This window comes from Canis aureus, chromosome 18 (assembly GCF_053574225.1).
Source record: "Canis aureus isolate CA01 chromosome 18, VMU_Caureus_v.1.0, whole genome shotgun sequence".
NCBI lineage: Eukaryota > Metazoa > Chordata > Mammalia > Carnivora > Canidae > Canis > Canis aureus.
In genome coordinates this window covers 23,386,822-23,531,000 of record NC_135628.1, presented here as the reverse complement: position 1 = coordinate 23,531,000, position 144,179 = coordinate 23,386,822, and positions in this window count along the sequence as shown.

The window sequence follows — 144,179 nt, the reverse complement described above, 5'->3', positions numbered from 1 at the left end:
ATGTATATGCCGTGTGTGTGTGTGTATGTGTGTGTGCACGCATGCATGTGTGTGCGTGTATAACTCTTTTTCTCTCAACTTGCTTCCTGGAATGTTGCTGACACGTCTTATCTAAATTTTTCAGTCTGACTAGTGACTCTCCCTTTTGACAGACACAATGTTGAGGTTTTCTTTAATTGGCAGTTCTTTATCAGTAGATAGAATATTAGAAATGAACTGGGTGATAGGCCATTCCTGTTACACTGTTAGTTCAGATAATCTTATCTGCATCCAGCCCCTGGTATTCACTGCTTCCAAGAAACATAAATTGGTCTACTTGTTGCCTTTTTTTTTTTTCCACCTTAAATAAAATCCTTTCCCTTTGTGATAACCAGCTCCTGGAAAATGGCAACTATGACTGAATTTACCAGTCCTTTGATGTGGCAGCCACAGAAAAAAGGAATTGATGAGGTCTTTTTGGGTTACTGATTTTTTCTTCTTCAACTTCTAATAGGTCTAAGTGAGTATTTGGTGAAACCACATGGATTTTGAAAAGGAACTTACAGAAGCAGAGTGGAAATCAAAGGGGTTGAAAATGTCAAATTTAGCTTCCTTTTTGAGGAGTCTTTAGCTTGAGATACCTTCTTGCAGCCACCTGGGTCAGTAGGAGAAGAACTCTGTCAGAAAGATCGGCCTCAGTCTCTTGAGAAACCCAACCTGGGAAATGCTCTTTGACAGAGTGGCAGTGGAAGTGTTGCCCCTTATAATCCTCAGGCCACACAACAGAAGGCAGAGATTTGACAAGGGGAGGGTGTTTTTATGTTTCTTTCCTGGTTTGTTGACTTCTGGCACTCTACTTTGCCCTGGACACAGATCCTAGCTCTGTAGGCAGTACTGATATCACCCTGGACATGGCAGGGGGTTAGGGAACATCATGTTGCCAGCTGCAGATTTGCATCCAAACTCAGAAGAGCTAAAATGGTGGACACAGGTGAAAGTTCTTTGTCCACATCTGATTATGGAGAATAACACCCTGCTGGCCTTCCTCTTAAGCATGTCTGTGAATTGTGAACACTGGAGCTCTGTTCACCAGGGGTTGCTTAGTTGAGCCATTTGCTCCACAGGTTTTGAGAGCCTTGCTTCTTTGACATCTCCCAGGCTAGTTTGTAGTCTAATGCCTCCTGGTTTTGGATCAGTGTTTTCTGGGCCTTTAAAATTTCAAAGGATATTGAGATTGGGCTGTTTGACCTTTCGTCTAAGCTATCTCCCTCCATGTCTCCATGTCTCTGACTGTTCATTATTCTTTCTCTTATCATGTGTCTCCCCCTCCCTACCCATCTTCTAATTTGGGTTTCTCTATTATCTTCTTCAGGATGGCACTGCTTCTTTTAGTAGAAATAAAGCAAGCAACAAGCATAATTCCATCTTTTAAATAATATGTACTCAGACTAAGATAAAAAATTTTTTTGTAACATGTATAAGTGGAAAGAAAAATTTTGAAAAATCCATAATTTCATCATCAAATAATGACCTTGTCCATCCTAAATCTTTTGCTGGCTAGTCTAGATATTGGTATTTCATTCATAAAAATAGGCATGTCAAATACCTGCAGGCAAGGGCAACTTTATAACCAAGGGAGATAGTGAATGCAATGTATAATGTAGATTGATCTATGTTTGAAACTTAACCTCTTTGAGCCTCAATCTCCTCAAGAGTAGAGTAGGAATGATAAAATATGGTTGTTGGGCATATTAAATGTTACAGTAAAAACTGTGCAAGGGCAGCCTTTCATAGGACAAATGTTCAACAAATGGTACAATCTTAACATAATTTAAAAAGTAGGAAAGTGTTTTAGAGTTGTTGAGTGAAGTACAGGCAATGGAGGCACTTAGGGATGGGGTGAGGGAGAGACATGAGGAAGAAGCCAGCTAGGCAGAGGATTTTTCAGAACACATGTGGATTCTACCCAGATGGAAGCTCACTTTGCGCCTGCAAATACCCCAAATGTAGAGTCCTAAAGGTTGCCTCATCTGGGAAATCTTCCCGGATAATTCTTCCTGTGAGGAATGAGGAATCCTTTTTCCCTCTCTGCAGCACTTTGTAGCTTTATTAATGGATTTATCACATTATAAGTCATTTAAAAATTAATATCTAAGCTCCTCACATGCCTGTGAATTTCTCTAGGGTAGGAACCACATCACACTTACCTTTGTATCCTCAGGTGCCCAACTCTGTGATTGTTAGATAGGGGGGAAGGATGGTTATGTTCACCTGTAACACACATTATCATTAGTGCAAATAAAGTTTTGCTGGCTCAGAATACTTGGGGACAGTGGTAATATGTGCATGAGTTTCTTTTTGCAGGGATAAGGAGTACTGTGGTATAGCGGAAAAAAAGGAGGACAAACTCAGAATGGAGAGATGGTATGTCCTGATTAGATGAATTTTATATATATTTAAAGTACACACAAATATTGCTTTTGGTTTCAGCTGTCATTCTACATTTCTGAAAATCTACAGGGATTCAATGCTTCTTAAACCTTTTCACTGCAAAATACCCAGAGGGGAGTGATCACTAATCTAGTTGAGACTGGAGAAAATAGCAACTAGAATTAGATCCTGAAACTGGTTGCACCAAGCTCACACTCTTTGTTTTTCATTGAATCTTTAAAATTAATAGACACTTTACATTAGGCATTATAACATTATAACATAACATGTGTTTTTATACAATTATGTTTAAAGCTACTTCTCATTGGTTAAAGAGCAAATATTCAACTAAGTAAATTTAAATATTTGTTTTATTTATTCATTGATTCGTGAATCAAGCAGTATTCCATCTAGCAGATATTGGAGTGTTCCAAGGAGCTGTACAAAATAGAAAGCTTTTGTAGGCAGAAATGGGGCAGAGCAAATAATTTATTAGCAAAGGAAAAGAAAAAATTGTTTTAGGTTCTTCACTTCTCTTGAAGTGAAGGGCAAGGAGTCTTATCATATAGATGACTTCACTAATGCTTATGAGGAAATTCTAGACTGATTGGTTTAAAATTCTACTTTTGGGAGAGGCTGCAACTCCAGTGAGGTTAGTTATTAAGTCTTTGTGCTTAACATAAGTGACTCTATTTTGGAGTTTCTTTCTTTTTTAACAGTTCCTCTCTTTCAATTATACTCTCAGCCTAACAGAGATGAGGTCAAAATTAAGGGCATTAGTGCTACTCCTAGTTACTGATCTATAGTTTGTGAAGTTTTTGTTACATAACAAAACTTCAACTGAGTACATTTTAAAGATCTAATTGGCTTTATTAAACAATTCATAAATTGGGCAGCATTCTGTCTAGCAAGTAGAAGAGAGCTCCAAAGGGCTATGGGAAGGGAAAAGTTTTTTAAAGGCAGGCCAAGGAAATCATAAACAGAAAAAGACCCAGGAGGTCACCTTCCTTTTGGGTGATAAAGGGTCTTATTAAGTGAATTACCCCATCTTTAGGGGATGGAAAGGGACCATGTGACAGATTACTATATTGGTACTGACCAGAAAATTCCCGATTGCCTGGTTAAGGTAACATTTCTGAAGGAGGTTGAAATTACAGTTAGGTTTGGTATTAAGACTCTATTTTGGTGATGTGCCCTAGCATAAGTGACTCCATTTTGGGCCTATAGTTTTCTTTTCGACACACTGATCCTGTTTTTTCTGAATCATTTTGGTATTTAGAGATCACAACTTTAGGCTCACACTTTTTTAGTTGGTCATTCTCTTTGTGCATTTTTTGATATTCCATTTCTTAGAGAGATCATTTGTTTGGTGGTTAGTAGCTGTCAACATGCATTTAAAGCTTTTGAGAGAATACAGTGTACCAGAGAGAGTACTATGATAACTATAAGCAAGACAATTCCTAATGTTTGGAGTATACTTCAGAGTCATGGTCCCTAAACCAATCAAAGAAAGACCCAATGGATGGAGTCACCTTTAAGCCAGTTGACTTAATGCCTTATGTAACTTTGTTTCAGTTTCCCCAGAAGTATTATTTCAGGTACAGCAGGTGGTGTTGGTAATAGAACAGACACCTCCTTGCTCAGCTAAACAATAATACTGTTATCAAGAACAGCTTTGGCTAGAGAATCTAGAGATATTTGTTGGGTACCTAGTGTCCTAACAATGGAGTCTGCAACGTCTCCAAAAGTTAAGGAGAAATTTTTGATTATGTTCTCAATTGTATTTACTCCTAAGCCAGGGGTCAGTCAGGTTTTTAGCACATTATGTGAAGAGACCTATCCTAACCTAAAATAAAAAGTACCCTAGATGACTTACAAAGATGAATATTTCTGGTGAAATCTCTTGATGCATGGGGGCAAATCTGATCTAGATAATCATGGGAATATAGGTGTGCAAATGTACAAAGGTTCATGTAGGTAAATGTGTCTACTTGGGTAAATACTTCTAAGGGAGTCGATTGTACTTTGCAGTGACATTGGGAATAGAAGAGAAGTTGGTCACAGGGAGGATCAGAGGACCTCTTGACCAATCACGACCAATTCAGCATATGAGAGATTACTCCCCTTAGCAATGGCTTCGGAGATATAGAAAAAGGCATTAGCTTTCCAGGCCAGGGCTAGAGTTAAAAAAAAAAAAAAGGAAAAATGGTTTCATGGTGAGTTAAACTATGAAGTTTTGATCCAGCATCTTGGAAGTTGTCAACTTTGATGTTAGCTACTTCTCTTCCTCATCAATTTGATTTGCAGATCTCCAGTGTCTGTGTATAGGACCAGATGTCAGGTGGAGCCTTCTTTAGCTGTGAGATGTATATCAAAGGCTCAGTGTCTTCTAGTTCTATAGCATGTCAGTGGTCAGGAATAGTTGGTAAGGTCCCTTCCAGTGCATCTCAAGGGCTGTCTTCCTCTGATGACACTTCCAAGAATACTCAATCACCAGGCTCTAAACTGTGACCAACAAGATCCTTTGAATTGGGATCTGGGAAGAATTAATGAGGTGATGATACACTTAAATATAAGACATTGAAGACTTACAGTAGCTGGTCATACTTGTATGGGACAGCAAGGGATTAGAAGAAGGTTGTATACCAACAGGCATTGGTCTGCCAATAACTTTCTCATGTGGAGTGAGTTTGTTTCCCAAAGGGAGTACTGTTAACAGTGAGAAAGACTAAAGGCAATACCTTAGATCAGGGAAATCTAAGTTTAGGAATTTTAAGTTGGAGGATCCCATTAGTTCTCTCAGCATTGTCTGATGATGGAGGGTATTAGGGACAGTGATAATTCCAAGAAGTTTGCAAGGTTTTTATTGAAGCTCATATGATTTGCCCATTGGAGTGGGTGCCTTGATCCCTGAAGACTGTGGAGGGTATACCCTAAATGAGAAACATATTTTCTTTTTTTTTGAAACATATTTTCTAACAGTTTCTTTGCCAGTATGAGGAGGGTATCAGGTTTGTGGCAGGGGAAGGCTTCAACCCATCCAGAAAACATACATCCAGTAAGAAAAATATATTGAAAACACATATTAATTTTTAACTCTTTGAGGAAGCTCCACACAGTTTTCCAGAGTGGAGGTTCCTCAAAGAGTTAAAAATAGACCTGCCCTACAACCCAGCAATTGCACTGCTGGGGATTTACCCCAAAGATACAGATGCAGTGAAACAGCAGGACACCTGCACCCCAATGTTTATAGCAGTGATGTCCACAATAGCCAAACTGTGGAAGGAGCCTCGATGTCCTTTGACAGATGACTGGATAAAGAAGATGTGGTCTATGTATACGATGGAATATTACTCAGCCATTAGAAACGACATCTACCATTTGCTTCAACGTGGATGAAACTGGAGGGTATTATGCTGAGTGAAGTAAGTCAATCAGAGAAGGACAAACATTATATGGTCTCATTCATTTGGGAAATATAAAAAGTAGTGAAAGGGAATAAAGGGGAAAGGAGAGAAAATGAATGGGAAATATCAGAGAGGGAGACAGACCATGAGAGACTCCTAACTCTGGGAAACGAACAAGGGGTAGTGGAAAGGGAGGTGGGTGGGGGGTTGGGTTGACTGGGTGACAGGCACTGAGGGGGGCACTTGACAGAATGAGCACTGGGTGTTATGCTATATGTTGGCAAATCGAATTCCAAAAAATCTATATATATATACAAAAAAAAAAGAAAACAAATACTAAGAGGTAGTTTAATGAAGTCCAGCTGCAAGTGTTCAAAGGGTCCAGAAGGAAGAGGTCTGAGGCCTTGGGGTACAAAAATAGTTTTTTTAGGACTGTGAACCTAGCAGTAGACTGTTTTTGCAATTTTATAAAAGTCTCCCTACCAATGTCAATTCATAATTTGAGTCATCTTAAATGCACTATGATAAGTGAAGGATATAAAAACTGAAAAATAGGGTTTGCCAGGGAACTGGGAGGAACCAAGCAGTTGTTTTGGGATTCCTATAGCCCTGAATATTTATTTGTTTACTTTATAGCCATTGCTTACCCATCTTAATTTCTCTGATTTGGGAGCAGACTGTTGGCATGTGACAAGGATGGCAAGATGGCAAAAATCTGGCAATGCGGGATCATTCTTTTTGCAGAAGCAGAATGGACTTCATCCACATGTGCCATAGTCTTTATAAATTCTAGTGCTGTTGCCTTTGCAGGAAAGTCAGCTAGGGCATGTTTTTGATACTTAGGTTTAGGCCTTTTAGTGTGAGCCTCAGTTTCAATGACAGCAATTTCAGAAAATAAGAGGATAACACTAAAATCATTTACTTGTTGCCCAATTTTAATTGGGGTCCCAGGGGATGTAAGAAAACCCCTTTGTTTCCATAATATCCTCAAATCATGGATGACATCAAGAGCATACCAACTATCAGGATAATACATTGAATATTAATGGTTTGTCCTTCTGATAACTGGCATGCACAAGTAAGGGCATGGAGCTCTGCTTATCAGGTAGATTTAGCTTGAAGGAAGTTTTCCCTCTTGAGTAGGTTATATTCAGTACAAAACTAGCTTGAAAATTCCTTTTTTTCTATTCTACAGTATGATTCATTAACAAACAAAATAAGATCACGATTAAAGGAGTATCTTGTATCTTGTAATGGGATGTTATCACCATCTAGTCTTGGGACTTGCTTGCATCAAGTAAGGGTTGTAACACAGCAGGATTAAGGACATTGCAATGTTTAAGATGTAGATTACGTGGTGAAAACAGAGGGATCACATAGGAAGTTAGTTTACTTGCAGAGAAATGTTGAGTCAGTTCAGAGTTAAGACTTTGGACAGCCAGTGGAGTTTGCAAATAAACGTCATTTCCTGGGGTCAGATCTGCTGAGGCTTCCATTAACTTTGCAGCTGTGACTATAGCCTTAAGACAGCTGGGATTGGCACGAGCAACGGAATCAAGTTGTGTGCTATAATAGGCAAGAGGCCTATGTTTATTACCATTAGTCGTGTGAACATTCCCTGGGCTTGATTACCCCTTTCATGTACAAATAAAATGAAAGGTTTTGAATAGTTAGGTGGCCCTAAGGCAGGCAGTTCTTGCAGTGCCTGTTTTAGTATCATGAAATCCTGCTCATGTTTGTCTTCTCAAGGAAAGGTTTTAGTAAGTTCATACAGTGGGGAAGCTAATAGAGAAAAACTAGGAACCCATAGCCTACAATAACCAAATAAGACTAGAAATCCGAGAAGCTGTTACTTAGGGATCTAGGAAATTCCTAGATTAGTTTAATTCTTTTTGGAGACAGTTGAATTCCTTCAGCACTTAGATCGTGACCTAGATAATGGACAGTATCTAGAGATAATTGTAATTTTTCCTTAGAGATTTGGTGTCCCTTTTTAGCTGTGGCAGCAAATAAATGGAATCTATTATGGATGCCTCTTTGGTAACTGAGCACAGCAAAGATCATCTACATGTCGTAAAAGGACCTATCTCCCAGGGAACTGGATGAAGTGTGCTTAAGTCATGGTGAACTACTTGAGAGAAATAAGAAGGAGCCTCAGTGAACTCTTGAGGCATAAACTGTCCACATATAATTGTTCCAAGTAAAGGCAAATAAAAATTGGCTGTAGGGGTCAATAGGGATGCTGAAAAAGGCCGAACGAAGGTCTATGACAATGAAGTACTTTGAGTCTGGTGTCACTTGTGACAGGGTATTCTGGTTTGGAACAATTGGAAAGTGGAGGATAATTACCTTCTTAACATCTCTCAAATCCTAGAAAAATCACCATCCCTATACATTAGGTTTTTGGACCAGTAAGATTAGTGTGTTGCAGGGACTAGTATAGTGAATGCTTAGCCCCTGGGCAATTAGGCCGTCTTCTGTGATGTGTGGCCTTGTATGGGATCAGGCTTTAGTGATACGGAGGTTATTTAAGGAGAAGTTTAGTTATAGATATATATATCTATCCAAATCTTTATAGGTCCCATAGTTTTTATTCTTCTAATGTTACTATTAGAAGCAGCTCACAGTTTTCAGGTACTTCAATTAAATTAGGGGACTTTTGCTGGAATTCTTCCTCTTTTGTGTCAAGGACAGACTACAAGGAACATAAAAGATCAGGTCCAGTTGGTCAGGAAATTCTAAGGAGTCGTCTCCATTGGCAGCAAAATGTATTAGCCCTTTTAATTACCTAATAGGTTGGGGCTGTATCACATAGCAAAAAGGAATGTTTTTCAGTAGAAGGTCCTAGAGTTATTTATACCAGTTGAGATAAAATTTTCCTCTGAACTTTCTTAGATACCCCTACTATTGAAACCTGTTTACTCTGAGAGGTTTGTTGTCCTATGAGGGTAGTGTTTAAAGTAGAAAGTGTAGCTCTGGCATTAAGTAAAATTTGGCAAGATTTCTCATTAATTTTACTTTTAGTTTTCTTTTGGCTTTTTAATAAAATTACTGGTAATAGTTTACCAGAGAACTCCTTGGAGACCTCTTAACTGTTGGAGGGGCTTGTATGGGGGCTCAAGTTTAGAGGTTAGTATGAGGATATTTGAGAAGATTTTCATAAGATCTTTGAAGATATTCTCTGTTTCAGTGTCCCAGTTGATTATAGCTGATACTTTTATCTTTAGACCAGTGATTTGATGATGGACCCCTTGGGGGGTACAATGTGGGAGGCCCAGACATTGTTCCAGTCTCTGGTTTTGGAGTTGTTGTAGCTGTAAAGCTAATAGCTTGGCAGACTTTTGCTTTTGATCTTGCTCCGGAGTCCTCTCAAAATGCTTGGCTATAGTCATGAGTTCAGTTATGCTGGTGGCCTCCCATCCTATTTTCTGCTTTTTTTATCAATCCACTAATCTCAGGAGATAATCTATTTACAAAGAGGCCAGGCTGGATGACATTATTAATTGTATGGAACCCCAAATATCATAGAAAAAGTGCTTCCATATGGGCTTTAAAGTCTGCCACAGATTCATCCAATTTTTGTTTGCAATTTTGTATATTAGACCAGTCAGTCTGGGCAGGGAAGACTTTAGGAATGGCTTGTAAAAGTTCAGTTGGATTTTGTAAGCTTGTCCAAATCCCTAAGATGTAAAAGACAGAAGATCTTAAATTATCATCCTTGTAGTTTTGCCATCTTCTTTCCTTCAGTTTTGAGCTTCACCAGGTGCTACCAACAGGTGTATAGGCTGATCAAGATCTGGCAGCCAGGGTCATAGGCTCTGATAATGACTCTGAATTCTCAAAAAAATTTTAGCCTTCCACCCAAGGTTAATGAAATCTTTAACTATGGCCCTTAGTTTAGTCTTTGACCAAGGGGTGTAGAATACTGAGGAAGTTCATCTGCAAACTTGGGTAGTTTTATTTTAAAAGATAACTGCCTAGATGGGGATTAAGGATTGCAGTTGACCCAATGAGCACTGGGTGATGCATGGAATTGTTGAATCACTATATTGTATACCTGAAACCAATATAATAATGGTAACTCTACTAGAATTTAAAATTAAATTAAAAAAATACAAGGTAAGAGCCTAATAGTCTCAGATGGAAAGGTAGTTCAGACAATGTTTAGTATAACGTGAGTACTCAGGGTAAAAAAGATAAGAGGGAGCAGTAGGAGTCACATCCATCCTGTTGTCTTTTGTTTTAGGTGCATCTTATGTCTTTAATTTATTATTAGCCTTTTGTAAGGAATCTTTCAGTGAAGCTATTTTAGAATCTTGAAGCCTTTTGGAAGCTCTGCATACCAATTAAAGTATACATCCTATTCTGTTTAACTTGGGATTCCTTCCTCTCAAGTGCATTTCTTAAATGAGTGATCTTGTTTAATTGGAATGTTCCCCATAATGGCTATTGAAATTCTACATTATTTTTAATAGAATTTTTCCATTTTGCTAGATATCTGCAGCTTTTGGGACTATAGTTCCTATACATAAACAAGTGTCCCAGAAGGTGGCATGCTTAGGATGGCACTCTATAGGTGGCACTCTTTGGATATAAACAATCTCAGGAATGGTGAGCAAGAGAACTAAAAGTTTTGAGGGTGCTGTGCCTGTGTTTCTCATTGTCTTAAAAGCCACAGAAATTCTTGGGTACCTGGATGGTGCACTTGGTTTAACAGCCGACTCTTAGTTTTTGCTCAGGTCATGATCTTAGGGTGGTGAGACTAAGCTCTGAGTTGGGCTCTGTGCTTATATGGAGTGTGCTTAAGATTCTCTTTCTCCTCTCCTTCTGTCCCTCTTGCTTATGCATGCTATCTCTCTCTGTCTCAGATAAATAAAAATATCTTAAAAGAAAAAAAAAATATCTTAAAAGAAAAAAGAAGCCACAGAAATTCTTCTTTGGTCCCTGCTGTCACCAAATCACTTTAAGAACCAAAATTTAACCCAGTAAATTTAAAGATTGAATTGACTCTATTTAATGATTCATGAATTGGGCAACATTCCATCTAACAAATAGATGGGTGCTTTGAGGAACTGTACAAAATGGAAGGGTTTTATAGGCAGAAATGAGGGCAGAACAGGGAAATTTGCAAAAGAAAAAGGATTGTTTCACGCAAGTTCATCTTCCCTTAGTGGGAAGAGCAAGGAGTCTTATGTAAATGACTTCCTCAGTACTAATCAGGAAATTCTAGACTGATTGGTTTAAAATTCCACTCCTGGGAGAGGCTGAAATTGCATTTAGGTTAGGTATTAAGTCTTGGTGGGGCTTAAGATAAGTGATTCCATTTTGGACCTATTGTTTCTTTGTAATACCTTTCTTTCACGTCATTTCTCCTTTCAAATTTCTCAGTAAAATTGAACTTTAGGAAGATGTGCCATATTTATGCCTTGACTTGGTGCTTTTCTCAGCTTCCCCATGCCCTATTACCAAGTAGATATAAGGGAGAGGGATGGCCCGGTACATGGTGTACATTTCTTCTATTTCTGTAAATGCAGGTTTTTGATTATCTGAGGAATGAGGATATTATGCCAGTAGGTGACCAGTTGGCCGTCCTAGAGACTTTTGATATATGAGATACAACTACAGAAATGAAACTAATAGGCCTGTATGAATCTTGGGAAATCCATCTTCTTGCTTTATGTTTTTATTGTGTGGCTTTGTATTGCATCACTATTCATTCAATGGTCTTTGAAAAATGTTTGTAGGGTACCTGGGTGGCTCAGTTGGTTGAGGATTCAACTCTCAATTTCAGCTCAGGTCATGATCTTGGGGTTGTGGGACTGAGCCCCACATTGAGACCCTCACTTATTGGCATCTGCTGGAGATTCTCTCTCTTCTGCTCTCCCCCACCATGCTCTCTCTATCTCTCTCTAAAATAAATGGAGAGGGCAGCCTGGGTGGCACAGTGGTTTAGTGCCGCCTTCAGCCCAGGGCCTGATCCTGGAGACCCGGGGTCGAGTCCCACATCGGGCTCCCTGCATGGAGCCTGCTTCTCCCTCTGCCTGTGTCTCTGCCTCTCTCTGTCTGTGTCTCTCATGAGTAAATAGATAAAATCTTAAAAATAAATAAATAAATAAAATAAATGGAGAAATCTTAGAAATCTTAAAAGAAATCTTAAAAACAACAGCAAAAAAAACCTAAGGGGGAAAAAAGAAAAGAAAGATGTTTGTTGTGGGACCATCAACCTGTTGACCTATAATTTTTTATAATTTCCTTTTTTTCTCTTAGGATATCAAGAAGAAAAATTGGGCTAACTGTAAGTTTTAGGGGGTCAAATGCAGGGAACTTATGTGTCACTTTCTATCATACTCCATACCCTTGATGCCATCAGGAAATAAGAGAGGGTAGAAAAGAAAGCTTTGGTTAGAATCTATGTAAAGTATTACAGATCTGGGAAGGAGTCCTAAGAGTTCTTTTTGTTCCCTCTGTAAATATTATGAGCACAATGAAATGAATCATATATACTTCTCTCTTTAAGAGAAAGAAATTGTACAGTGTAGATTATAGCTTCCAATGTGTGTGAAGTGTGTGTGTGTGTGGGTCTGTGTGTATGTGTAAATTATAATTCTCAGTCCCAGCTCTGGTCAGCACCACATCTAGTTAGGAGCAACATTTCAGGGCTGTTTAATTTACATATATGTAAAACTCCAGTCAGATAGGAATTCTGTTCTGAAATTCCCATCAGAGCAGTGTACTCTAGAGTCTACTTAACCACATCTAGAACTGACATAAAAAATAGCCTAATTTGTATATACATAATAACTATAGCTAAGGATTTCATTTATACATCCATAAAATTTATAACCATAGGGTTGTAGTAACAGAAACAGGATATACAAATGTAGGACAAACATATTGATTTCCACTAACTATAAGACTCTGAAATTTTCATAGCCCTATGATATTGTTACAGGGGTGTCTGCTCGCCTTCTCCTTATTTGATCCTGGAGATTGAGCCTCTTGAGAATGTTTCTTGATATTCTCCAGTGAGAGTCCTGATATTAGATCTAGTCCCCAGAATGGGTTTAGGCAGCTGTGGATGAGTGGGGGAGCAAATCCATACCTACAGGGTGATAGTGCATTATCACAGATCCCACATAAAAGTTGTTACTCTGGCCTTTTACTCCTATCCCACAGAAGTGTGCTAACAGAAGGGTTACTTTAGATGAGTTAGGTAATTTCATATTGGGCTACCTTTTTTTGCTTTCAATAGCTCTTTAATAAATATAAATAATTTGAGAAAGCTACAACTAGTAGATTTCCACATCACTGCATGAAAGCCAGTGGAGTGGATGAGAGAGGATCACTGTAGTCTAAGTCTAGACCCCCTTGGTGTTTCTTAGGTCTCAGCCAGAGTTTTCTTCTTAATCTCATTAAATCTAAAACATTTAAATGGATTCTATTCTTCATTTAAGCTAATTCCCTCCTCCCTTTCTTCTTATTGTTCTTCCCTTCCTTTCAGAAATATTTGGATGTTTCCTATTCATTTATTTAGCAATCATTTATTCATTTATTGAATACTCCCCTATGAGTGGGCTGCAGTTGTGTAGTAAGTCACATGGCCTCAATGCATGACCTCAGCATCCAGGGCAGTAAATGGGGGCAAAAAGACACATAACTAGAATAGTGAGATGCATATTTTGATAAATGCAAGCACAGAATTCTCAGCAAAGCAGAGGAACCTGTGGTTTAACGAAGGTGAGAGAAGGCAGGTGAGGATTCTTTCTGAAAAAGGTAATGCTTGACTTAACAAGTTGAAAGTCAGGGAGGATTCAATTAGGTGGGGAAAGTAGGACTTGGGGGTGGGGTGGGAATAGCAGAGGAGGGAAGAATACGTAGAACAGAATGATAGATAATACAGCAGGCATGAGTAAGGAATTTAAAGTAAAAGAAAAAAATAAAGTAGGTGAATCTGGTTGGAGAAAAGTATAATTTGGAGGAAGGATCAGAAATGAGAGAGAGAGAGAGAGAGGGCCTTATATGTGAAGTTGTAGATCTAAGAATTCTTTCATTCAACACTTATTAAGTACTTTCTATTTTTTTAATAAAAAACTTTGCCATGGAAAGTTTCTTTTTTAAAAAGATTTTATTTATTTATTCATAAGAGACACACAGAGAGAGGCAGAGACACAGGCAGAAGGAGAAGCAGACTTCCTGTGGGGAGCCTAATGTGGGACTTGATCCCAGGATCCCAGGATCATGACCTGAGCCAAAGGTAGATGCTCAACCACTGAGCCACCCAGGTATCCCTTAAGTACTTTCTATATGCTAGGCATTGTTTTCTGGTATCTGTGATGCTGGGATAAACAAGATGATACTTTATTCCCATTCTAGTCTAGAAGACAGACAATTTAAAAACAACAGGAAAAATAAGAAAGGAAAATGACAAAAGTGATAAACACTATGCAGAAATCTAAGACAGGGAGATGTGAAGGAAGTGACTACATTTGATCAGATTATTAGTGAGCCCTCTTTCTCAACTATAGACCCCAAAAACTAAAATCAGAAATAGGCAAGACCACTTAACTCATACTCTAACTAAAACCCATTGTGCTTATTTCTTATTGCACTTTCCTGAGGCATTGATTTTCAATGACTGGAATATCTGCCCACCAGACCAGAAAAGCCCTGATAGCAATGGAATGCCTGGAAGACTACACCCTACACACATACTGTTCTCTGCTTTTGATCAGGAGCTGAACACATACAGACCCTCACCCATGATCAGGAGCTCCTTGTCTGCTCTTTTGCATGTACCGCTACAACCTCTTATAATACTCTAGGTGCCTACCTTGCAGGCAAAGAGTTTTTTTTTTTTTTTTTTTTTTTTTTTTTTTTTTTTTTTAAGAGGTTGGTTGTTAAGGCTTGAGTTTATCACCTCCCCTGGCACCTGACACCCAAAATAAATTTCTCCCTTTCTCTTTTCCAAACCTTCTTCTCTTAAGTTGCTGACTTCTCTTGCAACAAGTTTATCTGAGTTTTTTGGCAACAGTGTTGGCAAACCCAGCCAGAAGTTATACTTTGAATTTGTCCAGCTACCTCAGAATTTCCTGGAGCAGAGCAGTTGGCCAAGTCAGCACTCCAGAGCTTATTCATTTGTTTCCTTAGTTAGTGTCTATGATAGATCTTTCAGTAATAAGATGTCCAAAGAAGACCTCTCTTATGGGGTGAAATTTAAGACAAGACTTTTTAAAAATTAAAAAAATTTTTAAGTAGGCTTCAGGCCCAGTGTGGAGCCCAATGCAGGGCTTGAACTCAAGACCCTGAGATCAAGACCTGAGCCAATATTGAGTCAGATGCTCAGACAGCTGAGGCACCCAGATGTCCCAGGGCAGGACAAGACATTTAAGGTGAATGACACGAGAAAACCACACAGAGATCAGGGTAAGAGCATTTCAGGCAGAGGAAACACCATGTGCAAAGACCTAAGCTGAGATGGAGTATGACCTGTGAGTGGAACAGAAAGTGGATAGAATGGGTGAGGAGAGAGGTATGACATGAAGTCAGGGAGGATTAAAGTCAGCTTTGATCTTAAAGCTGTCTATAATCAGTGTTGCAGAGATTATTTTGGGCATAATTCCAAATTTATAATATATTATTTTTTCCCTGGGATTTTATATTTGAAAAAGTAGAAACAAAAAGAAAAAGGAAAGATTATAGATGTCCAGAAGAGAGAGCTTTGCATCTATTCTGGGGCATGAGCAAGGAGTAAGGATTTCAGTCAATTGAAAGCACTGCTTGAACCAAGGTGATGATCCCTCTCACATACCCTGTTGGTTTCACACAGTAGTTTGCTGCTTTGGATAACTTGGGAATCCAATGAGGCCATCTTCAGTGGAGTCATTAGAACTCATTATATCTGGTTATTTTATTATTTTATTCAAGTGAATATAGTAGATATTAACAAAAGAGATTTCATAACCAAATGCCCAGTTTAGGAAATGAAAAGGAAGGTAGAGGGAGCAGGGAGGCAAGTGATGATGGAATCTGGTGAGACTATAGATATATGTCTATGGAGTCCTGGCCTTTTCAGGTACCAATTATGTTCTCTTTCAGATCCTGGGGAAAAATATATACCATGAACATGCTTGCTCTGTGTGTTTCCATCAAACTCAGAAGAGAACAGTCTTTGGCATCCTGGTAAAAGATGGGCTAAGAACTGGCAAACTAAGTTTGGACACACTTTCTTTTTTTTACCTTTGGAAGTAGCTGTCCAAATCCAAAATGGCATCCCTTCCAGTTTCCCAGATGAAAGAAATGGGAAATGGAAAGTAACTAGTGGAGCAGAGTGTGGCTTAGGTCTCTCAACTGTGAGAAGAGGATCCCAGTGAAGAGCTGGACAGCACAGTGTTGGAGTGTTGTTTACATCAAATCATTGCTGCTGTCTGGCACCTGATGGAAAGTAGGAAGTCTTCAAAGAGCTTTATAGCCTTATTCCTAACACCCTGTAGCTCCTCTTCCCTTCTTTGCCTGCTTGCAAGAAGGCTCTGCTGTCTGGTATTTGCCTTTCTGAGAATGTGGCATTTTCTGTGGAATAGTGGGTGCTACGTACCACCAATTTTTCCTGACATGCTAAGTTATACTTTTCTTATCTCTGTTCTCAGTTTTCTAAAGCTAATAGCTCTTTCAGCTTTTGATCTTAAAGCTGTCTGTAATCAGAGTGAGGATGGAGAGCGGGAGTAGAATGTAACATGGGCCCCGTATGTTCTATAGGATCATATATATGTATATATAGAACTGCTTAGGAAAATGTCTGGAAGCTTATACACCAAGTTGATACTCCTAGAGATGTAGGAGATGAGCTGGAATTGAGCCTATCAAAGAGAATTTTAGCATAGTACTTAAGTTTTTATAAGGAGAATATATTAATGTATTGCTTATATAATGAAATGTATAATTAAAATGAATTTGAAATTCCAAATTTGAAAAGGAACAGGAGAAGGATAAGGCTGCTGTGGTTGGGAATCTGAGCTGAGGACTCAGGGATGGAGTGAGTAATGAGTCTAAAATGTAGTCTGGGTGTGGGAGTTGTAATAAATGGGTAACTAGAGAAGGGTCAGATCAGGATGGCTTTGAAAGTCAGGTAGAAGAAGTAAGCCTTACTGTAGTTGGCATTTTAATTTCTTGGGCAGAAGAATCAGGCCATATATAAAATGTATATACCCATATGTTGGGTAAAGTAAATATATGATTTAACAAGTGCATATTGACCTAATTTAGAAAAAGGAATTATTACATGATTGTGTTCAAACTGCCAACACAGAGTATGCATCTCAAGCAGAGAATCTTGGGCTTAAGGGTTTATGTTGTGTGTTCTTTATCTCTATTCTTTAGTGGCTGATGATTGCTAACTTCTCAGAGAAATTTTTGGTGTCAGACAACCCTAAAATGACCATAGTGCATGTTTCCCAAGTTGGGTTCCATGGAATACTAGACTTTCAAAGAAGTAAGGCTATTTATTAGTTTAAGTATGTTTGGAATGGAGAGTATATTATACTCCCCTCTTGAAAAATTCATAGTGTATTTTAGAATATTAAAGCCTCTGAGAAGTCTTTCAAGAATGACATTCAGAAGTCAGGTAGTCTCCAGAATCGGTATGGTTAGTGGCTCAGTGATGACATCAGGAATCCATTCCAGATAGTTTCATATCAATTTCATGCCAAAGATGGTTCTCCTCATAATCACCAGGAGGCCACAACTGACAATTGGGGCCTTATGCTTCCTTATTCATGTCCAGCAGACAGAAGAGAGAGTGAAAGAACTTCTTTTCCAACCATGAGCTACAGGTCTTTTTCTTCAGTCTGAATGGACCAACTCCAGTCATGAAGGTCACCAGAAGAGTGCTATCTACTGATTTGCTCTGGCTAACCAGATCCACGCCTTGAAACAGGGTTCCAGGTTAGTTTCCTTGGAGCTTGTGCTTGTGTGGAGGAGTGGATACTTGAAAAAAAGTCAGGATTCCATGGAGAAAGAGGATGATGAGGCTAATATGCATGCAATGATGAAACAAGCAATAGAGACCAAGGTGATGGAGCCAGAAGGCCCCAAGTGAGTGTGAGGCAGTAGGTAGCTGTGGTCAGTAAAGAAGGGGAGATAGTGCTGGCTAAGGGCACCATGCCAGGCCAGAGGAGAAAGGATACCTGACAAAACCACTGGCTGCTTTTTCAGTCATGGCTCAGGACTTTGTATTTTGAGAACTTGAGGATTTATTAAAAATTCTGTCACGTATAGAATGGTTTAGAATTTTGGAGAATTTGAGAAAGAATTAAAATGCTGCTGAACTTTAAAGAGAACTAAATAAAGAACAAAGCAGCAGGAAGTGCTGTGTGCAGAATAAGGATGGGGTTCTTTTTTTCCTCAAGGGTGCCAGGCATGAAAAGTTCCAAATGGCAATTTATTTTCTTTATAAACAGTTTCCCCTGAAATATTTGTCTATCAAGACTGTCAGAAGTGAACACAGTGGCAAAATGAGTGACTAACTTAATTTGAAGACTTAAAGAGTTTTTCTTATCTTTCTGCGTGTGATTCAGCATAGTTGTTTTCTCTAGGAGTGAATAAATGTTAGGGCAGAGGCTTTCGGCTCCTAAGATACCTAACTTCTAACTCACCTAATCAGACGCTTAAAAGTGTTTATCCAGAAACTGACATTTCAGCTCAGTCTTTTCTGATGTGATGTGAAAAACAGTTTTCCTTGCTGAAAGTACCCAAATAATAGCTAGCAATTACATGTTTGTGCAGCTATTCATATTCTGTATCTATTGGGATATTCATGACTATAATGAATATATAAAAAATAGAATGTATAGAGAAAGGTTGATGAATTTGTGAGGAAGAATCTTCATTATAGGTATCAGAATACCTTACTTAACATTATAAGGCTACCCTCCACATTGTATAAATCAGAATTTCAAAAATAAACTTAATCATTTTCAAAAGTACCAGGGAAACTCAATGGGTAAATGATTTTACAAAGTGAATATATATTCATTTTTCTTTTAGGTAATATAATTTTTACATAATGGTCTTGCTTAAAGGAGGAGTGCTCTTGATACAAATGTATCATTATGAAAAACAAAGATAAAAAAACTACAAGAAAGGTTTAAGTGTATTTTTTTTATTGGAGTTCCATTTGCCAACATATAGCATAACACCCAGTGCTCATCCTGCCAAGTGCCCCCCTCAGTGCCCATTTAAGTGTATTTTAACTTTGATGGGACAGCACTCTTCCAAGCTCTTAACAGAGGCATGCTATTTTTTAGGACATGTGAAAGGCTGAGGAGGATGTAGAAGGAATCTGAATACTGTGTTTGAGGCATTGCTTTTGTTCTTTACAAATGTAAAATTTGGTTCAAATGAGGTGATCATTAGCATTTGGTTCTAATGAGGTGAGCATGTAGGATCTCTCCTATGTATTAGCAACTTTTTTGGGCAGAGAAGGAATAAATGAAAGGAAACATTAATGTAATCCTAGGACTTGGACTTTTAAAGGAATGGTGAGGTGTGTAATAAACACAACTCAATTATATAATGGCCAAGGGGTAAAAAAATAGGCAAGTTAGAGCATTTAAAGAATTGACTTATATTTGAGGGGAACGTGAGGGTTGAGTGTGGAGGGGTATTATAATTACCTTTTCAAACTATACAACTTTCTTCTCAAAATTGTTGCTATGTCTCTATAGGGTTTGTGTATTCTGCACCCAAAATGAGATTCCTTGCTATGGTCTGTTGAGGTGCTGGTACTGACAGAGTTTATTATCTTCCTTGGGTGTATTGGGGCAGAAAAAAATGTTGACAGAGCTCTAAAAATATGAAGATTCTGTTAAGGTCAGAAGGAAACAGGAAAACATCTGTGTCTCTTCTCTACTTTGAGATAGGAACAGAGCTTTTGTGATGGAACTAGATGGAACCCTTGATATTTTTAGCAACCTCTAAGGGCTAGAATCAGTGGCTGGGATGGAGGTGGGCAAAGCTATTTAAAAATTTCCAGCATTTTTTTGCTTTCCTAGAGATAGAAGTCTGACTTGACTTTTGAGGCCAGATTGCTCCTTTAACAACAGAAGCAACATTTACTGGGCCTTCTGGTTAGATAAGATAAAGGCAAGAACCTATTCTGGAGTAGAAAGGTTTAATCCAACCAGAAGCTAAACTGCTTCTGTTTAAAGTAAATGTCTAAAATAAACTGAAATGAAAATGAAAATGAGTGTCATCTTTACTTGGGTGGAATAGAAAAATATTTTGATTGGGAGGGGAGCATAAAAAGCTTTTTCTTTTGAAAGGACATGGAGCAAATTACCAAATCTGGAACAGGAAGAAATAGAAAACCTGAACAGGTCAACAACCACTGAGGAAATTGAAGCAGTCATCAAAAACCTCCCAAGACACAAAAGTCCAGGGTCAGATGGCTTCTCGGGGGAATTCTATCAAATGCTTAAAGAAGAAATAATACCTATTTTACTAAAACTCTTCCGAAGGATAGAAAGGGATGGAATACTTCCAAACTCATTTTATGAGGCCAGCATCATTTTGATTCCAAAACCAGACAAAGACCCCCACCAAAAAGGAGAATTATAGACCAATATCCCTGATGAACACAGATGCAAAAATTCTCAACAAGATACTAGCCAATAGGATCCAATAGTACATTAAGAAGATTATTCACCATGACCAAATGGGATTTATCCCTGGGATGCAAGGTTGGTTCAACACTTGTAAAACAATCAGCATGACAGATCACATCAACAAGAGAAAAAACAAGAACCATATGATCCTCTCAATAGATGCAGAGAAAGCATTTGACAAAATACAGCATCCATTCCTGATCAAAACTCTTCATAGTATAGGGATAAAGGGAACATTCCTCAGCATCTTAAAAGGCATCTACGAAAAGCCCACAGCAAATATCATTCTCAATGGGGAAACACTGGGAGTCTTTCCCCTAACATCAGGAACACGACAGGGATGTCCACTCTCACCACTGCTATTCGACATAGTACTAGAAGTCCTAGCCTCAGCAATTAGCCAACAAAAAGAAATAAAAGGCACTCAAATTGGCAAAGAAGAAGTCAAACTGTCCCTCTTTGCAGATGACATGATACTGTACCTAGAAAACCCAAAAGACTCCACCCCAAGATTGTTAGAACTCATACAGCAATTCAGCAGTGTGGCAGGATACAAAATCAATGCCCAGAAATCAGTGGCATTTCTATACACTAACAATGAGACTGAAGGAAGAAAAATTAAGGAATCCATCCCATTTACAATTGCACCCAAAACTATAAAGTACCTAGGAATAAACCAAACCAAAGATGTAAAGGACCTATATCCTAAAAACTACAGAACACTTCCGAAAGAACTTGAGGAAGATGTAAAGAGATGGAAAAACATTCCATGCTCATGGATTGGAAGATTTAATATTGTGAAAATGTCAATGCTACCCAGGGAAATTTTTAAAAAAATTTTATTTACTTATTCATGAGAGACAAGAGAGAGGCAGAGACACAGGCAGAGGGAGAAGCAGGCTCCATGCAGGGAGCCCAATGTGGGACTCGATCCCGGGACCCCAGGATCCCGCCCAGGGCTGAAGGTGGCACTAAACCGCTGAGCCACCCATGCTGCCCTACCCAGGGCAATTTACACGTTCAATGCAATCCCTATCAAAATACCATGGACTTTCTTCTGAGAGTTGGAACAAATAATCTTAGGATTTGTGTGGAATCAGAAAAGACCCCGAATAGCCAGGGGAATATTAAAAAAGAAAACCAGAGCCAGGGGCATCACAATGCCGGATTTCAAGTTGTACTACAAAGCTGTGATCATCAAGACAGTGTGGTACTGGCACAGAAACAGACACATAGATCAATGGAACAGAATGGAGAACCCAGAAATGGGCCCTCAACTCTATGGTCAACTAATACTAGGCAAAGCAGGAAAGACTATCCGTTGGAAAAAGGACAGTCCCTTCAATAAATGGTGCTGGGAAAATTGGACAGCCACATGCAGAAGAATGAAACTAGACCATTCTCTTACACCATACAGAAAGATGAACTCAAAATGGATGAAAGATCTAAGTGTGAGACAAGAATCCATCAAAATCCTAGAGGAGAACACAGGCAACACCGTTTTTGAAATTGGCCACAGAAACTACTTCCAAGATACATCTAAGGTGGCGAGGGAAACAAAAGCAAAAATGAAATATTGGGACTTAATCAAGATAAAAAGCTTCTGCATAGTAAAAGAAACCATCAACAAAACTAAAAGACAACTTACAGAATGGGAGAAGATATTTGCAAATAACATATCAGATAAAGTATCTAAGATCTATAAAGAACTTATTAAACTCAACAGCAAAGAAACAATCCAATCATAAAATGAGCAAAAGACATGAACAGAAATTTCACCACAGAAGCCATACACATGGCCAAGAAGCACATGAGAAAATGCTCCGCATCACTTGCCATCAGGGAAATACAAATCAAAACCACAATGAGATCCCACCTCACACCAGTGAGAATGGGGAAAAGTAACAAGACAGGAAACAACAAATGTTGGAGAGGATGTGAAGAAAGGGGAACCCTCTTGCACTGTTGGTGGGAATGTGAACTGGTGCAGCCACTCTGGAAAACTGTGTGGAGGTTCCTCAAAGAGTTAAAAATAGAGCTACCCTATGACCCAGCAATTGCACTGCTAGGGATTTACCCCCAAAGTACAGATGCGTGAAAAGCCGAGACACCTGCACCCCAATGTTTACAGCAGCAATGTCCACAATCGTCAAACTGTGGAAGGAGCCTTGATGTCCTTCGACAGATGAATGGATAAAGAAGATGTGGTCTATGTATACAATGGAATATTACTCAGCCATTAGAAACGACAAATACCCACCATTTGCTTCAACGTGGATGGAACTGGAGGGTATTATGCTGAGTGAAGTAAGTCAATCGGAGAAGGACAAACATCATATGGATTCACTCATACATGGAATATAAGAAATAGTGAAAGTGATTATAAGGGAAGGGAGGGAAAATGAGTGGGAAAAATTAGAGAGGGTGACAAAACATGAGAGACTCCTAACTCTGGGAAATGAACAAAAGGTAGTGGAAGGGGAGTCAGGTGAAGGGATGGGGTAACTGGGTGATGGGCACTGAGGAGGGCACTTGATGGGATGAACACTAGGTGTTATATGTTGGCAAATCGAACTTCAATAAAATAAAAAAGGTCGTGGAAGAGATCTGGAACATGAGCTCTTGGTAGGGGACTTGGCATAGGCTGCAGGTCTGAGGATAGAGAGAGGGAGAGGCCCTGCCCAGGGCTGGTGAGGCTTGGCCTGTGGACCTGGGGCAAATGTGACATTGAGCTGATGGTATCTGCTCAGTGCTGTAATGGTCTTTTGTGTCTCCCAACCTTCAATGAGATTTTTATTTGCTGTTCTTGTCTGGGTGCTGAGGGTGGGCCTATACCTTTGTGGAGCTAGGCAGCATTGACAAAGAGTGGCTTGGAAACACAAGTCCAAGGAATGAGCCAAGGTGGGAGCATGTACATTTTCTTTTGTATTCTCCTTGTGTTACAGAATCTGTTTTCCTTCGGTGCCTGTGGGTCTTGGTTACACTGCTTCAAAGAATAAAGAGGGAGACTAGAAGAAGAGTGGTGGGCAGCAAAGCAAAGTTTATTGAAGGATAGTACAAAGCTCCTGAGGTGGGAGGGGACCAGAGAGAATTGCCACCGGAGTTTCTAAGTCTAAAGGGTTTTATGAGAATGTTGGCAGGCTATTTTAATCTGATTAATCCTCCATGCACCTGTCACACAATCAGGTTTTTGTCCATGTGCTCATCTACCTCTCAGGTAATTGTTCATGTGGGAAAGGGTAAAGGGCTCTTTCCAGGGTGGTGTTAAATCCTTTTAAGAGGAGTTTCCTCTTAGGGCAGGGGTCCCTTGCCCTTGTCTGCCTTTCTTTCGACTATGCTTCATTACATGGAGACAGGAACTTTTGCTTCAGTATTGTTACCCCCAGCTTTTAGAAAGAAGGGATTTTTGTATTCATCTCAATGTGGGGCTTGTTTCCCTGAATCCTAATTTCCTTCTTTCCTTTTTTTTTTTTTTTAAAGATGTATCTACTTATTTTATTTTTAAAGAGTTTATTTATGAGAGAGCGAGAGAGCATGTGTGCGTGCTCAAGCAAGCACAAACAGGTAGGGGGAAGGGAGAGGGAGAGGATCTCTAGCTGAGTGTGGAGCCAATCCTTTGACCCCGAGATCATGATCTGAGCCAAAATCAAAAGTTGAATGCTTAACCGACAGAGCTACCTAGGTGCCTCAATAGTTATTTATTTTTAAGTGAGCAAGAGAGTAAGCATGGTGGGGGACGGGCAGAGAGAGAATCTTTTTTTTCCATTTTTTTTAAATTGGAGTTTGATTTGCCAACTATACAGTGTAACACCCAATGCTCATCCTGTCAAGTGCTCCCCTCAGTGCCTGTCACCCAGTCACCCCATCCTTCCACCCACCTACCCTTCCACTACCCCTTGTTTTTTTTTTTCCAGAGTTAGGAGTCTTTCATGTTCTATCACCCAAGAGAGAGAATCTTGAGCATACTCTCTGCTGAAGGGGTCTCCATCGGATCCTGAGATCATTACCTGAGCTGAAATCAAGAGTTGGATGCTCAGCTGACTGAGCCACCCAGGTGCCCTTGAGCCCTAATTTCTTACCTGGGTCAACCTCTTCTTAGGAAGATTGGCAATAGTTATATCTATTCTCTTCAGGGAAAGTTTCTCTCTCACTTATAGCAGTATAGTTGTACCTGAAGACCCTAAAGAGGAAAATCCTAGAAGAGAGTGACACCCCTAAATAACTGACTTGCCACATGGTTGGCTGACAACGGCTTTTGCTCCATGTTTTTCAACTAGGGAGCTAATTTATCTAGCCAAGGTCTTGAGAGCGGGGGATTTCTCCTTCTTTCTCAGTCCAAGTTAGTGGTGGGGGTAGGGGTGGAGGGGAGTAGTAGTGACTCGGCCAACTTTACCTTCCCCTCAGGTTGTCTGTCCTTAAGGTTGACTATCAGGGAGTTAGCTGGGCCATTTGTCTTCCATCCTGGCTTTATCTGTAATAAAGATGGTATTCTGTGCTCCAGTTCTGCCTCTGCCATTTAAAAAAAATGTTTCAAGATCCAGGCATGGAAAAGGAACCTATTAGGTTCTGTTAAAACCCTACAAGTTCTGCCAATGATTTAACTCTGTAGACTGGGGCAAACTACTTTATATTTCTCCGTCTGTAAACTGGAGTCATAACAATGGCCATTGGATAAGGGTAAAAAAAATTCAAGTGCTATAAATTATTGGCTGAAAGATGTAGTTGCTGGCCCCATCCCCCTGGTAATATAATCATTGTTTGACAACATTTTCTAAAACTTATCCGAGAACCTTGCTGCTGTGACACATTGATTCATTTTGGCTGGCACCATATGCTCCCATCTGCTATGAGTGGTATAATTGCTCTCAGTCATCAACATCGAACACCCACAGCTAATTTATGGGGAAAGGTTCCAGCACTGCAGACCCAAATGCAACTTGTCTGTCAGTTTGCTCATGTGAAATGGATCTAGGTGCTCTCCATGCCTCCTCTTCTTCTCTTGGGGATTGGTCACAATCCAACCAGGTATTCAGCTCTAGATTTTCCTCGCTACCAGTAAGGACAAACCTTCTAATTTGTGAAAATAACTTTGTCCTAAGTCTTAGAATGAGATCACTTGTTGGATTTTGTTGTATATACATTTTGGTGTGCTGATTTCACTACTGGTTGGTCTGGGTTCAAATCCTAGCTCTGCCCCTTAATAGCTTGTGTGACCTTGGGCCAATGACTTAACCTCTCTCAGATGGCCTTTTTTATCTGTAATTTAGGGCTAATACCTACCTTGCAGGATACTGTGAAGATTTAACTTAGCTCAGTGAAGCACTTAACCACAGTACTAGGTTGATAGTAAATGCTCAATAAATGGTAGTGATTATTTTTACTAGAGTGCCTATTCTTTGTTCATGGAGCAATTATGAAGACTAATGGTTTTTCTAACTTTCTCTACATGCATTTCTGGCCCTCTGGAAGCTTTTTCCTCAAATTATGGTCTTTGAAACAGCAGGTGATTATGATCTGCAGAGAAAACATGTGTTGCTAATAAAGCATCTTGCATATGAAAGCATTCAGGTATGTAAGATTTAGATTTATTCTTGCTGGGGTTAGCTGTTAATGGAGCCAACATATGTAGTATCCTTACTGAAGGAATTTCAGGAAAGCCAGGCTTAGAGGAGATTGCCATGTTAAAAGTGAATTCCCAAGAGTGAACACTTCTTAATGCAAACAAATTTAAAATAATTTAGTCAAATTGTGGAGATGAGGCACCTTGGGCACCAAGACTAGTATTTCAGGAAGTAGGATGAGCTGGCAGTTTGCTTGTTCCTGTGAGTGTGCATGTGCATGTTTGGTCAGGTTCCAGATGACTGTTGATTTTCCATGTCTAAGGCACTTGGTTGGGATGGGAATGTTAGTCCAAGAGGGCTCTGCTTTTAGTGTGTTAATTAGCAGATAAATAATTAGAATGCAATTGGAGAGTTCAAACAATATTTATCTGAAAAGTAGTAATTTAGGTTGCAGACTGAATAGGTCATCCCCAAAATGAATGTTATTGGAATTCTGAGCAGGGGTTATCACTTCTCAATGGATCACCTCTGGCCACACTGGCCTCTTTTCTGGGCTTGGCACCAATATTAGGCAAGCTTCCACCCCATGGGTCTTTGCACTTGCTTTTCTCACTGCCTCAAATGCTCTTCCCTAGTTGTCTGCCTGGCCTTCTGTCTCACCTTCTCAGGTCTCTGCCCCTTCTCAATGAGGTCTTCTTTGACTATTCTGTTTAAGATGACAACATTGATCACCCTGTCACTCCCTAGCTCCTTTTCTGCTGATATTTTTTTTCTATTGCACTTACCATCAACTGCATGGTATGTATTTTCTTATTTATTTGTTCTCTTTCTGCTTTCCCCACTGGAATGTAGATTCATGAGGGCTGGATTTTTGTTCTGTCCTATGCTCTATCTCCAGACCCTAGAATAGTTTCTGGCATGGGATAGAGGCTCAAAACATATTTGTTGATTGAATGCTAGCTTTATATGCTCTCTTATTTTTATAGAGCCCTGTAAAATGGTTATTATTTGCATTTTTGAGATGAAGAAGCTAAGATGGGGAGGCTAAGTACCTATCCACAGTCACAGAAGCTAGTAAGTGGTAGAATTAGGATTTGAATCTGGCCTCTAATTTCTTCATAAGTCCCAGCTTTGTATATGATCACCTGCCTGGTAAGATGGTAGAGACACCCTATGAAACTTATGTGCCTGCAGCACCAGAAAGATCTTTCTTTGCTTGTAAAATCTTTGAAATTTCCTGAGTGATAGGGTGATAGGAGAGTTTTTTTTGTTATAATGGGGTGACTTGTGGTGGGCCCTTTGATAGTTTCAGGATGGGATCTGATCACCAGAAAGATCAAGCATTGATTAGAAGCTTGGAACTTCCAGTCCTACTCCCCAGTCTCCAGGGAGGAGAGAGGGACCAGAGATTGAGTTGATTATCAATAGCCAATGACTTATTCAATCATGCCTAAGTAATGAAACCTGCATATAAGCTCCTAAACAGTGGAGTTTAGAGAACTTCTGAGTTGGTGAACACATTCATGTGCTCGGAGGGTGGTACACCAACTCCTGGACAGAAGCTTCTGGGCTTGGGACCTTTCCAGACCTTGCCCTATAGCACGTCCTCACTTGGCTACTTATTCGTATCATTTGTAAAAGCTTATAAATGCATGTAAAATGGCTTCCTGAGTTCTGTGAACTATTTTAGCAAATTATTGAACCTGAGAAGGCGGGTAGAGGGATCTCCTGATTTATAGCTGGTTGGTCATAAGTGTAGGTGACCTGATATTTGTGACTGGCCTCTGAAATGAGAGCAATCTTACAGGAGTAAGCCCTTAACCTGTGGAGTTTGATGCTAACTCCCGGTAATTAATGTCAGAATTGAATTATAGAACAACCCATTGGTGTTGGAGAGTAGGAGAAGTGTTGTTGGAAAAGATATCATGTAGTTGGTGTCAAGAAGGAAAATATCTCTCAGTGACCAAGATAGGATTATGGGTTTTTAGCCACGCTCCCTCTTTTCTTCCTTATTTCAGAAAATATTGCTCCCCACTCACCCAGTTGCTTAAACCAAAAACATTGGTGCCATTCTCAACTCCTTCCTTTCATTCCTTCCCTCCATTTGATCCATCAAGAAGTCTGGTAATTCTACTTCCAAAATAGTCTTCAACCCAGACACCTTTCCCTATTCTGCATCTCTCACCATGATCATCTTTCACCTGAATTATTCTAGTAGTCCTAAATCACCTCTCTGCCTTCTCAGTTTCCCTTATAACTCATTCTCCACATCACAGAATAAAAATGGCAAGAAATTGTGCATAACTCATCCTGGGAACATGAACAGGAGTCCCACATTCATGGTGCTGCTCCTTGGATGTTCTTGGCATATCCTACATGTATTGCTGTTGCTGCAAGGACATCATTATTTCAATCTCTCTCCTTTCTTTCTTTCTTTCTTTCTTTCTTTCTTTCTTTCTTTCTTTCTTTCTTTCTTGCTTTCTTTCTTTTAAAGCTTTTATTTATTTATTCATGAGAGAGAGAGAGAGAGAGAGGCAGAGACATAGGGAGAGGGAGAAGCGGGCTCCTTGTGGGGAGCCTGATGCAGGACTTGATCCCAGGACTCCAGGATCATGACCTGAGCCAAAGACAGGGCTCAACCACTGAGCCACCCAGGTACCCCTCAACCTCTAGATTTTTTTTTTTTTTGGTAAATTTATTTTTTATTGGTGTTCAATTTGCCAACATATAGAATAACACCCAGTGCTCATCCCATCAAGTGCCCCCCTCAGTGCCCATCACCCCCCGCCCACCCCCCGCCCAACTCCTCTTCCCCCACCCCTAGTTCATTTCCTAGAGTTAGGACTCTCTCATGTTCTGTCTCCCTTTCTGATATTTCCCACTCATTTTTTCTCCTTTCCCCTTTATTCCCTATCACTATTTTTTATATTCCCCAAATGAATGAGACCATATAATGTTTGTCCTTCTCCGATTGACTTATTTCACTCAGCATAATACCCTCCAGTTCCATCCATGTCGAAGCAAATGGTGGGTATTTGTCGTTTCTTATGGCTAATATTCCACTGTATACATAAACCACATCTTCTTTATCCGTTCATCTTTCGATGGACACCGAGGCTCCTTCCACCGTTTAGCTATTGTGGCCATTGCTGCTATAAACATCGGGGTGCAGGTGTCCCGGTGTTTCATTGCATCTGTATCTTTGGGGTAAATCCCCAGCAGTGCAATTGCTGGGTCGTAGGGCAGGTCTATTTTTAACTCTTTGAGGAACCTCCACACAGTTTTCCAGAGTGGCTGCACCAGTTCACATTTCCACCAACAGTGCAAGAGGGTTCCCCTTTCTCCACATCCTCTCCAACATTTGTGTCAACCTCTAGCTTTTGATGGCATCTAACTCTAGGCTGCTGAGTAAATCTTCAGGACTTCCAGCTAGATTATCTTTTGTAGATAAGGCCTATGCTTTATTAACTTAGGAGGGCCCCATCTGTACAGAGTACCTTGATTGTCCCTGCTTCATCACAAAATGCAAAACAAAACCATATAAAAATTATTCAGGAGTGAATCATTTACTCTGTTGTAAATTGTTGTTTTTAACAACAGCTGTGGTTGCATTTTACATTTGGGTACAATCCCATGAAGACTAACTGGCTAACCCCTGTGTGGGCAGGGCCAGCAGCTTTAAGCAGCAGGCTATAAGTCTTATCTTCATGAACTAATGGACTGGGGGGACAAGGAAAGGATCTATGAAAAGGACACAAAGTAGAGAATTGCCAAGTTCCTCCTGCTGGTTTCTTTTCACATGTGACCCTACATGCAATTGATGAATGCTAAGGAATGTGCTCTGGGCATATGGGAGTGTTCTGGAAGTAGTGAGTAGTAACATCTATATGGAGAATATCTCATCTCTATAGAGTCCTACAATTTTCAAAGTGTTCTTTGATACTTTGACTGCCACACTCAAAGTGTGGCACTTTGAGTCTTGCCACAGTGCTGGCAAGGTCATTACCTCCATTCAAAGTTGTAGAAAATTGTGGTTTAGAGAGTTGGTCACATAGTTGGTAACAATCTGAATACAGATTTGAATCCAGAGTCTGGAACCTCAAATTTATTTTTCATTATTTTGAGAATGGAAAAGAGGTGTTTTTGTTTTTGTTTTTTTGGGGCCAATTTTGATTGCTTACTAGTCATTATTTAGAGTGATAAGTTCAGAAATAATTTGAGATCATTGATGGGTTCTCTGGGAAAGGATGTTATGATCAATGGGTTATGTCTGCCACTGGTAAAGTATGAAATGCGTTGGCATGTTGCTTTTTAGTTGCCTACTCTCCCCTTTCTCTCTGTACTGTTCCGTAATTCCTTTCTTTGTAGTACCCCCTCCTCTTTTTTGGACCAGGTGTTAAAATAATAAAAAATACTACCCACGAGGGTAAATGTGCTTGCCTCTTTCTGTCCTGATTGCTGTGGTTGTCTCTTCTATTCTGATTACAGATGACTCAGGCAACTACTTCATGTTCCTGAGGCTCCTTTAAAGAAGTTTAAGGTATTTATGTGAAGGAACGATAGTAGAGGCCAGTCACATTTATGTGAAGGCATAGGTGATAGTGACTTATTTGTCCCTGTAATTGGATTCTTAGGTGCCAATCTAAAGACTATGCAGATCTAATTCAGAATGTAGAAATTGCAGACATATCTCCTTTTTAAGCACACTGTGAGGAACTATGGACAACTGATTGCATATATGTCATCAGTAAGATTCTTCTCTATTCATTCTCATGTCTGCATGGAGTATAAACCTAAAGCTTTCCTTCATCTTAGGTAAGTAAATAAAAAAGTAGATTCCAACTAAAGCAAAGCCACTTAGGAAGAAGCGTCTTGTATTTGGAGCTATTCTCATATTGCAGGGAATTTCTTCTCTTAGTGAACTTCCAGTGACTCTTCCATTCCATTTCCATTTCTCATTAGTCCATGCTTAGCCAGGCTGAATTATTTTTTTTTTCCTGTACTTTCTGTCTTTGGCTTCTTTGTTTAGATCATTTCCTCCTAGAATGTACTTACTGAACATATATCTTGTTTCCATATGTTGGCACCATCTCCTTTTAGGAAGTATCTCCTAAAAATCCAAATGGATGTGATTTCTCCTTTCTTTGAACTTTGCTTGTCATCTAGGGCAGGGAGAATGACCATTTTGCTTATGGATTTTTTATATGGTGCTTTGTATTATTGTTGTTGACAGAGTACTACTAACACTTTCTAGATTGTAAACTTTTTGAGAAGTAACTCTCTGATGATCTTGTCTCTAACCTAACACAATGCCTAGGCCAGAGTAGAAAAACAAAAAGTATTTATTAATGAATATTTTTTTTCTCCCCAGTGGTCCATCAAGTCTTGCTTCCTCTAGGCATTCATTCATTCATTCATTCATATGCTTGCTTGCTTTCTTTTTTTTTATTTTTTTTATTTTTTTTATTTTTTATTGGTGTTCAATTTACTAACATACAGAATAACACCCAGTGCCCGTCACCCATTCACTCCCACCCCCCGCCCTCCTCCCCTTCTACCACCCCTAGTTCGTTTCCCAGAGTTAGCAGTCTTTACGTTCTGTCTCCCTTTCTGATATTTCCCACACATTTCTTCTCCCTTCCCTTATATTCCCTTTCACTATTATTTATATTCCCCAAATGAATGAGAACATATAATGTTTGTCCTTCTCCGACTGACTTACTTCACTCAGCATAATACCCTCCAGTTCCATCCACGTTGAAGCAAATGGTGGGTATTTGTCATTTCTAATAGCTGAGTAATATTCCATTGTATACATAAACCACATCTTCTTTATCCATTCATCTTTCGTTGGACACCGAGGCTCCTTCCACAGTTTGGCTATCGTGGCCATTGCTGCTATAAACATCGGGGTGCAGGTGTCCCGGCGTTTCATTGCATTTGTATCTTTGGGGTAAATCCCCAACAGTGCAATTGCTGGGTCGTAGGGTAGGTATATTTTTAACTGTTTGAGGAACCTCCACACAGTTTTCCAGAGTGGCTGCACCAGTTCACATTCCCACCAACAGTGTAAGAGGGTTCCCTTTTCTCTGCATCCTCTCCAACATTTGTTGTTTCCTGCCTTGTTAATTTTCCCCATTCTCACTGGTGTGAGGTGGTATCTCATTGTAGTTTTGATTTGTATTTCCCTGATGGCAAGTGATGCAGAGCATTTTCTCATATGCATGTTGGCCATGTCTATGTCTTCCTCTGTGAGATTTCTGTTCATGTCTTTTGTCCATTTCATGATTGGATTGTTTGTTTCTTTGGTGTTGAGTTTAATAAGTTCTTTATAGATCTTGGAAACTAGCCCTTTATCTGATATGTCATTTGCAAATATCTTCTCCCATTCTGTAGGTTGTCTTTGAGTTTTGTTGACTGTATCCTTTGCTGTGCAAAAGCTTCTTATCTTGATGAAGTCCCAGTAGTTCATTTTTGCTTTTGTTTCTTTTGCCTTCGTGGATGTATCTTGCAAGAAGTTACTATGGCTGAGTTCAAAAAGGGTGTTGCCTGTATTCTTCTCTAGGATTTTGATGGAATCTTGTCTCACATTTAGATCTTTCATCCATTTTGAGTTTATCTTTGTGTATGGTGAAAGAGAGTGGTCTAGTTTCATTCTTCTGCATGTGGATGTCCAATTTTCCCAGCACCATTTATTGAAGAGACTGTCTTTCTTCCAATGGATAGTCTTTCCTGCTTTGTCAAATATTAGTTGCCCATAAAGTTCAGGGTCCACTTCTGGATTCTCTATTCTGTTCCACTGATCTATGTGTCTGTTTTTGTGCCAGTACCACACTGTCTTGATGACCACAGCTTTGTAGTACAACCTGAAATCTGGCATTGTGATGCCCCCAGATATGGTTTTCTTTTTTAAAATTCCCCTGGCTATTCGGGGTCTTTTCTGATTCCACACAAATCTTAAAATAATTTGTTCTAACTCTCTGAAGAAAGTCCATGGTATTTTGATAGGGATTGCATTAAACGTGTATATTGCCCTGGGTAACATTGACATTTTCACAATATTAATTCTGCCAATCCATGAGCATGGAATATTTTTCCATCTCTTTGTGTCTTCCTCAATTTCTTTCAGAAGTGTTCTATAGTTTTGAGGGTATAGATCCTTTACCTCTTTGGTTAGGTTTATTCCTAGGTATCTTATGCTTTTGGGTGCAATTGTAAATGGGATTGACTCCTTAATTTGTCTTTCTTCAGTCTCATTGTTAGTGTATAGAAATGCCACTGACTTCTGGGCATTGATTTTGTATCCTGCCACGCTACCGAATTGCTGTATGAGTTCTAGCAATCTTGGGGTGGAGACTTTTGGGTTTTCTATGTAGAGTATCATGTCATCGGCGAAGAGGGAGAGTTTGACTTCTTCTTTGCCAATTTGAATGCCTTTAATGTCTTTTTGTTGTCTGATTGCTGAAGCTAGGACTTCCAGTACTATGTTGAACAGCAGTGGTGAGAGTGGACATCCCTGTCTTGTTCCTGATCTTAGGGGAAAGGCTCCTAGTGCTTCCCCATTGAGAATGATATTTGCTGTGGGCTTTTCATAGATGGCTTTTAAGATGTCGAGGAATGTTCCCTCTATCCCTACACTCTGAAGAGTTTTGATCAGGAATGGATGCTGTATTTTGTCAAATGCTTTCTCTGCATCCAATGAGAGGATCATATGGTTCTTGGTTTTTCTCTTGCTGATATGATGAATCACATTGATTGTTTTACGGGTGTTGAACCAGCCTTGTGTCCCAGGGATAAATCCTACTTGGTCATGGTGAATAATTTTCTTAATGTACTGTTGGATCCTATTGGCCAGTATCTTGTTGAGAATTTTTGCATCCATGTTCATCAGGGATATTGGTCTGTAATTCTCCTTTTTGGTGGGGTCTTTGTTTGGCTTTGGAATTAAGGTGATGCTGGCTTCATAGAATGAATTTGGAAGTACTCCATCTCTTTCTATCTTTCCAAACAGCTTTAGGAGAATAGGTATGGTTTCTTCTTTAAACGTTTGATAAAATTCCCCTGGGAAGCCATCTGGCCCTGGACTCTTGTGTCTTGGGAGGTTTTTGATGACTGCTTCAATTTCCTCCCTGGTTATTGGCCTGTTCAGGTTTTCTATTTCTTCCTGTTCCAGTTTTGGTAGTTTGTGGATTTCCAGGAATGCGTCCATTTCTTCTAGATTGCCTAATTTATTGGCGTATAGCTGTTCATAATATGTTTTTAAAATCGTTTGTATTTCCTTGGTGTTGGTAGTGATCTCTCCTTTCAAATTCATGATTTTATTAATTTGAGTCTTCTCTCTCTTCTTTTTAATAAGGCTGGCTAATGGTTTATCTATCTTATTAATTCTTTCAAAGAACCAACTCCTGGTTCTGTTGATCTGTTCCACAGTTCTTCTGGTCTCGATTTCGTTGAGTTCTGCTCGAATCTTTATTAACTCCCTTCTTCTCTTGGGTGTAGGATCTATTTGCTGTTTTTTCTCTAGCTCCTTTATGTGTAAGGTTAGCTTTTGTATTTGAGCATTTTCCAGTTTTTGAATGGATGCTTGTATTGCGATGTATTTCCCCCTTAGGACTGCTTTTGCTGCATCCCAAAGATTTTGAACGGTTGTATCTTCATTCTCATTAGTTTCCATGAATCTTTTTAATTCTTCCTTAATTTCCTGGTTGACCCTTTTATCTTTTAGCAGGATGGTCCTTAACCTCCACGTGTTTGAGGTCCTTCCAAACTTCTTGTTGTGATTTAGTTCTAATTTCAAGGCATTATGGTCTGAGAATATGCAGGGGACAATCCCAATATTTTGGTATCGGTTCAGACCCGATTTGTGACCCAATATGTGGTCTATTCTGGAGAAAGTTCCATGTGCGCTTGAGAAGAATGTGTATTCAGTTGAGTTTGGATGTAAAGTTCTGTAGATATCTGTGAAATCCATCTGGTCCAGTGTATCATTTAAAGCTCTCGTTTCTTTGGAGATGTTGTGCTTAGAAGACCTATCGAGTATAGAAAGAGCTAGATTGAAGTCACCAAGTATAAGTGTATTATTATCTAAGTATTTCTTCACTTTGGTTAATAATTGATTTATATATTTGGCAGCTCCCACATTCGGGGCATATATATTGAGGATTGTTAAGTCCTCTTGTTGAATAGATCCTTTAAGTATGATATAGTGTCCCTCTTCATCTCTCACTACAGTCTTTGGGGTAAATTTTAGTTTATCTGATATAAGGATGGCTACCCCTGCTTTCTTTTGAGGACCATTCAAATGGTAAATGGTTCTCCAACCTTTTATTTTCAGGCTGTAGGTGTCCTTCTGTCTAAAATGAGTCTCTTGTAGACAGCAAATAGATGGGTCCTGCTTTTTTATCCAGTCTGAAACCCTGCACCTTTTGATGGGGTCATTAAGCCCGTTCACATTCAGAGTTACTATTGAGAGATATGAGTTTAGTGTCATCATGATATCTATTCGGTCTTTGTTTTTGTGGACTGTTCCACTGAACTTCTTCTTAAAGGGGAATTTTAAGAGTCCCCCTTAAAATTTCTTGCAGAGCTGGTTTGGAGGTCACATATTCTTTTAGTTGCTGCCTGTCTTGGAAGCTCTTTATCTCTCCTTCCATTTTGAATGAGAGCCTTGCTGGATAAAGTATTCTTGGTTGCATGTTCTTCTCATTTAGGACCCTGAATATATCCTGTCAGCCCTTTCTGGCCTGCCAGGTCTCTGTGGAGAGGTCTGCTGTTACCCTAATACTCCTCCCCATAAAAGTCAGGGATTTCTTGTCTCTTGCTGCTTTAAGGACCTTCTCCTTATCTTTGGAATTTGCAAGCTTCACAATTAAATGTCGAGGTGTTGAACGGTTTTTATTGATTTTAGGGGGGGATCTCTCTATTTTCTGGATCTGAATGCCTGTTTCCCTTCCCAGATTAGGAAAGTTTTCAGCTAGAATTTGTTCAAATACATATTCTGGCCCTCTGTCCCTTTCGGCGCCCTCGGGAACCCCAATTAAACGTAGGTTTTTCTTTCTCAGGCTGTCGTTTATTTCCCTTAATCTATCCTCATGGTCTTTTAATTGTTTGTCTCTTTTTTCCTCAGTTTCCCTCTTTGCTATCAACTTGTCTTCTATGTCACTCACTCGTTCTTCCACCTCGTTAACCCTCGTCGTTAGGACTTCTAGTTTGGATTGCATCTCATTCAATTGATTTTTAATTTCTGCCTGATTAGCTCTAAATTCTGCAGTCATGAAGTCTCTTGAGTCCTTTATCTTTTTTCTAGAGCCACCAGTAGCTGTATAATAGTGCTTCTGAATTGGCTTTCTGACATTGACTTGTAATCCAGATTTTGTAACTCTGTGGGAGAGAGGACTGTTTCTGATTCTTTCGTTTGAGGTGAGGTTTTCCTTCTAGTCATTTTGCTCAGTGCAGAGTGGCCAAAAGCAAGTTGTATTGGGAAAAAGAGAAAAAGAGAGGAGAGAAAGAAGGAAAGAAAAGAGAAAGAGAAAAAAAAGGTAAGAAAAAAAACGAAAAAAAAAAGAAGAAAAAGAGAAAGAAAAAGAAAGGAGAAAAAAAGGGGGTGGGGGAAGGAAACAAATCAAAAAGCAAAACAAAACAAAAACAAAACAAAACAAAACAAAACAAAAAAGAACCACCGGGGAGTATCTTCTGATTCTGTGTAAAGTCCCTTGGCTTCTCCTGGAAGTTGTCCGTCTAGCTGGTCTTCTGGGGGAGGGGCCTGCTGTGCAGATTTTCAGGTGTTAGCAGTTGGGGGAGCTGCTGTGCCCCTGTCTGGTGCAGGGCTCAGTGGGGGTTGTTTACCCCGTGAGGCCGCAGGAGGAACAGCCCCAGTGGCGGGGCAGCTCTGGAAACCTGGATTCAGCTCCGGCAGGAACTCCGTCTGCAGGGCCTGGAGGCTCCGGGCGGGGCCGCTGATCTGCTCAGCCGGGGCAGGAGCGTCCTTGCTGTCCTGGGCCCTCCCGGCCTCTGCCTGTCCCGGGGGAGGCCGGATCCTGGGCTGTGTCCCGGCGCCCTGTGCTCCGGAGCCTGCGCTGTTGGATTCGCGCTCCCGCCCCGCAGCCCCCTCCGCGGAGCCGCCCCCTCCCCCCTCCGAGCTGCTCCGGGTCCCGCCGTGCGCGCTGCAGCCCTTAGGGAGCTCGGCGCACTCTCCTGGGCGCGCAGTTGCTGTTACTGTCCCAGGGAACCCGAGGGCATCCCCGCCCTCCTGGGTCCTGCTCCACCTCCCTGGAGCCCCTTTCCCCCGGGAAGGTCGGTGCAGCTCCTGCTCCTCCGGGACGGGGCTCTCCTGTCCTGGGGACACTCGCCCCGGCCTCAGCCCGGCTCCTCGCGGGCCCCTCCCCCTCGGAGGCCTTTGTTTCTTTATTTCTTTTTCCCCGTCTTCCTACCTTGATAGATGCGCGAACTCTTCTCACTGTAGCATTCCAGCTGGTCTCTCTTTAAATCTCAGGCCGAATTCATAGATTTTCAGGATAATTTGAAGGTTTTCTTCCAACAATGTGCAGCTAGTAGTTTTATGGTGTCTTATTCTTCTCCACCGTCTCCAACTCTCTCCTCCCCTCTTATGACCAAAAGGGCAGAAAACTCTTCCAACTTTCATTTACATCCCTGTGGCGGAGCTCGCCGCGCCCGCCGCTTGCTTGCTTTCTTGCAAAAGTGCCTGAAATGAACCACTTGCATTGTATGGAGTGGTTGGTCATCAAGCAGGAGTCTAAACAAGGCATGGTGGCAGGTTGGACTAGATATGCTAATAGATATGGAAAAATGTGAACTGATTGACATGTAAAGAGGAAGCAAAAATGCAAGACTTGGTGATGAAATGGATATGCAGGCTGAGAGGGAGGGAGATAGCAGGAATGGCTTGAAAATTTTTGTTTTGTCTAACCAAATTGATAATGATACCAGTCATTGAGATGAACTAGAAGAAGATTAATTTTTTTTTAAGAGTGATGATCTAGAGTTTGATTTTGGGACTGGAGCTTATATGGGGGCCAGGGCTGGATGTGTAAATTAGGGAGTCATCTGTATACAGCTGGCCCCTATCATGGGCATCTACAGAATAGAGAGTGAGGAGAGAAAGTTGCATGAGGGGGATCCCTGGGTGGCTCAGCGGTTTAGCACCTGCCTTTGACCCAGGGCATGATCCTGGAGTCCCGGGATCGAGTCCTGCATCAGGCTCCTGCATGGAGCCTGCTTCTCCCTCTGCCTGTGTCTCTGCCTCTCTCTTTGTCTCTCATGAATAAATGAATAAAATCTTAAAAAAAAAGAAAGAAAGAAAGTTGCATGAGGCCAAGGCTTGAAGAAGTTCCACAATTAGAGGCTGGGAGGAGAAGGATGGGGAGCTAAATGAGCTGAGAAGAACCATAAACGTAGTGTATAAATCAGGAGTCTGGCGCAAGGCAAAGGAAAAGAGAGTTGGAAGAGTTTGTGGAGAGGAGAAAGAGAGGGCAGTATATAGAGAGGGAAATGCAAATTGATGAAGGTTTTGTTTCTGGTTTTTAATAAGGAAAGAACTTAGGAATGTTTACCGGTGGTCAAGAAGGATCCAGTAGTTTTGGGGAAGGCAAAAATAAGGATGGTCAGAGCAGTGGCTGACTATATGCAGTTCCTGAGGAGGTGGGTGGGGCAGCCGGGGTGAGGAGGATCAATCCAGAACAGAATGACTGGCATCTGTTGACAGGAGTAGAGGGTACATAAAGCTCTAGTGGATATGAAGGTTTTACAGCAGGAAGTCAGGTGTTCCCATTTGAAGACTCCTTTTTATTCTGTAATATTAGCTTATTGTCTGAGAATAACAGAGGGGTTTCATAGAGTCAGAAGTGAGAGAAGAGAGAGGGTTTGAAATAGGTGATGGGATTGTCTATAGCCATGTAATGAGGTTATAGGGTCAAGTTGAGGATCTGGTTAAGGGTGACCTTCAGTTATTTAGAGTGACAGCAATTGGTCCTACTATGGGGTTTTTCCCAGCAGCCCTCAGATGCCCAAGTGCAAGCTTGGAGAAAGTGCTAGTTGGTTTTAAAAGTAAAAGGAAATAAGCAAAATTAACTTAATAATGTACTTTATTTTTGTACTAAGCCTTTGTACTAAGCCTTCCTAGAAGACAGACCCATCCAACTTCTAGCACTCCCTTGGGAAGCATGAATCCTGTGAGGCCCCACCTGCTTTTGTGCAGGGTCTTAATTATCTTTGGGCCATGAACTCTTTGGTCATCTGTGACACCCATGGATCCTTCCTCAAAATAATTCTTTAAATGCATAAAATAATATTCACAGGATTACAAAGAAAACTCATTACATGTAATTACAGTTGGCAAATTTTCCTTAGAATTATGTATGGTAATATAGCACTTTTTATTAATGCAATAAATAACAAGATCTAGCAGTGAGTCTAATAACTTCTCTAATTTTGAAGTAGTTATAAGGGTACATGTCTTATTGAGACATCTGTCAAACTACAATGTGATATGAAAACATTTTTAATTCTTATGGGTGATAGTCTTAGGTGCTAATATCACTCTATTCCTAATAAAAGGAAATGCTACATTTCAGTTAGAGATTAGGGAAAGTAAATTTTTCTCCCATCCAAGTTCACAGACTCCTTTCAATTCTATTCACTTTGTGGCATCCCTGGACTCCAGTTTAAGAGCCTCTATGTTAGGTAAGAGCATAGCCCCTCAACTTTGTCTTTTTTTCCTCCGAGGAAAGATTGAGAAGATAATTACAAAATGTCTCAATGTTCCTTTTCTACTGCAGTCTGGGGGTAGCAGCTGAGGATATGGCTGATGCTTTAAAAATAAAGGCATTCTTTTTTAAAAAATATTTTATTTATATGTTCATGAGAGACATAGAGTGAGGCAGAGACATAGGCAGAGGGAGAAGCAGGGAGCCCGATGTGGGACTCGATCCCTGGACTCTGGAGATCACACCCTAAGCTGAAGGCAGATGCTCAACTGCTGAGCCAGCCAGGTGTCCCAAATAAAGGCATTCTGTCTGGGCATCATACACATTGGTCAGAAGCGTAAACTCCAGACTCATCCTAGCTTGGCTCTATCACTGCTTAACTCTGGCCCAGGGGGAATTGTTAGCCTCCTTGAATCTTGGATGCTTCAACCTGTAAGATAAGGTTAAGACCTTCTACTCCCAGGATGGGAAGCAGGATAAAATACAATAATGGACTTACTTTCCAAAGCCCATGTGCATCCAAGGGGATGTTACCTACAGTGTTGTTGGTGTTTCTACTGGCCCATCCCTCCCTCATGCCCTTTCTCTAATAACAGTGTCAGTGTCCAGCAGGTCCTCTACCTGTTTCCTGAAGTTGTCTAATCAGCATTGCTGGCCATCTTTGCTCTGCTTTCGGGTCATTTGCCTTCATTGGCTCCTGTCAAGCCACATGCTTGGGTGAAAAGGGATTAGAATTATCAAAGCCTGAACTGACATCCTGGAAGTCTACAGATAAGTAAGGTTGGTCAAGTTATTTTACTCCTTAGGGCCTCACATTAACATGGTAATAGGCTTCCCTTTGAAAGCCACAATGAGGATTAAGTGAACATACAGTTTTGTTTAATAAATGTTAGCTGTATTTTCTTAGCTGTATTTTCAAATGAAAATTAATTATGAAGAGGAGCATTCAGGTAGAGCAAAAGTTGCTGAGAGAAGGATAAAGAACAAGAAAATAGGCTTTGCCACACAGCGTTCATTTCACTTTCATCAATTCTATTTTTTTCTGACTTTAAGTTTCTCAGCCACAAGCCTTCAACCAAATATCTACATTTGAAAAGATAAGATTCCCCAATAAGGAGATAAGTAGCCCTTATCCCTATCCCAATTATAAGGGCCAGCAAGTGGAATAGTAGCTTTGCTTTAGGGGAAAAAGACGGAATTCAGATTGCTTTGAAGTATGGCCAGAAAATTATCCACTCTAAGCTATCCTATAACCCAGAGATTTTTAAATGATTTCTGTATAAAAGATAGGAGACCATAGAGGCTGGTTCTCGGAGGGCAATCCCACTGTGAGCATTCCCCAACTATAACCACCACCTTCTCACACTGCTTCCCCATCCCCAAAGTATTGAGAGAAAACAATGTATTCTCAAGGTTAGTGTGGACTTGGAGTCAGACAAGCCTGGATTCATAGCCCAGCTCAGTTACTTATCACCTGGATGAACTTCAACAAGTCAACTTTTCTCCAAGCCTCAATTCTTCTCATTTGTAAAATAAAGAAAATAATGCTGTTATAGAGGTACTATGAGGACTAGAGATTCAATGGATAATATACCTGGCACACAGTAGGTATTTAGTAAACAGCAAATATCATTGTGTAATATGAACCGTAAGAGTCAAAAAGAGGAGTACAGTGTCTGTCTGAAAAGGAGAAGGTGAGGCAAATCAAGGTACAAAGAGGGGAAGCAAGAAATCAAAATGGGAGACCTGATTGCTAAAGAATTTCAGCTTGTTCAGTGCTACTGTAAAATAAATGATAATGTAGTGATGATTAGAAGGTAATTTTATATAACACAAAAACAACTTATTCATTAGCACAGCACAGAGCAAGACATGAGAACTGACATGTACAGGAGGTCAATTACAGATATCATTCCCAGCATCTGAACAGATCTCTTGTCACATCTCACAACAGACTAGTCCCCGCCCTCCCTGTGTACATCCTTGCTCATCAAGAGAGTTGGAAGGCAGTGTCCCTCTGTCTCACAAAGTGATGACAACAAAATGTCAGGGGAATAAAAATATTGGATTGTCACAATTTTTTGGTGATGAGGTTATTTTCAACTTTTTAGTTTTCCTTCTCTGACTTTTGGGATCCTTGTAACTAGTGATAGTCTAAAGCCTTAAGTTTACATGATGTTCATTAATTGTTCATTATTTAAGTCCATTCCCAAGTTCTCTTTTCCCTTGGAGATATAAACAGGGAGGTGTCAGTGCCAAGTGGAAAGAGGAGGCTTGATTTTGCTCTCATACTCCAACAAAAGTCCTGGAAAGCTCTGTTCTCAATGAATAATATTTCTTCTTTCTTCTTTTTTTGCATTACTCCCTGCATTGCCCTCTTCCCCAGTCATACTCCCTGATTTCCTCCCAAGACAGGTCACCTATCAGGATTCTATGAAAGAGAGCCAGGCCAAGGGTCCCTAGTAACAAAAGAAGAAAATTAGAGACATGACCTCAGCTCTTGCCATGAGCAGGGAATCATCCTGGATGCTGGGGGGAAAGATATTGATAGCTTACCAGATACCTGCAGTCTATTATTTATTATACACAATGAAGTCAAATACACAAATGAAGCTCAATTCAGAATACAAGGTCCCCACTATCTACCCCAACCCTTACTTCCAGCCTCATCTTTTACCCCTTTTGCTACCAGCACACAAATTAGAACCTAAAACCAATCCAGATCCTGGTCCTTTATGTGAAGCTGTGTGACATCTGAAAAAGTGGAGTTTGAATCCAACACTACCATTCATAAGCTATTGTGACTTAGGAAAACCTCGTAACCTCTCTGGATCTCAGTTTCCTTAGTTCTAAAATGTGGATGATAATACCTTTTACGTAGGTTCACAGGAAGATTAAATGAGGTGACACATATTAAGTGTCTGATATGAGAATGACAGAAAATTCTCAATAGATGCCCATCCCTCCCCACTAGGTTAGATATGGGTAGGAACAAGGTAGAAACAAAGAAACTCCCTGTTAAAAAACTTTTTTCTCTCATATATTTTTTTAATTTTTATTATTATTTTTCTCTCATATTAATATACCAATAAGAGATTCTCTTGTGTCAACAATCTTTATAAATGCAAATCACCTGTGAGCATTAAGCTTATCAATTCCCATCTTCATATAAATTATTTAAATCAAATCAGTACCTTCCAGAGTTTGATATTTCAGTGTTGTGATTACAATGCAGAGGAGCAAGGTTATTTAAGAAAAAAAAAAAAACTTTTTAGGAAGGAAGCAGATGGCAAGGAAGAGGTTTGAATATTCAGAACACAGCAACTGGGTGGCTCAAGGTCAGGGTTGGGTAAGGGGTAAGGAAAATATAAGAGTAGAAGAGGGTAGAGGAAGGACAAGGATCCTGAAAGGAAAGCAGAAGGCATTACATGCAAACTTGTCCCACTTTGTCGTTGTGCCTTTGGCTCTAGTGGCAGCTGGACTGTCGCTGACAATCACCCAGCCTGCTGCCTTTGGCATACTTGCAGTGGATTGAGACATCAAGATGCATTTGTCAGGCTGCTTTGTCAGCTTGCCCCAGTTCAGCCAGACTTCTTAGTACAGGCTCTTTCTGCTCCCATCCAGCCCAGGTACCTCCCACACAAAACCCTTCCCTTTTTCCTGCTGAGATGACAAAGAAAGAATGGAAAGAGAAATGAGGGAAAAGATGGAGAGAGATGGGCACATATAAAAGTAGGTCAGAATTTTCCTCCTTCCCCCCATCCTTCCTGCATAAGCAGTACAATGCTTCCTAACCAAGGGACTACACAATTTTATCTCTCACTATTTTTCAGATTCTCCTTAACTTCTTACATGTATATGGCATTTCATGTTTTCAAACTGTTTGGTTTGCATAACAGATGTGTGAACAGATTGTGAGCAGAGCAGGTAGGACTATTCCCATTTAAAATAATGAGGAGACTATGGTCCAAAAATGTTGGCGCTTTCCCAAATTCCAACTGCTAGTTAGGAAACAGGCCACTTTGGGATGTCAAGTCTCTTGACTCTACATTCCAAGATAGTAGGTCAGGACTCAAACTTCATTCTAGGCCTTTAAATCACCATGTCACAGGAACTGGGGTGAGAAGTCTCCACTGTATGAGGCCGTGGGCAGAAATGGAAGAGCCGCAGGTTTCAAACACTGCCTTTGCCAGTGATTACCATAAGAGTTTTAAGATCTTCACCCATTTGGTTCTTGATGTTCTCATCTGTCAAATGTGTCTGGTAGGGACAATTTTGACTCTAGGGTATACTGGAATAAACAATTATATCTATTTCACAACTGTTCGTCTGCACAATCTCTTTTCATCAGCCAGATTCAATATTCTATTAAATGTTCTGAGACTCCTCAAGACCTAAAATAATCTTAAATATAGGCAGCATTGCTAGAAACTCACAGTGAGGCTTATCTTCTTTGTCTTCCCATTAAGGGCTCTCACTCTTATCTCACAATCACCTCCCAACCTCACCTGTAAAGAACAAACAAGTGCCCCTTGGCACCCTCAGTCCTAGTACTAGGCATGCAGTGCCAGCAGCATGGCTCAAACACAGAGAAGAAACCCAGGAAATAGGCCCAAGATCTCTAGAAGTAGGGAATTTTGGGTCTCAGATACCACAACAAGGTCTAGAAAAGGGGCATGCTTTAGATAAGCACATACATTTAATCCTGCAAGAAATGTTGCAAGGAAAAAAAAAAAAGAAATGTTGCAAGAGGGCCAGATTGGGGCTATTTTATTTTATTTATTTATTTTCTAGACATAAAGTCAGAGTGGGGCTTTTAAAGTGTAGACCCAGGACAGCAGCCCAATGCCTCTGGTCTAAAGACAGTTTTTCCCATGATCATTCATCTTTCTCCATTTCCAAGTATCTGGATTCCAGTTCTTGTTGCTGGCAAATTCATTCATTAAAACTTTTTCACCTGTATGCAGATAAAAATTTAAAAGGCACATTGTCCTATTTTAATAATACCCAAACTTGCTTTCATGAGAATTCTTCCATTATCTTAAAAGGAAAGTCATGGAATTCTCAAAAATCATTAAAATTAATCTTGACTTAAAAGATAAAATTCGGGATCCCTGGGTGGCGCAGCGGTTTGGCGCCTGCCTTTGGCCCAGGGCACAATCCTGGAGATCCGGGATCGAATCCCACGTCAGGCTCCCGGTGCATGGAGCCTGCTTCTGCCTCTGCCTATGTCTCTGCCTCTCTCTCTCTCTCTGTGTGACTATCATAAAAAAATTAAAAAAGTTTAAAAAAAAAAAAAAGATAAAATTCTTTTTCACAATAGCCAAAAGATGAAAACCACACAAATGTACATCAAGAGATGAATGGATAAACAAAATGTGATATATACACACAATGGAACATTATTTAGCCATAAAAAGGGATAGAATTTTGATACATGCTACAACATGAATGAATCTTGAGGACATTATGCAAAGTGAAATAAGATGCAAAAGGACAAATACTGTTATGATTCCACCTACATGAGGTCCCTGGAATAGTCAAATTCACAGAAACAGAGAGTAGAAGAGAGGTTACCAGGGGCTGGGAAGAGGGGAGATAGTTATTTAATGGGTACAGAGTTTCTACTTGGATGATGAAAACATTTAGAAATGGATAGTGGTGATGGCTGTGTAACAGTGTGAATATATTTAATGCTACTGAAATGTATACTTTAAAATGGTTCAAAAGGTAAATATTGTTGCATATATCTTGCCACAATAAGAACAACAACAAAAAGATTAAATGCTCTTGAGTACCTCCAAGGTTTTTTGGAGGGAAAATGATAAAGAAGAAAAAAGAGAAAGACTGAAATCAAATTCCAAAACCAGTGTCACCTCTGAAAAGACTGAGGACAGTTCTCTAAGGGAAGTTGTAGTTTTGGCATCATCCAAATGTCATTAACTGTTCTGTGCCCTCTTCATTTGCTCCTTGTCCTTTATCAAAGGAGTCTGCATTTAAGTAAATTGATTCTTCTTGCTTTGCTGTTCACAATACCTTAAGTGGAAGAGAAACACCAAATTAAAAACCACCCCAAGGCCAATGCTAACCTCCACATTGTTGCTGTATCAGCCCTAGACTAACAGAACTAAAACTCTTCACCCACACCTAGCATTAGAATTACCCACGGGGTGGGTGGGGGTTCTTTTTAATTTTCAGCTTTTATAGCTTTTGAAATTAAATGAACTCTATCTGCTCATTCTCAATAGGTATAGAAATTTCCACTGACACTCAGAAAAACGATGACACATTACAAAAACGATGTGACTGCTGAAGCAATTATCCCTTTGTTACTTTAAAATGGCCACACACCATTTTTAGCCAGGTCTTCATTGGCAGAACGGGAAATGAGGCCATCGTCTAATTAATTTTTATCTCAATTATCTGGGCAGCTGCCTGAATCCTGATCTTCCCTTTGTTGGTAGAAATATGACATGATTGGAGGAGTTCGATATGACAAGGATGGACTTAGAAAACTTTTTAAAAACTGTCAGATTTCTCTCTTCAGTAAACATGTTCATGCCCATCTCTATATTTACCCCTTAAACCCCTAAAACATTGCTCCTCAATGTATGGCCCTCAGACCTGCGATGTCAGTATCATCCAGGAGCCTTCTTAGAAGTGCAGCCACATCTAGGGCACTACCCTAGACCTACTAAATGAGGTGCTCAGTTACAGTCCATTTCCTAAGGATTCATATGCACTATAAATTTTAAGAAGCACTGTTAGTTTCCTATGGCTGCTGTAACAGATTATCACAAACTTGAATCCTTACAACAAAAATTTAATCTCTCACAGAGATGCCTGGGTGGCTCAGTCAGTTAAATGACTGACTCTCATTCCAGCTCAGGTCATGATGTCAGGGTCTTGAGATCAAGCCCTGTGTCACTCAGGGGGGAGTGTGCTTCTCCCTCTCTTTCTGCTCCTCCTCCCGCTCATGCACTCTTTCTCTCTCTCCCAAATAAATCTTTTTTTTTTTTTTTTTTTTTTTTAAGATTAATCTGTCACAGTTCTGGAGGCCAAATGTCCAAAATCTGTTTTGCTGGGCTAAGATCAAGGTGTTGGCAGGACTACACTCTCCTCAGATGCTTGAGGGAAGAATCTGTTCCTTGCCTCTTCCAGCTTTCCACACAAAGGACTTGTATGATGGCATAATCCTAAATAATCTCATCTCAAAATCCTGAATTTAAATCACATCTGCAAAGACCCTTTTTCCACACAAAGTAACATCGATAGCATCCAGGGATCAGGATGTGGGTATCTTTCTGGGAGCCATTTTCACACCCATCACAGCCCTGCATCTAGGAAGTTTTACTTCCACATGCTAACTGGGATATAACCCAACGACCTAAGTGATCTGTACGAATACCGTCTCCAGATATATTTAACAAAGTGCCGTTCTTTAAAACCTATTTTCAACAAAGAAGCTTTGAAATTTCAAAAACTGCTCTGTTAGCTAATCCCAGGGACTCTGAAGTTTCCTCCCATTAGGGACTAACAGAACACAGTGCTTTCCCACCTCGGGTACTTGTCAAACATCCAGATTTGTATGCTATACCCCAGAACTGCAGGATCCAAGTCACCATGGAAGGGTCTGGGAATTTGTATTTTTAGTAAATTCTAGTAAATTAGGCACACTTTAGTAATTCTACTAGCAATTCTAACCACTAGACAAATTTGAGAAACACTGCTTACACCAGCAATCCTCAGCCCTCACTGCATATTATAATCATTTGGGGAAATTTTTAAAAATACTGAGTCCCAGGTCCACTCAGACCAATTCAATTGGATTCTCTTGAGGTAGGTGTTTGCCAAAGCTCCCTAGATGATAGTAATGTGCAGGCAGGCTTGCCAACCACTGATTTTACCTCTCCAGGGCCAGTTAAGTGAGTTAGATGGGATTTAACAGACTCAGGTAAGCCGCCCATTACATTAAACTAAGCCTATCTGGGCTGCTCCCTTATTCAGAATATGTCCTGCAGGGCCCCTCTTCAAATGGTGGGCCTTGCCTGTGAAGCACTAGGCAATTATAAAAGTGCTTCAGAAAATCACCTGAGAGGAGTTCCTACCCCAGCCAGGAGAACCCACGCAACATTCACTCTTGGGCACTAAGCACTAAAGAATAAAGCCACTTACCCCAAGCAATCCTCTCATTCACCCCAAATCCCATCCTTCTTTATGAAAAGGGACTTTTTTCTTCTCTTTATCACCAGCTCCCACACACACTTTCTTCTACCCTCATAATACCAAAATAATAAAAAAAGATGTTAATACTTATTTACTAATCAAAATGTTCTCTATTTCTGTGGCTTTAAATATCTGAAAAGTTTACATTTTTGGTCTTTTCCACAGAAAGGTGTTATCTAACTGAGGAGCCCACAGGTGAAAGGTAGCAATTCAAGTCAACAGTTTTGCAAGATATTAGCTGAACAGGGAACAGGGAACCAGAAAGAGATAGTCACTCTTCTTGCAATAGGGAAGAATTTATGCTCAGTAGAAAACTATGCATTATCTGTAACTCAGTCTTCTGTGTTATCTGATCCTGAGTTTGTTGGAGCTATTCTTCAACTCTTTAACGTATAGATAATAGATAGCAATACAAAATAATTCTTGTCTAGAGACCAGCAAATTCTATCCTCTCCAGTGGAGATTCAATTGACTTGCCTTCCCCTCCATGGAAAAAAATTTTCCTTCATTTGTGCATTGATGGCAACTTTCCTTTACTCCATATAAGTTTGTGCTTTCTAATTTTTTTCCTTTGAACCAGTTATAGTCTCATGAGTTAAATAAAATCTTTTAATGAAAAGTTCATTTTTAAATAGTATGAGAGTAGTGATTTTACCCTTTTTTTTGAAAACCAGCTTCTAACATTGTTCATGACTACTTTGGATGTCTAGGAGGACAAGACTCTCTGTGACTGCACAAGTTTGTAGATTAATCCTAAAACCAGGTGAAAATCAAAAGAATTTGTCTCTGGGAGTGAGCCTTCCAGAGTTTCCCAGGTACCTCGGCTTTATGGTTTGTCTCCCTTTCTGATTTAATCATCTTTTATTTTTTCCTCTTTTCCCTTATGATCTTCTGTTTTGTTTCTTAAGTAAACACTTAGAACTAAAAAGAAAAAAAAACAGAAGATCTCCTTTATAGCTTTTAAATATCGATTACATCTTGGTAATATTTTGAATATATTAGGTTAATGAAAAATAAAATACGTTATTAAAGTTAATTTTCCTTGTTTCCTCTGACTTTGTAAAATGTTCTATTAGAAAATTAAAGTTACTGTGAGATGGCTAGTAGTATATTTCTATCAGGTAGCTTTGTGCTAGAGCAGAAAGAGGAGAAGAGAGGAAATCTTTGTGGTAATCGCTCTGGATTATACATTTAGACATTCTTAAATGTTTTTCAGAGGTAAGGCGTGAATAGAGATTGGAATTTCTCTCTCTTATTTAACAAGTATTTATTGAACAGCTAGTACGTGTTGGAGATACATGTTGTTCTAGAGAGGTATGTGTGACAAGAAACCAACAAGTTACATGAAACATTTAGGGATTGTGTTACAAGGAGAAGAGCAGGATGAGTGGGGGAAGCTGCTTTAAATGTAGTTGTCAAGGAAGATTGTTGAGATGGTGTCATTAGGATTTGAGGAGGAGCCCACAGTGGGAGGAACATCAAAGTCTCTACTCAGCCCTATAATCCTTTGTGTCACTCCCGACTGAGTTTAGCATTAAAAGCAGGCTTCTCATTGCAATATAAAGCTTTTCTAATTAGTTTTATTTTCTTCTCCTTCCTAAAAAAGGATGTGGCAATTCCTTAATTCGTCAGGTAGTGAGGCAGAGATGGCAAGGATGGGTGAGTGTGCTGCTTATCTCCTGCTGACTGTGTTCCAAATGGTTTGGGGGCTTTTATGGGGGAATTCCCTCAGTGGTTGGTCTGCAGGGCTATTTAGCTCCCTTGGCATTTATTGAACTGCTTGCATAAATGGGATTCTTAAAAAAAGTGTCATTCCTCAAGGTCAGGTTTTAAGATCTGTCTTGCAAATAGTGTTTCCTTTTTTATAAGACAATTCTAAAAAGGTTGGAAGTCTGCTTTTTGGAGTTATGCTGTTCTATCTCAGTTTTAAATGCTATCTTCTGCTTCAGTCTCTAGATGATATGATGGTTATAATAAAAATAATGACATAGCATTAACTAAGGACTTACTATATACCAGATACTGTGCTAAAAATGCTTTACATATATCATCTCATTTAATCCTCACAATGTGAAGATGCTGATTCGGTGGTGAGATTTTCTCAGATTGCTTGGGTTTGAGTTCTATTTTTACCAGCTGTGTGACCTTGGGCAAATGACTTAGCTCTCTGTGCCTCATCTACTCTTCTGTAATATGGTGATAATCATAGGTCCTACTCAGCCTTTCTCATGGGGTTGTGGAAAGGATTGAATGAGTTAATATATGTAATGGGCTTAGAGTAGTGCCTAGTCTATATTAAGCCTTATAAAATGGTTAGTCATTGTTGATATGAAGTAATACCACTATTAGCTCCACTGAACACATGAAAAAAGTAGTTTAAATTAAGTCACTTGCTTAAGGTTACCTATCAAGGAAATGACACTGTCTCCTACTGCTGCACTCAGGTCCTGAGAATATTTTCTGTCAGCGCACAATGTTACTAAGTGTGGGAGGTTTTGAAAAATAAGTTATATAGACTTGCTTTTGGCCCTGGGTTCCACAGGAGGATATGCTGTCTTTCATGTAAGAGAACTTTACATAGGCTGGAGAACTTTGATTTTTGGCAGTTCTACCATATAACTGTAAAGTAGACATTTTTCTGCTAATAGCATCTTTCCAGACCCCATTTCTTAGTATGAAGTTGACAGTATGGACAGGATAATCAGAGGCTTAGCAGAATGACGAGTTCTTTTGTCTTGGATATTGTTTCCTAAGCCTCAGGGAAAGAAAAAGACCATCTGCTAGGTGAACTTTCTGGAAACTTGTTGCCTGGATTAGGAGCAGGGCACGGTCAGACAAGTATGTTCTGCATCATGGGATTTCCATTCCTTCTTTTGAGTAATCTTGAGCAAGTCCTTCACTTTTCTGAAACTTAGTTTCTTTGTGTATAAAATCGATATGATCATCATGACTACAGCAAAGAGTTGTTTGGAGGATTGAGCGAAATCTTGTACAACAGCAACAACAACAAAAGGATAGATAACACCAACTGAGGGCTATATCAACAACTACAAACAATGATTACTCCCATATTACAAGTGTGAAGGGCTTATCACATCGTATTGGTTCAATAAATAGAAGTCGCTATAATTCAATTCCCCAATGATGTATGGGTCTTTCTTTGGTAAGGCATTGTCTCTACTGTTAGAGAACCCAGAATAGATCATTGCCTGGTTGTCAATAGGCATATGGGAGGACCTATTAAGGACCTTAATCCTCTTTGCTTCTTCTTTTTTTTTTTTTTAAGATTTTAAAAATTTATTCATTCATGAGAGACACACAGAGAGAGAGACAGAGGCACAGACAGAGGGAGGAGAAGTAGGTTCAAGGAAGGGAGCCGATGCGGGAATTGATCCTGGGACTCCAGGGTCTTGCTCTGGGCCAAAGGCAGGCACTAAAATGCTGAGCCACCCAGGGATCCCTCCTCTTTGCTTCTAAGGAAGCTTATATCGCTCCCACCATGAGCTAAAGGTCAAGTTGCTAATGGTTCGATTACTACCCGTCTTAGAATCTTCTAGAATTTGCTAATCAATCTTGTCATATAGGAGACAACAGGGCTCAGACATTTACTGAGCTCCAGTCCTATTTATCCAACTACCTATTTGGTTCCTTTATTTGGATGCCTACTTGGCCCAAACTGAGTTTACCATATGTTCCTTCAAATCTGACTTTCTTTGTAGTATTCCAATCTCAATAAGTAACAACATTTACCATGTTGGAAAAAAAAAAAAAAAAAGCCAAGTCTTTTTTGCACCTTCTTTCTATTTATCTTCTGTCACCTGTCAACCACCAGTTTCTTCTGGAATCCCACTGCTGCCACCTTGGTCTGGGATTGTTCTACTCCTAGATTATTGCCCCAGCTTCCTGATTGGTCTGCTGACCCTAGTGTCATCTTCTTCCCATCTATTCTCAATCTCTCCTGCAGGTATCATCTTTTAATGACATTCCCCTATTTAAGTCCCTCCAGAGGCTTTCCATTGCATATAGGATAACATCTCAAATCCTTGCCATAACTGACAAGGCCCTTCATGTTCTGGCTCTGCCTATCTTTTCTGCTGCACTTGCTACCCTCTGAATCTAACACAGAGGGCTGTCTTCCACTCCAGTGCTTTGCATGCTGCTCCCTCTGCTGGCAGTGGTCTTTCCCAGCCCTCCTCCATGACCCCCCTTTACCAGCTACTTCAGGTCTCAGCACAAATATTTAAAATACCTTCTTCAAAGCCATCTTCCATAACCGCATCTGCCTCCCAACCCTACTGAGCCCTGTGTTATATGCTTATAAGCCCCATGCAGATATTCACCATATATGTGATTATTTGTTTATTGTTTATCTTCTTTGCTAGAATATAAGGTCTCTGAGGATTTTTTATTTTTGTTCAAACCAGAAGAGGCTGTTATTCCATATCCTTGTCCAATTACCACAGTTTACTTATTAGAAGAATGGAATTCATATAGGGGAGCCTTCAACTTCCTAATTTGTAAATAAAACTGAATAAAACTGAAATGTGACTGAGCAAGTTTAGTTCCCCTAAAAAATTAATTGGTTTGCATCCAACAACTTCATTCAGAAGGCCAACTTATTCACCCGCTTAGGTTTTTTTTCCTTTTGCCATTCATTCATTTACCAGATATTTACTGAACATTCTTAAATGCCTAGAATTATTTTGAGTGTCAAGGATATAGTTGTAAACAAGGTAAACACAGCCTTTGTCCTCAGAAAAGTCTCATTCTAGGGTTGAGATACAGACCATACATCTATAAGCAAATAAATAAGATAGTCTAGGTACTAATGCATGATAAAAAGAATAGAAAATAGTGCATGTGGGTACTTTGGGCATTTTTAACTAGACATGTTTGGGAAGACCTCTTAGAGGAGGCACGTTTCATAGAGATCTGAATGATGAGTAGGCAGTCACATGAAATCATTCATTCAACAAATATTTGTTAAACACATACAATATGCTAGGTACTATGGTAGAGGATACAATAGTGAACAAAATAGACAAAAAGATTAATAAATAAATATATGTTATGTTAGTGCTAAGTACCATGTAGAAAAATAAAGTGTAGAAAGGGTTAGGAAGTACATGCATACATGGGTGTGTGTGTTGGTTGATATTTTAGGAAGGGTGGTAAGGGAAGTCCTCATGAGAAGGTAACATTTGAGTAAAGACCTGACTGAAGTATAGTAGAAACTGTGCAGATATCTGGGGTAAGAACATTCTAGGCAGAGGGAACAGCAAGTCCAAAGGCCCTGAGACAGCATATGCCTGGGTATTGTAAGAACAGGAAGGGGATTGGAGTATCTGGAGCAAAGTGAACGGGGTTATGGAGGAAAGAAAACAAAAGGGAATTAAACTCAGGTAAAAGAGATGACCTCATGGAAAAGATTTGGATTTTATTCTAACTGTATGGGAGGCCAGTGGTGGGTTTTAAGTAGGAGAGCAACAGTGTGATTTGAGAAAACAAAACAAAACAAAACAAAACAAAACAAAACAAAACAAAAAACAGTCTGCTTTGTAGCTGCTTGGGGAAGATGACTGATGGGAAAGCAAGTCAGGGAACAGGAAGCCAGCACATAACTTCAAACTCCATTTTGAAACAACTTAATTATGAAGTTTCTGGTCAGGAAGTAGTCCTTAGAGAATTTTTGCTTTCCAAACTCCCTAAATAGACAATACTTCATGTTACATAAATGGACAGAGAAAATGTTAATCTCAATAAAATGGTGAATCCTGAATGTCTTACTGGACAAACATTGTCTCCACTTTCAAACCATGGTATCAGCACCCCTTACAAATAGCTCATTTGTGGGTTGCTGAGGTATAACCACAGGATGCCTCCTCTCCCCCTCCCTGGAGCATCGTCACTTTCCTCTCACTTAAATGGCCAAGACACCCCTCTGCCAGCCACAAAGCTATTGTTCTGCAGGTATTAAATTGGTACCAGGATGTAAGAGAAAGTCTGTAATTTGGTCTGTTAAGAAACTGGGTATGGTGGTTGTCCAGCTCTGGCTGTGAGGGCTCCTAATCTTCTTGCCTCCTTGTGTAGCCATTTTTAGAAAATGACAAAGTTTGTTTACAAAGCTGAGTCTGTGGTCTGATGTTCCATTCACCTGGTACAAGAGTCTCCTTGAGTCCATGCAGAACAGAATCCCCTTAAAGCTGGATGTCTAGGGCTTGACTGCAGTTTCAGGGAGCAGAAACTACCTTGGATTGGGGCCCATGACCTTTGCATTGGGTGCCCTCTTAGTTGGGGAATCTTGTATGATCCCGGAGAAGGGAGTAGGCCATTGATATAATGACAGAGATTAAATTCCTGCTAGTGCTTGGGGGGTGAATGTTCAGAGCAGTTTATATTTGACTTAGAGAACTGTAGAAATGTGACATTTGAAAAATCTCAAGTACTGCAGAGTTATATCCATACCTACTATGGTGGCATGGCTTATCTAGGAAGAACTGTGTTGGTTTCTATTTAAAATCCACAAAGTTCAGCAGTCACCTCAGGGGTGTGACTGGATAGCCGTGCCTTTCCAGATTCCTGGGGCTTAGCATACATCATGGGGTTGAAATGCTGCCAAAGTTACTTCTTTGTTTTGACAGTGATGAGGGGAGTCGAAGGCTCTGGGCCTCTTTGCTTTCCTAAAAAATGTAAGCAGCACAACCCTGTACTTGGCTCCCATACAGTCATTGTGGAGGTGGTCATGGTACTGGGTGGATCAGATTTGACAGAATGAAATAGAAACTTTTGTAAAAATAATTAGTGACATTTGCATAGCCCTTTAGAGTTTTCATACACTGTCTCAGTTGGTGCTCACACCAAGGTGAGAGAGGTAGGTTTATTATGATCATCACACTTTTTATGGATGAGGAATCTGAAGCTCAGGGAGGCTGAGGTGTGTCCCAGGTAGAAGCTCTCAAGTGGCAGAACAAGGGCTGGATGAAACCCACTACACTCAGTGCAAATCATTATCTCTAGGATAGAGTTTCTTCTCAACTCCACTTTACATTTTTGGAAGCTGAGGAACAGAAATATTAATTTGCTCAAGTTGACACTTCTTGGATTCCAAGACTTCTGACTTAAGAGTCCATGTTCTTGGTGAACTTTTGGGCTTTGGGATGAGGTAATCATACTGAACAAAACATTTTGAAATGAGCCAGCTTTCTTTCTCTGTTTCTCTGTTTCTTTGTTTCTTTGTTTGTTTCTTTCTTTTCTTGTTTCATATGTGTATATATGAACAGAGAAATGGGGATTCCCCTAAATCTGTTTGAGAGAAATGGGGATTCCCCTAAATCTGAGAGATCTTGTATTTGAGAAATACAGACCAAGGCTCCATGCTCAGTTCTACAGAGAACAATGTGCAATTATATCTGGTGACATATGACTTATGAATCCAAAGAAGAAAAAATGGAGTGGTAGGGAAGAAATTGTGGGAAATAAAGAAGTATAATAATCATGTCAGAGATGCGAAACTTTTAACAATACAATTTTTTAATATTTTGTTGTTTTTTTCCCAAAGCAATACGTGTTCATTGTGTAAACGACAGATGACATAGAAATCTATGAAAACATAAAGAAATAAAATTCACCTGAAATCCTTTGACCCAGAGAAACCACTGTTAATTTGGTACATATCCTTCCATACCTTTCTTCTTTGCATATATAAAGGCTATGGACATTGTTAAGGCCCTTGATACATACTGGTGAGTCTCCTTCCCTAAAGGCCATAGAGTTTGAATTCAATCTGTAGTATATGAGAGGGCCCTTACCCCTGTTTTCTCACCAATTTCAGTGGGTAGTATAATACGGCATTGTCAGTTTGGTAAATAAACATCCTATCTCTACTTAGTATTTCTTGCCATACCTGTCAAGATTTTTGGAAAGAAGGGAAATAAGAGCTTTGGTTATGAATCTTTTATTCTTAACCTACTTAGCTACATTCCCCATCCTAGTCTCTCCCCTTCCTGCTACCAGTGCCCTCCTACTGAGTATATTCTCTCAGCTTCTGGAGGCCAATCTTTTCCTTGATGAAGGAGTCTGATAGACTTCTTATATTTCTCACCTGTGGCTGCACTCTGGAGCCACTGGGGAGCTTTAGAATATCCCCCATGCTCTGCTACACCTTGGACCAATTAAGTTAGGATCTCGGAGTGGGAGTGGTGTGGTGGGTGGTTGGGCAGATCTCAGTATTTTTAAATCTTCTCAAATCATCTAGAGAAAGCTCTAGATCCATGCAAGCAAGGGCTATTCAAATCAGGTCAGCCTTTCCATTAAGTCTCTTGTTTGTGGAACACGAACTTTTCTGGTTTCTTCTGGAGACTGAGTCTCATGTTCATCCCCTATAGAACCATGCTTGGAGGGCAGCCCCAGTGGCGCAGCGGTTTAGCGCCGCCTGCAGCCCAGGGTGTGATCCTGGAACCCGGGATCGAGTCCCACATCAGGCTCCTTGCATGGAGCCTGCTTCTCCCTCTGCCTGTGTCTCTGCCTCTCTCTCTCTCTCTCTTTGTGTTTCTCATGAATAAATAAATAAATAATTCTTAAAAAAAAAAAAAAAGAACCATGCTTGGAGTTCTGGGCTGTGTTTCTTGGATATTGCAGGATTCTCTCAAGAGACTATGGGGCATGGGATTCTCCATTTCACTGCCCACAGATACACACACATGCAACCAACCAACCCAAAAAAGTCAGTACATTTACTTCAAGTATGGAACTGAAACCATTTCTTTCTTATCTTTGTGAATAGATCTAGGTATACCACAGTTTAGAGATAATAACATTTCCTAGGGTTGTTGAGATGATTAAATGAGATAACGTATGCCAAATTCTTTTAATAGCCCCTGGAATACTCATCTAACAATTTCTGGCCGTGGTTTCCTAAGGAAGATTTCTCTCCTCCTGGAGTAGCCTTGCATGTCTCTGGGGTGGTGCCAGGGGGATCAGATCTGGTGTGAAATACTCCCAGCCTGGTCTGGAGGCATCTCCCTGCCATACTAATGTTCCTAAAACCTCTGGATCTAGGCCTGAGCAGTCTACCCTGGATGATGGTGGCCACACACTGATGATGTTTTTCTTTTTGACTTCTTTTTATAGATAGCAAACAGATGTAATCATCTCCTTTTTATCAGCATATTTCCTCACATAGCATGATGCAGTTACTGAGTTTCAGTTTCTTTGTCCAGTTGTCATCCAGTCTTGCTTCCCTTCATTTGCCTTGAGTGGATGTTGTATTGGGTATTTGGTCCATCTCTAAACTTATATCAATAGTTGGTTCATCTGATCACTTAAGCATCCTGCCCTCCCTAATCATATATTCAAATCAGAAATAAAGAGTGCAGGCTTTGGTACCACTTCCTGGATTTAGATTCTGGCTTTACTACTCTGGGAAAATAAATTCCCTTTTTTGAGCCTTCGTACGCTTAATGTAGAATGATCATAATAGTACTTCTCCCGCTGGATTTTTTTGTAATGCTCTAGTGAGATCAATCTTAACATTTATCTGAATTACCACAACTAGGAAATGTCTAGTAAAAACAGAGCAAAGATTTTGCATATTTCAGATAAATAGGATAGCTGCCTCTGTTAACACAAGAAAGTCAGGAAATAAAAAAAATGTTTACATATATATTTCTAGTTATACTGACGAGGTATATGTTATATATGCAAAGGTATATATTATATGAGGCAGCTTTGTTTAGGAAGGAAGATGGTTTGTTGGGGAGATAAAAGGACAGAGATTCTTAGAAACTGAGGGCATATCTGCTAAGGAAAGCCAACCAACTTTGAGAAGGATTTGTCTGAATGCTTGGGAAGTGAGATAAGAGTAAATCCTATCAGATGGGTGACGTCCGTGGGACTGTTTGCCAAGATAATGGTCTCTTTGCTGCTACCATATTCTATGTTAGTAATGTTGAAACTAAAGTAGTGGAGAATCAACAAGTAAATAAAGTGAACTTGAACCTAAAAGGAATTATAAACCAGAAAAAAAGTGTTTCAAGGAATTTAGATGCCTTTCCTTCTCAAATTAAAGGTTCTCAGAAGAACTAATTTCTAAGAAGGATAAAGAAAGCAATTCTTTCTCAAGGAAAATAATACAAGAAGGTTCTGCTTTAACGAAGTCTTGTATACAGAGAAGCCAACTTCAAAGTTGGCAAACGGGGCATGTATACGTGTGTGTGTGTGTGTGTGTGTGTGTGTGTGTGTGTATGCACAACACAAAATGACCTTTTAAAGTGATCTTCAAGGATCCTTCAAACAGGACCTCTTTGATGTATTCAAATGTTAATTTTCCTCTTGTCGAAGGAGTAGCCAGTAATGTGGAGTCCAGAAACTGAAAATTAAAGTGATAATAAACTGAAGATTGATCAAAATAAAGAATATTTAAAATTATAATGGAAATCCAAGGAAAAACGAGGATAGATAGAAATTGCAGAACAAAAGGAGGCCAGCTTATATTTTAATGTAATTTAATGTAGAAAACTCTAAGCAGTAGAAGTTGTTTAAATTGAAAAGATGTCACTTGACAGGTAAAGTAGGCAGCTCATATAAGAGACCCTGTTGGGACTGTTAATGGCAAGACGTTGGCTCAGCTGTGAACTTGTCTTGTGATTTGTAACACCAAAGAAGTTCATTCTGGGAAGTCAGGAAAAATTTGTGCAAATCTGATGAGACAATATTTGGGAGATTGAATATGGTAATGACTCTGCTGTGTGTGTCTCATTCAGGCTAATATAAGACACCCCCACTCCCTTCCCCACCTCCTCATCCCAACTCCAGCACTGAAGCAGAGGTCACTAAAACTTATATTTGACTGGCAGATATTTTCTGGTTGGTAAATATAGACAAGTTTGGGTAGTAATGAGTAATAAGTATGATATAATAATAAAGTTTTGTAAGAAGCTGTTAGTGCTACAGAAGTGACTTTAGGGTCTAAGGTGGGGATCCCCTTCTGGAGGCAGAGTCTGAATGTGTGACAGGTCTCTGAGAGTTTCTTCTCTCAGGCCCCTTGGTCATTTGTGACCTGGGGACCAGTCCTCCATAGCACTGGGCTGTTGCTGCTCACTCCCCCAGCTTTTCTTAAGTTCCAGGAATGACAATGGACTCTTCTGAGAGTAATTTACCTTAAAGCTCTCAGAAATAATTGGCTTTACCTCATTTTTAACCACTGATAGGTAAGGATTATAAGATACCTCCTTAGCCCCCCACTAGCCCAAATGGAGCATTGCCCCAGACTGTGAAATAGCTGTCACTTTTGTGATTGAGTTCAGATCCTTCAAGGTCTAGCAAACAGCCAAGAACACTTTCCAAGCCTGGCTGAGATTCCTTATATTTATAAGCAAATGTGGCTCAAGATATCACTGTAGGAATATCAGCTCTCCTAATAGTGAACACTCTTAAAGTTTGTTAGTCTTCTTCAACAACAGAAAGATTAGTACTCTCTGATTTGTATATCAATACAATGTTTAATTATAATACAGGGGTCGCATATTAGTTTGCTAGGGCTGCCATAACAAAAATACCACAAAGTGGATGGCTTAAACAACAGAAATTTATTTTCTTACAATCTGGAGACTGGACATCCAAGATCAAGGTGTTGGCAAGTTTTGTTTCTCCTAGTGCCTCTCTCCTTGGTTTCCAAGTCTTTTTACTGTGTCCTCATGTGTTTTTTTTTATGCATGTATCCCTGGCATCTCTTTAATGTGTCCAAATTTCCTCTTTTTATAAGTACAGCAGTCAGCTTGGATTAGGGTCCACTCTAATGGCCTCATTTTAATGTAATTACTTCTTGAAAGGCCCCCATCTTCAAATGCACTCACCTTCTGAGATACTGGATGTTAGGACTTCAACATATTAATTTTAGGGGAACACAATTTAGTCCATCACAGGCACTCTATTTTCTTTTAGTCACAATGTAAGGAGTCAGGCTCATGCTTGAGAACAGAAATGGAACCAGGCCCATCCTAAGTCGCTCTGAGGAGGAAAGAGTTCCCAGAGGAGGCTTGGAGTCTTGACTATTAGGGCTTGGTAGGGCAAGTGCCAAGAACCAGATGAAATTGCTCAGTCTTGGGAATACCCTTTCATCCCTATCTTTTAAAGGAAAAAACAGCGATCTAAATCAACTGCCATTTTTTATTTTTCTTGAAACTGTTTAATTTAACACCATGCTTTGTAGTCTGACTAGGTCCCAGGTGTAGTTGCACACTCTGGCATTGCCTGGGGCACCATCTAACATTGAGCATCTGCCTTTGGCAATTTACGCTTTGTTGGCAGCTGAGCTGTCTGTCAGCAACTTCGAAAACCCAGAAAAGCACATATATCTTAATTACAGTGGAGAATGCATGGAAGGGCACATAGGTTGGGGCAATGGATCCCAAAGGATATCTTTTGGAAAAATATCTGTGTAATCTGTTTTGCTGACCTTGAATGCCTTCTCTTTGAAAAAGAAAACAGAATAATGGCACATTTTGCTTTTTAAATTATTTTTTGGCCCACATCATCCCCTGCCTCTCATAGTATTTTGTCTGACAACTGAAAGCCAGGGGGCTGCATTAATATTCTTGCACTTTCTGTTTAATTGCTGGCTGGGGTGTGATTTCAGTAAAAGAGGCATAGTGATTGTTCTGGATGTTCAGTATCGTTAACATTACTTCCAGGGTCTAAGTCTATCTAGCAGCAGGGGAAAGTGATACTTAATTGGATTTTTGCAATCTTAGAGGCAACAACTTCTCAATTCTTTAGAAGCTGAATATTGAGTTCAGAGTTGAACCAGCTCAACTCCAGCATTGCATCTACCTATTAACTTCACAGGCAGTTAAATAGAGGGATATAAAACCACATGACTAACTGTGCTCATAGCAGCTGAAAACCAGATAAGGCAATCTCAAAATCCTTTATTTCAGCACGTTGTGGGTGCTAAATAAATTTTCAATAATAAGTAATAATGCAAAATTTCCCCTTTGTCCACAGTCCTCTTGCTGTTCTCCGCTCCCTGTGAAAAAGCTCATATTTATTAATTGGAAAGAATCTTGAGGAGGCAGTTTTAGAACGCCTTCATAGAGGGAATTATCACAGGTAACTTGAGAGGATAGACTCCAAGAGAGTCAGAGAAGAGAGAGTAGGAACATTTTTGACCATAACGGCAGCTATAGACCAAGGATGCCTGTGGACATGGCATGGTCAGCCCTGGCTGGCTATGAGAATAATCTGAGAGGTTTTTAATTAATATTGATGCCAGGGGCCTTCCTCAGACTACCTAAATCAGCATCTCTTGGGAACTTGACATTTGTATTTGTTTAAAACTTCCCAAGTGATCCTCACATGTAGTCCAAGTTTATGAACTTTAGCCATAAGGAGATAATTACTATGTTCAAGGTTTGGGGCATCTGCTATGAATCCAGCTTTAAAACCATGAGAGGTTAGGATTTTGCTAAGGTAAGTACCCAAGAGGACTTGGAACCAGTTGTGTGGTTTTCCAGAGCATTATCATCAATTTGGAATTTCCAGGCACAGACATGCCATTCCTGCTTTACTCCTTTATTTATGTCCTTGAATCCTCAAGCTGAATATGTTTCATTTTTTTTTTAAAACCTGAATCAGGGATTCCTGGGTGGCTCAGCAGTTTAGTGCCTGCCTTCGGCCCAGGGCATGTTCCTGGGGTCCCAGGATCGAGTCCCACATCAGGCTCCCTGCATGGAGCCTGCTTCTCCCTTTGCCTGTGTCTCTGCCTCTCTCTCTCTCTGTGTGTCTCTCATGAATAAATAAATAAAATCCTAAAACAAACAAACGTGAGTCAGTATTAACAAAAAGAATTATAAATTTACTGGTCAGTGAGAATTTGTGTTATTGACAGGATTGCATGAAGGTGGATGTTTACTCCTGATCCCCAATTTTCTCATCTATAAAATGTAAAAGTACATCTAAGTAAATTTCTTGAAACAGGATGTGAATGACCTCCCCATTGACATTTTTTTCTCACTGGGTTCCTATAGGTATCAACTGATACATGAACTACTACTCATTTAAATGCTGGTTATTTGGAGGTTGTATGTATGTATGTATGTATGTATGTATTTATTTATTTATTTATTTATTTATTTATTTATTTATTTATTTATTTATTGTGATTATTTTAGGAGGTCCTGAAAGGCTCTTGCTATTATCTTTACATTGAAGACCCCATCTGTTGCTTTTGGAGATCTTGAGATTACATACAATGGGATTGTCCAAGGTGTATAAGGAAATATGTAAGAGCTGAAAGTCCAATCCAGTCATCATAGACCTGAAAAAGAGTTGAGAGGGGAATAGAATGATGATTTTGGAAACAGAATAATAGGGCAATAGAGGATTTATCAGGGTGCCTATTAAAGACACCAATATATCATCCCTTGGAATAATAAAACTTGGAACTGGTGAATATAATTTACCCATGGGAGGTGTGGGCAGTACAGTTATCTAAATATGAATTGAATTGTCTAGCAAGACTGAGAATAGAACACCTAGGACAATCAGATTTTGATTGAGAAATAGGGGTAATAGGAAAATGAGGGAGCGCCTACATCTAGTCTTGCTTTAAAAAAATGGTATTGGATAATTAAAGAACTGTTTGGATTTGCAAGTCATTGAGTTACTCTTTTCCATGAATCTGAGCTCAAACAAAAGGTATTAAAAGGACACAATAGGATGTTTACAAATAACCCCCACCCGCCAAAAAAGTTTTCAGTTTGTGCTTCATCATAATCTGCTTATAAAAATACGTTGTTTGGATGTGATCCAAAATAGGTAGCCTTTATACTATGTGAAGAGGTGAGGCCACTTAAAATGCTTTTTGACATTTTCTTTTCTTTCTCTTTTCCCCTCCCTTCTTCCTTTCCTATCTCTTTTAGGTACCACAGTTGTTAAATTAACCAGGGAACTAAAAATAAACAAAAGCAGGCCTCTACTACTGTGTGTTAAAGATCTTAGTGCTGAGAGCCAAGCAAAGTCCCTTAGTCTTCTGAGATGTAGGACACATAGGAAAGGTGCAGCCTCCAGGGGTATCCCATGAACAACCAACTTCTTGCTTATCATCCAGATTTTTTGTTTATTTTAAATGAATTCAGTCCTTGGAAATGGAGTCACAGGGCTGGCCAATTTTCTCCTAGAAGAGTGGCAGTAAAGGAAAGCTGGAATGCATTAATCAAAAATGAGTCAATTAATTACAGCTCTCCTTCCCCTGTGGGGTCAGAACTAGCAACAGTAGGCCTTGAGTTATTTAGGGAATTAGACACCGAATATGCCCTTTATAGAGCCAATTATGTGGAAATAAATTACTCTTTCAGATGACAATATGCTATTCTCTTGGAACACGTGGGGAGGGGGTGTCTTTTTTTTGTCTCTGAACAGTCTGCATGTAGTTTTCCATGATAATTAATGCCCTTAAGTCATGTGTGGAAAAGCAAAGATTTCTTCTGGCTCTGGTTCTTTGGATGTATTAATGCTGGATGCTTATAAAATGTGTGTGTGTGTGGTTGTTTTGCTGAGTGATGTGTTGACATCTGAGTAGGTTTCAAAGAGGTGTAACAGAAACTCCCAGCAGCTTGGAGAAGGCCTGGAAGGCAGGCAAGTGGTGTAAATCGCTTCCTGGGCCCTTTCCCGACCCCATGAGAATAGCGAGGTGGGAAGTACTTAAAACAGGTTTCAGACTGTTTGCTCTATTTTGCTCTATTGTAAATGCTTGTGGCATTAAATGGTTACTGCCATGAGGGGAAACAGGCAACTACAGTTGATGGCTACTAGGCTTAAAGAGGGCCAAGGGAGGAAGCAGACTCCTTGCCCTCCCTTGGGGGCAAGCCCCTTCCTCTCTGGTCCTCTGTGTCCCTCATCCGTAGCTCTGCCTGAGACCTAACCAGAGTGAGGAGAAGGGAATGGGTCAGGGTGCTCATGGTAGCATGGTTTATAACAGTGAGGAACTGGAAATAGCCACGTTCCTCTGAAAAGAGCTGGTAAAAGGCCCACAAGGAGACTTCTCAGCAATGAGCAGGTGGAAAAGAATCAGACAGAGCTCTAGTTCCTGGCATGGAGAATGTCCTGGGCATATTGTTAAAGGAAAAAAGAAAGTTGTATAGGAAGACATATGGTCTAATGCACTTATGTAAAACAGCCACAAACAAGGGGCACCTGAGTGACTCAGGTGGTTAAGCATCCCACTATTGATTTTGGCTTAGGTCATGATCTCAGGATTGTGAGACTGAGCCCCATGTCAGGCTCTGCACTCAGTGTGGAGTCTGCTTGAGACTCTCTGTCTCCATCTCCCTCTGCAATCCCCCACTACCCAATTTGCACGCTCTCTCTCTAAAAAATATATTTATATATAATATGTATGTTTTATTTATTTATATACATATAATATATAATTTAAATATATAATACATAATTTTAAATACATATAATTAATTTTAATATATAAATGTTATATGTAACACAGATAATAGTATATATATATTATGTATTTTTTTCTCTAAAAACATATTTTTATTAGAATGTACCATTTAAAATTGCCTTCTTGAAGATCAGAATTGTTTAGACATTGGTAGCGGCAAATAGTTTAACTCAGGGTTTCTTAACCATGGTACTATTACATTTTGGGCCAGGTAATTTTTGTTATGGGGGGTGTCTTGTGCATTACAGGATGTTTAGCAGTATCACTGACTTCTACTCACTGGATGTTGTTATCATTTCCCTTTGGTGACAATCAAAAATGTCTTCAGATATCGCCTAATGTCTCCTGGGGGGCAAAATCCTCTCCTGCCTTGAGAACCACTTATTTAACTTAATATATCTAAATAGAAAAATGTACACCAAACTTATTTTTTTATCATTTATGGGGAGGCAACTAGAAATGGGGTGTTGTAGCTTTAGCCTATCGGTATTGTTTTAAATTATTTTACAGTGAGATTACATTTATGTATTACCTGTGTAATGAAAAAAAATCAGAGATTATGTCTAAACTACATACTACATGAGTGGTGGGAGGGGCCCCTTGGCACTGGCCCTTATAGAAAGTAACAGGAGGCAGCACAAGTTAGGTCTCTCCCCCTGCTCCTTCAGGCTTGCTTATAGTCCTGTGATTTGAACTGGAGTTTTGGTAAGGACATTGGTTGACTGCTTGAATGCCTTCCTCTCCTTGGAGTGGAAGAGGAGCATTTGGGATCCATGTTGCTCTAGAGGGCCAAGAAGGCAGAGTGGGGAGTTTCTAGTGCCTTGGAGGAAGAATAGAGGAGTGAGAAAAGCTACCAAATGCATAGATGTGTCCAACATCCAACAAGTCAGGGCAGGCAGGAGGGTGACCCAAACCAACTGGGTCCAAATTCAGGCAGGAAGAGAATATTATTAGGTCAGGGAGGAGAAAGTAAGCATAATCAAATCAGAAGGAAACTGTGTGTGTACGTGTTGGTGCATGTGTGGTCACCTAGAACCAATGTTTGCTATTTAGGACAGTAATCCTTACACCTGGATGCACATCAGAATTCCTGAGAAAAGTTGAGAAACATAGTTTCTAGGCCCCACTTTGGGCTGATTCAGAATCACTGAATAAGGGGCTAAAAAATCTGTAATTTTCAATAGAGACTGCACTTTGGAAGGTACCACTTTGGAATTGGTTTATGGGTATGATGGTCCAGTTTAAAAGGTGGTGGGAAAATAATAAATAGATCATAGTATTTCCCAGCAGCTTTCATGTTCTGCTTCTCAGTTTTCCCAGATGGTTTAAAAAACTAAGACTGAGGTGATGATCTGAATAGAATATTGGTTTTATCTTAGTTCAGGCTACCATAGGCAGGGTGGCTTAAAAACAAACATTTATTTCTCATGGTTCTGGAGGCTGGGAAGTCAAAGAACAAGATCAAGATACTAGAGGAAAGGAGAAGTACTTTTTTTGATCCATCTGATAGCTCTTTATGGAACATCTCTGTGGACTAAGGTGTAAGGATCAAAGATGAATGAGATAGTCTGTATCCAGAAGGGAACTGGAGATTCCCTGAGGACACAGGTATGCAAACATCTTCTTGTATGTAAGGCAGGATCACATTAGGGCTGGGAAGGCTATAGAAGCAGTGTGCAGTGGATCCCACAGAAAGGGCAGTGAGCTCCCTGTGTGAAGTATCCCAAGGCTCCAGTGTGGAAGCTCCACATATTTGTATCATTACTACTTACCACCCTGCTGAACTGTTTTGTTTCAATTTAGTATGTAGGTGGCCAGAATATTCAGAAAAAACTGGGCCCCTTCTAAGTATTTTTTCAACATTTTTCTTACAAAATAATTCAAATGTACAGAAGTTTAAAGAATAGTGATGGTATGGTGAACACCCATAGACCCTGAATGTAGATTCAGTAATTACTAACATTTTACCATATTTGCTTTATATATATTTTTTGAGTGTATAACTTGAATGTAATTTGTAAACATTGTGACACTTCATCCCTAAATATTTTTGCATACTTTGCTTAAGATTAAGAATTTTTCTCTTTAGAAAATGAGTGAAAATATCATTTTCACCTCATCAGTGAGGGTGACACAACATGAGAGACACCTAACTCTGGGAAATGAACAAGGGGTAGTGGAAGGGGAGGTGGGCAGGGGGTTGGGGTGACTGGGTGACGGGCACTGAGGGGGGTACTTGGTGGGATGAGCACTGGGTGTTATGATATATGTTGGCATATTGAACTCCAATAAAAAATTAAAATAAAATAAACATGGTAAAAATGAAAAAAATTACAAGTACTATTATTGAACAACAGATAACAATAAATTGGCACTTTAAAATTTCAAAAAAATAATTTTTCTCTTTAAAATTATCTTAGGAGGTTAACAGTAATTTCATAGTATCATGTAAGCTATAGTTCATTCATATTCAGATTTCCACCATTCCCAAAATGTAGCATATGAAAGAACCTACAAGTTCTTTTTAATCTTTTTTAAACCGGGTTCTAGGCTAAATTCAATTATTGCATTTGGTTGTTATACCTTATTAGTATTTTCTTTTTTAAGAGTTCAGCATCATTGTTTTGTAGATTCTTGATTTGTCTTATAGATTCCTCATGGAACATTTAACTTGTTCCTTGTGTTTTTGTTACTTCCTACAAACCGGCGCTTAAGTCTAGAGGCTTAACTAATAGATTCAGGTTAAAAACTTTTGATGAGAATGTTTAATAGATTATGTGAACTTTTCAATTACATAACATCAATTCTTCTAATTTTTAAAAAAGTCTTAATAGAAAGGGGGATATAGTCAGTTTTTAAACCCAAAGAGATATGTTGTGGTACTACACTCATTTTAGTGCAGAAAATTACCAAATGGAAGTCCATTGTCTCTTGTTACACTCTCAGGTTTAGAAAGCAATATGATGACTGATGGAACACCTGTAGATGGACATTTCATTTCTTTCATTCTTTATCTCCAAACACTGCATAAAATGTAGTGGATTCAAACTGGGCTACAGAGGAGTGGACAAATTCCAACTGGGCTGGAAACCAACAAAAAGTCAGAACAAACAGGGTGAACTCTTTTGAGCCTTCCAGTTAGAAAGTAGGATGGAAGGAAAGGCACTGGGGTGGCTCAGTTAGTTAAGCACCTGACTCTTGATTTTGGCTCAGGTCAGAATCTTGGGGTTGTGAGATGGAGCCCTGCATCAGGCTCCACGCTAAGCATGGAGTCTGCTTGAGATGCTCTCTCTCCTTCTGCCTTTGCCCCTCCTGCCCTGTGCACTCTCTCTCCAAAATAACAAATAAAATAAATCTTAAAAAAAAAAGTAAGAAAGAAGGACCTACTTTTAGGAAATTAGGAAATTAGGAAAAATAAATGTCAATAACTATCATAGAAGACTGCTTGTGGAAACTTGATAATTAAGAAAACCCTCCTCAACTATGGGTTTTGAATAACTTTAGAGACATAGTTCTCATGTCCTGATAAAAGTAGAGTGTCAGCCATATTACTCTAATTTGGGATTCACTAGGAAAGAGGATTAGAGAAGGTGGTTTGTACTGGAAGTACTCCCTCTAAACTGAACGGACTTAACCTTTGTGATGGCTAATTTTAAATGTCAATTTGACTGGGCCATGGGGTGCCCAGATATTTGGTCAAACATTATTCTGGGTGTGTCTATGAGGGTGTTTTTATATGAGATTAATATTTGAATCATTAGGCTGAATAAAGCAGATTGCCATCTCTAATGTGCTTGGCTCCCATTCAATCCATTGAAGGCCTGAATAGAATAAAAGGCTGAGTAAAAAAGAATTATTTCTGTTAAAATAACATTAGCTCTTCTTGTTCTCAAGCCTTCACACTCAGAACTGTACTGTTGACTCTCCTGAATCTTCACTTGCTGACTATAGATCTTGAGACTTCCTTCTCAGCTTCCACAATTGTGTGAGGCAATTCCTTATTATGAACCTCTTTATTTTATATATATATATGTATATACACATATATACATATATACACACACATATATATCTCACCAATCAATCAATGAGTCAATCAATCATTCTTCTATTGGATTTGTTCTCTTGAAAACTCTAACACAGCTTCCCACTTGCAGGTGGGGCAGTTGAAGAGTTTTCCCTGGTCTACTTCTGCATGGTAGGAGGGAAGCAAATCATGAGCAGTGATATTTGTTCTTCTTCCACAAACCAGATATGTCCTCCTCAGCCTATGGGAATTGGAGAGTGAGAGGAAACCTCAGAGAATAGTGAAATTCTTTCACTAGCATTCTCCAAGAAGGTGGAAAAGTTGTATATAAGAGCTAACATGAGGGCTCAGAGGGAATCTGAGTAGAGGAATTCCATATATCAACTGGTTGTATTAAGGATTAGAACCCACATATTGTGAGACCTTAAATATTGTCTCAAAACAGAAGCCAGACTGAGTTAACTCTAATAAGAAAACTCACTGGGGCTAGATTCAGCCAGTAGACCAAGAAAGACACATTTTAAGAAACACTGTGTCTTTACACTAATAAACACTGAAAATTATTTTTTGTTATTTGTCCTACATGGACAAATTAAGAGCATTTAGTCCACCTTAATAGCATAAATTTATAAGCTCAAAAATTATAAAGAGCATTAATGATACATAAAATGGCTCTTGATTAGGATAAATTTGATCCTATTACACATGGTAACATCTGCCTTATTGTGATAGATTGCCTATCAGGAAAGTTCAATTTATTGGCAATTTTGTGTAAGGGAAGATTAAATATGTCTGGTCTTTTCTCTGTTGGAAATAATTAACTAGATAGTCAAGAATTACTGCCAAGGACATTTAGTTTATGGATGGAATATTTTTTAATGCAGGTGATAACAATAATAACAAAAGCACTCATACTTTTGTTTCTAGTTCTGAGCAGTTCATTCAATAATGCTAGAGGGTTTTTTTCTTTCTTATTATTTTTTAATAGTGCTGGAGGTTTTAAATGGCTTAGTATTTGAAAGTAGTCTCTGTACGTCTTTGCACTTACTTTTACTAATACTAGCTCTTCTTCCTGAAATGCAGTTTTGAAAAAGAATTGTTGCAATCTTACTCATCCTGACCCGACTTTCCCCAAATATCCATTAAAAACCTGTGAAAATATGGTTTATGTAATTATTTAATTCAATGAAATCTATGCTCCTATGAAGTGCTCCTATGCCAGTTTTTAGAGATATAGATATTCAGTACAATCTCTTCTCTCAAGTTATTCCTGATCTAATCTATAATTACTCTCAAAATTAAGGATGAGAACAGACCATATCTCATTATCCAGGAGAAATTTCTACCACTTCCTTTGGTGCGGTTCTGGATTAAGAAACCCCAGTCATACTACATCTAGCATGTCTGCTTCAGTATTAAAGCAACATTTCCAGGTATCATTTGGAGGTAACCACCCTGGTCACCCCCCACAAAAGCTCTAGAAGCCTAGAGAGTCAGGGTCTAGAGATGGCTGGAATGTGTCTCTGTACCATAGTCTTTTACTGATCATCTACTATTGATGAGACACTTTGCTAGGTATGGAGTCCTAACCTCCAGGGACAATCTAGTAGGGGAGACAGATGTTTAAATTAATTAATTAAAAATAGAGTAGAATTATGTGCATGGAGAGGAGTAGTACATATTAATTTTGTCTGGATGAGAGGTTATCCAGAAAAGTCTTCACAGAGGAGGGGAGCACTGAGCAGAAGTTTGGAAAATAACTTGGAGTTTTATGAATGGATCACATATGACAATGCTTTATATCCAGCCAGCATATAAAGCATGCATTAAAACAGAATCATAAAATAGGAAGGTATGATGTCTGCATGATTAGTATCAGCTTTTGTTCTGAGCCTACAGTTTACAGATATAATGTGGCTGGTGATGAAGGGGAATGGAAGATGGAGCATCACATCCTTCAGAGATGCATATTGAGAACTCTGAGATGTGGAAATGTTAAAAGGTCTAACTCTTCCTTTCATTAATTTTCTCCTAAGAAAGGACTAGTTCACAGATGTCTTCAGTTTCCCTGGGAACTACATTTTCCCCCCTCATGGCTAGGGAAATAATGGGGACAGTCCTATTTGGTTTGATAAAGGATCCTGGTTGACCTGTGAAAAACTGGGCTCAGAGCTGTGCATATCAACTTTCTGTTGGCCTTATATTTAATGTATGATTCCCCAGCTCTAGAAGAGGTAGCACATGCATTAGGGAGAGCACACCTGCATTGTCTACTCTCCAACATGGGGTTAGGATGGGTCCTCCTGGTTAATGGTAACAAGCAACTAAAAGATAAGCACCAAAGAAGAGAGACAATGTTTTAAAGACATAGAAGAAAAATGTAAAATATAAATTAATTTGATTTACTGTGAGAACTAGAAGAAAATTTTAGAAAATATTTTTGATTATTTTTATTAATATGTAAGAGGATATCACCTCTTTGAAGAAGAAAGCTTTAGGAAGGGGCATAGTGAAATAAAAAATAGCAGTTGAATAAAAATCCATACTGAAAGCATGAAAGAACAAATTCACTAGTAAAGAATATTGAATAAGTAAAGTATAACAATGGCTTTAAATGTTTTTAAAAAACCATCAGTCTCTTTCTTTAATGAAGCCATATGTAGACTTTCACCATATAAGGGTAATGAATGAGTTTCTGGTTGAAGTGCAGATAGGTTCCCAGAGCTCCATTTATTATACATGACTCAAATAGCGGATCTTAAAGGGCTTCTCTAGAACTGTCACTGAAGTTTCTGTAGAACACTGAAAACCACTGAGGTAGAGAATAAAATTGAGAAGGCACTCCTAGAATACATGATAAAAACTTGAAAATAATGTAAGATGGAAGATACGAGAAAGGGATTACAAAAATCTAAACCATGAGTGATAAATATTGTTGGAGGAGGATGCATGATTAAGATAGGATTGATTTGTAATGTAAGTGTAGTAGAAGAAAACTCCTTATCTATACAAATAATAAACAAAAAAATAAATCTGAACTTAATGTGAAAGTTCTTGCCAGGCAAGATTAAAAGATCCATTTGGGCACTGGGTGTGCAATTGGTTAAGCAACTTACCTAGTCTTGGTTTCCACTCAGGTCATGATCTCAGGGTTTTGAGATAGAGCCCTGCCTCAAATTCCATGCTCAGTGTGGAGTCTGCTTGAGATTCTCTCTCTTCTTCCTCTGCCCTTCCTACTCATGCTATCTAAAAATAAATAAATAAATCTTAAAGAGAGAGAGAGAGAGAGAGAGAGAGAGAGACCCATCATTGAATATATCCTGGTCAAACTTGTGAATTCCAAGGGTAAGCAAAAATGTTACTGATCCTTTATTATGTGTTTAACACTAAACCCTATCATTCTCTACAAGAGTAATGTAAGACATAGACAACTTTATTTAGCAATAGGTGATAAAGCTGAGGCTCTGAGAAGTTGCATAATCTCATCCTCATCATACAGCTGCAATACTCAGTGGTAGGGTTTAGAGTTAAATACAGGCATACAAGAAGAGAAAAGAAATTACCTAAGAAAGAAAGAATTTCAGGTTGTTTTTTAAATTTTTGGCAATCCAGAACACCAGAAAAACTGGAGGAATGCCTATGACAATGCTTCTTACCACTATCTTCTCATCAGAATTGATTTTGGAGCTTTATGCAAATCACAGATGAGTAAAACTCCTCCTAGACTGATCAAATCTGGGAGTAGCATTACATAGCCAAACACTGAGATTTGCTGTTCTACAGAATTTGTCAGGAAAAATCAGGTTGTGACACAGAAACTCTAAGCTCACTGACATTTGTGTGTGAAAGCAATAGAATGGTATTTCTGTATCGTTTAGATTTTTATAAATATTTAGGTATTCTTCCTGAAAGATATATTTATGCACCTATCATAAATTAAATTGTGAACCCATATTAAATTGTGAGGAGTGCTAGTAGAAAAAAGATATAATGGAGAGCACTGACACTTACCAAATACGTGGAAATAGGTGTGTTAACTAGTGTGAATATGGTTGCAAGATTGAATGTAACAATCTTAAAAAGTCATAAAAGAGTACATTAAAGAGAACAATTATGATGGGATTTGAAGCCCCAAATTAAATGAATAAAGACCTGGAAATTGTAAAGAATGCAGAAAAAGAGGACTCAGTTCCTTGTCTTCTATAGTAGGAAACAGAAAATTGTTTGAGTTTTGATCTTTAATGTCTAGGTAAGTACAGGTTTAGGAATGTTTTTGAAAAGCATAAAAGAGGGATGCCTGGGTGGCTAAGCAGTTGAGCATCTGCCTTCGGCTCAGGGTGTGATCCTGGAGTCCGGGGATTGAGTCCCACATCGGGCTCCCTGCATGAAGCCTGCTTCTCCCTCTGCCTATGTCTCTGCCTCCCTCTCTCTATGTCTCTCATGAATAAATAAATAAAATCTTAAAAAAAGAAAAGCATAAAAGAAATCAGTAATGGAATTTAAATCAGGCTATACTATGTCAGTGCAGAAAACCAGAATCGAAGAGGGTTAAGAAGAGAATGGAATAAGAGGAAGTGAAGACAAGTAGAGGCAACTTTTCTAAGGATTTCGACTGTGAAAATTATCAGAAAACCAGAGCAGTAGCTGGAGGAGGGTGTGGAATCAAGGGAGGGTTTCTCTTTTGTTGTTAGAGATGGATGATGATAGGCCTATTTAGGTGTATGCCAACAGGAAAGATATAGTAGGGAGGAAGACACTGTTGGTGTCGAAGGGCAAAAAGACAATGGCTAGAGTGAAGTCCCTGAGGAAGTGAGAGTGATGGGACCTAGGATACAGGTAGAAAGGTCACCTTGGATGGGAGTAGACAATTTATCCACTATTACAAGAGGAAAGGGAGAATATGAGACTATAACAATTATTTGCTTTGTGCCCTCAGACTATTATTGAACTTACTTGTGCCTTAATTTTAGCTCTGTATAATGCAGAAGATAATACCTCATGGAGTAGGATTTGTGGTGATTAAATGAGTGCATGTGTATAAATTGTTCAGAGCGTGCTTGGCAAATAGCGAGTAGTCAATTAAAGCTAGCTATTATTATTTCCTTTATTTTTTTTAAAGATTTTTTATTTATTCATTTATGATAGATAGATAGAGAGACAGAGACACAGGCAGAGGGAGAAGCAGGCCCCATGCTGGGAACCCCACGCGGGACTCGATCTCGGGACTCCAGGATCGCGCCCTGGGCCAAAGGTTGGCGCCAAACCACTGAGCCACCCAGGGATCCCCCATTATTTCCTTTAAAAAAATAAATATAGATGCAAAAAGGTTCTGCAGGTGGATGATAGTGATGGTTACACAACAGTGTGAATGTACTTAATACCACTGAACTCTTCATTTAAAAATTGTTAAAATGGTAAATTTTGTGTATATTTTACCACAATAAAAAAATAAATGTAGGTAAGTTGATGGAGTTTGGGGTGGCAAGATGAAGTAGATTTGGTCAGATTTTTGTATCTATTGTATCTATTGTATTGTATCTTTTTTGTATCTATTTTTTCTGTTTTTTCTATTTTTTCCTCATTAACTGAGGATGAGATGGGGAAGGGTTTTGATGATATGAGGAAACAGAATAGATATGAAATAATCCTCTCAGAGCCTACGAGGCAAGGCAGGTAGGATGTTTGCAGGGGAGTTATGGTGCTGAGCCCTGAAATTTAGCACTATATAGTAAAATGAAATAGTCTCAGTAATATCTAATCATGAAGAAACACAAATTAAGAAATGAGAAAGTAATATAACAAAAGACCTTGAGGAAAGTATTTTTTTTTTCTTGAGGAAAATATATTACCATTTACTGAGATGGAAATAGCCATGGGATATTTAGATAATTGCCCAAGAATTCCTTTTTTTTTTTTTTTTTTTTTAAGAATTCCAAGTCTAGTATACTTTAGTGCTTACCTAATTCAGACCTAGACTTATGGAAAAATTTTGAAAAGGATTTTCTTTTGTATGTGACAAGAGTCTGTTGAGCTATTTTCTCTTCCCTTTCACTGTCATTTTACTCTGAGACATGAGGGCCTTGTTAATCTTCATTTTGTCCTTCAGAGGTGAGACTTGCAATTCAACCTCCAATTTGCAGAAGGGTAGATTCAGAGCTGATACCTTCAGTCATATTTTATCTCATATGTCAGCACCAGGACATCCATAATAAGGTGCTAGAATGTGATTAGAACAATGACTGTGAGAATGGATCTTCTGGTGCTTGCCAGTTGAATGTTGGATGATTTGTTCTTGTTTCTTCTCAAAAATTGAAGTTAAGCTCAGTTTATAATTTTCAGGGACACTGCAACTCAACTGCCCTCAACTGACTAGTCCTTAAGTGTTCAAAAGTGAGGCAGCTGCTTGCAAGGTGGGTTAGAAATTTTACACAAGTAAAGACCTCACAGAAGACTGAAGAAATCACTAGAGTTAAAAAACTGCAGTTATCAGAGGTCATATAGTTCATTATCAGCAAATCTGTCATGTGTCATAGGAGGTTAGAAGAAGAGTTGCAAAAGTTATGGAACCTATGGAATCTGAGTCATGGTTTATTTTCTCCGCAGCTTTATTAAGATATTAAGATAATTGACATATAACATTGTATAAATGTAAAGTATACAACATAATGATTTGATATATGTATAAACAACGAACTGATTACCATATAAGGTTAGTTAACACATTCATCACTTCATAATAGTTTTGTGTGAAAACATTTAAGATGTACTATCCTAACTTTCAAATATAGAAAACACTATTGTTAACAATAGTCACCATACTGTACATTACATTCCCAGAATTTACTTATAACTAAAAGTTTATACCCTTTGAATACCTTTATCTATTTCTTCCACTCAACTCTCACCCCCTGCCTTTGGCAACTGCCAGTCTACTTTCATTTCTAAGAGTTTAATTTTTTTTTGGATTCCACATATGAGATGATACAGTACTTATCTTTCTATGTATGATTCATTTCACTTAGCATAATGTCCTTCAGATTCATCTTCCTGCAAATGGCAAGGTTTCCCTTTTTTATGGCTCAATTATACTCCATTGTATATATATGCCACATTTTCTTTATCTGTTGATCTGTTGACAGACACCTATGTTGTTACCATGTCGTGGCTATTGTAAATAATGCTGCAGTGAACATAGGAGTGTAGATACCTCTTGAAGAGAGATATTTCACTCCCTTTGGATATATTCTGGATGTGGAATTGTTGGATTATGTAATGCTTCCACTTTTAATTTTTTTAAGGGAATGTCCATACTATTTTCCACATGGGCCTTATAAAATTACATTCCCACCAACAGTGTACAAGGGTTCTCTTTTCTCCACAACCTTGACAGCTCTTACCTTTTTTTTTTTTTTTGATGATATTTACTGTAACCGAAATGAAAAGATACCTCATTGGGGCTTTGATTTGCATTTCTTTAATATATAGTGATGTTGAGCACCTTTTCGTGTACCTGTTGTCCATTTGAATATCTTCTTTGGAAAAATGTCTATTCAGGTCTTTTGTCTATTTTTAAAAAATATTTACTTATTTACTTTAGAGAGAGAGAGAGCAAGAGCGGGAGAGGCAGAGGGAAAGGGAGAGACAATCTGAGGCAGACTCCCTGCTGAGGGCAGAGCCTGAGATGGGGCCTGATCCCATGACCTTGATCTTTTTTTTTTTTAAGATTTTATTCATTTATTCATGAGAGACACACACACACACACACACAGAGGCAGAGACATAGGCAGAGGGAGAAGCAGGCTCCATGCAGGGAGCCCGATGTGTGAATCCACTTGATCCTGGGACTCTAGGATCATGCCCTGAGCTGAAGGCAGACGCTTAACTGCTGAGCCACCCAGGTGTCCCTGATCCCATGACCTTGAGATCACAACTTGAGCTGAAACCAGGTGTCAGACACTCAACCGACTGCACCACCCAGGTGCCCCTCTTTTCCCTATTTTTAATGATTTTTATTTATTTTATTTATTAAATTTTTTTATTTTTTAAAAGATTTTATTTATTGATTCATGAGAGACATAGAGAGGCAGAGACATAGGCAGAGGGAGAAGCAGGCTCCCCACGGGGAGCCGGATACAGGACTCGATCCAAGGACCCCAGGATCACACCCTGAGCCAAAGACAGACACTCAACGGCTGAGCCACTCAGGTGTCTCGTAATCAGATTTTTAATTTATTTGATAGTTAGCTGTATGAGTTCCTTTTTATCTTGGATATTAACTCTTTATCAGATATGTGGTTTGCAAATATTTTTTCCCATTCTGTAGGTTGCCTTTTCATTTTCTTGATCATTACTTTTGCTGTGCAGAAGCTTTTTAGTTAGATGTAATCTTATTAGTTTATGTTTGCTTTTGTTGCTCATGCTTTTGGTGTGGTATCAAAAAAATTATATTGCCAAGACTAATGTCAACGAGCTATTCCTATATGTTTTCTTCTGGGAGTTTTATGGTTTCAAGTCTTACATTTAAGTATCTATTTCAAGTTAATTTTAGTGAATGGTGTAAGGTAGGTATCCAATTTTGTTCTTTTGCACATGAAAAATTTGCAAAATGTTTTCCCAACAGCACTTATTAAAGAGACTGTTTTTTCTCCATTGAGTACTGTTGGCTCCCTTGTCAAATTTTAGTTGACTGTATATACATGGATTTATTTCTGGGCTCTTAATTTAGTTCCATTAGTCTATGTGTCTGTTTTTGTGCCAGGACCATACTGTTTTGCTTACTATAACTTGTAATATAGTTTGAAATCAGGAAGTGTGATGCCTCCAACTTTGTTTTTCTTTTTCAGGATTGCTTTTGCTATTCAGGGTCTTTTGTAGTTCCATATGAATTTTAAGATTATTTTTTCTATTTGTGTGAGAAATGCCATTTGAATCTAGACAGAGGTTGCATTGACTCTATAGATGGCTTTGGGTATTATGGACATTTTAACAACATTAATTCTTCTAATCCATGAACATGAGATATCTTTCCATTTATTTGTATTCTATTCAATTTAATTTAATGTCTTACAGTTTTCAGGGTCTAGATCTTTCACCATCTTGGTTAAATTTATTGCTTAGTATTCTATTGTTTTTCATGCTATTGTAAATGGAATCATTTATTTTCAAATGTTTTGTTTTTAGTGCATAGAAATGAAACTGATTTCTGTATGTTGATTTCCTATCTTGCAACTTTACTGAATTTGTTTATTAGTGCTAACAGTTTTCCACTGGAGTCCTTTAGATTTTCTGTGTATAAGATTATGTCACCTGTAAACAGAGACAGTTTACTTCTTCCTTCCAATCTGATTGTCTTTTATTTCTTTTTCTTGCCTGACTTCTCTGGCTAGGACTTCTAGGGCTATATTGGATAGGAATGGTGAGGTGGGCTCCCTTGTTTTGTTCCTAATCATAGAGGGAAATTTTCAAACCTTTTACCATTGAGTATAATGTAATTGTAGTCTCGTCATATATGACTTTTATTATGTTGAGATATGTTTCTTCTATACTCAACTTGTTGAGCATTTTTATCACGAAGTTGTCAAATGCTTTTTCTGTCTTACGATCATCATGTGATTTTTATTTTTTATTTTATCAGTGTGGTGTTTCACATGATTTCACATTTCTTGATTTGCCTGTGTAATTGGATGGTCTATTTGCTGGGCTTCATGTTCATGCGGTGCTTCCAGTTGGGCTTCCTGATCAGATGGGGCTGCAGTAATGCAGGGCAAAGATTTGGGCTCTGCAATCACCTCTGGTTCGGTGAGGTCACAGGTTTATTCTTTGGTAGGGTAGTGCCACTGTGATTTGACCGGGCTATGGGCTAGGCTCTGCAATCTTTCCTGGTTAGATGGGGTCTCAGGCTGTGCTTCCTGACTAGATGGTGCCACTGGCTTGACCAATGTTTAGGCAAGGATGAAGGCTTGGCTTCCCAGTTAGAGCATCTGGCTGCGCTCTATGATCAGGCTCCAAAGCATCTGGTTGTACTCTAAAGTTGGCAGGACTGCAGGCTGGGTTTCGTAGTCAGGTAGGCTACTGGTTGTGCTCTACTCCTAGTCTAGACCATGGTCTGGATTCTCTTGTTGGATGGGGCCTCCAGCTGTATCCCACAGGTGGGTGGGGTTAGAGATTATGCTGAGTGGCTGGGCAGGGTCATTGTTTGGGTTCTCAGGTTGGGTGAAGCTGCAGGCTATACTCTGTGATTGTGCGGATTTGGCTTTCTGCCTGGGCAAGGCCACAGGTTATGTTTAGCAATTGAGTAGCACTGTACAGTGGACTCCATGGCTGGGTGGTATAGTTCTGGCCTCCAAAACGGCCCGGGATCAGTGTTCAGGCTCGCCGGTAATGTAGTGCTGGAGGCTCTACTTAACAGTTGGACAGGGCTGCTGGCTTGGCTCCCTGCTCAAATAGGGCTGTGGGATAGGCTCTGTGGCTGCCCAGGTTCTCTGGCAAGGCTTAATGTTTGGGCAGGATGGCAGGCTATACTCAGTTGGACAGGGCTGTGAATTTACTTCTCTGCCCAAGTGGGGCCAAAAAATGAGCTCCATGGCTGGTACAGCTTATTTTCTGGGGACCAAAATCAGGCAAGACTGCCAACTGAGCTCTCTTACCAGATGAAGCTACCAGGTCAGCTCTGCAGATGACCAGAGCCACTGGGCGGGATCTCTACTTGGGCACTGCTACAAGCAGGAATATGATCTGTTAAGATTTAAGTGCTGGTTCCCCTCTCCATCTTTATCTAATGTCCAGTGGTCAAGCTTGCAGATGTCTCTAGTGATTCCCATGAGGTACGACCCAAGTGGGCTTCCTGGGAAGCATCCTATAAACTGTGTGGATTCCCTTTTTTCCCACTGGAGAAACCACGGCCCCTGGGGGATACCTTCTAAATACAGTGCCATGACTGTCTGGGGGAGAAGTGGCAGAGTGTAGTCACTCCTCTTACTCTTCTAATGTGGTCCTTCTTGGTCTCTGAAGTCCAGAGAGGTGCTTCAGCCTTACCCCTGAGTTCTGGGATTTTAACAGTGCTGTGTAATGTATGGGTAATTGCTGGTTTTCTTGCGAGGGAGACTGAAATTGGAAATGATCTGTGTCACCATCTTGATGATGTCATTCCCAGGCTTATGGATTAGTTTGGGATAAAATAAACATCAGTCTTTTAAACTATACTTCGGCACACATTTTTATGGCAAGCAGAACTCCTTTCTATCTAGCCTTACAAAGTACATCTGTACTCATGGCTTCTAAAGTCCTTGGGGAATATAAATAATAGTGAAAGGGAAAATAAGGGAAGGGAGAAGAAATTTGTGGGAAATATCAGAAAGGGAGACAGAACATAAAGACTGCTAACTCTGGGAAACGAACTAGGGGTGGTAGAAGGGGAGGAGGGCGGGGGGTGGGAGTGAATGGGTGACGGGCACTGGGTGTTATTCTGTATGTTAGTAAATTGAACACCAATAAAAAAAAAAAATAAAAAAAAAAAAAAAAAAAAAAAAAAAAAGAAAAGAAGCTGACATTGTTTGGCAGATCCTTACTCATTTTTATTGGCTTCATAATCAACCTCAAATCCTAGGAATCAAGCAGTATCCTGAGCCAATCCTTCCTCAGAAACAAAGCTTTTGCAAAAGTCTCAGGACTTTCATTAGCTGGCCAACTTCCCAATCACCTACCTATATATTTTATATGTCTTCAACATATCATCATAATCACTAATGTCCATATGAAAAACACAAAAAGAAGGGAAGTTGAGAAATTCTATGATGTTGCCTCCTTTAATTTGCCTTCAGTCCAGATCATAAATGTAAGGAACTATAAATGCTATAAAATAGCACAGATATCCTAGAAATTCTTGATTTTATGTCAAAGTGAGGTTCTTTTAGTTTATATGGCTCTTTTCAGATTACATGTTCATCAAAAAGAAAGAGAGGGAGAAGAGGAAAGACTGGGCTATGATTGAGAGGCAATATCATGTAGTAGGTGATAATTCTTAGAGTTGGAGTCAAAGAGACCTGGATCTGAATCCCAGTTTTTCCATTTTCTATCTGTGTGCCTTTGAGCAAACTATTTAACCTCTCTGAACCTTGGTTTCTTTATCTGTGCGATAGGGGCTCACAATATGTATTTCACAAGGTTGTTAAAATAATTAAGTGAATTAAAAATTAAAGTATATAAAGTTCTTGGTTCAGTGTCTGAAAAATAGGCATATGATAAGAGTTCAGTAATTAACAATTTTTGTTCAGTTTTACAGTAAATGTCAGTGTTTCAAAGTTAAATACACTTTCTCCCAAATTAGGGTTGAGTGTACTATGCCTGTTGCCCTTTAGCTCTTAGTACCAGGTATCTGTTTAGCCATGAGGTGGAGTAAGTAGCTTGGACAGAAATGAAATGTATTAACCTTGCCTCACCAGCAGCCTGGGGGAAAACCCAGCGTGAGGCTCTTGCAGCTTTGGGGAATAGCAGTACAAAGAAAACCTACCCTCCATGCTGCAGGTGTGTCAAATTAGAATGTTTCTATCCTAAAATGAATGATCTATTACTTGTATTTTTTGAGTACTTGGTCCAAGCTGAACGAGTCATTGCTTAGCTCTCAAGGAATGTAAGTTTTAGCTGGGAAGATACAACCAACACATATGAAAAAGAATTTTGATAATGTCAGAATGTGCAAAGTGCCAAGTGAATGGTGAAATTGATGGATGAAGAAGGAGAGTAAGACTTTTGTGTTTTAGAATGGCCAATGGGCTTACTTGGCCTTGGATTCAGATGGAGGGATAGAAGTGATGGGGGAGTCTGAGCAGTAGGGATACTAGGCAGTAGGAGGTAGGGGGCATAGGAAAACAACAAAGTCTGAGTAGCCTTGTTTGAGTATAGTAATGGGGCTAGTAAAAGGTAAGAATTTGCAAATAAATTGCAATGTAATTTTGAAGAATATCAAAGTCCTAGGGTAAAATTTGGAGTCTATCCCATGGCTAATGGGAAACTATTGAAGATTTTCCAAAGCAGAGTAGTGATTGAAGAAAAGATGTTTTTGAGAGATGTGTAAGATAGCTTAGAGGATGTAAATCACATAGCAAATGATTACAGTCATCCAAGTTTGATGTAATATAGGGTAAAATATGCACACACACATGCACAGAGGGATGACAATTTTAGCAAGTATGAATTTGGAAGAATTTGCAACATCATAATTTACAATCTGTGCCAGATTTGAGATACTCAACTTAATCTAATAATGGGAACAGCAGTCCTCTACAGATTAGTTTTAGAAAAATGGAACCACAACTCTGAATATTTCTTTTTAGCAATTAAATAAGACTTTAAAATGAGATAGATAGAATTACTTAAGCAAGATTTTTTTGAGGAAATTACAGTCCCCTAGTTAAGTACAACATAGGAACAAGGACAAATGAAGATAGGAATATAGGATTAGGTCCACCAGTTCAGGTATTAATGACATATCAAGGTGATTCATAATTAAATGTTAAGTAAGTGGTAGAGGAGATTATCCAGCTAAATTCCACTTAGGGAAACTATCCCTCAAGTATTAATGAAAGAGTATCTAATTTTGAAGTCTATAAGAGGATTTATGAGAAAAAGAGTTTACCATTTATAGAAATAAATCCTATCTTAAAAAATCCTCTTTTATGTAGATAACTATAATGTTTACACTTTGTAGCACCCTTGATCTTTATAATATAACTAAAATATTTTATTATTTTTCTCCTGGAATAGCAAAAGTATGTGTGATCACTTACTAATTACCTACCCCCCTGGAATTCCCTGCTAACACACAGATTTGTGTCTCTCTTCCCTTTTCCCCATCTTCTTATTATGTACAATGACTCAGTTCCCATAGAGTCCTCTTTCTTTGGATGGGGAGGGGGGGGCATACTGAGAAGGGGATAGTGCTGATGGTGGGGGCTATGAATATTAATGTTAAGCTTTATTATAGTATCCTTGGAATGTGCTCTATAATCTCACCACTGGGAAAGAGTTTCTTTTGTATTCCTTTAGAGTATATTTTGGTCGTGTTGAACTACTTTTGATTTCCTGTCAAATTATCAAACCTACTCTTGCCCTTAAGCTTTTGTTTTGTTTGCTTTAACCCCTGGTTTGCTGCTTTGTCTCCCAGGGACACTTTATCCCCCTACCTCCTTTTTGCTGACTCTTTTCCTTTAGATTTTAGAAATAATATCACTTCCTTCTGAATGCCTTCCCTGGTCCGAAGCACTGGTTACAATACCTTCCTATCTACCCTCATGTAGATTCACCTTTCTAGGCATTTGTGACGCTATGTTGTAAATGTCTGTTTACTTGTCTGTATTCATAGACCCTTTCCCTGATAGTTGTGTTTTTAAAACTTAGCAGAATCTCTGGTGCTAGATGTAGTAGGTATTCAATAAGTATTTCCTGAATATGTAAATGAGCTATATACATATTGTTTTCTATGGTTGAGGTCATTCTATACACACATTTTTAACGTAATATTACATTGTATTTTTGTATATGTAATTTCAGTTAGGGGTTGGCAGATGCTATAAAGGGCCTGATTGTAAATATTGTCAGCCTTGTGGGTCATATGGTATCTATTGCTACTATTCAACTCTACTAACTTAGCTTAAAAGAAGATATGGACAACATGAAAACAAATGGCATGGCTATGTTCTAATAAAACTATTTACAAAAATAAGCAATGGATTGGATTTGGTCCATGGGCTGTCATAGTTTGCCAATCTCTAAGTTAAGTAATGATCTTTTATTTTTTAATTTCTCACTTTCCTATTATAAATTATATTTCAGTAAACATATTGACTACATTTTTCCCTTTGACCATATTTTTCCCCTTAAGGATAGATGTCCCTAAAATATAATTAGTGAGCCAAATAAAGAGTATCCATGCTTTTAAAAATTTTAATAGGGAACCCTGGGTGGTGCAGTGGGTTTAGCGCCTGCCTTTGGCCCAGGGCACGATCCTGGAGATCCAGGATCGAATCCCACGTTGGGCTCCTGGTGCATGGAGCCTGCTTCTCCCTCTGCCTATGTCTCTGCCTCTCTCTCTCTCTCTCTCTGTGACTATCATAAATAATAAATTAAAAAATTTTTAATAAATGTTACTTCCCAATATACATTCCTATCTACACAATATGAGAATCTGTTTTGTACCATTCTTGTTAACAAAAGTTATTCTCATTTTAAAAATTATGAAGTATTTCAAACATAGAAAAATACAGAAGGTAACCAAAAATGCTCATGTACTAAGGTGACTCCCTTCAAGGCTATAGATTTTGCTTAATAAATCTAGGAAAAAGAAATTTCCCTGGTTTCATCTGGGGTCCAAGTTGATAACTTCATTTACTTATATTCATACTCTGGTATATATGCTCTAGAATTTGTCCATGTCACCAAATCTAACAGTCAGCCTGAGGCCTTCCAGATTTATCACACTTAATTCTTTTCAAGACAAGGAGATTATTACAATATTTAATGTATTTAGTTTCAAAATAGTCACATACAATTTTTGTTTTGCAGTGATCTATCTTTTTTTTTTCCAGAGAGAGAGAGAGAGAGAGAGAGAGAAAGAGAGAGAGTTGGGGGTGGGGGTGGGGTGGGGAGGGCAGAGGGAGAGGGAGAGAGAGAATCCCAAGCAGATGCTGTGCTGAGCACAGAGCCTGATGTGGGCCTTGATCTCAGGATCCTGAGACTATGATCTGAGCCAAAAATCAAGAGTTGGTTGCTTAACCGACTGAGCCACCCAGTAGCTTTTCTCTACCTCCCCTTGTGTCACCCTAGTCCATTGGCTTGGACAATCAGTGGCATCATCTGGAATTTGTTAGAAATGCAAATTTTGGGGCCCCATTTCAGCTGTACCAGGTCAGAGACTCTGGGGATGGGCTCAGATCTGTTTTAACAGCTCTCCAATGTTCACATTGGATAACCAGAGTGTGCAAACTATCGTCTGTTCTTGCTTTAATTGTTGCAAGAGACTTTTAGCTGGTTCCTCTTTTCCCCTGTCACAGACATGGTTGACTGACTGTCTACTAAGAAGTCATTTTACTCTCTTTCTTTCTTTTTTTTTCTTTTTAAGATTTTATTTATTAGAAAGAGAGAGAGGGCATGAGCAGGGGAGATGGGAAGAGGAAGAAACAGACTCCCTACTGAGCAGGGACCCTGAGGTGGGGCTTGATTCAGGACCCCTGGGATTATGACCTGAGCTGAAGGCAGAAGCATAACTGACTGAGCCACTGAGTCCTCCCACCCCCCCCCCCCGCCCCGCCACCCTGCCCGGCCCCTTTATTAAGGAACTCCAGTTTTGTTTAGATATTTGAGTACCTATGTATTATATGGCTCAAAGGATGAGTGTTGATGAGTCAGTCCAGTGACTTATGTAGACTTTTATATGTGCAGCAATACCAGCCAATGAGATGTAGCAGGGAGAAACATGGGGAGCTTCTGGGAAAGGTTCCCTAGCTCTTAAAAAGTCATGGTGGCATCTCTGACTGAGATGGGAAAATACGAAACTTAAAGCAAAGTCAGATTACAACCCTGACATCCCTGTGCTGGTGAATCACCCAACCTGGAAGCAGTGCCTCCAGACTTTGTGGTATGTGTGATAGTAAATTCGGGCACTGGCTACTTGAGTTGGGAATGCTGCCACTAGCACCTGAAAAAATCTTAATTCATTCATATTCCCACAATCTGTTAACCATCCAACATCCTCATCTTTATAAAATGCAAATCAGAAAGGTAAGGCAGCAGAGTGGGATGCACCAGGAAAATGTCTTTCCAACTAAACAATAATCACACTGGCAGAGTCTGTCTGATGTAACTATTTTGGAACTCTGGATTCTGTTGAGACTTGGAACTTTAGAAGAAATTTTGGATGGCAAATTGTGGCTGATTTCAATTCTTAGATCAGCAGTTCCCCATTCTGTATCCCACAGCCCTGTAGCAGGTGGCTGTGCACATGTTCATGGTGAAGTTACATGCGGCTTGTGGGATCCAGGGTGGGTAAAAAGGACCCTGTACCCCAAACATCAGGGATCTGTGCTTTAATCACTGATTTCTTCTTCTGATCACAGAGGTACAGACAAAGAGGCAGCATCTATTGTTTTTGTTCTATCGCCTATTTCTGCAAGCCCTCATCTTTGGCTAAAGTGTTTTCCAGAGGTTTTTAAAGGGCTACTGCCTTTCTCCCACCTTTATTTTTCTTTTCTCTCTCCTCTACCCATGGTAGCTAGACATTAAAAACTAGTACATTCAAAATCTACTGCATATATGACAGAACTTAGAAAATCATCATGCATGCCCTGAGAAAGGCATGGACTCATAAAGACCTGAGAGAACCTTAAACTTATAGCACAAGCTGATTCTTGGCATAGAGACAGTCTACAACAATAAAAATAATAATAAAAACATAAAATCTCATAAATCTTGGGGAAGGGGAGAATCTATTACCACATTATTAGATTCAAATGTCTAGTTTTCAATTAAAAAAAAAATCACAAGTCTTGCAAAGAAATAGGGAAGTATGGCTCATTTAAAGAAAAAAAAAAAAAGAAAGTGTCCCTGAAAGAGACCTGATGGTGGATCTGCTAGACAAAGGCTTTAAAACAACTATCTTAAAGATGCTCAAGTAATAAAGGAAGATATGGTAAAAGCCAAGAAAATGATATATGAAGAAAATGTAAATATTGTGAAGATATGAGTACCTTGAAATCAAAAAGAAATTCTGAGCTAAAAATTACAATACTGAAAGGGAAAATTCACTAGAGAGATTCAAAGGCAAATTTGTGAAGACAGAAGGAAGAACCAGCTAACTTGAAGATAGGGTAATGGAAATTATTAAGTCTGGGGAACAGAAAGAAAAAAGATTGAAGGAATGTGAATACAACCTAACCATCTTGTTGGATACCATTAGGTGGAGCAACATATTCATTGTGGGAGTCCCAAAGGAGAAGATAAAGAAAGGGGAAGAGAGATAATTTGAAGAAATAATGGCTGAAAACCTCCCAAATTTGATCCAAGAAGCTCAACAAATTCCAAGTAGGATAGTTCAAAGAGACTCACACCAACACATATTATAATCAAACTGTCAAAAGCTAAAGTGAGAACCTTAAAAGCACCAAGAGAGAAAGGACATCACATACAAGGGGTCCTCAATAAAATTACGAGAGATTTCTCATCAGAAGCTATGTAAGCCAAAATGCTTAAGGCTTGAGGTCTTGATACTCACTGTTTCTACTCTCTGAAATCCTCTGTGTCAGGTTACTTGATTTGATTCTTCTGGTCATTGGGATCAAGTGTGAGCACCTCCTCATTGAGGAGCTATGTATTCATTTGCATTCCTCTTTTGGCTGTGTCCCTCAAATAGAACGTAAGGTTTACAAAAGCAAGTGTCTTGTGTGCTTAGTCATACTGATTCCCTGGCACTAGGATATTATTGGAGTTTGATATTTGTTGAATGAATACGTATTTTCACATAATTGCATTTATAAGAATATCTTTCTTTTGGTTTCAAATCTGAACAACAGTGTGAATAGGTCTTTTCCACCGAAAACTGCTCTGAAGCTCTTTGAGGCTGTAAACATGGATTTGAGCTTGGGATGAGAGGGGTCTGTGAACACTTTAAAATAGTTATTACAGAGTATTGCATTTAAGTGAGGGTGTGTGTGTTTTGGTTTTGTTTCAGGGGCTGTAGCTTTCATCCTTTAGTTGATAGGGCACATGTCTAAATAGTTAGAACCACTCTGTCTTTTTTCTGTCATTTTCTAACATTTGGAATTGAACCATAGAAGATTTACATCTTTTATAGATAGCCAGATTATCAGACTTGGTGTTTTCTAAAAGAGAGGCTAAGGGTGGCTTGTGTTATTGTCTGTATGGTACTGGTATGATCTTCCTGTCAGTTCTGAGAGTTTGCAATTTGGTTATGTGCCATGGCCCTACCTGTCCCTGTTCCTACCTAGAGTGCATTATGAGTAGAGACCCTACCTCCTACAATAAGGGGTCTCTATTCCCTTATCCTCTCTTATGTTACCTTCTAAATATTACAGTTTCAGTCTCTAATATAGACAGATATAGAGAGAAAACTGCGACTGGGGGGTGTAAAGATAAGACTCAAACTCTATCTGCCTCTAAGAGCATTGTGCAAGGCCTGGGAATAGCTCTTCTGAGAACTCTGCATCTCTGAGTCAGGAACAGAAAGCAGGGGAGGGAGGGCAAAATCTCTTCTCAGTCTACCTGTGCAGAAGAGAGTTAACATAGTAGAACTAAACTGCTGTCCTTGAAAAGGCCTGTTTGCAAAGTTGGCCCTTGGCTGGTATCTAGAAACTTAGATTTCTGGAGGGTTCCCATCATGAACTGTTAAAAGTGGCTCACAGCACTTAAACTACGTGTACAAACAATATAATTTCTGTTGAATACTTGCTTTCCTTCCGAGAGTCCAAAAATCTGGGTATGTTACAAGCAGGGGTTTGCCTCTGGGAAAATTACCCAGTCACAGTCCTGGGCACCCAGCCTCTAACAAGCTTTCCTGGTTGGCAACACTTCACATATGTTGTGACAACTCATTGCAATGGAAAGTAAGCACATCCTGTGTGACTGTACTGGGAGAAGTCCCTTGGGAACTTGTGCCTGGTTTCCCCCTGACTTCACTTCATGTGCCTTTCCCTTTGCTGACTTTCCTTTGTATCTTCTTGCTGTAATAAATTATAGATGTATAAATATAAATAAATTATATATGCTGAGTCTTGAGAGTTCTCCTAGAGAATAATCAAACCTGGGAGTTGTCTTGGGATCTCCTGACACACTGCCACTTCCAAATCATTAGGGCTCTTGGTTTCAGAGGATGGTGTTTGTAAAATACTAACTGATTTTCAAATGAGCTCCATAGATTTCTTTTTTACATTTTTAAAATTTAAATTCAATTTGTTAACATATAGTATAACATCCAGTGCTCATCCCATCAAGTGAGCTCTCCAGTGCCCATCACCCAGTTACCCCATCCCCCCACCAACCTCCCCTTCCACAACCCTTTGTTTGTTTCCCAAAGTTAGGAGTCTCTCACGGTTTGTCTCCCTCTCTAATTTTTCTCACTCAAGTCCCCTCCTTTTCCCTATATTTTAAGGTGGGTGGGCATTTTCCAAGATTCTGGCAAAAAGTTACTAACTTATTTTTAGTCTCTGTGGTTATGTGATTTATTTTTATTTTCTGGTGCCTCCATATGTATTTTAGTAGAAAGGAAAGGTTGTATTAGGGGGTTAGCAGCATCAAAAAATTAGGGGGTTAACAGCATCACATAAAAAAATTACAATTTTGAGCACCTTATATTTTAAATTTTTATTAGGGGGTATTAAAATTAAATTTTTATTAGGGGGTATTTGTATTAGGGGGTTAACAGCATCACATAAAATATTATAATTTTGAGCACCTTATATTTTAAATTTTTGGTAGATTAAGAATCTAGCTTATGTTTGCTATTTTGTTTTTATTTCTTATAGTGGTTTGAATAGTGGCTGCCAAAAGATATGTCCAAGTCCTAATCCCCAGTATCTGTGAATGTGGCCTTATTTGGAAATATCGTCTTTGCAGATGTAATTAAGTTAGGGATCTCAAGATGAATTCATTCTGGACTTAGGGTAAGACCTAAATCCAGTGACAGGATGTCTTTATAAGAGATAGTAAAAGAGATTTTTGGAAGGTGTAAGTCACTTTCTAAGAGAGTACAAATGATCTCCAGTGGTGACTAGATCCCTTAAGTTTGGGTCTCACATAGTTCTAAATCTCATGATCTTGAATGCTAGATGTTCTCGGTACCATAGGTCTTTCTTTTATCATTGCCTTTTCTTTGGGTTCATAGACCCTACAATTCTGGTCTTCTTGAGGCATCTGACTGAATTCAACTTAAGTCCTCAGAATCTCAGAGACTTCAAGAAAGGGCATGACTTCTTGAGCAGTAGGAAGAGCTTGATAACCCCTCATTACGGTCCCATTTCCTACCTCAGCCAGGCAACTCAGGTATACATTCTTTACATTCAGGCTTTTAAGGGAGAATTCTATCTTTTGGACTTTGATGGACAGCCAGTAGATGGGGGAACACCTTCCTTGCTCCATGACTCATGGGCTTTTACTTCTTAATGGAGCTCTGTAGACTTGAGGGTCACACAGTGAGAAAACAATGGATGGAGTAGAGGGTGACTGTCTCAGATCCATTCTAGATGCCAGGCATTACATGGTCCTTAAAAGTTGTCCTCAGGGTAGGTGTGGAAGTGCAGGCTTAAGAGAGGTTGGCATCTCCCAGATGATTGAGAGATGCCTTACTCAGCATGGAGACTTCATGGTTTTACCACTCTGTTTCCTAATGTGAACAGTTAAGAGTTAGCAATTAATTGTTTTCTTCAGCTGTAAAAAGACAAGGTGACCATCAGCAATTGATTAGTGACCCTCTTATTTCTTACTAGAAATTCTCACCATCAAACTTGGAAATTCCTTTATCCTTTCTTATATTTGCTCAGAGACTTGTGTGTGTGTGTGTGTGTGTGTTTCACAAGGGCCTTTGGATATCTGAGTCATACTCATTTCCCTGATTGGGACTCTTTGATTCTATGGTACAGATGCTTCTTTTTCTTTTTCTTTTTTTTTTTTCCTTAGGTTTTTATTTAAATCCCAGTTAGTTAACATACAGTGTAATATTAGTTTCAGGTATAAATATAATGATTCAACACTTCCATATATCACCTTGTGCTCATCACCACAAGAGTATTTCTTAAGCCCCATCACCTATTTAACCCATCCCCCCACCCACCTCCCTTTTGTAAACCATCAGTTTGTTCTCTATAGTTAAGAGAGAATTTGGTTTGCCTTTGCTTGTTTGCTTTATTTCTTAAATTCCACATAGGAGTGAAATCACATGGTATTTGTCTTGATCTGACTTATGTTGCTTAGCATAAGTCATAAGCATAAGTTTGCCTTTGCTTGTTTGCTTTATTTCTTAAATTCCACATAGGAGTGAAATCACATGGTATTTGTCTTGATCTGACTTATGTTGCTTAGCATAATACTCTCTAGCCCTATTCATGTCATTATAAATGGTTAGATTGCATTATTTTTTATGGCTGAGTAATATTTCATTATATATATCTCTATATCTCTATATATCTATTTATCTATTGATGGACACTTGAGCTGTTTCATAATTTGGCTATTGTAGATAATGCTGTAATAGACATCTGGGTGCATGTATCCCTAGTATTTTTGTATTCTTTGGGTAAATGCTAGTAGTGAAATTGCTGGATCATAGGGTAGTTCTATTTTTAACTTTTTGAGGAACCTCCATACTGTTTTCCAGAGTGGCTGTACCACTTTGCATTCTCACCAACAGTGCAAGAGGGTTTCCCTTTTTCCACATCTTCACCAACACCTGTTGTTTCTTGTGTTGTTCATTTTAGCCATTCTGACAGGTACGAGGTGATATCTCTTTGTAGTTTTGATTTGCATTTCCCTGATGATGAGTGATGTTGAACATCTTTTCATGTATCTGTTGGCAGTCTGTATGTCCTCTCTGGAGAAATGTCTGTTCATATCTTCTGCCCATTTTTAAGTTGGATTATTGGCTTGTTGAGTGTTGAGTTGCATAAGTTCTTTATACATTTTGGATATAACTCTTTATCGAATATGTCATTTGCAAATATCTTCTCCCATTAAGTATGTTGTCTTTTAGTTTTATCAATGGTTTCCTTTGCTGTGCAGAAGCTTTTTATTCTTTCATTTGTTCTTCTTTAAGTTTAAGATTTTTTTTTTAAATTTTTATTTATTTATGATAGTCACACAGAGAGAGAGGCAGAGACACAGGCAGAGGGAGAAGCAGGCTCCATGCACCGGGAGCCCGACGTGGGATTCGATCCTGGGTCTTCAGGATCGTGCCCTGGGCCAAAGGCAGGCGCCAAACCGCTGCGCCACCCAGGGATCCCTAAGTTTAAGATTTGATTGTTTATTTGTGATTTTTCTTGCTTTTTGACGTAGGCTTGTATATTTGTATATATTTCCCTCTTAGGACCAGTTTTGTTGCATCCCAAAGGTTTTGGACTGTTGTGTTTTTATTTTCATTTGTGTCCACATATTTTCAAATTTCTTTTTTGATTTTCTGGTTGGTCTATTCATTGTTTATTGTCACCTTATTTAGCCTCCATGTATTTGTGGTCTTCCCAAATATTTTCTTGTGGTTGACTTCTAGTTTCATAGCATTATGGTCAGAAAAGGTGCATAGTATGACTTTGGTCTTCTTGTATTTGCTGAGGCCTATTTTGTGGCTTAATATGTGGTCTATTCTGGAAAATTTTCCATGTACACTTGAAAAAAAATGTGTATTCTGTTGTTTTAGGATGGAATGTTCTGAATAAGACCATCTGGTCCAATGTGTCATTCAAAGCCATTTTGTCCTTGTTGATTTTCTGTTTAAAATGCATTGATCTGTGCATTGATGTAAGTGGGTATTAAAGTCCCCTACTATTATTGTATTGTTATCAATTATTTCCTTTATGTATGTTATTAACTATTTTATGTATTTGAGTGTCCCCATGTTGGGTGCATAAATATTTATAGTTGTTATATCTTTTTATTGGATTATTTCTTTTATTATTATGTAGTGTCCTTCTTTGTCTCTTGTTACAGTCTTTGTTTTAAAGTCTATTTTGTCCAATATAAGTAGTGCTACTCTGGCTTTCTTTTGACATCCATTTGTGTGATAAATGTTTCTCCGTCCCCTCACTTTTAATCTGCAGGTGTCTTTAGGTCTAAAATGAATCTCCTATAGGCAGCAAATAGATGGGTCTTGTTTTTTTTTAGTCTGTCTGATACCCTAAGTCTTTTGATTGGAGTGTTTAGTTCGTTTGCATTCAAAGTAATAATTGATAGATATGTATTTACTGCCATATTATTACTTGTTTTGTGATTGTTTCTAAAATTTTCTCTTAACATTTCTTGTCTTTTTCATGGTTGGGTGGGCTTTTCTTGTGATATCTTTGGATTTCTTTCTCTTTATTATTTGAATGTTTATTAGTGGTTTTTGATTATATGATTACCATTAGGTTTGTATATAACCTCTTCTACATATAGCAGTCTCTATTAAGTTGATGGTCCTTCGAGTTTGAACCCATTCTTTTCTCCTCTCCACTTCACATTTTAGGTATAGGTCATTATATTTTATATGCTCTTATTTTGTGAGTTCCTTGACTGATTTTCTGCAGAAGTATTCATTTCTACTGCTTTTGTGTTTCCTACCTTCATACTGTTATTTTTGGTCTTTCCTTTCCAGGCAAAACAGTCCTCTTTAACAATTCTTGCAGGGCTGGATTAGTGGTCATGAGTCCCTTTAAAAGAGTTTGAGAAACTTTTTTTTTCCTTCATCTGGGAAACTCTTTATCTCTCCTTCAATTCTGAATGATAGCTTTGCAGGATGGAATATTCTTGGCTACTGATTATTCCCATTCAGCATTTTGTATAGCACAGACTTTTAGTTCTCTCCCCAATATCCATTTGCTCTGTATTCCTTACCAGAATCCAAGTTTTCTTTTTAAAGATTTTATTTATTTATTCATGAGAGACGTAGAGAGAGAGAGAGAGAGAGAGAGAGAAAGAGAGGCAGAGACACAGGCAGAGGGAAAAGCAGGTTCCCCACAGGGAGCCTAATGTGGGACTCGATCCCAGGACCCTGGGATCACACCTTGAAGCAAAGGCAGATGCTAAACCACTGAGCCACCCAGGTGTCCTTAGAATCTCAGGTTTTTTGGAAGATAGCTAAAGCTTCTACATTTCCCAGTTTTCCTTGCCACTAGGGATGACTGGTGAAATATAAACAGAAGCCATTGTTTGGAATTTCTGAGGAATCCTTGTAAAGAGGTCTGATCCAGCTGGAGAGTGAGCCAGTTAAACCCTGCCTACCATCTTCTTTCTTCTGGCTCAGACTATAGAAGTGTTCCTACAGCCATCTTGAACCATAAAGCCATCCTCGAGAATGTGCTAAGAGCAATTAGCCATACCCTAAGGATGATAGCGCAGAGTTGAAGGAAATTGGGTCCCCAGTGACTCTGAGGCTTCCTTTCCAGCCATGGACCACCAATCTCCAAACTTCTACTTGTGTGAGCACAGTTATTTGAGGTTTCTGAGATTTGCACAAAACTAAATCCTAATTGTATATCCTTTCTGTATGCCTCGGATGGGATATTTTGATTATATTTATTTTATCCCATTTATGTTTGCTCAACACAGGGAAATCTATTCTGTAATCCACAATAGATAAATTTCCACTAATATTATCAAATGTATCTAAAGTATCCCACAATCCTGTTTGGTTATTTATTTATTTATTTATTTATATTTTTTATTGGAGTTCGATTTGCCAACATATAGCATAACACCCAGTGCTCATCCCATCAAGTGCCCTTGTTCATTTCTCAGAGTTAGGAGTCTTGTTCATTTTCCAGAGTTAGGAGTTTCTCATGGTCTATCTCCCTCACTGATATTCCCCACTTATTTTCTCTCCTTTCCCCTTTAATCCCTTTCACTATTTTTTATATTCCCCAAATGAATGAGACCATATAATGTTTGTCCTTCTCCAATTGACTTATTTCACTCAGCAAAATACCCTCCAGTTCCATCCGCGTCGAAGCAAATGGTGGGTATTGTCGTTTCTAATGGCTGAGTAATATTCCATTGTATCCATATACCACATCTTTATCCATTCATCTGTCAATGGACACCAAGGCTCCTTCCACAGTTTGGCTATTGTGGACATTGCAGCTATGAACATTGGGGTGCAAGTGTCCTGCCATTTCACTACATCTGTAACTTTGGGGTAAATCCCCAGCAGTGCAATTGTTGCGGGGGTAGGGCAGTTCTATTTTTAACTCTTTGAAGAACCTCCACACAGTTTTCCAGAGTGGCTGCACCAGTTCACATTCCCACCAACAGTGCAAGAGGGTTCTGCTTTCTCCACATCCTCTCCAACATTTGTTGTTTCCTGTCTTGTTACTTTTCATCATTCTCACTGGTGTGAGGTGGTATCTCATTGTGCTTTTGATTTGTATTTCCCTGATGGCAAGTGATGTGGAGCATTTTCTCATGCACTTGTTGGACATGTCTATGTCTTCTTTGGTGAAATTTCTGTTCATGTCTTTTGCTCATTTCATGATTGGATTGTTTGTTTCTTGGCTGTTGAGTTTAATAAGTTCTTTATAGATCCTGGATACTAGCCCCTCCCTGATATGTCATTTGCAACTATCTTCTCCCATTCTGTAGGTTGTCTTTTAGTTTTGTTGACTGTTTCCTTTGCTGTGCAGAAGCTTTTTATCCTGATTAAGTTCCAATAGTTCATTTTTGCTTTTGTTTCCCTTGCCTTCATGGTTGTATCTTGCAAGTGGTTGCTGTGGCCAAGTTCAAAAAGGGTGTTGCCTGTGTTCTCCTCTAGGATTTTGATGGATTCTTGTCTCACACTTAGATCTTTCATCCATTTTGAGTTCATCTTTGTGTATGGTGCAAGAGAGTGGTCCAGTTTCATTCTTCTGCATGTGGCTGTCCAATTTTCCCAGCACCTTTTATCGAAGAGACTGTCCTTTTTCCAGCAGATAATCTTTCCTGCTTTGTTAAATATTAGTTGGCCATAGAGTTGAGGGCTCATTTCTGGGTTCTCCATTCTGTTCCATTGATCTATGTGTCTGTTTCTGTGCCAGTACCACACTGTCTTGATGATCACAGCTTTGTAGTACAACTTGCAATCCAGCATTGTGATGCCCCTGGCTCTGGTTTTCTTTTTTAATATTCCCCTGGCTATTTGGGGTCTTTTCTGATTCCACACAAATCTTAAGATGATTTGTTCCAACTCTCTGAAGAAAGTCCGTAGTATTTTGATAGGGATTGCATTAAACGTGTAAATTGCCCTGGGTAGCATTGGCATTTTCACAATATTAATTCTTCCTATCCATGAGCATGGAATATTTTTCCATCTCTTTGTGTCTTCCTCAATTACTTTCAGTAGTGTTCTGTAGTTTTTAGGGTATAGATCCTTTACCTCTTTGGTTAGGTTTATTCCTTGGTACTTTATGCTTTTGGGTACAATTGTAAATGGGATGGATTCCTTAATTTCTCTTTTCTCAGTCTGTTAGTGTATAAAAATGCCACTGATTTCTGGGCATTGATTTTGTATCCTGCCACAGTGCCGAATTGCTATATGAGTTCTAGCAATCTGTGGGTTGAGTCTTTTGGTTTTCTATGTACAGTATTATATCACTCTCAAAGAGGGAGAATTTGACTTCTTCTTTGCCAGTTTGAATGCCTTTTATTTCTTTTTGTTGGCTGCTTGCTGAGGCTATGACTTCTAGTACTATGTCGAATAGCAGTGGTGAGAGTGGACATCCCTGTTGTGTTCCTGATGTTAGGGGAAAGACTCCCAGTGTTTCCCCATTGAGAATGATATTTGCTGTGGGCTTTTCATAGGTGGCTTTTAAGATGCTGAGGAATGTTCCCTCTATCCCTACATTCTGAAGAGTTTTGATCAGGAATGGATGCTGTATTTTGTCAAATGCTTTCTCTGCATCTATTGAGAGGATCATATGGTTCTTGTTGATATGATGTATCATGTTGATTGCTTTATGAGTGTTGAACCAGCCTTGCATCCTGGGGATAAATCCTACTTGGTCATGGTGAATAATCTTATTAATGTACTGTTGGATCCTATTGGCAAGAATCGTGTGAGAATTTTTGCATCTGTGTTCATCAGGGATATTGGTCTATAATTCTCCTTTTTGGTGGGGTCTTTGATTTTCAAATTAAAGTGATGCTGGCCTCATAAAACAAGTTTGGAAGTATTCCATCCCTTTCTATCTTTTGGAACAGCTTTGTAGAATAGGTATTGTTTCTTCTTTAAACGTTTGATAGAATTCCCCTGGAAAACCATCTGGCCCAGGACTTTTGTGTCTTGGGAGGTTTTTGATGACTGCTTCAATTTCCTCCCTGGTTATCAGCCTGTTCAGGTTTTCTATTTCTTCTTGTTCCAGTTTTGGTAGTTTGTGGTTTTCCAGAGAAGGGTCCATTTCTTCTAGATTGCCTAATTTATTGGCATATAGCTTCTCATAATATATTTTTAAAATCATTTGTATTTCCTTGGTATTGGTTGTGATCTCCCCTTTTTCATTCATGGTTTTATTAATTATAATCTTTTCTCTTTTGTTTTTAATAAGGCTGGCTAATGGTTTATCTATCTTATTAATTCTTTCAAAGAACCAACTCCTGGTTTTGTATATCTGTTCTACAGTTCTGGTCTCTATTTCTTTGATTTCTGCTCGAATCTTTATTAACTCCCTTCTTCTGCTTGGTGTAAGTTTTATTTGCTATTCTTTCTTCAGTTCCTTTAGGTGTGAGGTTAGCTTGTGTATTTGATTTTTTTCCAGTTTTTTGAGGGATGCTTGTATTGCGATGTATTTCCCTCTTAGTTCTGTTTTTGCTGTATCCCGAAGATTCTGAATGGTTGTATCTTCATTTTCATTAGTCCATGAATATTTTTAATTCTTCTCCAATTTCCTGGTTGACCCTTTCATCTTTTATCAGGATGCTCTTTAACCTCCACATGTTTGAGTTTCTTACAAATTTCTTCTTGTAATTGAGTTGAAGTTTCAAAGCATATGGTCTGAAAATATGTAAGGGACAATCCCAATCTTTTGGTATCAGTTGAGACCTTCTTTGTGACCCAGTATGTGATCTATTCTGGAGAAAGTTCCATTTGCACTTGAGAAGAATGTGTATTCAGTTGTGTTCAGATGTAAAGTTCTGTAAATATCTGTGAAATCCAACTGGTCCAGTGTGTCATTTAAAGCTCTTGTTTCTTTGGAGATGAGGTGCTTAGAAGATCTCTCATTTGCAGAAAGTGCTGTGTTGAAGTCTCCCAGTATTAGTGTATTGTTATCTAAGTATGTCTTTACTTTGCTTATTAATTGATTGATATACTTGGCAGCTCCCATATTATGGGCATAAATATTCATGACTGTTAGGTGCTCTTGTTGGATAAACACTTTAAGTGTGATATAGTGTCCCTCTTCATCTCTTACTACAGTCTTTGGGATAAACTTCAATTTATCTTATATGAGGATTGCTACCCCAGCTTTCTTTTGAGGACCACTTGAATGCTAAATGGTTCTCCATCCTTTCATTTTCAGTCTGTAGGTATCCTTAGGTCTAAAATGAGTCTCTTGTATACAGCAAGTAAATAGGTCTTGCTTTTTATCCATACCTTGCATCTTTTGATGGGATCAGTTAGCTCCTTCATGTTCAGAGTTACTATTGAAAGATATGAATTCAGTGTCATCATAATACCTATTCAGTCCCTGTTTTTGTGGATTATTTCTTTGGGCTTCCTCTTTCTTTTACAGGGTCCCCCTTAATATTTCTTGCAGAGCTGGTTTGGTGGTCACATATTCTTTCAATTTCTGCCTATCTTGGAAGCTCTTTATCTCTCCTTCTATTCTGAATTAGAGCCTTGCTGGATAAAGTATTCTTGGCTGCATGTTCTTTTCATTTAGGACCCTGAATATATCCTGCCAGCCCTTTCTGGCCTGCCAGGTCTCTGTGGAGAGGTCTGCTGTTAATCTAATATTTCTCCCCATATAAGTTAGGGATCTCTTGTCTCTTGCCACTTTAAGGATTCTCTCTTTATCTTTGGAATTGGCAAGTTTCACTATTAAATGTTGAGGTGTTGAACTGTTTTTATTGATTTTAAGGGGGGACCTCTCTAGCTCTTTGATCTGAATGCCTGTTTCCCTCCCAAAATTAGGGATGTTCTCAGCTATGATTTGTTCAAATATGCTTTCTGGCCCTCTGTCCCTCTTGGCACCCTCTGGAACCCCAATTAAATGTAGATTTTTTCCTTCTGAGGCTGTCATTTATTTCCCTTAACTTTTCCTCATGGTCTTTTAATTGTTTTTCTCTCTTTTCCTCAGCTTCCTTCCTTTCCATCAGCTTGTCTTCTGGTCACTCACTCTTTCTTCTACCTCATTAACCCTTTTTGTCAGGACCTCCAGTTTGGATTGCATCTCATTTAATTGATTCTTAATTTCAGCTGATTAGATCTAAATTCTGCAGTCATGAAGTCTCTTGATTCCTTTATGCTTTTTTCCAGAGTCACCAGTAGCTTTATAATTGTGCTTCTGAATTGGTTTTCTGACATTGAATTGTAATCCAAATTCTGTAACTCTGTGACAGAGAGTACTGTTTCTGATTCTTGCTTTTGTGGTGAATTCTTCTTTCTAGTCATTTTGCTCAGTGCAGAGTAGCTGTATGAGCAGGCTGTGTTACGAATATCAACCACGACCTAAGTAAATTTCACCCTAGATAATTCTGCTGAGGTCAGGGACCAGAATTTGAAATCAAAGATCAGAATGAAATAAAACAAAAGTACCACTAAAGTGAAAAACAAATTTTAAAACAAAGTAGTAAAAAATAAAAGGTCAGGAATCCTAGAGAAGAGAAAAAAGAAAAAAGAAAAGAAAAGAGAAAAAAAGGAGAAAAAAAAGGGGGGGGTGGCTGGGAGGTGGTGGTGGTGACGAAGTTGTAGTGGAGGGAGAATGTAGTCTACCTGAGGGGCTCTAGAGGGTGATCCTCTTGTTTCTGAGTATATTAAGTTCTGTATGTTAGAAGAAGCTCATTCCAAATTTATATAAACCAGAAATACTTGTAGAGGGCCCCAACATTGACCACCAAAACACAAATGAGATAAAAGAGGGGGGCAGAATGGGTATCAGGAATCTCACGGAATGAACCAGCTTCACGGAATGAACCACTTGATTCTGGGTGCGTGCTGGTCATGTTTTAGAAGGTATTAACTTCTGCCATTGTAGAACAAAATGAGGCAGAGCAAACAAAAAACACAAAACATAAAAAGCATATCTTGAATATCTCCCCAAATTAAGCTGAGTATGTTGAAGGGAATCTAGAAGTGGAAAATATATCTAGGAGCTGTAATCGTAGAAATATGAAAGTCAAAAGGAAGACTCTTAAAAATGAAGAGGTGGTAAAATATTGTAGTTAAGGTGGGAAAAGAAAAAAAATTGGGAAATTATAGTCTGATATAAAAATGAGTTGTACTGGAAAAAGGAAGAAAAAAAATAGGAGGGCTACCCTCTGGTTCTATATACTGTAAATCCCTCAACTTTCCCTGGAGCTTTCCAGTGCTGCTGGGTCATGAACTTGCTCTTCCCCTGTCCTTCCAGTTGGTCTTCTGGGGGGAGGGGCTGCTGTGCTGATTCTCAGGTGTGTGTACCTGGGGGAGATGCACTGCCCCCTGGCGGGTGCGGGCTCAGTGGGAGCTCTTTACCCTGTGAGGCTTCTGTTCCCTGGTGGCCCCACCTTTCCCGGGTGCACAGTGACACAAGGAGGAACAACACCACTGGCGGCGGCCAGCTGTCCAGCCCTGGAGTCAGCTCCCCCAGTAACTACCATAGCTCCCAGTCCGCAGGGGCCTGGATGCTCTGGGGGTGGGGGCCACCGATCTGCACAGCTCGGGGGCCACCGGTGGCAGGACCATCCTCGCTGTCCTGTGCCCTCCCCGCTTCCGCCTGTCCTGGGGAAGGGGGCGGTGGATCCTGGGCTATGTCCCCCGGTGCCCTGGGCTCCAGGACTTGCGCTGCTGGAATCATGTTCCCGGGCCCCCCGAAGACAGCTGGGCGCAGCCCCCTCTCCTGGAGCTGCCCCCTGACCAACTGGCTTCTCCCTGAGACCCCGCGGGGCGCACTCCAGCCCTTCACCCCTCGGCTGCGGTGTGTGGGGCGCTCTCCCCCGGTGCACCTCCTCTGTAGTGACCCGGGAACCTGGGGGCTCCACTGCCCCTCCTGCGGTGTTGCCCGAGTTCCCTGCCAGCACCTTTCCTTTGGGGAAGAACCCGGTGTGGATTTTTAAAGTTCCCGCTTCTGGGGATCCCTGGGTGGCTCAGTGGTTTAGCACCTGCCTTCGGCCCAGGGCGTGATCCTGGAGACTCCGGATCGAGTCCCACGTCGGGCTCCCTGCATGGAGCCTGCTTCTCCCTCTGCCTGTGTCCCTGCCTCTCTCTCTCTCTCTCTCTATCATGAATAAATAAATAAATAATCTTAAAAAAAAAATAAAGTTCCCCCTTCTCCAGGGCTGGGCTTTCCTGTCCTGGAGGCTCTCGCCCCCCTTAGCCCGGCTCCTCGCGGGGGGCCCCACCCCACTGGATTCTTTTAAAATTTTTTCTGCCTTCCTACCTTGTTAGAAGTGAAAACCCTTCTCTCTGTAGCATTCCAGCTGTTCCCTCTTTAAATCTCAGTTCGAATTCATAGGTTTTCAGGATGATTTGAAAGTTATCTAGGTAAGTTGGTGGGGCCGAGGGAGGTGCGGACCCTGCTCCTCCACCATCATGCCCCCCCCCAATCCCAGTTAATAACTATATACCAATACAAGTTCCAGATAAAATAAACAGAAAGATGCAATGCATGTGTGTTATTCCTAAGATAATTGTATTCTATTATATTTAAATTTCCCTCCTTTTTTGAAAATTTAATTTAATTAAGAAGATTTATGATGTTGGAATCTTACCTATGTTATCCATCTGGCTCCCTGTAGCCGCCTGTCAGTACTAAAAACTCAAAAGTGGAGCCATATGGGCCATTTCTAAAACAAGTCTTTGCCTTTTAGACAGAACTGTGGCTCAACTTTGAGACTTTTCCTGAGATTATGCCTGCTACATGTATTTTTAAGGTGTACAGGATAAAAAATTACTACCTAGAAATTTTTCTTTACAATGTATAAAATAAAAGATTCTCATTGCCAAATATAGTTTGTCTTACAAATTGAGATGGAAAGAACTGGGGACTAGAAACTTAAAGATGGATTCATAGAATAAAACCCCTTTATTCATATTTTTATTTTATTATATGAATAAAAAATAGTTAATTAGAATTAGTTAACTGGAAAATAAAAACTGAAAGTGGAGATTTATTACTTTTCAATTTTCCCCCCTACCGCCATTCTCTGATTTTTCCTCTTTAGTGAGTCACAGCATCCAAAAGCCACCATCCATAACTTAGAAAACATTTTTGCAGAGTGATTTCTCTCATATCAGTTCAAATTCTTATACTCTTTAACAGTTACTTATCCACAAAAGGGGATTGTGTTCTGTTGTTGTTGTTTGTTTTGGTAAAGAATTAAAAGATAAAAGGAAACTCAAGGAAGATCACCAAAAAAATACTACAGGAAAAAAAGATGAGTCTGTTTAGTTTCCCTAAATTGGAAGACTTTGAAAATAAATTACCTTATGCCAATTATAACTCTATAAAAATTAAACTACCAATATGCTGCTAAACATAAAAAAAAACATGGAGGGAACATGTTTACTATGAATTGATATCAAGGTAGTAACATTTTTTTATTTTCCCCTTGAGACATGAGACAAGTTGGCAGCTGTTGGAAAAAGTATGTCTGTGTGACCAGTCCTCTGATGAGCCAGTCAAACTACTAAGCAGGCACAGATGATTTTAGCACTGCTCTTTTTTTGACACAAGAGATCCACGTAGATGGTGAGTGGAAATTAGGTAGAAAGGAGAAATAAAAGGTCTATAATTTGAGATGCATTTCCCCCTTAAAATAATGGGCAATCACTTGTAGTATGTGCCTTTGCTTCTCTTGAATGGGACAGGTTTCAAAGAGACATTATTATCTTGATGAGAATGTGATGCTGCTGTGGTTGACATAAAATGTTTCTTTTGTGGGGAGCCATAATGCTTGTATGTCTTTGAGACCATACCATACCTCCACCATGCTCCATCTGTTCAGCTTAGGTGTCTGCAAACCCTCCAGCAATCACTGTATTCTGGGCATCCATCTTGTTGCTGGTGAATCATCAGATTAAGGGGTCTTAACAATTCATTGTGGCTCTTCCAGCTGGGCAGATTGCATTAGGGGCTCGAGCCCCAGGCATGATCTATCAATCTCTGTGGTGACCCAGTTGTGGATGTTGTGTTCCCTTAGAACAAGTTTTAACAAAGATGCATGTTTCTTTTTGCTTTTTTCATGCACAATTGACTGCTTTCAAAGACAGAAATCTGCATCCTCATGTTCATGTCTGGACCCAACAGCTGGGTACCTGAGCCTTTGAAAATGGAGGACAAACTGCTCCCAGTCATGGCTTTTGAGAATTACTGGTGGTAGCATAAAGGCCTTGGCACCCTATGGAGCAAGTAACTCAACTTTCTATTGTGTTTTGAAGGTGACTCACCCTTGTAGCTATTGGGTGAAGTTTCAAGATGACACATGATGTTTAAGTGCCTTCTCCTGTGGGGTGAACAGGCTGGTTCCTGAATAATTATGCTTTTGTACTCAGGGGCTGAAGGAAATTGTTTCTTTTCTGAGCCTAGGCTTGGGTCTCAGGGGCAGGGATAAACAGCATGCCATAGGTATAACCTGGGGATTGTCAGCATCAGGCAGCATTGCTATGGATTGTGGTGGGAGATAATACAGGGATATTCCATAACATGGGGAAGGAGGTCAGATGCCTTTGGGAAGAGAGAATTCTCTAGGTAGCAGAGTAAATGTCATAAGAAAGAAGAGAGCAAGAAGACTGTACAAGGGGAAAAGATGTTTATTGCAGTCAAAGGAAATAACTCCCTTTCATTCTTCAAGCCCAGCAGGTGTTTAGGCTCTGTGGTCTGAGGGTTTCACAGTAAAAAGACTGGAGTCACTAAGCTGATTGATAAGGGTAGCATTCCAAGAAAGGCATGAGGCAGAGCACCAAGAGCAATCCTGTATATCAGAGCTCAGGTAAGTGCTTAACAGCACCAGGGCGGCCTCATTGGAGACATCCCCTGTCCCTGCCTCCCACACAAGCACACTTCAGGCATCACTGTAAGTGAAATAGTATGCACAGCCAGCTTCATAAGCCAGCTATTGAATTAATGTCGCATTAGATTAATTCAACTTATTGCTATAAATGTTTGTACGAGTTCCCATCTAATATTTTATATATTCTTAGGAATGTAGGTAGGGAGAAGAGTTGTTAAAAATTAAACCTGAGGAAATTAAATGACTATGGTCACTCAAGCAATAAATGAGAGATTAAGACTGGAGCTCCATCTTTGGGACTCTAAGTCTGGTGACTCAGGTGGCCAAGTAATATAGGATAATTTTGAGTCAGTAGAGTCAGTTTGGTGGTTTTTTTCAAGTGTGGTAGGTAATAGTCTTCTTTGCTAAATATTTCTAATTTTCCCCCATCAGGCACATGGCAGGATTCCACTTCCTGGCTCCCTTATGGTTGAGGAGGCATGTGAATAATTCTGGCCAATGTGTTATGAGCAGAGGTATGTCACCTCTAGATAAAAGCAATTGCATGCCAGCTCAAGATCCTTCTGAGCTCTCTTTCCCTCTGCCTCTGTGACTGTAGCATGCCACATATTGGCTGCTCCATCAAATTGAGTCCTAAAGTGAGGACACATGGAGCAGAACCTTCAACCAACTCATACTGGTTATGTAACATGAGGGAGAAATAAACCTTTGCCATTTCATGCCACTAGGCATAAAATTTGTATCATTTGTGACCCTGCAGAACATAGTCTAAACTGGCTGATGGTCTGAGGGTTTGGTACTCTAGGCAAAAAATGGTGATAGATCAAATGGGGTTAGGGAGTGTGTCAAGGGAAATTGTAAATGTGGAACCTGTGGGCCACATCATTGATAGAATATGGTTATTCTGGGAGAAGTAAGCTTTGAAGAGAATGCCAGTGTTTAAAGACCAGATATGGGGAAAGTGAAGGTCATTTTAGTTTGAAGATAATAAATATAGTATTTATTTCCTTTAAAAAATGAAAATAGCTCCTGGCTAGATTTTAAAAGCAGTATAATATACTGATTATAAATACTCAAGTGATGCAGAAAGTTATAAATAAAAAATTAGAAATTAATATGAATTTAACACATTAATAATTGTTTACATTTTGGTTCACAGAGCACACATGAATGAACATACCTGACATGAACATACATGTGTATGTTTACAAACATATTTAGAAAAATAATTAACTGCTGGACCTACTGAATATGAAATGGAGATACCTTTGAGACATTTCATTTATTAAACAAAATTTATTAAATATCTACCACATAATAGGCAGTAGATTAGGTGCTGGAGCACAAATGTTAATGAATAAGTCACTGTACTTTTTTAAAAAAAGGTTAATGGACTGGTAAAAAAAACTTCTCATCTAGAAGGGGCCAATTGGAAATACAGAATTGGAGTTCATCATGGTGCAGTTTTGGGAGTTATAGGCAAGAAGCAACAGTTGCTGCCTGATAATGACTGATTTTCCAAGAGAAAAAGAAAAAAATGAGATGAGGGCCAAAATTAGAGAAGGCCCAAGTGGTGAGAAGGGAAAGAAGGGCCTGTGGAGAGGGAGACAAGAAATGGCCAAAAGAGCTGCAAATGATTACTTAAGTCCTATTAATATATCATACAGAAAATGATTTTTGGAATAGAGAAAATGATGCCTATTTGGAAAATGGAAAGAAGTCCTTTGAGGGGAATTAAAGATGATGGTAGGGAAGCTGTAATGTGGGAGCTGGTTTCCCTGGAAATTAGTACGTCTGGAGGTTGGGTCTCCTATTATCTGCCTGGACTTGATGCCAGGGGTCCATTTGGAATTTAAAGCACTTAATCTCTGTCCTTCTCAGCTTTCTCATGCTTAGTCACTGCCTAAAATGTAAGCCCTTGATTACCTTCCCTTTCATGTGCTCTTGTCTTTGGCTTTCTATCTCTTCAGCCTCTTCACTGAAAGTTTCCTCCTCTTTTGTGACCTTGACAGAAACCACCTCCCACCTACAAAGACACTCCTTCTTTTCCTATATCATGGAGGTCGTGGGGCAGGGAGGATGGGATGGCATTCATCTTCTGATCCATCATTTTTACATTTCTGGAAAACAGGGTGTTCAGACTGGTACCTGCTGCATCCAAAGACACAGTTAACCAAAGATGGCTTGCTAACATTTTGGACCTTATAATACTTTATAAATTTGAGCCAACTTTTCATAACCAGGAGATTTATTTATTTTAATTTTTCTAATTTTTTTAAAAATTTAACTCCAATATAGTTAATATATAGTATTACATTAGTTTCAGATGTACAATAGAGTGATTCAACAATGCCATACATCATCCAGTGGTCATCATGAAAACTGTACTCCTTAATCCCCAACACTCTCCCATCTTCTCTGGTAACCCATCCCTCTCCTCTGGTAACCATCAGTTTGTTCTCTATAGTTAAGAGTCTGTTTCTTGGTTTGTTTCTCTTTCTTTTTTCCCCCGTTTGCTTGTTTGCTTTGTTTCTTAAATTCCACATATGAGTAAAATCATATGGTATTTGTCTTTATCTAACTGACCTATTTTGCTTAGCATAATACTCACTAACTCCATCCATGTCATTGTAAATGGCAAAATTTCATTCCTTTTTGTGGCTGAGTAATGTTACATTACATATAATTTCATATATATGTGTATATATAGATATATATCTCCTATATCTTCTTTATTAATCCAACAATTGATGCATACTTGGGCTGTTCCATAATTTGGCTATTGTAGATAATATTGCAATAAACATCTGGATGTATGTATCCCTTTGAACTAGTATTTTTGTATTCTTTGGATAAATGCCTAGTATTGCAATTGCTGGGTCATAGGGTATTTCTATTTTTAACTTTTTGAGGAATCTCCATACTATTTTCCAGAGTGGCTGTACCAGTTTGCATTCTTACCAACAGTGCGGGAGGTTTTTCCCTTTTTCCACATTTTCACCAACACCTATTATTTCTTGTGTTGTTGATTTTAGCCATTCTGACAGGTATGAGGTGTTACCTCTTTGTAGTTTTGATTTGCATTTTATGTAGAATCTGAGATGATGAGTGATGTTGAACATCTTTTTGTGTGTCTGTTGGCTGTCTGTACGTCCTCTAGAAAAATGTCTGTTCATGTCTTTTTTAAATTGGATTACTCATTTTTGAGGTGTTGAGTTCTATAAGCTCTTTATATAATTTGGATACTAATCCTTTATTGGATAAGTTATTTGTATTATAAACAACTTCTCCCGTTTTGTACATTGGTTACCTTTTAGTTTTGTTGATTGTTTTGTTTACTGTGCATAAGCTTTTTATTTTGATATAGTCCTAATAGTTTATCTTTGCTTTTGTTTTCCTTGCCACAGAAGACCTACCTAGGAAAATGGCTGATGTCAAGGAAGTTTACTGCCTGTGCTCTCTCTTAGGATTTTTATGCTGTTAAATCTCACATTTAGGTTTTTAATCTATTTTGAATTTATTTTTGTGTCTGGTGTTAGAAAGGCGTCCAGTTTCATTTTGTTGCCTGTGGCTGTCCAGTTTTCTCAATGCCATTTGTTGAAGATACAGTCCTTTTCCCTATGGATAGTCTTTCCTGCTTTCTTGAAGATTAATTGACCACATAACTGTGAGTTCATTTCTGCATTTTCTATTCTTTTCCATTGATCTGTGTATCTATTTTGTGCTAGTACCATATTGTTTTGATTACTGTAGCTTTGTGATATAACTTGAAGCCCAGAATTATGATGCCTCCAGTTTTGCTTTTTTTTTTTTCAGGATTGCTTTGGCTATTTGCGGTCCTTTGTGATTCCATACAAATTTTTGGGTTGTTTATTCTAGTTTGTGAAACCTACTTTGTTGAGGGTTTTTATCATGAATGCATATTGTACTTTATCAGATTTTTTTTTTTCTTGAAATGATTATATGGCTTTTATCCTTTCTCTTAAAGATGTGATGTATCACATTGATTGATTTGTGAATATTGAACCACCCTTGCATCCTGGGAATAAATCCCACTTGATGGTGGTGAATGATTTTTTTTAAATGTATTATTGGATTCGGTTTGCTGGCATTTTGTTGAGGATTTTTGCATGTATGTTATCAGAGATACCAGCCTATTGTTCTTTCTTTCTTTCTTTCTTTCTTTCTTTCTTTCTTTCTTTCTTTCTTTCTTTCTTTCTTTCTTTCTTTTCTTTTTTTTTTTTGATGTGTGTCTTTATCTGCATAACTGGAAGATTTAAAATAAAAATGGACATTTATTGCTTTTCTTGTAAAAACTAGGAGTTTCAATGACACAGGGCTTACATTGTTGCAGGGCAATGGCTGGTTCAAGGTGTGGTGAAGTGACCCCTCTTTGTTCACCACAGTCCCCATTGCTCATCTAACTCATTCATATAAACTCCTCCAGGAATGTCTAGCTGTTTATGTTAGTTTCCCAGTCTTTGTGGCATTGCTTGCCTGCTCCTTTGAAGTCCCTGCTTTCTCATAATATCATTTTCATGTGCTAAGCTGCTAGACTGGCTCATCTCATGCTCTTGAATTCATGAAAATCTTTGTAATCTTGTGCATTATTAGAATTAAAGCAGTACCTTTTTACCAAGCAGTGTTCTAAGGGTTTTACAAATATTAACTCTTTAAACCTCATGATAACTGTCTGGGTTAGGTACCATTATTACCCTGTTTTTTTAGACAGGGAAACTGAGACATAGTTGTTAAATTAATAGCGAAGTCATATATAGCTGGTATGATAATTTTTTACTTTATTCCAGCTTCTTCCAGGAACCTGAGGTACTTCAGTGTCTATAGAAATGACCCCTTCCCACACCACAGTCTCACTCTGTTATTTCTAGTGAAGTTTTCTGTTTCATCTAAGTCACTCACATATGGACACATTGGACCTTGTAAAAATCAATAATAGATATAGCTCTGATATTTGAACTCTAAATCTACTCTGTGATCACAGCACCTTATCTTTCTAAGTCTTTAATCCAATTTTCAACCTCATAGGACTCTCCATACTCTAAAATACTTTATTTTTACCTGGTCTATTTGTTCTTTTTGTAGTATCATTTTTTTCCCCTTACCAAAACTGGTTTCCATGGTGATCCCATGGACCACTTTATCACTAATAGCCACAACCCTCATATATTTTCCTTTTCCAGCAGAACTTCAATAAGTTCTACAATCTCACCTTCTCTGCCTTCATAAATTGATGAAAAACATGAGGCTATAAACTTAGGGCTTCCAGTTTTAGCTGGGTGTTGAGCACCTCATTAATTTGTTCATTCAACAAATATTAATGAAGTATCTACTATGTGTCAGGATCCAACCTAGGCACTCAGATAAATTAGAGAACAAGCCAGACAAAAATCACTGCCTGTATAGAGCTAATATTCTAGAAAGGACAGATATAAAGACAAGTAAATATATAGTATATAAGATGTTGAATATGGTGTGGAGAAAAATAGGTGAGGAAAGGGTACAGGGAGAGCTGGGGAATAGATAGAATAAAGAAAACTACCTGGGAATGAGTTGTTTGAGTGAAGAATTGAAAAGGCGAGTATGCCATGCAGGTAGTCTGAGGTAAAAGAAATCCAGGCAAGGGGAACATCAAGTGCAAAGGTCCTGAGGCAGGAGCATGCTTGAAGTATTCCAAGAATAGCCTCTTTGGTTAGAATGGAGGAAGGGAGGTAGCTAAGAGGAATAGCTGACGTCAGAGAGGTTGTGAAGGTCATTTTATGTAGAATCTAGTCAGCCATTATAAAGAACTTTGGTTTGACTGTGAGATGTAAGGTCATTTGAAGGATTTTGAGCAGGGGTATGATATGATATGGTCTGACTTATTTTTAAAAAGGATTGTTTGGACTGCTGTGTTGAAACTGGTGTTGAGGGGTAGGAGCAAGGGTTTGAAACTGAGAAACCAGTTAAGGGATTATTGCAATAAACAAAGATAATGTTTTGGTCTAGGATGAGTGAGGTGAAGGTAATGAGAAATTTCTAGTTGTGGATATGTTTTAGAGATATAAACAAGATAACTTTCTTATGTGGGTATACGAAAGAAAGAAGATTCTAGGATGAAGCCAAGGGTTTTGGCTTGAGCACTAGAAGGAGTGAAGTTAGATTAACTGAGATGGAAAGACTGAGGAAGAGCAGGGATTGGTGAATTCAGGAGTTGGGTTTTAGATATGTAGAGTCTGATGACTTTAGACATTCAAGTGGACATCTTGAGAAAGTTCCAAGTCTGGTGTTGGGGGAGAGGTTCTAATGAGAAATAGAAGTTTGAAGATTGTCAGCCTGTAGATGTAATTTAAAGCCACAAGACTGGATTGTGATCCCTCATGGAATGAAAGTAGAGAAAAGAGAAGAGATCCAAGGACTGAGCTTAAGGAACCTGAACATTTAGAAGCAGAAAGTTAAGAGGGAACCTGAGAAGGACACCCAGGAGGAATGACCAGAGACATAGAGGGAAAACTAGGGTATGTGGGGTCCTGGAAACTAAGTGAAGGAAGTTTCTTAAGGATGGGGATCACCCATGTCAAATGGTGCTGACAGATTTAGTAAGGTGATGACTGAGACCTGGTCACTAGATTTTGTAACAAGAAGAATACTAACCATAGTTTCAGGGGAGGGGAAAACTTGATTGCAGTAATTTCAAAAAATAGATTGAGAAATGAACTACTGATATATGCTATAACATGATGAACCCCAAAAACATACTAAGTAAAAGAAGCCAGACACAAAAGGCCACATATTATATGATATGATTCCATTTCAATGAAATGTCTAGAATCCATAGAGACAAAAGGTAGATTAGTTTTTACTAATAGGTAGGGTTTTTTTTTATTATGAAACTGTTTTGGAGTTAGATAATTTGATGATTGTACAACCTTGAACCCCTGAATTGTATGCTTTAAAATGGTGAATTTTATCACATGTTATTATGTCTCAAAAATGATACTAGATGGATAGGAATTGGAGGTAATATATATAGACAACTCTGAGGAGATCTTCTGAAAAGGAAGCAGAGAAACAGAAGGGTGGGTTAAAGGGGATATTGAGTTAAGACTAGAAATTATAGTAGGTGTCCTTTTAGAATGATTCAGTAGAGAAGGGGAAATTGGTGATGCAGCATAAGGGAGACAATATCCTTGAGTCGTCAAGGGTAGATAGAACCCGGGGAATATGTGGAGGAATTGATAGAAGCAGGAACAATTCATCTAGGAGCAAAAAATAAGTGTAATGTGTGATGCAGATATAGATAGATGGGTAGATATGGTGGTGAGAGGGCATGGAAGTTCTTTTTAGCTGGCTCTAATAGTGAAATAGAAATAAAATTATCAGCTGGGAGTGAGGATGGGAAGAAATGCTGGAGGTTTGAGAAGAGAGGAAAAGGTACAAAATATTCATTCAGGAGATTGAGAGATTGAATGTACCCAGTAAGTGTCATAGGATTATTGGGTGTTACTAAAGATATACCTGTTTATAGTCACAAATTTATAGACTAGTCAGCATGACCATGCGATTTTTTTTCCATGAAGTCTTAGTTTACTTGGATGTAGGCATACAGTGGGTGGAAATTTGGATTTAACAAGAATAGGAGGTTTTCTAGTCAAATTCCATAAAGGAGAAGGTATATGCGGGGAAGTGACGTAATGATCCAATAAGGAAGTTAAGTAGGGTGTTTGAATCCATTTTTGGTTTATTTGGGCAGCTATAACAAAATGCCAGAGAATGGGTGGCTTACAAACAACAGAAGTTTATTTCTCATAGTTCTAGAGGCTTGAAGTCTGAGATCAGAGTGCTAGCTTAGTGAAGAATCTTATGGATCGCAGACCTCTTGTGTTCTCATGTGGTAGAAGGGGGTTTGTGGGATCTTTTACATGAGAGCTCCATTGTTATGACTTCAGCACTTCCCAAAGGTCCCACCTCCTAATATCTATTACATCAGACATTGGATTTCAACATATGAATTTTGGTGAGGGGATGGCACACAAACATTCAGACCATAGCACTGCATAAGAGGGAGAGGAGAACATGAGGGTACAGAGAATAAGATCAACACATGGTCCAGTGAAACTGAAATCATGTTGGAGTTGTGTTACCTGGTGATCCAGGGAGGTGGGAGGTGATGGTTAGGGTGGGAGATTGTTGAGACTGAGATAATGGAGAGGTTTCTGTTATTGATACTGACAAGGCCCGGGCAATGGGAGTGGATGACTAAGATGTAGAACAAGGAAAGTCCTGAGGAGATAGGATAGCAAAGCACTAGTGTTAGAACATCATCCATGTAGATAATTAAAACAAAATGAATTGCAGTAACTGTTGCAGGGAGTGACAGTGAACTGGGAACTAAAATCTTAAAACACTGAGAAAGAATGACCTAGAATTTGTAGCTGATTGCAGTAAGGAGGGGATGGTGGGTGATTGTCTGTTGACACGTGATAGATCAAAAGCTGATTTTTTGTTTTTGTTTTTGTTTTAGGAGAACTGCATTCTCCTGAGGCAGGAGAATGGTCTTGAAGCAGCAATAGGAGCAAAGAGAGCACTCTACCCTACCTCCATGCCTGGTGTGGAGGATAGGGAAGTTAGAAAGCAGCCACCTTTGTGAGGGCTGCAGAGGAAGCAGGTCTTTAGGGGAGAGCCAGTTTTGGTAAAATAAACGGTGAAGGAAATGTTCCAAGAAGGGATTTAGATGATGACTGAACCAAGTAAAGCATCAATGAAGTTATAGTGAAGGGTTTTAGGAGATGGGGTCAGAACAAGGAGTGTTGAGAGCCATTTGGGGCATGTGAATTCAGAGCATAGGAATGAGTTGGGTGTCCTGGTCAGACTTTTGTTACTTGATACAATCAGGCATGGCAGGCATAATTATCAATAAGGGGTGTGTGTTTGGTGGGCATGGACTTACCTGGGGCTCTGTGATTTTGGATGATTCTCTGTTTTTGCTGCTTGTTCTTTTTTTTTTTTCTTTCTTCTCTTTCTTCTCCTCCTCTTCATCCCCCTCCTCCTCCTTTTTCTTTTTTTATTTATCCATGAGAGACACACACAGAGAGGCAGACATAGGCGGAGGGAGAAGCAGGCTCCCTGCAGGGAACCTGATGCGGAACTCAATTCTAGGATCCTGAGATCACGCCCTGAGCCAAAGGCAGATGCTCAACCACTGAGCCACGCAGGCATCCCCTGCCTGTTCTTTCTAATCTACCTGTCACAGCCTTCACTTGGCCAGCTCCTGTTCATTCTTCAGCTATAGGAAATCTGTCCTGACCTCTTCAGTGTTCCCATAACACTTTGTAAATAGTTCTGTTAAAACTCTTGCAACCTTGATTGCTATTATCTATTTATATACGCCTCCATAAGTAGACTGCTTCCTGGGGGCAAGGCTATTTATCTTTGTGTTTTCTGTGCTGAGCACAGTGCCTAGAACATGGTACATGAAAGATACCCATTGTTGAACTGCACTCTGCATACTTGGGAAGAAGTATGGTTTAGAGAAGAAAAGGAAAGAAGAGTGGAGAGAGAATGAGGTGAAGATGTGTGGAGGAAAAGATGAAAATAAACTAGGGACTCTGGGCCAGATGATGAATCACTGTAATATTCTTGCTAACACGGAAGACAAGGCCATCCATTTGGAATCTAATAGGGGGTATTGAGAGAAAGGAGAAAGTCTGAACTAGCTGCTATGGAGAGTTGGCTTGGGGGCTAGAGAAAATGAATAACAGATAAACCAGATCTGCATAGGTGGCATTTTGTGGCCTGAAAGAGAAGCAAGGAGACCCTTGCCTATAGAGTGGTATAGGAGTTGTAGATATAGCAAGAACAAGGAGACATAGTATGACCAGGGAATCATAGAATCAAATTAAAAAATGTTAGAGCTATTAAAAAAAAAAAGAGGTCCTTTAACAAAAAAAGATTTTGTTTATTTATTTGAGAGAGAGAGCGCAAGCGCACTTAAGAGAGCACAAGCAGGGGAAGCTACAGGCAGAGGGAGAAGTAGAAGCAGTTTCCTGGCTGAGCAGGGAGGCTTATGTGGGGCTTGATCCCAGGATCCTGGGGTTCATGACCTGAGCGGAAGGCAGATGCTCAACTGACTGAGACACCTAGGTACCCGCCAAAAGGTCCTTCTAATTCAATAGTATAGCTCAGGCAATTGAGGTCCTGAGAATAGTGTCCTAGGGTCACACAGCTGGCTGAGGGCAGACAAGGGGCAAGTGATAGTGGTATGTCAGAGTTTGATTGTGAGCAATACAAATGGTTTGTACTAAGCAAAAAAGAACAAACTGGATGTGGGCAACTCTTAGAATTAAGGGAAAAGCTGAAGAACCAGGCTCAGAAAGTTGGGGACTAGCATACTCTGAAGATCCAGGTTGCAGAAGCAAATGTAATCCCTTCAGGGTGTTGCTGTGGGATAGATCATCCAACTATTTCTCTGTCTTTGTTTTTGTCCACTCAAGATACAAATTCTTGAGAGATAAGAGCAAATTGACCAAGTTTTAAAGGACAACATGATAGGTATCTCATCGAGACTAAATACAAAATGGGAGAGATAAGTTTCTCTAAAATAGTGCTACTACCGGAAAGTAGATGGAAATAGAGGTGTGAAAATAACAGTTATCCTATCCACTACAGTGACCACAATATAATATAGTGTAGTAGCTAAGATCAAGGATTCTGGAACCAGAATCCCTATTCTTCCTTATGGATCTTAATCAAAACACCTAAAAACTGTGTATGCCTCAGTTTCTCCATCTGTGAAATAGGAATACCAGAATCTTGCTCCATAGAGTTGTTGAGGTGATTAAATGAGTTAGTATATGTGATATGTAGAGAGCCTACCAACTGAATGATAACTTAAGGGTCAGCTATTATAGCCATTTAATGTGGAATGCATGTACCTTCTGCCCTACCATATGGTAGCCATTGTGGGCAGATCATAGAGGCTGCTTCAATTGCCATTGACATTCTAGCTGCTTTCTCATGCTGCGTTTTAGAAATCATCTATTTCCCTTCTTCCCCTAACCATCTGTGGGGTGGCTAGTGCAGTCTAAAGTTTAACTTTTGACTTAATAATAGTATCTCTGTTCTTCATCCTCGTAGCAAAGACTATCCCTTGGGCAACTGATAGGAAAACATATAGATCCTAGAGTTTAAAGGTCTAATCCTGGTCCTGGTGCTCGTTTATTAATCAACTTGGACAAATCAGTTAACATTTCTGAGCTTCATTTTCCTCATCTGTAAAATGGGGATAATACTGCTCTTCTCATAAAGTTGTTGTGAGGTTTAAATGGGATAATGCATGAGAGAGGTATGTAAAGTATAAAACAATACACATACTAGGTGATCTACTCCTGGCTATGACAGACACTCTCAGGTTGAAAATTATCCTTCCATAATGAGGTTGTTCCCACAGGAGAAGCCAGTTTTGAACAGGCATAGTAGATTGCAGATGGTTGGTGCATACCAACTGGAGATATCCTGGGAGACCGGTGTTTTTGATGGGCTCTGTGGGGGAGAAAAGGAGAAAGATCCTATTGGTCAGAATGTGCTCCCCATTAGGGTCATTAAGCCAAATTAATAAGCAGAAGTCTGGAATTGCCCATTAGCTAGGTAAATGAAACCAATTGATGGTGACACTGCCAGGACCCTGACTGTTTTCTCTACACTGTGATATTACAGAAGAAGTACATTAGAATTTCAATTAGAATATCATAAGAATGTCACCATAATATCTTTGAATCAGGACTGTTAGTCATTTGGTTAGTGATAAAATTCTGCATTTGTTTAGAATATAGTTTTGATATATTTCCTTACTTGTCAAAGGAGGGGTTTGGATAGGGGTTATATGACCTTGGGCAAATTATTTCACCACTAGGTATCTGTTTCTTTATCTGTTGATGGAGGAGCTGAATGATCTAAATGCTGTTTCTGATTTCTCAACCCCTTCCAAGTTCCTTGCACTTATTATAACTTGTGGTTATTGTATTTGTTTGCTTATTCTATTTAATCTTTTGGATTTTTGTACTCACTTGAATATAAGTTCTGTGGAGGTAAAGACCATGATTATTTTGTTCACTGTTCTTTTACTAATGCTTAGTATGTAGTAGATGCTCAATAATGATTTTATGGATAATGAATATGGTTCTTTGGTCCAATGAAGAGGAGCTAGTTTTTCTGGAGGTTGGTGGGTTTAGACTTAATTTTATGTAAATGGTCTTGATATTTTCTGGCATACTTGGTACTGCTTAGCAGTGATATTAACTTGATATTAAAAAAAAATACTCAGCCCTGAGTTCATAAAGACCATGATTCTGTGGTATATTGGTACATTTGTATAAGGTCTATTTTAAAGATAAAGAGATTGAAATAGACATGTCCTGGCCTGGGTCCACTTCACTGAGCACATGTGTGTCAGCAGCTTTTGCATCTGCTCTCAGCCACTAATACTCAAGGACATTACTTACATTCTGCTTTTATATTTGGTGTTTGATATATGTGTGAGCACTTGAGCTTGCACCATTGTTTTGTCTATAAAAGGGAAAATGAAACATAAATACATTGACTTTGACCTTGAGATCATCAATTAGGACCAAACAGATTTACAAAAGAAGCTTTTAGTTTCTTAAAGATATTAATATTGCTTAAAGCACTAAAACAACACAGGCCCAGACCAATTACATCCCATTTTATGAGCCCTGGCAAGGATATATATTTGATTCTTGTTTGTCCTCACAGAGTCCTTCATAAATTAAGACCAATCAGTCATAGGAACATGAAATTCCATTTATATTCTCAGATGACTAATGGCTTGGCTTTTGGTCTTTTAGTTCAAGTTCTGATGAAGCAGAGTAGTAGCTACATGTAATTAGCAAATGGACCCTGTCAGGTCTGATCATGTGCATGTCTACAAGGGCTGAACTTGAGTCCCAGCCTCCACTTTATTTTTTTAAAGGAGCTAATGATAAAGATGGCCATGACTGGAGAGAGACTGAAAGACTGCTCCCAACTTCCTAAGATCCACCTCCAAACTGTACCATAAGAGTTTCTGATTCAGAGTGACTGCTAACCTATAGTTTGTAGGATATATTTTTTCATAGGAAGGAAAATCTCTTTAGTACTCTGTCTGATACCTTGAAATGTATATCCTTCTTTTCAATACCCCCCTATACCAACAGCAACATTTACATAATGAATTTCTTAATGTAATTGTGTAGGTTGATTCCAAATCTAGAATATTCCAGATATATCTTTTGATCCAGAGTGAGAAACAGGAAATACGTGGTAAGATGGAAAGACAAGTGGGGTGGAGGGCTAGCCATGTAAGGTTAACATTAGAAAATAATCTTTTAGTAGTAAACCCACTTATTTGTTGTTGTGTATTCAAGGCAGTACAATTGCATTTTTTGGTTAAACACACTCAGTAATAACAGCTTTCTAAACTGTCACATTCTAGAAACCTCCAATCCTAGCTCTATTTCTTCTGCATTCTCTCAGCAGGAAACTTCCTTTAGGGTGGGAACAGAAAGCTCCTGGCTCACAATGCTGCAAACTGACTAAGCAGAGCTGGCCAGTGATGAATAGCTAGAGAGGAGATTTAAACATTCTTTTTTGAACTTTATAACCCAATATGAACAACTTCTTAGATTCTACATATTCTTCTTTCACTTGTTTGTGAGAGATAGGTCAAGTTAATACGTCATGTTTATTGAATACCTTCTAGGCATAAAACAGTCTGTAGAGAGGGAGAAGACACAAGGAACTAGCTCTAGAAATGATCAATATGGTTGAATGAAACCAATATCTAAGCCTGTAAGCAATGGATAGCCAGTGGGGGTTTTCCAATGATTAGATCTACATCTCAGAAAGGTCATGCTGGAATAGAGGTGATCTCAGAATCATGATGATTATGTTGGGGGCAAGAAGTAATGGTAGGTTAACTAACTGTTTGGGGTAATATAGCAGCAGAATGATGGATGGTGGAGCAGCCTGATGAGACATTTTGGGGACAGACTCAACAGATGTGATGATTCTCTGAAAGTGAAGGTAAAAAGAGGGGGAATTAGTTGAGTTTTCTAGCCATGGAATCATACTATAAGATGATAGAGAAAGTAGAATCCCTTGAGGAGGGGAGATTTTGATTTTGATGTGACTATGAGACATCAAGGCAATGCCCACTAGGCAGGTAGAAATAACCATCTAGAGTACAGCAGAAAGTTGGAGGTAAGAGAGAAAGATCGAAGTATCATCAGAGCAAAGGTAAATCAAAGAAATAGCTGTGTTCAAAACTATTGTCATCAGAGTGTCTTCCCAAGATGGTGGTCATGCTCATAATTTTTTTTCCCTTTCGTTACCAGCTATAGAGGTTCTTAAAAAGAGTAAACAGAGAAACAAATAAACTGAAACAATCAACAGCACAAACTGGCAGTGTGATTATTTACCTGTGCATGATGGTAACAGAACTAATGATTTCCTCACCCATATCCCTAATGGGTGAGGAAACTGTAAAGTACACATTACATTGGAACCTGCCCTAGATTAAGGCCGCATCTGTAGAATATTGTTTTGTGAAAATGCTGGTGCTTTGGCTAGAGTTTCCATTCTTTAAGAGTTTGGGGTCAGCAAACCTTTTCCCTGTGATTCATATGATACTTGTCCTGCAAGGATCTTTCATTGCTGCCGCTCCATTTGAGAGATGACTTAAGATGAATGTATAAAATTATGGACTATGCATCTATCAAGATCACAGGTATTATTTGGGATTTAAATTGCTGCATTGAATGATTCATTGATTCCATGTAGAATCCCACCTAAAGTTCTTGAGGCGTCTCTAGTAATACCAAATGAGACCTTTGGGAAGACTTTCCAAGTGACACTGCCCTACTCAACAAAATAGAGTCTCTATATATTGTAGAAATTCGGGGGGGGGGGCACTTCTAATACAAAGACCATGCACTGTATGTAGGTAACAAAGTTTGAGAACATGGGAATGCTGTGTAGATTAGGTTTTATGGAACATACTTGGTAGATTACTGGAGCTGTCTCTCAAGGCTGTGCGTGAAGCTGACTTTGTTCTAGAGAGGTGTGAGGTACAACTTTCAGGGCTGTTTCTTCTGAGAGATCCAGGCAGGGTTGCCTCGAGGATGGCCTTTTGGAAACCAGAAACAGTAAAGAATTTGTGATACTACCAACCCCTGGAAGCTATGGAGACTTCTTAAAAGGTTAAGGAGGAAACAGAAGACCTGGATCAATCTTTATAGAATAGACTGTCTGATTTAGAAGCGACATCAGAGATCACCTTGTCCTAACCTTTTCATTAACAAGAGAGATGAAGTGACTTGTCTGCCACTGTCTAGACAGTGGCAGATCTAGGACTGGAAACATGGTGGCTCTTTTGTAAGCCCAAGGCTGACCTGCTCTTCTAAACTTGGTTATGGGAAGAGGGTAGAAAGTAACAAGTATAGGATTACAATTGAGAAACCAGTGTTAGGTTCTAATTCAGTCATTACTAGCTATACCTTTGGTATGAAGGTGGATTGTATTTGACTTTCTGAAGTGGTACCTTATAGGTTCACCAAATGGGGATAAGGAGATTATTTCAGGGGTGCCATTTGCTGAATCTCCCTCAAATCACCTCTTATTCTTGGCATTATAATACACTTTTACAAATAACACTGAACTGTGGTAGTAAAATTGCTGCTAAGGGCCGGAGTATGATTGCCAGAGTTTCCCAGACAGTGGTGTTGGGGTGGAGATGGGGCAATAGGATTTGTTTAGGGTTTGGAGTGCACTGCTTTTGCTGGGAGAACAAAACAATAAATGATTGTTCTGATTCAGTCAGTCATGACATAATTTTTTCATAACTTTAGAGAATGTTCAGAAAGATTCAGGAAAGAAAAACTGTTTTCCTCTTTCACACTGAGTCTATCTGGAATAACTGGAGAAAGTGCATAAATGTAAAAATCGAGTATTTTAATGTGCTGGGAACTTTGAGGACACTCTGGCATATGCTAGAACACTATATCAATGGTTTTGTGTTTCTTGTGACTCTAAATGATCTGCTATTACTATCCAAGGCAGGCTTCATGTTAAGCTGCCCTTTGTTGCAGTGGCTGAATGCTTGTTTCTAAATAACATCTTTTTTCTCCTGCCTTATCCAAGCCGATCATTGCTATATGTGCATGAAAACACCTGTGCCAAGTTCAAATGTACTACGTACTAAAGCCCATCAATTTTCTCCATGGATGCAGCACAGACACAGAATCTTTTAAAGTCCTAGAGTTTTGTGCTGTACGTACCACAAGATAGCTGTCCAGATTTGTGCTGCTTACGATAAGGGTGCTAACAACTGTGAGTCAGTTATATCGTTCTACAGTGGGAGAGAGGTTGGTTGTCAGGACACAAGGACCTTGTGTTGAATTGTACCCAGAGTTTGTGAATTCACATTATTGGAATCTGTAAGTAGTTCTACACATGTTCCAAAAGTCATGTTTTCATTTTGGTCTAATGCAAGCCTATTTTTTAGCTTCAAGTTTTGAGACATTTTATGTTAATCTTTATTTCAGAGTTATTTTTAATTTGTAGCAACAAAGAAGGAAGGAAACTAGCAATCATTGAGTGTCTGCCATTTACTAGTCCACAGTTGACAAATACAGGACATACTTCCTACCACTTTCTTTAATTTGTCCTTGGCAGACAGTGCTAATCAATCATAGCACTTTTTATTTTATTTTATTTTATTTTATTTTATTATTTTATTTTTTTAAGATTTTATTTATTTATGAGAGACACAGAGAGAGGCAGAGACATAGGCAGAGGGAGAAGCAGGCTCCATGCAGGAAGCCTGATGTGGGACTCCATCCTGGGAGGCGCTATACCGCTGAGCCACCCGGGCTGCCCAGCACTTTTTTTTTAAAAAAAGATTTTATTATTTATTCACGAGACACACACAGAGAGGGAGAGGCAGAGACACAGGCAGAGGGAGAAGCAGGCTCCATGCAGGGAGCCCGAGGCGGGACTTGATCCAGGGTCTCCAGGATCACGCCCTGGGCTGAAGGCGGTGCTAAACTGCTGGGCCTTTGAGGTTGCCCTCATAGCACTTTTTAAGCCTGGCTAAGACCTTACAATGTTTTTTTGAATACCACTCCTGGAAATCACCATGTATTAGTCTGAATTGGACATAAGTTGATACCTGTTTGTTATTATAGTGCTAGGCACTTAGTGTTTTTTTTCTTTTAAAAAATTTTTTTATTGGAGTTCAATTTGCCAACATACAGCATAGCACCCAGCGCTCATCCCATCAAGTGCCCCTCTCAGTGCCCGTCACCCATTCACCCCCACCCCCCGCCCTCCTCCCCTTCCACCACCCCTTGTTGGTTTCCCAGAGTTAGGAGTCTCTCATGTTCTGTCTCCCTTTCTGATATTTCCCACTCACTTTTTCTCCTTTACTTAGTGTTTATTATTTCATTTTATCCTTGCAACAAAGATTCAAGCAGGACTGTAGGACCATGACCTGAGCCGAAGACAGACACTTAACTGACTGAGCCATCCAGGCACCCTCAGATATTTCTTAACCTTTGATGAGATTTTATTCCGAAAGTTCAAATAAAATAGTAATGATAATAATCAACATCTGTAATAGCACCTGGGAACTTTGGGAACAGACAATTGCATAATAACTCAAACACAATCTTTCCTTAGCTTGTTTATTCATTCAATCCACAAGAATTTACTGAGTATTTAACACTGAGGCTAAGGTATTGGTAGACAGTGGTGAACTAAATAGACACAATCTATACATTCATAGACTTTACAAGCTAGTGGGGAGATTGACATTAAGCAAGCAAACCCAAATAAACATGTTACAAACTATGATACATTCCAAGAAGGAAAGGAACAGAGACCTCTGATGGAACATAACAGAGAGAAACTTCAATTTCATGAAATGAAAATTGCATTTTCATGACTGCATCTCCAAAGCAAAGGCATTTAAACTGATCACTAAAGGACCAGTAGAAAGTAGCAAGGAGAAAAATTGGTAACAAGCATTTAGGAAGAGGAACAGCATATGGGAAGATCCTGAGTTAGCAAAGAGTTTGGCTTGATCAAGAGGATCCTCTTTGGCTCTCAAGGAATCTTGTCCTTGCTTTGCTGGTCCTAGTAAGGAAAAAGTGATGAATCTATGAAGGTATATTTTCATAGATGTTGGCAACTAACAGCAAAAGTGGCCATGTTTAGAAAACACTTTGACTTTGCAAGTATATAATACTGAGAGCCTGCAAGGCTATTCTGTAAAGTGACTTCTCAAAAATATGGTCAGGTAATCCAAAACTAGGGAAGATCTCTTGAGCCAAACTGCATTTGTCACTTTGTCCCTTTGCAAATGACAGGGCCCTACTGTTCAAATTTGCAAGAGTTGATTCTATATAGTGGTTTAACAAAAAACAGAAAAAGTAAATTTGTCCCTAGCTTCAGCTGTCTGTTGACTCTACATAGCATAATGATTGATCAAGCAAACCAACCCTTTCTAGCCCTCCAGCTTGGAGGCCAAGGGGACTGAATGATGCCCAGATTAACATAGAGGAAAGCCAGACAGTTAAACAATGTTATTTTTGGGGGGCAGGTACTAATAATAGACCTGCTCTTGAGTAAATGTGAGATAAAATGGGAAAAACATAGGAAATATGGTAGACATTTGCAAAAAGGTAAATGATAGCATGATTTTGAAGAAGACTCATGACACTGAACAGAATGAAATCAGAGGGTGCAACGAGGCATCATCTCATAAGCAATTAAAGGGTAAATAAATAATTTAAGTAATTATTATTTTTTATTTATTCATAGACACACAGAGAGAGAAAGAGAGAGAGAGGCAGAGACAAAAGCAGAGGGAGAAGCAGGCTCCATGCTCCATACAGGGAGCCCGACGTGGGACTCGGTCCCGGGTCTCCAGGATCACGCCCTGGACTGAAGGCGACGCTAAACCACTGAGCCACCCAGGCTGCCCTACTTAAGTAATTAAATTAGAGATAAATAATGATTGACAAAACTGGAGATATAGATACAAAGTGAGCCTTCAGAGCTAAGAAAAAATTTAAGGAAGCAGTGCGGTTTTTAAAACTATGGCACAATATTACGACCAGATATTGACATCTATCTAATCTACTGGTCTTATTCAGATTTCTCCAGTTTTACCTATGATAATGTGGATTGAAAGGCTACAGGACCAACACATGAAAATGAGGCTGACTTACTTGGACTAGTTCCAGATCTAACTACCTCTACTAAGTTGATTATCAAATAATTCTGTTAATAAATCCATTCATTATTGTATAAGCACTTAGGAAATTGTCGGCTTGGAGAAGGCACTTCATAAATGCCAGCTCAGTCTCCATCTGAAATTCCCCCTTGAGTAGGTATGATACATGTACTTGATAAACAGTGGTCAGCAAGAATGCCCCAAATCTCAAAACTATACACATTGTCCAAAACACTGTAAAATTACTGTGTTCTATTAAAGATTCAAAGCATTACATGGAATGAAAAACACAGGACAGTATAATTTTGTCTTTCTCTGGGGAAGTAACTGGCTGTTTATTTTGGTCCAAAGCAGGATATAAATACTATCTAAGAATAATTGCCCTCACCTTTGCATGGCATTAAATAATTGTAATCAGAGGGCACAACAAGGACAGAGTGGTCAGTGGCTTAGTTATACTGTATAAATATGGTTAAGTGGCAATTTGAGAAACAACATGTGGGGATTAGGAAACAAGCTCTTTACAGTGTTCTGCTTTGGTCAGTCAAGAAGAGAGCTGGCAATTTAGCATTTGCAAATGGCCTTTATTTAGGTACCCAGTATGACTCGTTCTGAACATTGAAAGGAAGGGAACATTGAAAATAAATTTCCAACACAGGAAATCATAAATGTGCTGGGGAACTCGTGGATTCTGGATACAGGAAGGCGTTGTTAGTAATCAAGCCCTTGATTCATGTACTTATGAGTTGATTCATCAGTTTCTAGGAGTTTGAGGTAACACTCAAGTATTGTGCATATTGAGTATGTGCTCTTTTTAACAGTTTTGGATCTGTGGTTGGTCAAAAACCTAACAAAATTAAACAGAAAATCTTTTAAGGAACAGCTTATTTTATCTTTCTAAAGCAGTGTTTCTCAACCCTTTTAATTCATGTTCCCTTGTAATAATCTTAAAAAACTCACTTCTCCTAAATCCACCTAAATCTCATATGAACCACCTCCCCCTCTCTACCTTTTCCCATGAGCCAAGACGATTCTAATTGTTATTTGTATTATAAGAAGAGTATACTTTGAAGTTTTGTAGACCAAAAATTGCATTCTAATATTGCATGTGCTACTTGGCCCAGTTCTAAAATTTATGATGCAGGCTCTCAACTTTTGGGTTTTGTTGTAGCCTATGTAAACACAAGCACTATCAGATCACAAAAACTTAAACAAGATACTTCTCTGCTTTCCTTGTTTGGATGAACTTAAAGGTAATATTTCAGTGAACATGACTGTAGTACTTTTCCCAGGAATCACTCTCTGATCAATGGGCAGCAACCTGACAACAAAATTTAATATAATATCTCACGTGGCCATTATTCTGATGTCAAGGAAAATATGACAAAAACACAAGCTACCACTGTTTGTATTTGTCTCCATAAATAGTCTCTGTGGGTGGCACTCATACAAAACAAAAAAATCCAATGTCAGCTCCAGTTCTGTGGTCCATGTAGGTAGACTCCAAGAGGATTAGCCCTGGGAGTAGTCTTAGAAATCATCTAGTTGAGTCTCCTCATTTGACTGCTGAGAAAACCAAAGTAAAAATAAAATTAGAAATCATGTTTTCCTGATTGTCAGTCTAACAATATTTCTAATATATCATATTGGAATATATATATTTGTATATATATAATTTGTATATTTTGCTTCATTTTGTTTATAGACAAAATTTAAAATAAATATATAAAATTTCAAAACATGAAAAGTTTCAAAACAGAAATGTGCTTTCTCAAGAACTCTGTGAGGTAGATACTATCATTGCTTTCATTTTAAACAGGAGAAAATGAGGCTTATCTGGTTTTGTGACTTGTCTAAGATTCAGCTCTCCAGGAAGTAGGCGAGCTGAGACTGAATTCAGGTTTTTCATTCCAAAAACCATACTATTTCCACTGTACTGTATCGTTATAGAAAAATCAAGCAGATTGTTTCAGGCATCTTTGAATGCATTGTATATTTTCATTTACAAACCAGTTGCGTTTTTAAAAGAAGAGAGCAACTCTTCACAACTTTGTGTGCAATTCCATCTCATTGTCATGACAAACTGCTCAGTTGCAATAGAATCAAGCTGTTCAATGGTTTGAAATCCAGTGCTGCCACTCACTGTGATTTTGGGCAAGTTCTTTGACCCTCAGTGTCCTCATTTGATAAAGTAGAACATTAATGTCCACTGCACAGGATTGTTATAAGGATAAATGAGATGTCAAGTTTAAAGGCTTAGTACGGTGTCTGCCATGTAGTGGAGTTCAACAAATGGGACTTATTTCTGGTGTGTTGTGGAGGGAAGAAAAAGGGGGAGTGGGAAGGTTCATGGCAGGGCAGTACTTCTGGAGCTTGTGGGCTGCAATTGTGCTTTGCAGCAAACTTTTTCTTGAGGCTATGAATTCTTAGTAAGTCTACTGATAAAAGACCCAAGGGCAACCACCATAAGAATGTCAATAGGTCTTGTAACCATTAAATCAGCAGAAGAAAAATGGATCTATCCCCTAAAAGGTAGGAAAGAAAATATGGTAAATGGAAAATATAAAGAAAGTATATTAGGGATCCCTGGGTGGTGCAGCGGTTTGGCGCCTGCCTTTGGCCCAAGGCGCGATCCTGGAGACCCAGCATCGAGTCCCACGTCGGGCTCCCGGTGCATGGAGCCTGCTTCTCCCTCTGCCTGTGTCTCTGCCTCTCTCTCTCTCTCTGTGTGTGTGACTATCATAAATAAAGAAAAATTAAAAAAAAAAAAGAAAGTATATTAAAGAAAGTGTAGGACAATGGAAACCATGATACAAGATGGGAGAAATAAGTCATAATAAGTATTAAATAATAAGTATTAAAATAAGTACAAATGGATTAAATTTACTGTGGTAGTCTGAAAAACAACCCCTCAAAAGATACTTATATCCTAATCTCTGGAACCTGTGAATGTTACCTTGTATAATTTTTTTTCAGATATGATTAAGTGAAGAATTTTCAGATGGGGAGTTCTCCTGGATTATCTGGTGGGTCCTCAGCACAATCATATGTAGAGAAAAAGAGAAGTAGGTGGAGATTTGATACACACCTAAGGGGAAAGGCAATGTGACCAGGAGGCGGAAATTGGAGTGGCATGGCTACAAGTCAAGGACTGCCAACAGCCCCAGAAACTGGAAGAGGCAAGAAAAAGATTCTCTCTTAGAGTCTCTAGAGAGAGTGTGGTTGTGCAACATTTTGATTTTGGTTCAGTGAAATTGATTTCAGACTTCTAGCCTCTTGAAGTGTGAGAATAAATTACTGATGTATTAAGCCACCAAGTTTTTGGTAATTTGTTCTAGCAACCATGGGCAACTAAAATAGGATTTAGAAAGAAGAATACCAGCAAAAATTAGAAAATTTTGAATTCACAAAAAAGGCTTTAGAATATTGAGTATACTAGGCCTAATAAGATACAAGGAATCAATATTATGCAGCCTATGTTTGTTGGTCATAATGCAATAGGAGTAGAAACTAGTAACACATATAAGGCTAAGAATATTTCCTTTCTCTGGAAACCAAATAACCTATGACCAAATAACCTTTGTGTTAAAAAATGCATTGTAAGAAAAATTACAGAATAGTTATAACTGAAATACAATCAAAATGCTATACATTAGCGTTTGTAGAACATGGCCAAATGAATACTTACAGAGAAATCGATAGGTCTAAATACTTTTACCAGGAAGAAAGACATAGAGATAACCTAATAATTTAATTCAAGAATTTTTTCTAAAGAGTTGAAATAAAAAAAAACAAAAAGAAAACAATGGTAAAAAACAATGAATAAGAGAACAACAACAAAAATAAAAATAGAGAAGATTAACACAATCAAAAGCTGTTCCTTTGAAAGAATTAGTAAGTAAATGGATAAGACAACTTTGATCAAAAAAATCAGAAAGTGAATAAAGTTGAGATGCAGAATGTATAAGGAAAAATAACTATGGACAGAACAGGGAGTAGACAATAATAAAAGAATTATAAACAACAAAATCAAGAGAGAAAGTATGGATTGTTCAATAAATCATGTTAGGAAAATTGAATTGACTTAGTCTATGGAAAAAATAAAACTGGATCTCTTCTAATGCCATATATTTGGACTGTATATTTTTCTAACTTCATGTAAAAGTAAAAGTATGAAGAAAATATAGCATATAGTTTTATAACCTGTGGATGAGAGAAGGACTTCTAAAACCCTGGAGGTAATCCATGAAGCAAAATCCTCAGAGATTTGATTCTATTAAAAAAATAAGGATTTCTGTTTTGAGGAGGACACCAGGGAGAAAGTTAACAAATGACAAATTTGGAGAAGATATTTGTAATGTCTAAAACTGAAAAGAAACTAATATCTGAAACAAACAATTTAGTAAATTAGCAAGAAAAAACAATAATGGAAAATGGAAAAATGGGCAAAGTCTATAAACATGCAATCATAGAGGATGTACCACATGTGGCCGAAATGCTTACAAGAGGATGCTTGGGCTTATTACTATTTAGGGAGATGCAAATGAAAGTACAATGAGGTACTGGTTTATTTGTATCAATCTGGCAATAACTAGAAAGTTGGATAGTGTTAAACATGGATAGAAATGTGGAGCTATAGGAACCCTTGTACACTGCTTGTGGTTGTACAAACCAGTAGAGCTATTCTGAAGTGCAATATGGCAAACATTAGCTATGTGCATGTATCTTCATGACCCAGTAGTGCTGTTTGGTTGTTTGTTTCTTTATTTTTTTTAAAGATTTAAAAATTTTATTTACTCATGAGAGACACACAGAGAGAGACAGAGACATAGGCAGAGGGAGAAGCAAGCTCAGATCCCAAGACTCTGGGATCATGACCTGAGACAAAGGAAGATACTCAACCACTGAGCCACCCAGGTCTCCCTCCAGTAGTGCTATTTCTGATTAGTTACCATCCTAGAGAAAAATCCCACACAGATCCATAAGAGGATGAAGATGGCCATTTCAGTATTGTTTATGGTGGCAGGAAGTCAAGAATCTAGGTCTCTTACTGGGGTAATGGGCAAGTTAAATGTGGTTGACACACAGTATCTGTGCAGTGAATGGACTAGATGTGTACTCAGAAACATGGAGAGGCCTTCTGCTTAAAATGCTCTTAACTATTATTTTAACTACTGGCTACTTCTCAAGGTTAAGATTTCAGTATAAGTATTATCTCCTCAGAGAGGCCTCCTTTGGTACATTAAAAATGGCCATAAATTCTCTGCTTCTCACAAGTCTTATCCCCTCCCTTTGAATCTGGATTGACGTTAGTGACATGCTTACTTAATAGATTGTGGTTAAAATGATGCTACGACAGTCTAGGTCCAACCTTTAAGAGGATTGGCAGATTCTGCGTGGTCACCTTGGAGCCCTGAGCTGCCGTATGAGAAGTCCAGCTACTCTGGGACACAATGCTGTGATGAAGTCCAAACCACTTGGAGATACAGTGAAAGTACGCCAGTCCACCATCTCGGATGAACTCCCATCCAACAGCTCACAAGAACAGCCAGCCTTGGAAGCGACCACCTCTGAGGTCCAGCCCAGGCAAGTATTCAGATAACTCCAGCCCAGCTATAGAAACATGAGAGACCCCAAATAAGAAGAGCCTAGCTGAGCTGAGTCAACCCCAAGAACCATGAAATGTAATGATAAATGTTTTTAAGACATTAACTTTGAGGTGGTTTGTTATGTAGCAATAGGTAGCCAGGATAGTTTCCACAGGCACTTTGTTCAGAGTGTTGGCTTGTGATATAGTATTTGTTTGACAATTGAAAAAATTTAACTGACCAAAATAGTTTTGAACCTTCTTATCTGATCTCAGTCTTGATTTGACTCATGCCTACAACATATTCCATTTTAGATACAGAGGGACCACCAGCTACGTGTAGCCTTTTTTTTTTTTTTTTTTAAGATTTTATTTCTAGAGAGAGAGAGAGAGAGAACAAGCAGGGGAGGGGCAGAAGAAAAGGGAGAAGGGGGCCTGGATCCTAGGACCCTGGGATCATGACCTGAGCTGAAGGCAGACATTTAGCCAACTGAGCCACCCAGGCACCCTGCTACATGTAGTTTTTAAATGAAATGTTTTCCACAGTGTGGTCACATCAGTGCAGCTTTGTGTCAGGAAATCACCAACCCTACCAGTTTGTCACTGTCCATCTTATCTCCACTTTACCTCTTCCCAGCTTCCATCTTTCTTTTGTTGCCAGAAGCTGAGGAGAGGCTTCCATTGTTTTTAATGGATCCCATTCATTGTCTCATCTCTAGCTGTGCACAGTGGTATTTACAGCCACCTTAGCTGAACAATTGTCAGGAGTTGATAATAATGGTTATGCCTCACAATTTGCTTATACAACTCCCTTGTTTGAAGTGTACATTGGTGAATGGAATTCCTTGCATTAATTGGAAAAAAGTGGAAATTTTGTTGTCTTTATCTTTTGTGACAAGCAATTTTCTCAAACTGCTTAACTGGAGGTTATTTACTCAGAATTTCTTTAGTTTAGGCATGACACCCTGTGCCTCACTTAGGTTTTGAACATTTCTGTCATGCACTATGCTTGTTTGTACACATGCTTTTTATCTTCTACTAGATAACAGAACATTGAGGGCAGACTCAATATTTCATTCCTCCCTGCCATGATCCCTAGAGGATCAGCATACTGGCTATTCTACAAATATTTGTGGGTTTTAAAGACATGCCTTTAACTTTTCATCTCTTTTTGTCCTTCATAACTATGAACTGGGGTAAAGGAGTAGTGTTTCGTTTATTTTTTTTTAATGAAAGTTTTGAAGAGAATTATGGAGGCATTTCTGGTATGGAAGAGAAGCTAATGGGACAGGAATGGGGATTTCAAGAAGTATTGCTTAAGACTATGCATTCTCTCCAATTAAAAAACAAACTCGGAGTAAACAAAAATACATTTGAAATTACTCAATTCTTATAGAGAAGCTCCTGTAAATCTCTCTAAGATGGGTGAAGTTATAGTTTATAAATGTTATATAAAGTTTGCTAACGTGGTGTGTGAAATGAATGGTTTGGTTTTGAGGGGGATCTGTGGGGCTGTCGTATGAGCCAAGTAAAGTCAGAGGGTAGTATGAAAAAGTTTGTTGACTTTTTGACATATATAACAGCTTAAAAAACTTATATAACTTATATCCCACTTCTTGGTGTAATAGGTTGCTGGATAAAGACTTACAGAAAAGTTATTGTACCATAATTTTTCATTGCTCCTGAAAGACATTTCTCTTCTAGATAGATATTATTTTGGTATGGAAATAGTGATATAACCTTCAGAGAGTAATAGGACTGTGCTGCTGTTGGTAGCAGGGGAAGGCCTTTTCCCCCTTTCTGACTGACCCAGTCACATGGCATGGAGAGAATTAGTCATGGAGATAAGAGCTGAGTTTTACTCCTGTAACATAATATACATCTTATATTTAGAAAATCACTATTTTTGCTTTTAGATGGTTTCCTTGTTTGTAGAAAGGATGAGTGGTACAGGAATTTCTTGATCGTCATCAGAGGAACATATAATGTAGGTGTCCTAATCTCTTTTTATAGGATAATGACACCTGTCCTGGCTATGCACAGGTCTGACACTGGCTATGCATAGGCCTGACAGGCCTGGTATTGTTTGTTGCCTGGTTTGCCTCCTTCCCTGACTATAACCTCTTGATGGCAGGAACAGAGTTTTGTTCAGGATTATATCCTCAGTACTTATTACCACACCTGGCACATAATAGGTGTGTCATAATTATTTGATGAACAAATGAGAGATTTGAGGACATGATGTGATATTATATAAGAAAATTGCTTTGAAGATGTTGGGTATTTTAATTAAGATTCTTGTTAAACTTCTATGAACTCTAAATTTTGTTCTAGGTTGTTATAACCAAACTTTCCCAGTTTGTCAGAATAATCAATGTCTCTTGTAATAAGATTGTGTGTAAATTTCACAGTCTGAAAATTCTGAACTTTAACCATGGGCCTAAGTTCTTTCAGTATTAAAAAAATATAGTTGCAATCAAAACACAGTTTCTTTTTTTTTAAGATTTTATTTATTTATTCATGAGAGATACATAGAGAGAGAGAGAGAGAGAGAGAGAGAGAGTCAGGGACATAGGCAGAGGGAGAAGCAGGCTCCATCCAGGGAGCCTGTCAGGGACTCCAGGATCACACCTTGGGCCAAAGGCAGGCACTAAACCGCTGAGCCACCCAGGGATCCCCCAAAATAGAGATTCTTAAGTTAACAGATGACTAGCCATTGGGAAAGAACTTTATTAATTAATTCAATAAACTTTAAGCCTGCATTATACTAAGCACTGAGGCTACAACAACAGATGAGACACACTCTTGTCCTCAAGGTCCTCAAGATCTGATGTTATAGGCTGGATTGTGTCCCCCCCCAAATTCATATGTTGAAGTTCTAATATCATAATGTGGACTTATTTGGAAACAGTCTTTGCAGAGGCTGTTAAGTGAAGATGAAGTCATTAGGATAAGCTTTAATCCATTATGACTAGTTGCTTATAAAAAGAATTTTGCAGATAGATAGGCACACAGAGGAAGACTATGTGAAGTCACAAGAAGGTGCTCATTTACCCCAAGGAGAGAGGTCTGGAGCAGTTCCTTCCCTCACAGTCCTCAGAAAGGACCAGCCCTGTCTACACCTGAATTTTGGACTTCAAGCCTCTAGAACTCTGAGATAACAAATTTCTGTTATTTAAGTCACCCAGTTTGTGGCACGTTGTTACAGAGGCCCTAGGAAACTAACTTATTTGGTAAAGGAGCTAGTCCTGTAAGGAAATAGTTGAGATCCTAGGAGTCAAGATTCCAGGAGTCCCACCTTCAGGGAATAGAGATGCTGGAGGGCGGACACACTTAGCAACTAAAATTAAAAATAATCTCTGTGATGAACTCATGTAGGTGTAAACACAAAGGATGAAACAGGGAAATGAAGGCTTTCTAAAGATTTAGACTAATGATTACCTTTGGGGAGAGGAGTACAGTGAACGGGTTGGTAGGGAATACCATATATTTACAGTTTATTAGTGGATTTCATATTTTCAAATTTTTCCACTCACTAAAATTTATTTTTAACCCTCAAATCAACACTCACAGTGTTTTTGTGGTCATTTGCAAGAATGCTCATAGTGGTGAGAAATTTGAGCTGCCTAACACACATTTGCCTTCATTTTCCAGCTCTGATATGGTGAACAATTATTATTTCCATGGTTTAGTTAATGTCATGTAGGGTTTTTTTTGTTTGTTTGTTTGAATTTTTGTGCCCCCCCCCCCTTTTTTTTGGTGACTTCACTGTTTAAAGTGAGTCCCAAGTATCTGAAGTGCTACTTAGTGTTCTTAAGTCAAGGAGGCCTAATATGCCTTATGGAGAAAGTATGTGTTTTGTTCAGCTTGGTGCAGCCATGAGTTATAGTGCTGTTGGTCATTGGTTCAATGTTAATGAATCAACATTATATATTAAATAAGAAGTCTTTCAACAGGAGCACACATAAAATAAGGTCATGGATTAGTTGATCAAACTGTTGCCAGAGGCTTACAAGAACATAATCCTGTATTTCCTCTTGGAGCAATGCTTCAGTACTTGCTAATTTGGTATGTGTGGTGACTTTACAGAACATAACTACCACAAATAATGAGAGTCACTTGTGGATATAAGTTATTTTCAAGTCATGAACAGTTATGACATTACTAAAAAAAACCTATTAAATAAATTGGATCATGTATAGACCAATACTAAGGGTGTGTCAAAAACCATACTATGGTTAATCCAATTGTGTGCACCTGAAAATATGTAAGTAAAGAAAAAAATTTTAAAGTAAGCATGAGATAATTTCAGGGATCCCTGGGTAGCTCAGTGATTTAGTGCCCGCCTTTAGCCCAGGGCGTGATCCTGGAGTCCTGGGATCGAGTGCCACATTGGGCTCCCTGCATGGAGCCTGCTTCTCCCTCTGCCTGTGTCTCTGCCTCTGTCTGTCTGTCTGTCTCTCTCTTGTGTCTCTCATGAATAAATAAAATCTTTTTTAAAAAAACATGAGATAATTTCATCTATTTGTAAGTGCCACTGATTTTCTGAAAAATGGACATTTGATCTGAGACTGGAATTATGAGAAGGAGCCCCCATGTGGAGATATGCAGTGATAATGTTCCATGCACAGAACAGTGAGTGCAAAGGCCCTGGACAGATGGTGAGGTGGCATGTTGGAGGTGCTCAAGGAAGGCCAGTGTGGTTGTAGCATAGTGACCAGTGTGAAGGAGGCAAGTACAGGCTGGAGAGATAAGAAAGTCATGGTAAGGCTCTTACTAATAAATAAATGTCCAGGATCTTCCTATATATTTGTGACAAGTTATTTTCTGGTACATGTGAACATATTTTATGTATTTGAGAAAGTGATTCCTCTCGTTTCTTTGATGTTTTGGATTTCATAGCTGTTTATATTTCTTGTTTTGTTTGGATGATTTAAGACTACACCCGTGTTGAGACATGTTGATTTAGCAAAGCTGCCTGGGAAAAATGGGATTTTCAACTTCTGCAGAGTTGAATGAGTAGAAAGAAAGTCCTCAGCTGGCTGATTCGCTCGGGGGAAGCAGAGTGTGCCGTGACATCATTTGCTCTGCATCATTGACTCTTCAGATGTCTCTGCTGCCCTTATAACTTAATGTTCTAGGCAGCCCAGGTTCCAATTTATCAGTAAGGACGACAAATTGCTAATGACTGTTGGCCTCTCCCTATTCTTAAGTTATCCGCTAACACAAAGAGACAGATTCATTCAATTTGGAAAATGTTAATAAGATGCCAAAAATGTGTTCAGGGAGAATAAAAGGGAAAGCTTTTTCAAATGCTGTATCATTTTTTCCAAAATTGAATTCCAACTGTTCCTGTTTGTCCAGGTGAATTAAAAGACTATCAAAACCTTAAATGTTTCTATTAACCTAATTAAACAGTGTCTGAATAGAGAGGTGGTAAAGATGAAAGGCATTCATGCTCTATCAAATGAACCTCTAGGACCAAAGATACTGAACACTTGCTTTCCTTTCCCTCCCCCACCTCAAAGTAGTTCTAATACTTTGATTTGACTATTTGGATAATACTGATTTTCTAGAATTTTAGGAAGCTCCTTTAAGTAGGTTTAGCTCACTTTTTACTTTATGGGGGTGGACTTTAGCATTTTCTATACCTAGATGCCTGGTGTTGCTGCTGTTTCCCTCATACTCTACTCTCCAATTTGTGAACCATGTAACTACTTACTGAGATTTTTCTGTGAAGAGATAGGGAAATCTGGATGGTAGGACTGAAATAAGTTCTTTTTTGAAAGCTGTGAGCATTTCACATTATTGCAAAAGGGGTGGTGATCAACATAATTTTCCAAACTGGAGTTTGAGGGTTACAAGTATTTCAGTACTTTACTTTGTGCTCTAGTAGAAGTAATCATTCTTATAGAAAAAGTTCCCCCAGACATCAGATCCATTAAGAAGGATGTTGAAGGTATTATGTTGCTTTATGGCCTTTGTATGAGGACGTATAAGGCAAATATCTTTTAGAGTTTATGCAGGAAGATGTTTTCCCCTCCTGAGGAACTTACTTATGTAAAGATTTACTTACATATTTATTTAATGCCTTTTTGGGTTAGGAAATTACTCATTTGTAAGCTGTCTTATTCTCCTTTTGCCTTTGCTGCTAGTACCATATGTAATGCTCAACAGAGTTGTTTAGCAATAGCTTATATCTTTGATATATTATCTTTTTCAACACAATTTTTTATATGTATGATTATTATAAATTCCTTGATGTAGTTTTTGGAAGTAGATATGATACAAGTAAAATAAATAAATAAATAAATACAAACTGTTTAGTTCCATGTCCTCCAGAGAGAATTTTCTACAGGATTTTATTTGTTTCTGATATATTTCACTTTGGTAGCAATTTGTTGTATTTGTGCTTTCTCTGAGTTCTGTTAGTTATGGCATTATTCCTTCTTAATGGTGGGAGAAACATTTGTGACTGTATTTCCAAGTAGATTATTTGATTTGGCATCAGTCTTTAGGACTTAAAAGATACCCTCAATCTCTTTTGACTCAGTACTGTAAATTACAGCAAAGAGTATTAAGGACATTTTAATGGGCATGCTAGGCATCAGGTAAAGCTCTGGCATGTTGAATCAAGCAGTTTGACCATAAATAATAAAGTTTACTTCTCCTGACAGCCACGTAAATAACACCGTGGTTAAATGATGCAATCAATGACTTTCTGTTATAAATGACATAAAGAGTTGCTTTTCCATATATTGATTTTTTTAAATCAAAATGTCTCGTAGTATCAGATAGTTAATATAGTTCTGATTGCCCAAGTGTTTGATGAGTCAAGTAGAAACCCTTCTCTATCAAGTTATAGGAAATGCATTTAGATTGGAGCTGAATGTATAATGGCGTCTGTCTAACCCACTGGTGACTCACTGGCTTAATTGTGATTTTGTAATTTTGATGTTGGTAATTGGTAAGATAAACTAACAACTCATGATAACTCAACCAGTGGTTGTTCAACTGCCTCAAGGGTTTGGGTGAGCATTTATAGAGAATTATAATTACTTTCTCACTAAGAGATCAGATTTCTCTCTGGATGGCTCCCTGCCTCCCTCATTCTGATAAAATATATTCTAGTCAATGCATAGTGAGACGAGAGAAAGTTCTGGCACATCTTCCTAGCTGGAGGTTATGTTTGAGGTCTTTATGGTCCCCGTCCTAGAGTTTTTACACTTTATTCTTAGAGACCAAAAGCACCTGTCCTTGACATTTACTCTCAACTAGGTCTGCACTGAGGTCTCAGTTTCCTTCTCTCTCTCTCTATACATATATGTGTATGTGAATATATATGTATTTATAATTGTTTGTGTGTGTGTGTGTGTGTGTGTGTGTGTGTGTATGTGTATACATTCCCTCTGCGCTTTTTTCTCCCACCTTCTCCACATCTGTGCTCTTCCAGGTATCTCTTTTTGGATCTTCCTCTCTAGATCTTTCTAACAATTTTTTTTCTTAGTAATGCAACTTATCCTTTCCTGGGCTTTCTCTAAAATGTATTCCTCTATGTGCTCAATTCAAAAAAAAAAAAAAAGGAAAAAAAGAAAAAGAGTCCTTTATAAAATCCACCTCTCTCACAAGGTGACAAGGGATGAGTGTAAATAATTAGTAATTTAATTTTTTATCTTGACTATTCTTCTTTTATTTTTTGAACATTCTGAAAGGTCTTTAGCCTCCTATCCTATATGTAAGATGAAAATTTTATTTTTAAAAAAATTTTTATTGGAGTTCAATTTGCCAACATATAGCATATCACCCAGTGCTCATCCCATCAAGTGCCCCCCTCAGTGCCTGTCACCCAGTCACCCTATCCCCCCGCCCACCTCCCCTTCCACTACCCCTTGTTAGTTTCCCAGAGTTAGGAGTCTCTCATGTTCTGTCTCCCTCACTGATATTTCCCACTAATTTTCTCTCCTTTCCCCTTTATTCCCTTTCACTACTTTTTGTATTCTCCAAATGAATGAGACCATATAATGTTTGTCCTTCTCTGATTGACTTACTTCACTCAGCATAATACCCTCCAGTTCCATCCACGTCGAAGTAAATGGTGAGTATTTGTCATTAAGATGAAACTTTTGAAACCATCTTTTTCAACTCAACAAGAATTATCTGTTATTCATAAAATAGTAACAGAGAGAAATATAAACCTTGTGTTCATTCTTTTCCTCTTTCTCTCTGTCCCTCATCCCACTTTTCCCCGCAATCTTTGTCTGTCAGTATATGTGTCTGTTTCTCACACTCTTCATCCCTCCTCTTGATTCCCCCTCTATTTCATCTTTCTTTTTAAGTGATGGAAATTGCAAGCTTTCCTTTCTTGATGGTTATAATTAAAGGACTGTGCACCTGCTCAGGTAGAGTAAATGAGGGAAATGCTGAAGCAAGTATTTATGCTAACAAATATAGTCTCTTTTTTTTTTGCCTTCAAAAGCAAGCCTGCAATTCAGAAAAGCTGCCCTTCAAATAAGCACACTGAAACCCTTTACATCAAGCCCTATCTGATGTCGAAAAGATACTTGAGTCTAAACTCCATGAGGTTCGTTGGGGCACAGGTGCCATTTTTCTCGGAGATGAATGGATGTTTACCTTAAAGGAAAAGGGAGAAATTGCCTTTTCTTTGTAAGAAGGAAATAGGAAGAAAAGCAGAGGAAAGGGCAAAGACAAGAATGTTTTAATAATAAATGGCTTAGAAGTCCCTCCTCCCCCCCCCCCCCACCCCATGATCTCATAAACTCCAGGGTTTCTAGGTTGGATTTAAATACACTTTAAAAAATAGCATACCAAATGCTCATTAAGTTTTCATTCTCATTTTCAAAGCTCTCTCCAACTCACTTAGACTTCTCATCTCTTTTTTCATTCTCTGATGCCAAGAAGCAGTTCTGCTGTGACAACTAGTCAATTAGTAGGGAAATCTTTTTGAATAAACAGTTTGTTCTTTAAAGGACAAGTCACTTGAAAATAGGACAAAGATCTCATCTCTTTCCCTCTATTCTCCTCCCCTCTGCTTTTCTTCTCACTCCTCCCTACTTCTCCCTCGTGGATAATCCAAAAGTTTATTATTGCAGCTGGTTAATATGTCTCTTCAGCCTATTGATTCTCCTATCTCCTTTTTGTCTTTTTTTTTTGCAATTATTATTATTATTTTGTAGGAGAAATTGGTTAGTTTGTTGTGTAGAGTTCTCATAGTTTGGAATTTGCTGATTGCCTCCCTCGAGTAAGGTATAATATGTTCCTTATCCCTTGCATTTCCTGAAAACTGGTAGATCTAGAGTCTTGATTAAATTCAGCACTGAATTTTGAGAGACAAAGTACACCCCAAGTAATGTTGTATACTTTCAATAGGAGGTCTATCAGGATGTCCAGTTGTCTATGGTTTGAGGTTAGAAGTCACTGATGATCATTGCCTAGATTCAGTAATTCTTTAGTAGTTTTCAAATGATGATATTTAATTCAATCATTTCTTCTTCATTTATCAGTTGGAGATCTTCTATGAAAAGACTTCCCCTTGTCAAATATTTAAGGTTATATAGGATAGGCAGGGTAAGTACTTGCTTCTTTTTTATTTTTTTATTTTTATTTTTATTTTTTTAATAAAATAATTTTTTATTGGTGTTCAGTTTACTAACATACAGAATAACACCCAGTGCTCATCCCGTCATGTGTCCCCCTCAGTGCCCGTCACCCACTCACCCCCACCCCCCGCCCTCCTCCCCTTCCACCACCCCTAGTTCGTTTCCCAGAGTTAGGAGTCTTTACGTTCTGTCTCCCTTTCTGATATTTCCCACACATTTCTTCTCCCTTCCCTTATATTCCCTTTCACTATTATTTATATTCCCCAAATGAATGAGAACATACACTGTTTGTCCTTCTCCGATTGACTTACTTCACTCAGCATAATACCCTCCAGTTCCATCCACATTGAAGCAAATGGTGGGTATTTGTCGTTTCTAATAGCTGAGTAATATTCCATTGTATACATAAACCACATCTTCTTTATCCATTCATCTTTCAATGGACACCGAGGCTCCTTCCACAGTTTGGCTATTGTGGACATTGCTGTTAGAAACATCGGGGTGCAGGTGTCCCGGCGTTTCATTGCATCTGAATCTTTGGGGTAAATCCCCAACAGTGCAGTTGCTGGGTCGTAGGGCAGGTCTATTTTTAACTCTTTGAGGAACCTCCGCACAGTTTTCCAGAGTGGCTGCACCAGTTCACAGTCCCACCAACAGTGTAAGAGGGTTCCCTTTTCTCCGCATCCTCTCCAACATTTGTTGTTTCCTGCCTTGTTAATTTTCCCCATTCTCACTGGTGTGAGGTGGGATCTCATTGTGGTTTCCTTTGCACGTTTTTAAAGTAATGAGTTGGTTTCCCATCAACTCTCAAGGTGTCTGTCTTAGATAGATTTTTGGAAAAATCAGACCCAGATACAGGGATTGGAAGGCACAGAAATGCCAGCAAACGGAATAGAAAAGTAAGACAGAGAAAGGAAGGCAGCCCAAGCAAGTGCATTTTTGCCTTGTCACTTTTTTTTTAAAGATTTTATTTGTTTATTCATGAGAGACACAGAGAGAGAGAGAGGCAGAGACACAGGCAGAGGGAGAAGCAGGCTCCCTGCGGGGAGCCCCACACGGGACTCCATCCCAGGTCTCCAGGGATCTGGAGCTGAAGGCAATGCTAAACTCCTGAGCCACCGGGACTAGCACAGCTAGCACTAGCTAGCACAGTGGGTGACTGCAGCCAAAACTGCCTGGAGAACTGTAGGCTAGAGTAGAATGCTTCCTTGTTATCCCTCTTGATGGAGCTAGGTAGATGGACTCTTCTGTCCTGACCTGGGCTCTGGAAGTCAGGTAAAGCTCTCAGGTAAAGAAATGCTTATATGTTCTCATTCATTTGGGGAATATAAATAATAGTGAAAGGGAAAATAAGGGAAGGGAGAAGAAATGTGTGGGAAATATCAGAAAGGGAGACAGAACATAAAGACTGCTAACTCTGGGAAACGAACTAGGGGTGGTAGAAGGGGAGGAGGGCGGGGGGTGGGAGTGAATGGGTGACGGGCACTGGGTGTTATTCTGTATGTTAGTAAATTGAACACCAATAAAAAAAAAAAAAAATAAAATAAAATAAAATAAAAAAAAAAAAAAAAAAAAAAAAAAAAAAAAAAAAAAAGAAATGCATGTGCTGGCTGGAGGTTGGAAGTCAAGCCACTATGGCCTGACATACAGGTGAGGGGAAGAGGACAAGGCACAGAGACTGCTACAGTTCACCCCTTTCCCCACTCAGAGCCCCACATTCAGTTTACTTTGTTCTATCCCTGAAAAGTCAAAGCACTCAAAAGGAGGATAGGACAATCTACTTCCTATTGCTGTAAGGGAAGCTGACACTGTTGATGGTGGGGCAGAAAAAAAAAAAAAAAAAAAAAAGAATACGGTCCTTGATGACACTGCTAAATCAACCAACCTGAAGTCTGCCTAGCCTCTGAACTATCAGGTATGTGAGCAATAAATTATTTTACTGTTTAGCCCATTTTGAGTTGAGCTTTCTGTAAATTGCCTTCAAAAGCATGCTATTATAGTACTGTTACTAACCCCCACTTAACAGATGAGATAACTGAGTCACAAGTTAAAGGAATTTGTCAAAGGTTAGTACAGACAGTAAATGACTAAGCTAGAGTCCTAGTATGTTTAATTCTAGAAACTTAATTACATAATCACTATATTCTTTATAGCAAGATGTGAATCTCTAAGAAAAAGATAAAGCCTCCCTAAGGGATTTTCCTGTTTTCCTTCCAATTTATAGAAAGGCTTTCAGGACTCATATACATGAATAAAAATACTGGATGATGGAATGTACCTCAGTCAAGTTCTAGTCATGGGAAGGCAGCTATGACTCACCTGCTAAGAATCCTGAAATCACTTTTATTAATGGGCCAGGAGGGTACACAGCTCCCTGCTGGGACTTATGGGTAAAACTTGCTTGGAGAATGTAGCTTCGACCCAAGACCAAATTGTGGTTCCCAATTCTTATCTCCCCAAAAGTTTGAACTGAAGGACTTGCCAGTGAGAAAGCTAACTTGGTAAAGTAGAACTTTGTCTATCACATGGTCTCATAAACCACTTACCAGGCAAAGCTGGGGCCAAAACAATGGAAGATAAAGAGCTGACTTCTCCTTTTGAGTAAAGCAATGCCAGCTCTCATTATGTGGCACAGGGCCCAACTTATAATGCTTCTCACCACTCATTAGCCACTCATTTATCAGGAGGAGGAGTGGGAAAGAAGTTGAAGCTCTCACCCAACACTTCTCAAAGAAAGGGGTAGAGTTGGTGGGTTAATGTGGGAATGTGTAGAGAAGGGAGTGTTTTCTCTCAGATCAGGAAACATTTTTTTTTTCAGTGAAGGGCCAAATAGTAATATTTTAGGCTTTTGAGGTCACACATGGTGTATATTGCATATTCTCCTTTGTCTCTCAGCCCTTTAAAACTGTAAAACTCTATTCTTAGTTGGTGGCCAGTCCAAAAAAGGACACAGGCTAAATTTAGCTGGGGGTGAGAAAAGTCTAACCCCTTAATCCACTAATTGCCAAATGCATAGTTCCAATGCTTAATGCCCTCTGACATGGGTTAGGACAGGATTTTACTTAAAGCAGCTCCAAGGCCACACTGTGCCCTAGGACAAGGATTCATTCCCTTTTCCATATCCTAAATCTGCTTATGTCCAGCCATGCAGTTCAATACAGCTCACCAGAGATGATTACATGCACTTAAAAGCCAGCCAGCCTAAACTTAACTCAGTAACACAGTGCCAGCAGTATGCCTGTATCTCAAATTTGTATATGCTTTCTCTTTCATTTTTAAAGCCCCAAAAGACTCAAAACTAAAATTTTTGGCTTGTTAATTGAAGTTAAAAGGTTAATGCCCAATTCCCACTTTCCTGTTTTCCCTCTCTATAGTAAGGAGGGCCTCCTTCTGCAAAGCCTGGCTTCCCTCTGCAGCCCTGACACTCTGGGCACACACTAGCATGTCCCATCCTCTTCAACGTTGACTTAATCCTATGCAGTCAGTAGGATTAACAAGATTGTCATGGCACCAGCCCCAAGCTCATCATATTGCAGAAACACATATATATGAGCTCAAACTTTTTTTCTGCCAACAAGGGCTTCCTTCCCTTCAAGCTGGCTCAGTTTCTGCCTCATAGGGGCCCCATGGAATTCTCCATTGTTTGAACAAATCCTCCTACCTTCCCTCCCTAAATCAGGCAATTTATTCCACAATATGCCCAGCCTGTAACTCAGTCCAGGACTCGACCTGCGAGCATCCTGCAAGGCTGTACTTTATCCTATCATTTTTCCTTCCGTACACCTAATCCCCTGCGTGTCTCAGGCATTTTTCTCTCACGGTGCAGGCTGTGTCTACCTTCAGGTCTTTTTTTGTATATTTTTTTATTGAAGTTTGATTTGCCAACATATAGTATACATTCACTTACTAATTCCTAAAATATTTCATACTGATTTTCCTAGTCTTCCTCTCTCAAGTCAGTGCAAATGTTCTCATATGTCTCCTGTGAGTATCTGAATTATCTAAGGGTAGTTTCCCCATTGTTTTTTTTTTTTTGATAAATTTTTTAAAATTTATTTTTATTGGTGTTCAATTTACTAACATACAGAATAACCCCCAGTGCCCGTCACCCATTCACTCCCACCCCCCGCCCTCCTCCCCTTCTACCACCCCTAGTTCGTTTCCCAGAGTTAGCGTCTTTACGTTCTGTCTCCCTTTCTGATATTTCCCACACATTTCTTCTCCCTTCCCTTATATTCCCTTTCACTATTATTTATATTCCCCAAATGAATGAGAACATATAATGTTTGTCCTTCTCCGACTGACTTACTTCACTCAGCATAATACCCTCTAGTTCCATCCACGTCGAAGCAAATGGTGGGTATTTGTCATTTCTAATAGCTGAGTAATATTCCATTGTATACATAAACCACATCTTCTTTATCCATTCATCTTTCGTTGGACACCGAGGCTCCTTCCACAGTTTGGCTATCGTGGCCATTGCTGCTATAAACATCGGGGTGCAGGTGTCCCGGCGTTTCATTGCATTTGTATCTTTGGGGTAAATCCCCAACAGTGCAATTGCTGGGTCGTAGGGCAGGTATATTTTTAACTGTTTGAGGAACCTCCACACAGTTTTCCAGAGTGGCTGCACCAGTTCACATTCCCACCAACAGTGTAAGAGGGTTCCCTTTTCTCTGCATCCTCTCCAACATTTGTTGTTTCCTGCCTTGTTAATTTTCCCCATTCTCACTGGTGTGAGGTGGGATCTCATTGTGGTTTTGATTTGTATTTCCCTGATGGCAAGTGATGCAGAGCATTTTCTCAGGTGCATGTTGGCCAAGTCTATGTCTTCCTCTGTGAGATTTCTGTTCATGTCTTTTACCCATTTCATGATTGGATTGTTTGTTTCTTTGGTGTTGAGTTTAATAAGTTCTTTATAGATCTTGGAAACTAACCCTTTATCTGATATGTCATTTGCAAATATCTTCTCCCATTCTGTAGGTTGTCTTTGAGTTTTGTTGACTGTATCCTTTGCTGTGCAAAAGCTTCTTATCTTGATGAAGTCCCAATAGTTCATTTTTGCTTTTGTTTCTTTTGCCTTCGTGGATGTATCTTGCAAGAAGTTACTATGGCCGAGTTCAAAAAGGGTGTTGCCTGTGTTCTTCTCTAGGATTTTGATTTTATCAAACGTTTAAAGAAGAAACCATACCTATTCTCCTAAAGCTGTTTGGAAAGATAGAAAGAGATGGAGTACTTCCAAATTCGTTCTATGAGGCCAGCATCACCTTAATTCCAAAACCAGACAAAGACCCCACCAAAAAGGAGAATTACAGACCAATATCCCTGATGAACATGGATGTAAAAATTCTCAACAAGATACTGGCCAATAGGATCCAACAGTACATTAAAAAAATTATTCACCATGACCAAGTAGGATTTATCCCTGGGACACAAGGCTGGTTCAACACCCGTAAAACAATCAATGTGATTCATCATATCAGCAAGAGAAAAACCAAGAACCATATGATCCTCTCATTGGATGCAGAGAAAGCATTTGACAAAATACAGTATCCATTCCTGATCAAAACTCTTCAGAGTGTAGGGATAGAGGGAACATTCCTCGACATCTTAAAAGCCATCTATGAAAAGCCCACAGCAAATATCATTCTCAATGGGGAAGCACTGGGAGCCTTTCCCCTAAGATCAGGAACAAGACAGGGATGTCCACTCTCACCACTGCTGTTCAACATAGTACTGGAAGTCCTAGCCTCAGCAATCAGACAACAAAAAGACATTAAAGGCATTCAAATTGGCAAAGAAGAAGTCAAACTCTCCCTCTTCGCCGATGACATGATACTCTACATAGAAAACCCAAAAGTCTCCACCCCAAGATTGCTAGAACTCATACAGCAATTTGGTAGCGTGGCAGGATACAAAATCAATGCCCAGAAGTCAGTGGCATTTCTATACACTAACAATGAGACTGAAGAAAGAGAAATTAAGGAGTCAATCCCATTTACAATTGCACCCAAAAGCATAAGATACCTAGGAATAAACCTAACCAAAGAGGTAAAGGATCTATACCCTCAAAACTATAGAACACTTCTGAAGGAAATTGAGGAAGACACAAAGAGATGGAAAAATATTCCATGCTCATGGATTGGCAGAATTAATATTGTGAAAATGTCAATGTTACCCAGGGCAATATACACGTTTAATGCAATCCCTATCAAAATACCATGGACTTTCTTCAGAGAGTTAGAACAAATTATTTTAAGATTTGTGTGGAATCAGAAAAGACCCCGAATAGCCAGGGGAATTTTAAAAAAGAAAACCATATCTGGGGGCATCACAATGCCAGATTTCAGGTTGTACTACAAAGCT